This window comes from Pituophis catenifer, unplaced genomic scaffold (genome assembly GCF_029215685.1).
Source record: "Pituophis catenifer annectens isolate HBS135680 unplaced genomic scaffold, rPitCat1.0.hap2 SCAF_3, whole genome shotgun sequence".
NCBI classification, from domain to species: domain Eukaryota; kingdom Metazoa; phylum Chordata; class Lepidosauria; order Squamata; family Colubridae; genus Pituophis; species Pituophis catenifer.
In genome coordinates, this window is record NW_027256883.1 from 161,933,109 (window position 1) to 162,071,875 (window position 138,767).

The following is a 138,767-nucleotide window of genomic DNA, read 5'->3' on the forward strand; positions in this document are numbered from 1 at the left end:
ACTTAATATAATTAAGGTCCATATGGCAGCATTATGATGAAGTAATATTTTCTAGAAAGAAAGCAAACCATTTATATACTTTTGCCGTGAAACTATATGCTTGTTTTTGTTCTCAGATCCCAAACAACTTCTCAGTACCTCCTATTTTTGGAAATGTGGTGGGGTGGGCTCATTAATACCATATGAAATATGGAACAGCATTTAAAGCCACTTCAAATATTAAGAATTTTTCCATATGGATAGATGCTTAACCATCAGATTGTAACAGGGGTGGTATTTACTTACCTTTGCTACCGGTTCGCAAATGGGAGCATGTGTGCATGCCCAGGACCACCTCTGCGCATGTGCAGTGCGTCAAAAATGGGACATGATGACGTCCAGGCAGGTGGCTGAATACCACCACTGAATTGTAACGTGTTACAGATCTTTCTGGTTACTGTATTATATATATTCTTAAACAGGTTCTTATATTTTTGGTACTTTTTCAGAATTATAGCAGAGATCCAACACGAATTATAAGAATCAAAATAAAGTTGTTCTAATCTTTCGCACAAAATGCACAACCAACATTATTAATTTTTCCCACCCTTAATTTCTTCTGTAGGAGCAACAGCATTTCATTATACCTGCCAATATTTATAGAGTAATTATCTGAGGCAAGGTTGAATCCTGAATCACCAAACATTTTTTTCAGGGAATTTACAACGTTGACAAAGTCTGCTTGGTTTTCTGTAGGCCTAATGAGAAACCAAGTCCTACTGAAATGTGAGAATCTCTAAGTGATTGAAAATAGTTGTACAATTTTTTCAGGACTTCCATATGTACTTGGTGAAAATTTATCTTGTTTTAACCATCAAAACTTTATGATCATATTTCCCCCTTATGTACACACACATACACATATACACACTATGAATAAGATAACTGGCTTCTCTGCCTTCACATATAGTACATATAGCAATATCACTTAGACTTATATACCATTTCATAGTGCTTTACAGGATTCTCTGAGCAGTTTACCAATGTCAGCATATTGTACCTAACAATCTGGGTCCTCATGTTACCGACCTCGGAAGGATGGAAGGCCGAGTCAACCTTGAGCCTAATAAGATTCGAACTCCTGGCAGTAAGCAGTGAGTTAGCCTACAATACAGATGATCCTCAACTTACAATCACAAAAAAGAGCTGAGGTGGCGCAGTGGTTAGAGTGCAGTACTGTAGCTACTTCAGCTGACTGCTAGTTCAGCAGATCAGCAGATCAAATCTCACCGGCTCAAGGTTGACTCAGCATTCCATCCTTCCGAGATGGGTAAAATGAGGACTGATTGTTGGGGGCAATATGCTATTTAGTATACTGTCTTTGGTGTAAGCCGCCCAGAGTCCTCGGAGAGTGGGCGGCATAGAAATATGAAGAATAATAATTAATAATAATAATAATAATAATAATAATAATAATAATAATAATAATAATTTGAGCCCAAAATTTATGTTGCTAAGTGAGACATCTGTTAAGTGAGCTTTACGCCATTTTACACTTTTTCTTGCCACATTTGTTAAGTCAATCACTGCAGTTTTCAAATTAGTAACCAGGTTGTTACGTGAATCTGGTTTTTCCGTTGACTTTGCTTGTCAGATGGTCACAAAAGATGGTCACATGACCCTGGGACACTGCAACCATCATAAATGTGAGTCAGTTGTCAAGCTGCCAAATGTTAATTATGTGACCATGGGGATGCTGCAACAGTCATAAGTGTGAAAAATGGTCCTAAGTCACTTTTTTCAGTGCCGTTGTAACTTTGAACCATCACTAAGTGAACTGTTGTAAATCGAGGACTACCTGTATTGCATTTTAACCACTGCTCCACCACTATTCTCAATTATTTCACCAGAAAGATTCTGTTTACTGAAAGGGTCACTGTAGAAAATAGCAAACTGTGCTGAGAGAGAAAAGTTCCGCGTTTACTGTCCATCACTTGGTTTTAGGATGCAATCAAGACATCACTGGATGATATTAAACACTTTTGATCATCTGCACTGTCTGTCTATTGACAATAAACCCTCTTACATTACGATACCCACCACGAGGCACTGAGGAATCATGAGCATTAATTTCACAAAAAGAAAACAAGAAGAAAATATGAGGAACCAAATAAGGTTGTACAATGTTTCAACTGGTGCCTATTTCCGTTGATCACAGTTCAGTAAATTTTTTCCCCCCAACAAAACGTTGAAAAATAGAAAGAGAGCTTTATTGTGAAACATGTCTTTGTCTTAAATACGTAATGTAGTTTTGAATAAGAAAAAAAAGCCCTCTCCTTAACATGTGTTCAAATTATGATTATTCAGAAAGGCTGATGATAATTGATGAAAATCAATTATTTAAAATAAAAAAGTACCCTCATTATCTTCAGACACTCTCAGGCTTTCCCCAAAATTCTTTTGCTAATAAAAAACTATACAAATCTCAGACTGCCCAGCATCTTTATCATAATCAGCAGCTTCCCCTGTAGTTCCTGATGCTGACAACTCCCTCCTCCTCTTCATTTACAGTGTGTCCAATCTTCAGTTGGTCAGAAAGTCTTCTCTTGCACACTTTCTTTGTTCCCAAAATAGGCAACCCCAAGTATGTTTAAGACAGAGTTCAACCCTATGCACCAACCTGGTTAAGGTAAACTGGAGTTTCATTGTGGCTGTGTATACTTCCTCTTTACTTGTTTCCCCACGCTGGGGGCTAAATATATACAGAATAACAGAGTTAGAAGCGACCCTGGAGATCTTCTAGTCAGGGGTGAAATCCAGCCGGTTCTGACAGGTTCTGGAGAACCAATAGCAGAAATTTTGAGTAGTACAGAGAACCAGTAGTGGAAATTTTGAGTAGTTCAGAGAACTGGCAAATACTACCTCTGGCTGGTCCCAGAGTGGGGTGGGAATGAGGATTTTGCAGTATCCTTCCCCTGCCACACCCATCAAGCCACGCCCACAGAACCAGTGGTAAAAAAAATTGAATTTCACCACTGCTTCTAGTCCAACACCCTGCTCAAGCAGGAAACTCTAAACCATTTCAGATAAATGGTTGTCCAACAATTTGACATTTCCCAGTGTAAGTTTTCTTAGTAGGTTGATCCCCTGAACCATGATTTTTCAATCAATCTAAGAAGGCTGGCAGATAGATAGATGGATATATTTGCAATTACTGTATCCCTTGACATTTATTCTGAGAATATGAATTTATTCTGAGAATATTCTTCTGCATTAACAATGATGCTAGAGGCATATTTATTTCTGAATATGCTGTTAGTGTCCCTTAGGGGTCCAGTGTCTTTCTTGAAAATCACAGTGATGCTGTACCTCACTTTATAAAATATCCACATTTTTTTCCTTTTCTATGTATTGATTTCTTTTAAAGAAGGAGGTGCAGGGATCCTGTCAGGCGACAAAGAAAATAGCTTGAAACACACTGGTATCCTTCTCGTGTAAAGCACAAGTTTAGTAGACCTAATAAATTCCACAGACTCTCTGGGTGGGAGGGAGGGAGGTGATTCTCAGTTTGACATACAGACAAACAAATAAACACTTACCCAGTATACATAGTGCAGCCATGCTGTCCAGTTCCTGTATTTAAAAAGTATTAAGTGGGACTATTAAAAACAACTCAGTGTTTCCTTGCCTTAGAAAATCACTGCTTACGTATGTAAAACTGAATATTCTGGGTAGCAATAGTCAATTCGACATTTATTTTTGAGCAGGACTTCAAGACTTATGTACTTCCAAGATTTAGGGATGAGGTTCAGTCATCAGAAATGTTGTTTCATGGGAAATTCCCAAGGAATATTTTTTTTTTAAAAAAAGTAGATGTTAGATTTTGTTTTCTAGAGTGGTAAGACATTTGAAAGCATGGTATTTAATTCACAAGATTCCTTCGTAGCTAATTTTTGGTTTCAAATAATTATACATGTTAACATAAATTTGGTGGACATTTTAATTGTTAAAGAGATGAAGAGGATGCCAAACTTTGACTTTTCATGAAGAATTTTGGCTCTAATTGAAGCCTGGGATTGACTAAGTGAATAATTTTTTAGTATTTTTTTAATGAATGTTAATACACCTCCCTCTGATTTTAGGAAATGTATATTAATGCAATACAAAGTTTATAGCACTTTTTAGTTCCTTTATTCTTTAAATCTTATTATCAGAGCTATAATAATTGGTTATTTATTCACTCCTACAAACCATAGTCAGAGGAAGAAAAAGAGGAAGAAAGAAATGTTTTATATTGCCACTGACCAAATCAAATTGTCATGTTGTACCTTTTTTGTTAAAGTATTATAAAGACAATTATAGCATACAGTATACTATTATAATTCCATTTCATTTATTTTAGGTATTAATTATAAATGATTTATACAGTCAAAAAAGGTACAACTTATTTTTTTTTGCAATGAACTACAATTTATGTCATATTGTCTACCTATAGGACTCAGATTAAATAGATGCGAAGACTATGGTTAAAATTAGAGGCAGAGGCTAGTTCAGATAATTGTGTTCAGGCTGGGAACAAAAATGACGCATGAAATTGTACATCCTCTCCGGGGTGGGTTCTACTTACCTTTACTTACCTTTACTACTGGTTCACATCGTGCATGTGCAGATTGCTTCTGATGACATCCGGGTCAGTGGGCAGAGCCTCCCACCGGTTTTACTACCAGTTCTATAGAACCGGTCTGAACCGGGGGCAACCCACCACTGTTCCTCTCCATGTGTACTAGAAGTTAGATGTATGAGCCAGGAATCTATACATAACAGGTGGTGCTTGAAAAATCAGAATGGAAAGTGAACTCAGGAAGACAGAATGTGTATTTCTATGCACGGATTCCTAAGTGATATATTACCCTTTTTATGAATAGGAGCCTTGTGTACGTATTCATGTTCAGGAAGTAATCGTCAATAAATATAGGTAGTTGGAGATGATAGATAGAGCTACAGATAGATGGATGAGAGAGAGAGAGAGAAGAGAGATGTAAATGTAGACATTATACAGATAGATAGATAGATGATAGATAGATAGATAAATAGATGATAGATGACAGATAGATAGATAGATAGATAGATAGATAGATAGATAGATAGATAGATAGATGATAGATGGATAGATGACAGATGATAGATAGATAGATAGATAGATAGATAGATAGATAGATAGATAGATAGATGATAGATAGATAGATGATAAATTTTTGAAATATAGCTACTCACAGTAGATTCTGGCAGTAGAGGATAGAAATGTGGGGGGTATCCATCTTACTTCTGTATACAGAAGAACCTCTGGTCACGAATGCTTCTGATCATGACCAAATAGGGTTCCGACCAAAAAAATCACTTTTTTTTTTCTGCAGCTGATTTCCCCTTCCACGCCAATTTTTTTGTAAGCAGCAAATTTCCAAAATTAGGTTTAGGTCACAACCAAATCGGTTTGCGACCAAAATTATGGAACGAATTATGGTTGTGACCAGAGATTCTACTGTATTCCCACTTAGAGCAGAGTCCATGGGTTACTGATGTATCTGGTCAATCTGGTGAGGCAGGAAGGAGTCTTTTTGCAACTGACCAAGCTGGGGGTATTTTGGTAATTGGGACAAGGCTTCCCTATGGGAGTGGTAGCCTCTCTGTATCTATTGACATGATGGCTACAGTCCCCTCCCCTCCTCAAAAAAGCAGGCAACCGGGAGCCTTGGAGGAGACTATGCTGGAAATCAGCCAAACATAATATGCTGGAAATCAGCTAATAAAATGTTGGAAATCAGCCAAGCAAATAGGAGGAGAGTTGGAGGAGATTATGCTGGAAATCAGCCAAACAATGGACGGGGTTTAGGAGGAGACTATGAGATAATGGATTTGTTTAGATGAAGATGCTAGAATTTATGTTAAAATTTGTTGTTTTATGTTTTGAATTTTTATTTTTAAAAGATGTAATAGGAAATTGTGAATGGAGCTTGTTAAAAGAATGTAAGCATGGTAACCATCTATGACCGGATCGAGACTCTGTTCTTGAAAGTTATATTTTATGTTTATGTTTGAAAAAAATAAAAAATATTTACAAAAAAAAAAGTAGGCAACTGTAATACCTGAGAGAAACTTCCTTTTTGTCAGCTTCCCATTTTTTATTCACTGGCAATTCTGAAGAAAAACGCATGTAAGAAAACAACTGCACTGAAAAGAATCATTACGTGTGTCAGTGTTTCTCAATCTTAGCAACTAAGCTATTTGAACTTCAAATCTCAGAAATCCCCAGCCAGCAAGTCTGGGTATATATAAAAATAACTCATAGGTTTAAAGTGTGACTTTAAGAGCAGAAGTCAGTAACATTTTTTGTGCTGTTTAATATTCTGCCCACCCTTTCCTTATAGGAAATGCATATTAATGCACTGGGTTATTCATAGCACTTTTTAGTTCCTTTATGCTTTACCTCTTAAGAAAGAGAAAGGTTAAAATTAGTCATTAATTCACTCACTCACACAAGAAGGCAATGAGGAATCTTCTCACTTGCATCGTTCTGGGTGAGTAGACAATTCCTGGTTTAAGGAAATCAGATAATAGCTCATTGGTACAGCAGATATATTCCAGGTGGAATGTTCCATATAATGGGAAAGATTTGTACTGAGACAAGAGAAACCAATTGGTGGCATTGCTGCTTTAGAGCACCTCAGCTTTAAAGCAATTGCTGAGAATGGAGGAGTGAGTATTTGGCTCACTTTGGCTCTCTGGTGCTAAGGCTAAACTGCCCATGTCTCAGCCCTACCAGACATCTCTGAGTACAGTATATTACAGCTAAAGTATTTCTACCCAGTTGTGTTGTATCATGTTCTGCAAGCCAAAATGGTCATTATCAGAAACTTTAGGTCAGTATTTAGTAAATCTACTCCTAAAAGAAGTTCTAAGGTCATAGAAGACCTGGGAGCTTCCTTCAAAAAGTCCAATGAAGACAGAAGTTTTAGGAAATTTTAGGGTGGGGGAGTGTGGAGAGCGGGAATGAAAGGTGGGAGAGTGGTTAAGCAGGGGCAGTTTCATTGATTTTGAAGACTTGAAACAGTTTGATTTCAGCAATTTCTGACTAATCCCTAAAATTGTATCCATAACTATTTAAAAATTTAAGAAGAATCAATATTGATATAATATTGGAAGTTTTACAATCTTAATTCTTCCATGTAATCATACTGCTATTTTCATTCATGAATGTACAAGAAGGAGAAGTAAAGCCTGGGGGTGGAGTAAAGAAAGGAATCAGCCTGGAGTCATTACATTGCTACAAGTAGTCTAAGTCCAACCCAGTGGTGAAATCTGAACCGGTTTGCTCTCGGTTCACCGGTCGTGCTGTGCCGGTTGTACTGCATGCACAGTGTGGACCAGTGTAGAGTGCAGTGCACACCAAACGCGCGCTGTATGTTTAAAAAGCTACCGGTTTGGGCGAACCGGTAGTTAGCTACCAGTTCAGTTGAATAGGTAGTTTAAAAAAGCTACAATCCAACGATCTCTTGTGCCACATGGTTTAGCTTTGCTAGAAAGTAGGATTTCCAACCACACTTAATTTCCATTAACTCTTACCTTCAATATCAACAGATATTTTGAACTCTATATAGACTTCCTGCTAAGGAGCCTCTCACTGGGTCTCCTGCACTGGGCAGAGGGTTGGACTAGATGACCTACAAGGTCCCTTCCAATTCTGTTAATCTGTTTCTCATGGCTCCTCTTTTGTGCATAGCACACCACCTTCTGATTGTCGACCCTGAAGCTGACATATGCGTAGCCATTTTAAATTGTAGTCATTTCTTATGCATATTCTTTCCTACTTCTTTCAATATGCTGTATGGGGATTAACAGTGCTTCAAGATCACCATGTCTGGTAACAAGAAGGGAGGTAGGCGAGATAAGGGGATTGTTATGGGTAGATGGCATTCTTTCCCGTGAGAACAGTGAAAGTGCCTGCAGATGGTGGAAGGTGGAATTTGGAGTCACCAGACTGATGGACTATGAACCGATTGGAGAATGTGATCCTGAGAAGAATGTTTCTAACTTTTAATATATATTTGGAGTCACCAGACTGATGGACTATGAACCGATTGGAGAATGTGATCCTGAGAATAGATAGATAGATAGATAGATAGATAGATAGATAGATAGATAGATAGATAGATAGATATAGATATATAGATATATATATATTGTATATATTGGTGTAATTCTGGAGGCTGGCCAGATTCAGAATTACACCGAGACCTTGCCAATTGGATATGTTCCTAATAAAAAGACTTTGTTTGAATATGGCTGCCTTGGACTGTTCTTATTTAGGACATGACACTGATCTCAACAAGCAACAGTCATGAGTACTTTGCAAGATCTCTAAAATTCATATGAATTTTCATCTATTATTTAAAACACTTTATATAATTCTTAAGGGAATTTTTTTCATGCATTTCAGCATAACTTTTAATGTAGTGCTCATATTCAGTCAGAATGTTCTTATTTTGACACAATGAATAATTTTAACAATGTTATAATCCTTTTTCCAGCAGATGGTTTTATACAGTGTAATGATGCAATGATGATAACAATTTTAAATGAATCATAATACAAGTGGAATTACAAATCCAAGTTTATGCCAAAGCAACTGAAATTTCAAAGGTCAAACTTATTTCAGTTAAAAAGGAAGGGGGACGATCTTGCATTTTTAAGACAATTATACTATACTTATATTATTATAATTGAATTTTATTTATTTTAGGTCTTGGATTGGCAATCGTTTGTGCAAATGCAAAAGGTAAAACTTGTTTACCTTCACAAGAATAGTATAAAGAAGTGATCCTAAACACCGATTGTGCTTGTCATTCAAATGTCAGCTAATATTTATATATTTCTTTGTAATGAACTCCAGTTTCCATGTACAATGGAAGGTATAGATGTGCAAAACATGTGCACAAAAAAAAAGTCAGGAGGGAAAGATGGACAACTTAGGGAAACTGAATGTGGATTTGTATAGTAACAAATCCCTTTTGCATAGTAACACCATATGGGTACATCTTCAGAGTTATCTCCAATTAGTATAGGCAAGTATAGTCATACACCTTCTGAAATAAAAACATTTTAATTTTCTTTTGCAGAGAAATGGGTGCATTTTATATATACCGGTATATCTTTTTCCAGTATGACCAGTTTTGCATCAAAACTGTCATGTATCATGCATGCTTATGTTTATTTCAGGATGGAATTTTTATTGACAGATTATTACTTTTCCTGCTAAAATGAATTTATAGCAGATATAAAAAGTTGAATTCTATATAGAGGAACCCTATCCAAACTATGGAATATATTGCTATTTATCCCCCTCCTACTCCTCAACAAAACAGGCAACTGTGATAACTGATAAAAGGTTCCTTCTTGCTATCTTCCTTTTCTTTAATATAAAATGCATGCTTATAAATAAACTACTGCACTGAAAAGATCACAAAAATATTATTACATGTCTGATTGTACCTAGCTACATTTTATGGGAAGAGATCTGTCAACAAGATTAACAAACTGAAATCTGCGAAAGTTTTAGGTTTGTAACACTCTTTATCAGACTGAGAAATAAAATAATACAAACTTGTTAGGTTTCTAATGTAGAGATTAGGTGGAGAACATTTTCAGAACATCTGTGTAGGTAGTCCTCGACTTACAACCACAATTGAGCCCAAACAGCCCAAAATTTCTGTTGTTCTGTTGTTAAGTGAGTTTTGCCCCATTTTACAACCTTTCTTGCCAGAGTTGTTAAGTGAATCACTGTAGTTCACAATTCAGGAAAAGAAAAACTTTCTTTTCCTTTCTGGTTTTCTTTTCCTTTATTCCCTTATTTCCTTTATTCTTTCTGCTAAATATTCCATCATGCCCATGTAACAAGCAATTATCTAAGGTTGGCTATATCCTTACATCAATAAAGAAACTCTAGCAGTCTTGCTCAGCTGGATTGTTTTAAGATTGAAAGGAATTGCTTTCTTCGGTAGGAACATCTGGTGAATCAAGATTTTACTTTTACCTGTGTCAGTTCGCATCATATTTTGGTAAGTTTTAAACTATCTCTGCGCCTTTATCACATGTAATCCCCAAATGCATAAAAGTGAAGTGAAATATAATTTCATTACATGGTTGGTGCTTCTTGTCTAAACTACTTCAAAAAGTTGAGCCATAATAACCACAGGTTTGGCCTTTTGATGTTTTACCCTTCTGTGGAACTACACAGTTGGTATCTGACTCAACTGCTTCTTACAGTTAATACCACCCTTGAATACTTGCTGATAAATCGGTTTAGAGCCTTTCCCCCTCGACTGACGGAAGTTACACACTTTCTTTGCTCCATATCACTGGCTGTTCCTTAATGAAAATTGGCATGTGTTAAGTCAGAATCAAACCATGGTAAAATGCTATCTTGTTACTTAGGTTTATTAAATTAGGTTTATTAAATTTGTATACCGCCCTTCTCCCGAAGGACTCAAGGCGGTGAACAGCCAAGATTAAAATACATACAATATATAAATTAAGATGAATTAAAACAGAATTAAATCAAATTGGTTTCCCAAAATTTAAATCCTTTGCCCATAAAATAACCCATTAAAATTTTAAGCCAGCCCAGCTTGCTGAAATAGGAAGGTCTTCAAAGCTCGACGGAAAGTACGGAGGTCCGGGATCAGTTGTATTCCTGGGGGTAGCTCGTTCCAGAGGGCGGGTGCCCCCACAGAGAAGGCTCTCCCCCTGGGGGTCGTCAGTTGACATTGCTTGGGCGACAGCACCCTGAGGAGACCCTCTCTGTGGGAGTGGATTGGCCGGTGGGAGGTTATCGGTGGCAGAAGGTGATCTCGTAAATACCCGGGTCCTAAGCCATGGAGTGCTTTAAACATGAGAACCTTGATTTATTAAACTTGATTTATTCCATTGGTTTTTTTCTGCAATCTGTCCAAATGTATTTCCTTTCCCTTTCAATATCATCGAAGTTATAAGTTCTGCAAAGTTAATTCTGGAACTATTCCATATATGATATCATCATGTCTTCCTTTTGTTGCCACGCCTTTCTCTTATAATCACTTTTACTTAGTTCAGTTTCCATTATTCCATTTAATTTCTTCTTTCAAATCTTCCATAAATCCTCCAGTGAACAGATTATGTATCAGAAGCCAAGGTCTCTAAGTCTTTTCTCAGTGTCAATTCAGTAACAAGTGACATAGTTTCTCTTTTCAATTAACAAATAGTCTGGGATTCATACTTTCACTTCAGAGCTAGGAGCCATTTTATCCATCACCATTTGTCTTTTGTCTTTACTTTTAAAACATAGTTGTTTCCTCTTCTCCTTCCTCTCTCCCAGATATAATCCAGTCTCACTCCACAAAATCAGTCTAGCCTCATGTATCCACAGGAAAAATAAAAATAAAAATAGTTTTAAAAATTGTAACTAAGCCATTTCCACAGTCATAATAAGTGCTTTCTATTAAACAGGTCCTTTGTCTTTTAGCCCCTGTAGCTATTAAAACATGGGCTCACTTGTTGCAATCCACATCTGAGGGCAGCTCCCGCCTGGGCAATTGTTAAAGTCACCCGGCATACAAGCTCCCTGTTCTTCTCCACTTCTCCTCCTCTCCTCCAGCATGATCTTTGTTCCCGGTTTCTGCGGTTTCGGGACAGCCGCCATGGCTGTTGTTCCACTGCCGCTGGCGTGAAGGGAAAGCCTCCAGCCCCGAGGAACCTGCCCGTTCCTCTCAGCCGCCCAAGGGGTCCCTTCTTGTCCCCCTGTCCCTTCAAGACAGGGGAGGTCCGAAGACCTGTCGGTGGCAGCTTGGCAGACGGGGTTTTGTCAGAGCTCCGCGGAGCTCGCCATTTCCCCGTCTGTATCCCTGCAGTGCCAACCGGAACATTTTGATTCAAATGGATGTAATGGTTATTGGGTGAATGATTAATGTTAGGAGATACTTTTCTTTCTTCTCCATGCTTTCTTTTTATTTCTTATCTTTCTTTTTTCTCTTTCTTTTACTCTTTTCTCATCTGCTTTTTCCCCCCCTCTTTATTTTTTCTCTCTTTTCTCTCTAATATAATTGTTTAAATTTTTTTTGTTATTTTTAAACTCCCCTTTCACTTTTTATTGATGTCTCTATTACTTCCTTATTTTTTATTGTAATTACTATTGTTATTATTTTCCTTGTTATCACTATCACCACCTTGTTTTAATATATATATAAATACACAAATAATTTGATTAAGAAATAAGAGCACAAATGATCTAAGAAAAATACGATCTCTGGAGGCTTTAACTTGTTCTTAAACTTTGAATTTTCTGTAGATTCAACAATTTAGAAGAAAAGGTTTTTTAAGACATTGGAAGATATTTGTTAAAATATATTTTTATTTTAAATTAGAAATATGGAGGAGAATAAATGGAAAAACAATATGGGTAATACATTGTGAAATAATTTGAAGCTAACAGATTGAATAAGAGAAGTTGGAAGGGAGGAAAATGCAAGCAAGATAATAATTAAAACAAAATATTATTAATCAATTAAATATGTGAAACTAGGAGTAATGTGAAATATGATTTTGGAAATTAGCTAAAGTAGAGTTTTGCTCCAGGTTAATACATATGGTAGGAGTGGAGGAAGGTATTATATTAGAAAACAGTTGAAACAAAGCTTGGAATTTGTTAAAAATTAAAATAAGAGTTAGGAGTGGAGTTAAGCATGAGCTGGAAAACAGTGAAAGCAACGCTGTGGATCAGCTAATAAACAGAGTTAGGAGTGGAGGAAAGCATACACTGGGTGACAGTTTATATGAATCGTGAACCAGTTAAAAATAAAAAGGTAGGAGTGGAGGAGACTATACCTGGGGATCAATTGAAATATAATTGTGAACCAGTTAAAAATAAGGGTAGGAGTGGAGGAAAATATGCACTAGAAGACAGTTAAAGTAAAGCTGCGAACCAATTAATATATAGATTAGGAGTGGAGGAAAGCATATATTGGGTAACAGCTAAAGCTAAACTGTGAACTAGCCAAAAAATATAAAGTTAGGAGTGGAGGAAACTATATCTGGGGAACAATTGAAATGTAGTTGTGAACCGGTTAAAAATAAAGGTGGGAGCGGAGGAAAGCACTGCTGGAAACCAACTATTTAAGTTGCAAACCAGTTATAAAATAAATATAGGAGGAGTAAAGGAGATAAGGTTGGTGTGTAGTTAAAATCATACTGTGAACCAGCCAAAATAATTTAGGGTCAGGAGTGGAGGTAAGTCTTGCTGGAAAGCAGCAGATCAAGATGTGACCCAGCTAAAAAATAAAATTAGGAGGAAGTGGAAGAAACTTTACAGGAGAATAATAATATAACTATGAACCAGTTAAATAATCAGATTGGAGTTATATAAAGTATGAATTAGCCAAAATAATTTTAATAGTATAAGAGAATAATTATGGAGTAACTAAATCAAAATAAAATACTTTGGAAGTAAAAACTACAAAGTGAAATGTTGATTGATTTTGTAAAAATTCTAAGAGAAAACGGAAATAATTTTTTGATAAGATTTGGATATTAGTTGTGATCAAGAAGAGGTGAAATATAGATTTGGCGTAATGGGTCTTAAATTGAGAAATGTGTATGAAATATTGATTGTTTAAAATGATAGAGATTTAGAATGGTGTTTATAGTCTAGAACGTTGGGCGAAATAATTGAATGATAAATGTTCAGAATAAGATTTTTTTCTTTCTTTTTTTCTTTTTTTTTTTTAAAAAAAAGATGTAATTGGATAAAAATGGGAACAAAATTGATTGTGGGAATCTTAATAATTGTACTTATTATATGACGGAACAAGCACCTGTTCTAAAAAGATGTATTTTATATTTTGTGTTTTGAAAAATTAAAAAAAAAATGGAAAAAAAAAAAACCATGGTAAAATGCAGAGAATTTAAGTTTGTTATATTCCTAGTATGTTTCTCCTGCCTTTTTTTAATAAGATGCATTAGCTGCTACTATCGTATAAATAAATCAGGACCACATTTTTAGTGCAAAAAATCTGCCAGTGAGCTATATCTTCCTAAAATCTTCAGTTAGTTTATGCTAAATAATGTGCTTAAAGGAAGGAAGACACAATACTGTGTCTAATTTTGCTTAAAATGAATATGGTCACTGAAAATGTCCTTATTTTTCCAGGCAGCAATTGCAAAAACCGTTGGCCAGGATCATATAATAATATTCCTGACAGTAAGTGTATTCATTCATTGACTATTTTCAATTGCATCTTCTTGAGATTAACTGAATGGAACTAATAGAATTGTAATTTTCAGCTACTACAAATGTCTTGATAAATGAAATATTCTATTATGGAGAGTTGTTGAGCTGTTTAAACTAATAAAGGTCTATGACATAATATGGGTTTGAGAGCAAAGGATTGCAAGGCCTTCACTGACAGCATTCTTCTTAAAAGATAAAAAGTTAAAACTTCTGGCAATTATCAACATTTAAAATCAGCCAATGGGCTGACATTTCACCTTGAATTTTGCACAGATGGTACATTCTCTCTAGCACAGAAGAAAAATAAATAAAATTGGATTAGTTGGCTTTTGCACATAATATTTCTCTTACAAATTAATACAAAGAGTACCACAATGAATTATGCCAAGCTCCATTTTGTCCAGTCAATCAGATGCCTCTGTAGTTTCACAATCAGAAGATGAAATTCAAATCCAACATCCAACCTATCTTGTGGGAATTTAGATGACCACCTGTCAAAACCATTCAAGTTACTGAGTACTATGAGATTTTGTGGTCAGTTATGCGCTGTAAAAAGAAATGCATCTTCTGTTCTAACTCTCCTTCCAATCAATGTCACCGAATGACTTCAAGAACTTTTATATACTATTCATTTCCAAATTAGGCAAGGTGCCTCACAAAAGGTACATATAATAAAATGGCAGCAAGAAGCACCTAACAATCTCTTTCTCTTAAAAAAAAAAACCTAATTCACATAAATGAACAGCAGAACAGTCTGGTCTTAATCAATTTATGAAAGCCAAGGGAGTTCTATAACTTAGGAGAAAAGATCTTTCACAGCATAAACAAACAAACGAACAAACAAACAAAAGGAGTAGGGAACCTTTAAAATTCCTTCCTGCTTCAGGCAGACTGTATCTTCAAAGGAGAGACAGTTCTGTAGCTTTCTGGAAGACTAGCGACGTAGAGTTTTAAAGATGACAACCAACATTTTTAATTGGATCCATAATCAAATCATATCCAATGCTGTAATTATAACAAAGGTGTAGGACAGATGAATATTCTACTTCAAGCAAGCAGATGGGATGATGCACTTCACGTCATTTCAAAGGCAAATTCATGGAGATGGAGTGATGGCAGTTTGAGAGCTGACAAGGGCATGAGTCACTGAACTCAGAGCATGCCTATCTAAATAGATCTGCAACTGGTACATCAGTCAGAGATAGGCACAAAGCCCCAGCTACAGCTTTTCTTTGTAGTTTCAGAAGGAAGAGTAGGTCCAGGAAAATCCTAAAATTGCACAGATGCTGCTGCTTATAGGGGAGGCGACTCCGTCAAGACTTAAAACTGGAACCAGGATAGAGCCACATCTATTCCCAACAAAGAGCAATGTTCTCAAGTTGCAGGGATTTAATCTGAAGTTGTTTTGCCCATTTAGTAATCCAGACACCAATTTGGGATTACCAGAGTATACTTGGCTCAACTTGGGTAGTGATATTGATGACATCTCACCCAAAATTGATAGATGGCTTCTCCCCGAAGTTTTAGGAAGATATTAAATGGAATGGGGGAGAAGATTGAACCCCATAGTACCCCATATTGTAGCAACCACTGTTTCAAGTTTTTTCCCATACAACAGCTGAAATTGTCCAGTAAGCAAGGAGTGATATAACTGCAGAATTCCTCCAGTCCTCAACCAGAGGAATTTAAATTCAGCAGGAGCCTTTCTTAAAGCATATGTTTTTTTAAGGATATACTCATGACGTACACAGAAACATATGAAGATAGAAAAACCACACATTTATAAATAAACCTTGAAAAGAGGGATGCAGAAGAAAAAAAGAGGGAGAAATTGTTCCTTGTTCTTTCTTAAACAAAGAATCATTTAATAACAGTAGCCTGGTGCCAGATGACAAAAGACAACATGTAAAGACCTTGTCCTTATCTATCTCTCACAATTTGTTCTAATGATCAAAACAACTCATAGAAAAGAGATGAAACAATCTCCAACACCTACCCTTCCTTGTGTCCAGAAAAATAACACAGTCAAGCGTATTGAATGCTGCTGAAAGAACTAAGATGACCATGAATGATGCACTCCATCCTGATTCCCAAAATAAGTCATCTACCAGGATAATCAATTCTGCCCCATTCCCAGCCTGAGCCCTGGTTGAAGATTCCAGAAAAGATGTTTCTTCTAGGATCCTCTATAAATGAAGTTCCATTGTCTTCTCCAGAGTTTACTGTAAAATGGGAAGATTGGAAATGTATAACTGCTCATTATAAATTTTGTTATAATTGGTTAGATCATAAGTTGTCTGTTTAGAAGTGAGAATAAGATTAATTTCTGAATAAAGCTGCATAAGGTCAAATAATTGTAATAGAGTGTTTTGTCTCTCAACAATAACAAAATGATTGTTTTGTTCCAATTAGTGTACCAAAATGAGTTTTGTTCCAAAATGATTGTTTTGTTCCAAGGGATGGGGCCACATAAAATTTGGATGAAGGGGTAATTCATGAAATTATAAAAAGTAAGCAAAGCTGCTTCATACACATGGAAAGGACCAGAATGTTACCCCCTGAACATGAGATCCATCCATCGAAGTATTTTAACTTTTTAAGTGGACAGTTCACTTTGACCTTACAGTTTTGTATTTTCCTTTACAGAAAGTCCCTTTGACTCCAAAATAAAAGAAGTGGAAAAAAATTTCAATTCAAATCAGTGTTTAAATGAACAAAAAACAGTAAGTATAATACATTATATGTTAAATTTGTATCATTTTTTAAAAAATCAACCTGTTTATACTACCAATGCTCCAGAGTTATGTACTTGGAGTAGTTGATGTGAAACGTGATTTGAATAATGACAAGCTATTAACCACAAGAAACCTTTGTGTGTGGCGTTTGTGGCAGTTCACAATCAATTGTGAACCTGCTTGAGCTCATATTATCAGCTGGAAGTGGGAGGGGAGGGGAGTCAATTTACTGCTGGGAGAGAAATTGGGATATGTGGATGATGGTAAAACTGGCGGATTTTTTTCCCTTGCTGTAGCTCTGCAGTAGTTTGGGGACACCAGTAATGTAATTGCTGGTCTTCTTATTGTTATGAAGTCTTGTCTGACCCTACCTCCTAAATCCTTTCCCCCTCCCATTTTGATGCTGGCTCTATTATTGCCCACAAGGCCATCCTGCTTAGTTGCCTAGCTATGCCTCTATTCCCACTTATTTATGTCCAGAGAAATCAAAGAATGAGCACCCTTTAGCATATATGTGCCCTCCAATACTCCTCTTCATATGTGGCTTTGAAGTCTCTGCAGATCACAGTGGCCAATTATGGATAAGCTTATCCATTTTTTTTAAAAAAAGTCAAATATTGCTGGTTAATTTAAACAGAAACCTTGATGTCAATTTTTTAATAAAAAAATCACTTTAAAAGAGAGTTTAAGACAAGCATTGAAAACACTGCCACTAATTTGTATGATTTTTATTTTATCTCTGACTGCTAAGCAAAGTGTTCAAAAGAAATGTATGGTAACCTCCAGTCCCGCTGAAGATTTGCTAGTCCCTAAAATATATGTTCAGAACATTGTTTCTGAAGAGAAAAAAAAAAAAGAGCCCTGGATCAGTATGTCCAGAAAAGAAAGTTCAATTAACATGGCTTTCAGGGTCTGATGAACTGATTTGGCATCTGTGGTACAGATGGTTTCTACAGGTCTCCAGTCCTGTCCTAATCAGGAGTCTCCAACCTTGCCAACATTACCAGTTTTTGAAGTCCACAAGTCGTAAAGTTGCCAAGGTTAGAGACCCCAGCCAAAATAACTATGCAGAGATTCTTTCTTCACTTGCCAACTCTGAGAACACCGTGCTTCCTTTCTCCTTTTCTTTTAGGAAAAGAATTTATACTGCTCAGTGATGGGCTCAGCCTTGAACTTCGAGAATCCTCTTGGTGCTAGTGACATGCATACTGAAGCCACCCTGAAAGTGAGATTTATTGAAAACTGCAGAGACAACATTTGACCACAGCTTCTCTTTCCTGACAAGCAAGACTGTATGGTTTCCTATTGTGTACATTGATGATGAGTGGATAGAGGAAAAGTTAGGTCATTATTCTAGGAATTAAATCAGTTTTTCGAATGAAGATTCGAAAATCTTCATTCAAAAGTTAATATCTGTGTTTCAATATGGGATTGGCATCAGGAAGGGAAGGGACTTTGTCAATGTTTAGTGGAAATGAAATTGGAAAACTAAATTATGGAAAATAAGGTAATAGAGTTGTCAAAGTCTGGAATGCCCTACCTGATTCAGTTATCTCAGCTACAAATTTTCAGTTTCAGTCACAAATTGACTTCCGTGGACCTTACTTCATACTTAAATGGTCAGTAGAGGGGGCATGCATAAATGCACTAACATGCCTATCGTCCTGTCATTGTATTTTTATTCTCTTATTCTTGTTCTCATTTTTGTTTGACAAATTCCAATAAATAAATAAAATAAATAAAGATAGAAGTAAATAAATTGGTTCCATACTTCATAAGATTCCATTTTTTGATATTTTAATTTTGTAAATACATTTTATTTAATTTTGGTATGCAAAATCAAGTTTTATATATACTTTTGTTAATTAAAATTAACAAATAATCAAGAATACAAGATCCATGATTGTATGAATTCCACTGAGGAACCATGTTAGTATTTTGATCCCAAACAAAGGACTTCATCTCTTGTATTGTAGCGTAAACTTTTTTGAGTCATGAGAAATGAATCCATTTCTGATAAAGTGCATAATTAATCTGTTAAACATTAAGATGGCACAAAACCTACTGTAGTTAGGGTTAGGGTTAATTAATATGAAAATTAGAAACGGATGAAGTCTATACTGAGAACTCCACAAAAGCTAAATTGTGAAGGTTTTAAAAATGCAGCAAAAAAGTAAAAGGACACTCAAATTAATTTTTTAATGTCATCCATGGAACTGATATCACAACTTTAGGTTTTGTTTTGAATTTGAAAAAATGAGCAGGTGAAGTTTTTATATGCACAGACTGGGTTCCAGGGTTTGTTTTGGCATTGGTTTCTAAAATGATCACTCTGGCTATGCTGATAAAACCATCTTTTAGCTATGCATGGTATCTGAATCCAGCCATACAGCGATATAACAGTGTAAGATTCAAGTTGAAGTATATTGAGTGTCTTCTACAATTCCTGACAAGAACATTCTTAATGAAATGCTTGAGAAAAACTCAAATGAGATTTGAAAAGTTTGCTTCTTGTAATGCTGCAGGACTCGGTGAATTCCTTTGAAAATCTTTTTGATAATCGCTCTCACTGGGATAATAACATAAAGAAGGATTTTGTTACAATTTTGCCCATGATTACGGAAAAAATAAGCTCAGGTGCACTATTAACAGCTCTTGCAAATCCAGGAAACATCTCTCAAACTGTGGTTCGAAACTTCACAGGTAAGGAAAAAGAAAGATGAACTTTATCTTTGAAGGGGAAAAAAAAGAAAGGCATTTGCCTATATGTTGTACAAGTCAAATTCCCTGTACTGAGTCTTCTTTCATTCATCAACTAGGGGTGCACATGCCAACTCACAATTTTGACTTCTTTAATGAAAGCAACCTATATATGAGAGTTCAGACATGTTTTCAATTTATTTATTTCATTTATCATTTAAATTTGATTCCTACCTTTGCATGAAACATTCCAATAAGCTGTCACAATTAATCAAATCATTCATTAAAAAATGAAAACAAAAAGATTTATTAATATCACAAGTAATAATAAGACCAGCAGCATTGTAATCAATTCAGTTAATAGCGTTTTTCATGAATGAACCATCAACTTGTAAGGCTCTAACTCAAAGCATGTGCATTTACTCAAAGCAAGTGCTATAATTAGGATTTTTGTTTCATTCTATTATGACATGTGGTTCTTATTTGATATCAGCTTCTGGTTAAATATATATATATATATATAATATACTTAATAAGTACATATAGATGGATAGATAGATAGATAGATAGATAGATAGATAGATAGATAGACAGACAGATAGATAGATATAATTCATTAGATCCATTCAGGAACTCGACAATTCTCTGTCTTTTCAGTGATCCAAACAAAACTTATCAGTCCAAAATCCTTTGAAAAGAATGAAGCACTCACGTTAAAAGCTCAAGGAGATCGAATGGCCATCCACCCAAGCACAGCAGCTGCCATGACCACAGGTATTGCTCATAACTAGCTTAGTTTTTCTACAGAGTAGATCCAAAATTACTTTTACTATCTATTTTATTGCTCCCTCCCTATCAGCTGCAACCCTAGTTTTTTTGAGTTTGCGGAGTGTTTTATCACTCTGGTTTAGATTAGGGAAATTGCAATCCCTAATCTAATCCACATTGGGAAAGGTGAAAGGGAATAGAAAGTAGTTGGTACCATAGTACCTATTTTACCAAAAAGTAAATATATGGATCTACACTGATCCTTTCATTATCAACATTTTCCCAAGTTTCGGAAAATCATGTATACTTTATTTGGTTTTATGTGTCTCCCTGACCCTCCTTCTGTCTCTTGCAGATATTGTTGCTGTGGCTTTTATATCATATGGTGGGCTAAAATCACTCTTAGAAGACACTTTACTGAAGAATGGAGCATTCCTGGAGAATGAAACGCTGACAGATGTTCATATGAACTCTAGGCTGGTAAGCGTTTCTGCCAGGAGCAAAATACAGAATATTTTTACCCCGGTCAATCTCACTTTTCAGCATCTCAAGGTATGTAAATGAAGTCTACCTCGGAAACCAAGCCATTTTTTTCAATCCGTCTTATGAATATATATTAAGGAAGAAAGCAGAATATCAAGAAAAATGTAAATCTGTATAAATGTTCTAGGTAGACTTTATTGTCATTCAAGCTTTATAAATCAGAAGTTTGATAGCACCTTTTCACACTAACAACTTTTATGAAGTTTATGCATTTAATAGTATTTGTGTCCCCTAGTCTTTAAGTTCTACGATGTTGACATAGTTCCTTTTGCATGCCTTACAGTTGTTTCCTTGTTAATGTTTAATAACTCTGAAACGGTGCGGTAGGAGATAAAGTAAATATGTAGATTTTTTTCCCTACCTCCCATCAACATTACTTCCCTCTTGCAGAAAAAAGTTACCCAGGAAAAGGTTCTCTGTGTCCACTGGATTTCTGGTGCCTTGTCCAATCATGGTTGCCAACAGCTCTTTTCTAACAGCACCCATACAGAATGCAGCTGTCAACATCTGTCCAGTTTTGCTGTACTGATGGCCACAACTCACAAACATGTATGTTACTTCTGAAAACATCTCAGAATTATACTGTGGTAAACAACAGGTTATTTTTTTTTCTTACTTGTTATATCTACTGTTGTGTCCTGCTGTTGTCTAGAAGATAACAATTTTCATCATTGAAGCAGCATTTTTCTGTTTGACATGCTGCCGGATTTTCCATAATTATTCATGGTTCCTTCTTTCATATATAGAAAAGTAAACTAAGAAATGCTTGTAATCCTCAAGATTTAAAGATCTTGACACTTCCTTTCCAATCACAATACAACAAAAGCAGTCAGGTAATAGAATAGCTTTTATATGTAAGTCAGATCTATGGTCTCGACGAAGTGTAAACACATCTTCCTTATCAAAAGGTGGCTCATATGATTTTGAGAACAACTGTCTTCTGTTTACAGGGAGATCTGATCCTCACCATTATTAGCTACCTTGGGTTGTCCATCTCAGTCATCTGTCTCTTCCTGTGTATTGTCACATTCCTCTTCTGCCGCTCCAGCCACAACAGCAGCACCTTCATCCACCTACAATTGAGCTTCTGCCTGTTTTTTGCAGACCTCCTCTTCATATTTGGAATAGATAAAACCAGCAACAAGGTATTTCAGAAGAATATGTGATGCTCTGCTCAGTGGAGAGAGAACCCCATCTGGCTTTGCAGGTGGAATGCTCCTGGTTCGGACCAGATAGCCCAATCCGGTAGCGATGGAGGTGGGTGGTTCAGAGAACCGGTAGCAAAAATCCCTGCCTGCCCCTCCATGTCCAGCTGAGCCACGCAATCATCAGAGGCTTTTTTTTTTTAATTTTTAAAAGCATTTTTTTCTACAACCTCTTTGGCCGAAAAAATGCTTTTAAAAGTAAAAAAAAAAAAGCCTCTGATGATCACGCGGATCAGCTGGGATCGTCAAAGGCTTTTAAAAGCATTTTTTCTGAAGAGGTTGTAGAAAAAATGCTTTTAAAAGCCTCTGACGATCCCAGCTGAGTTGCCTGATCGGCAGAGGCTTTTAAAAGAAAAAAAGCCTCTGCCGATCAGGCAACTCAGCTGAACTCAGCTGGGATTGTCAGAGCCTTTTGAAAGCATTTTTTTTACAACCTCTTGGCCGAAAAAATGGTTTTAAAAGTAAAAAAAAAATGGCCATGCCCACCCAGTCACATTACCCCCCTAAGACACGCCCACGGAGCCGGTAGTAACAAATTTTAGATTTCAACACTGGTATGCTGCCTACTTAGGAAGTATTCATTTTTCTATAGATTAACTGAATTGAGTCAATTTTCTTTGCAAACCCATTTTTTAAGCTTTTTTTTGTTAGCTTTATGATAGTGACATATCTCAAATGAAAGAAGAGATATGGTGCACAGATTTTACCTGTAGCGCTGCTGGTGGAAGCATGAATGTCAAATGTTCCATTCTCTGCTTTTTATAGCCCATTCTTGATTTTCTTTCAAAACCAGCAATTCAAGAATTAGATGCTGATAAAGGAATATTTAAATAACATTTTATTTTTGATTCAGATCATTTGTTCGGTCATAGCTGGAATTCTGAAGTATCTTTTTTTGGCCTGTTTTGTCTGGATGTTCTTGGAAGCTGTCAATCTCTACCTCACTGTCAGAAACTTGACAGTTGCAAATTACAGCGGGGCCAGCAAGTATATGAAGATATCTATGTACCTCATTGGTTATGGGTGTCCTGTCCTGATTGTAGCTATTTCTGCAGCAATTAAACCTGGAGCCTTTGGGACTCTTTATCGGTAAGTTTTAGCATATGGTTAAAAGCTGCTTCCCTCAGCCAGGTGCCACCAAGATGTAAACTCCATGAGCACAATTGCTAGTATAACTCAGGGAGCACAACTCTGTATAATACATTGAACTGTTGGCATTTCTGTCTAAATTTCTCCTGATGATATTTCTTTTTCTTTAGCTGCTGGCTTAATCCAAATTTTATCTGGAGCTTTATGGGACCTGTCTGTGTGATAATTGTGGTGAGCAAATATTGTAGAGAAATTGAAGAATTTTATAACTTTTTTTTCTGAAATGAGAGAGAAGAGAAAAAGATCTTGATCTCAGGTAGCGAAAATGGAAACATCAACCTTGTCGGTTGTTCTATATTTACAATGTGTTGGAACATGTTTATAAATTTTTGAAAATGTAGGAAAATTAGTTCTTTCGGCTAATTAATTCTAATATTTTGCAAGGAGCTGCAATTTTATACTAAAGGATAAGGTGTTAGGGAAAGAAAGAAAAGATGAATTAGAGAGTGAAAAGATAACTCATTTTGTCCTGATTTGCAGAAATTTCTATTTTTTTTCTGTCATCTGTAATTAAAATAGAGTTAGATGTCCATTCATTAAAAGCATCAGCTAAGAAAATGTACTATCTAAAAAAGCAGTCTCCAACCTTTCTGGTTTGGCAATCTGGCATGGAGTGGTGGGGAGATGGGATGGTTTTGCATGAGGGACAGGAATGTATGTGCGCCCAGTTTCACAGAGGGACTGTGAGCGCAAGCATCTGCCACTCACAAGCATGTGTCTATGAGTGCAAGTTTGCATCACTCCCGCAAGAACTTGCTGCTCCCGCAAGTGGGTCTGTGTCAGTGGTGGGTTGCCCCCGGTTTGGACCGGTTCTATACAACCGGTAGTAAAGCCAGCAGGAGACTCCGCCCACTGACCCCGACATCATCAGAATGTTTCTGCGCGTGGCCCCATTGCGAACCGGTAGTAAAGGTAGGTAGAACTCACCCCTGGTCTGTGTGCGCACGCACACGCACACACACACACACACACACACTCACACACACACACACACACCATCTGGGTCAGGGGTGGGTTCCACCTACCTTTACTACTGGTTCACAATGGGGCCGCGCATGCGCGCTTGCTTCACTCATGCACGTGTGAAGCGTTCTGATGATGTTGGGGTCAATGGGCAGAGCCTCCCACCAGTTTTACTACCGCTGACCTGTGTGGCCCGGTTTTAACTGGGCCATAGCCCAGTTCTAAATGGGCTGCGGCCTGAGGGTTGGGGACCCCGATCTAAAACCAACAATTGTTCTCTCTTTTTCATCTTATTTAGTCTTAGAACATTATCTATCTGCTGTTGTTATCATTACTTTATTTCTTTCTGAAGATTTTTTTTTCTTCCCAAAGGTCAATTTGGTGTTTTTCTGTCTTATTCTGAAGAATCTGCATAAAAAATTGTCATCTCTCAATTCAAAAATATCTTCAGTCAGAAATACCAGGTAAGATCTACTGTATCATAAAGCATGAAATGTGGATAATAACAATGCTTCAAAATTCTTTTTCATGACAAATTGTGAGATAGAAAACTTGTACAATGTAAGAAGAGCATTCGAGAGCAAATGTAGAAATTCATGTAGTGGAGAACAGTGCTGAGGTCTTTGTGTGCATGAGGTTGGCAAAATTTGGGGGAGGGGTGAATTGGTTAGAAACTATCAGTAGCAAAAGGATCCTTTTCATGATGGAAGTCAGCATCTTTTTTCCCATTGAGTTAAAAATTGTAGAATCTAGGTTGTTCCTCCATTTTGCAGAAATATCTTATATGGATACATATTGGTTGGGCATCTGTAGAAGACAATGACTTTACTGAAGCATAGGTACAATATGAAGTAGGATGTCTCAATATTCATTGATTTTAAACTAAGCATTTTGTCATCAGATATCAAAGCAGTGATCTTAATCTTGGATATTAGCAGTAGATGTTAGGTGAATTGTCTCAGCAAAGGGGAAACTCCAAGTGATTGATAATGGCCTACTGTACTAATTTCCCATTCCTCCTCTTCTTCTTTAACTATGGCCACAATCAACTCTAGCCATTTCCCATTGCTCCACATGTCTCATTTACATCCTCTCCTATGAAGTGAAAGTTCTGGTTTCAACCTACCACAGAATCAGTTGAGAGAGAGAGAGGATTACCTTAGATCAGGGCTAGGCAACTATGGAAACTTTATGACCTGTGGACTTCAACTCCCAGAACTGAGAGATGCTGGCTCAGGAATTCTGGGAGTTGAAGTCCACAGGCTGTAAAGTTGCCATAGTTGCCCAGCCCTGCTTTAGATTGATTCAGATGCTCTCTTTTCAGCAGTGTCATTTCCCTGTTGGTTTCTTGCCTTTGTTGTAGGCCACTGATCTTTAAGGCTATTGCCCATGTGATCATCCTGGGTGTGACCTGGTGTTTTGGCCTCTTTCAATATGGCCCTGTGGAAGACATTATGGCATATCTGTTCACCATCACCAACAGTGTGCAAGGAATCTTCATTTTCCTGGTGCACTGCTTGCTCAACCAAAAGGTGTTGTATAGCAATGTTTTTCAATCTTTTCCTCCCTATGGTCCCCTATTTGGGTCACATTATTGATGAAAAAGATTGCCATTTTCCCAGTTTTTATATATCTCAGCATATGTTGTGGCCTCCTCTTATGTGTTCTTCACTTTTGTGCTCCTTGAAATATCCATATGACCCCTGGCTGAGAATCACCGATGTAGAAAATGAGAGGGTTGCACAGGAATGTAAGTTACCACACAAACAACCTAATATTTCAAATTTTCCAGACTGGGTTCAAGATTTTGTGAGCTCCTGGTACAAGAATAGTCAGAGCCATTTCCCACTCCCAATTTCTTGTCCATGCTAGAGATAAAAAATGTGGTAGTAACCAATGTTACTTCAAATTCACTCTGCAAATGAACTGAACTTCCCTTGGCATAAATCCTTCCCGTTATAGTCAGCAGCGGGACCACTGACTGATTGGTATGGAGTGGCATATTTGCTTCCCTTGTGAATCTGAAGCCATATTTGTCATGCCTATGTGGAAATGTGTTCATTTTTCACTGAACATTTCTGGAATATTGCAAAGAGGTGGGTTCTGGTTTTGGGGTTGTTGTTTTTTTGGAGGCTGTTTGTTGCTAAATATAAAGTAGCTCCAGGCTTCAGATTTTGTATTTGTACCTGAATTCATCTATACCTCATGTGTAATTACCCATCCTTTTACCTAGTCTGTTCAGAAAGCATAGGTATAATTTAGTCTCTGTGAAGTTCAGTGGAGATTATAGATAGATCAGTAACGGAATTTACTAAATGGCTGTCCAAAATATGTACATTCTCTTTATTTTGGTATCTTCTTAACCGTTTATCCATCATTATACAACCAGACATTACCGGAGGTTTCAGAAATGGCAAAAATGTGTATAATCTTTAATTTTCCTTTAGAGAAAATAAACAGACTAGGGAAATAGAAGAAAAATGCATCACAACAGCCTCTTTGCAATGGGAACACTGCAGATTAATTACTTTGTTTACTAATATACACAAACACAAACAAATCCGCAAACCAAACTAAAGCTGATTTGATTCTTTTGCTTTGGAATATTTCAACATACAGGTAGTTCTTATTTAGCGACCGCCTCTTTTTGCTATGAGAACAGTGATGAAAAAAGTAACTTTGTGACCAATTGTGTCATTTACAACTTTTGCAAAACTGTAAAGCAAAGAAAAGCTGAAATAAGGTAATAAGCACAGCATAGTTTCCCTTAGCAACGACTTCACTTAAAGGCCAAGTTGTCAGTCCTGATTATGCTTGCTAAATGAGGGCTTCCCGCTCTAATAGGAGACTAGTAGACGATTCCTCCTTCTGATTTTGAATTTTGGATTTTCAGGTGAGAGAAGCATACTGGCATTGGATCTATTGCAACAGAGAGAGTCCACCTGAGGTTTCTAAGATTATGGTGACCTCTTTACCCATCAGCAATCCTTCAGTAAGCATGATCAAAACTTTTTATTACATTTGCAGTGGCATGGATAAACGGTTTTTACAACCCAATATTGCAAGGACAAACATGCATAGGATATCATATTTCAGAGATTAGAATTATTTTTTCCACCTAATATTATTGTTACAGTGCAAATACCATGTATCCACAGATGGCAAAGGGGGCAAACACTGGTAGTCCTCAACTTACGACCACAATTGAGCCCAAAATTTATGTTGTTAAGTGAGACATTTGTTAAATGAGTTTTGCCCCATTTTACGACTTTTCTTGCCACAGTTGTTAAGTGAATCATTGCAGTGGACAAGTTAGTAACCTAGTTGTTAAGTGCATCTGGCTTCTCCATTGACTTTGTTTGCGAGAAGGGCGCAAAAAGTGATCACATGACCCTGGGACGCAGCAAAGGTCATAAATATGAACCAGTTGAATTTTGAGAACCTGAATTTTGATCACATGATCATGGGGATGCTACAAAGGTCGTAAGTATGAAAAATGGACATAAGTCACATTTTGCAGTGCCGTTGTAACTTTGAACAATCACTAAACAAACTGTTGTAAGTCAAGGACTACCTGTAGTTGGCTTAGTTTGATGTTGCTGAGATTTAGTTTTGCCATTATCTTCACCAAAAAGGCCTAGGAAGGAAACAACAATGGGTGGGCGGAGCCTTGCGCTACCATCGCTACCAGTTCTCTGAACCACCCGCCGCCATTGCTATCGGTTCAGCCGAACCAGGCCAAACTGGTAGCATTTCACCCCTGCCTTGCACTAAGGTTATGTGGCTCAGGCTAACACAATAAACCATGGTTTATTTGTTTTGATATATATTATGCAAAAATAAGCATTGAACTTGTCAACTTTGGTTTGTTGCGTAAGCCTAAATCCAACCTTAGTTTACTATGTTGTATTATTTTCACATTTAGTTCATGACCTAATAAAAGCTTCTTGTTATTTTTTCAGACAAATGTACCAAGTGCTACGCCAGTGGTTGACCAGAAAATAGAATGGGGAAACCCAACATAGTTCACTCTTTTGGACTCTTCTGTTCAGTTTGGAGAAAACTGAAGAAAAATTGAATATATTAAACCCTTTGTTTTCTTGTTGGCTCTCTCAGCCCTTTAATGAAATAATGTAATTAAATCCAGACCCATGCTGGAAACATAACTTTTAGCTCATTCCCTGTTTTCATTGCCATTTTCTCTCTGTTCTCCCTATAGTATATAATGTATATACTATCTATAGTATATATAATGCAGTATTCAGCTGTTTCACATTCATAGTATTTCAACTTTGCAAAGGACATATTTAAAATGTTTTATACAACCCTGATACAGCACTTTTCCAACCTTTTTCTGTACATTGCTCTTTTAGGGAATGTCATGTTTACTAAGGCTGAACGTGGGTCGAAGGAATACAAAGGATGTGCCAACATAACAGTATCTTGACAGCAACATTTCTCTTCATAATGACAGTGTACTTTTAAACTGATCAATAGATTCTTTTTTGTGCTGCCAAAAAAAAGTATTTATTGCGGTCCTAAATCCTTATCTGTGGCAACATAAACACATTGAAAACTACAGACATTTCTGCTTAGAGAAGGAAAACACAACTGAAATAGTCCAGAGAGACAAAAATGCCAGTTTGGAAATGATCCAAGAACGGTCAGTTTCCAGACCAAAATTCTGCTAGGTTATCCAAGAATGTCAAAGCGCCATACAATTAAGATAGATTAGAAGTAGGTCGGATGTGTCTGAGGATGGGAATGTGTAATGTTGATTGCCACAAAGAGCCAGTCAAGGCACAGTTTCCTTTATAGACCATATTTCTACAGGATGAACCAATGAGTATGGCTCATTTGTGAGACATGCTTCTTACTTTCAAGTGGATGACTTAAGTTCCTTTGCTCTCCTCTTGTCAATTTGTGGTGTTTTCCTGGGCTTGGGTGGGACTTACCTATCTCAGTTTCTGTATCAGCTGACTCAGCCTGCACCAACCCTCTACCTCCTCTATTCAGCCAATCCCTGTGGTTGAGGCTGAGGCTCAGATTGGTCAAGCTCTTCTACTTCTGAACCCAAAGACTCAGACTGATCCTTAACATACATTGGGTAAAGATTAGAAGATTCTACAACCATGTTGGTACAAAAATAGTACAATTAATTGTAAGGAACAACTTGATCCTTCCAATCCTATCAATCCAGATGGAGTTGAATATTTAGGAATAGTTTATAAAAGGTTGCTGTTAATTTTAAACTGCAGTCTAGATTCCATTTTTGTATGTCGTACTTAAAAATGGAACTTGTGTCATAGCAACAAATTTCATTATCATTGCTTGTAGGAATAAATTCTTCTTAAAATGTTATTTTTGCTTTAAGCAATTCTCAAAGCCCCAAAGCCCTAAATTTGCATTTTTCTTGGAACAGCCATATTGCACTGCAAACCTACACTGAGTTTGGAATCAACTACTGTTCCAAGATCTCTGAGCACTCTAATACATCATGGTTATTCTCTTTTTAAGTATGAGAATAAATTTGTTCAAGAAGTAATAAGATAGATCGTTTTATTATCATTTTATCTGGTTAAACATTAATTGTTGAACCAAATCCAGTTAAATATTTCTCCAGGTGCTGAAGGCAGCTTCCCTGAGGATCTCCTTATTTATTTTATTCCAAAACAATAATGCTGTGAGATAAAATTGTCTGAGAAAAAGTCAGCTATTGAGTTTCATTGCTGAAGGTATTATCTGGCTGGATTTGGCTGGATCGCCCTGCTCTTGGTCCATACCTTAAGCAATACATTATATATTGGCTCTCATATTAAGCCCAATTCTTCAAATACTCTGGGAGGATGTTCTGAGATTTGAACTCACCATTTTAATCTTTTTCAAAATGGTTCTTGATTTATGTCCATGATTCTGTTTTTTTAAGGGTGTGTGTGTGTTTGTTTTAGTTATCTGTTTATTAATCCGTTTAAAATACTTTATTTATAAAAACTAAGGTATTTTAAATGCATTAATTAGTTGAACTTAGCTAATAATTTTACTAGCTGATGCTTTCTTTCTTTATTGTTTTATTTCCCCTTTGTTTTTGTAGAAAAATAAAGAAATATAAAATTTACAACCTCATACTTTGATGGTTCTTGAGTTTGAGTTTCCTGCCTATATTTTTCAAAAATATGTCAGCTGGTGATGTTGCTAAACCTGGGGCCGTAGATCTGGATCTATTTTTTTCTGAGTTCTAAATTTCCACTGATGTCCATAAAAGTGTCCTCCTTCCTCTGTCCTTCCCCCCATGCCCACCCCAATTAATTTCTATGCAGATTAAGTTCATGGGAGCTGAAGGTAAAAAAAGAACTTTCTCCTTTCACTTGGTGCAATCTCTCCTGTGAATATCAGTATCTATTCTCCTTGCTCAGAAGTCAGACATTCCTGCAATGAATGTCAAAAGATGATCCCCACTTGCCCCCCAAAAATCAGAGCTAAAGCTATTCCCCAGCTTTTGGCAATGCAAGATGTATGGAAAACAGCCTCCATCAGTAGCATTAATTGACAGCCTTAAATTTTCTGAACGTTAAGCAAACTGAGACCATCTCTATAGGCCCAGATTGCCTGTATACATGCTTTTTTTGTGGCCTATCACTTCTTTCATGTGAGCTAAGTTTATTTGGTTCAAAGAGATTTGGGTAGGAAATGAATTGGTTTTGTCTTCAATGAAATGCAATTTTTCAAGGGATTTATAGACATGCCCTGCTTTCTAAGGTTTGAAGATACCCCACTTATTATTTGCTAAGAACATTCCTGACATTGGAGTGTTTGTCTTGTAATTAGCCTGCTGATAAGGCAGGCTAAGATGGGTTTTAACACAAAAAAGTGTTTTCAATCTTTTGTGGATTTTTCATGAGTCCTTCTGCATAGAGGAGAAGAAATCAGAGGTCTGCTAAGAGCTGCTTAAGACTTTGTGTTCCATTACCATTTTTGTTGTGGCTGTCAGGGAGATGGATACCTTATCTTATTACTGTTATTTTTGAAAGTTCTCTCCATGAGACTAATTAGCTGCCAGTTATTTTTTCAACTTCTTGCTCGGGGTTGAAGGGCTGCAATGTAGGATGGTGAATATCCCAGATCACCAAAATGTTATTTTCATTGGGGAAAAAAAAGACTTCCCAAGGAGCTCCCTGAGCAAAGCCAAAGCCAGCTGGAGCAGTCTTTTAACACAATATTCAATGTCAGTGTGAGGCTGCCCTCACTTAATCTCCAAATAAAAATGATCCTTGGCTCCGTTTGTTGAGAAAGGTATAGTTTTATTAAAGATCAAGTGGATTGCCTACCCAGAACTGAGATTTGTGCACCAAAATCCCAAATGTTATACTTTTCCCTTTCCCCTCCTTGATTGGTTTTCATTTCCCACCCCAATTAAAGTATCCAATTATGATCTTGCAAGCTGTTTTCCTAATGGTCAGTTCAGGCGTGCTCTGGTATGCCTCCTCCTTCTTCCTCTAGCTAGGCGACCTTGAAGCAGTTCCTCGAGAAGGCATGTTTCGCTTTCCCAAGTATTCCCCCCCTGCCCCGCCCCCTCTTCCATAGGTGGGACTGATGTCAGATTATAGATGGAAGACCAGCAGCTGCTGCTGTTTTGAAGGAATAATTGGGTGAGCAGAGTGAAGACAGACAACGGGACTGCTGAGACAGACAGTTTAACATGAAAATGAAGACAAGAAGAAGCAGTGAAGGCTTAGGGGTAGTTTACCCCATGCTTTCCAATACAGCCATTTGAAAAACACAGGCTATTTTGCCATATCAGCCTTCAAATCATTCAGCAGATGGAGGGACAACTGTTCTCCTGACAAACAAACAGTCAATAAGTAAAAGTTGACTGTGAACTACCCCAAACAAACCAACTCCAGATAATATCCTAGCTGAGTGCAAAGAAAGGCATCAGACCATCTTTGAAGTTCCCCAACCCTAGTTAGTCATACTTTCTGGAGAATGATTGGTAATTCATTTCCCCACACATAAATATCCCTGATGGGACAGGGAGAGACATCAGAGATTTTGCTGATTGTTACCCTGAAGCTACCACAAGTTACAATGTGGGGCGGTAGCAGCACTAATTGGATTGCTAAAGGTAGGCTGTGGGGCCAGTGCTTTTTAGACCAACATACTTTCCTCTCCACTCAAGGCACATTTCTCTAGATATGAGGAAGAACCATAAATATGCATTTATAAATATAAATAAGCATAAGCAGATTTCCTACTTCCTGATCTATGCCTTGTGTTCCTGAATCCTATTTTTTTTTTAAATATATGGCAAGGCCACACATATGGGAACTTAGTAAAGAAATGTTTTATGTCAAAGACCAGTTTCTTCTATCTAACCAGGAACACCTTCCTTTCAAAGAGTCAGTTGGCAGGTAGTTATGACCAATATAAAAGTATAATCTCTACCTGGAGATTGTTTTCTGTCAGTCTAGGAATCTAATATGTTTTATCACAGCTCGTGCAAGCCGACATGAATATGTGCAAAGAACACAGCTTTGGAACAAGATATTATTTATGTATTTATTTTTTGCATGCAAGAGTAATCAGAAATACCTGAATAGTGCTATCATTTGCGAATTATCAGCTATTGTGTTTAAAAATACAGGACTAGAGTTAATTCAGTACATTGCTGAGAAGTTAAACTACAGATGGATGTGTTGATTCATTTCATTTCATTCATTTCATTTCATTTATTGGATTTGTATACCGCCCTACTCCTGAAGGACTCAGGGCGGTGAACAGCCACAGAATAAAACACATAAATACAAATTTTAAAAACAGAATAAAACCAAATTAAACAATTTGGCCGAGACAAATTTAAAACTCAATAATTTTAAAAACAAATTAAAATTTACATTTTAAAGGGGAAAGATTTAGGCCAGGCTGGCTTGATTGAATAAAAAAGTCTTGAGAGCGCGACGGAAGGTGCGCAGATCCGCGATCCTCCGTATCTCCGGGGGGAGCTCATTCCAGATAGTAGGTGCCCCCACAGAGAAGGCTCTCCCCATGGGGGCTGCCAGTCAACATTGTTTGGCTGACGGCACCCGGAGGAGCCCCTCTCTATGAGAGCATACCGGCCAGTGGGAGGCTATTGGTGGTAGCAGGCGGTCCCGTAAATAAACAGATTAAACAGATACAGTATTCACTGTTGTAAAAAGCAGGGTTTTTTTTCTTAGATTGCCTTTGCCAGCCCAACTCGATTGTTGCCTCTGTCAAAAATGCTGTAGTATTCTCTTATGAACACATCTCCTAGAATCCAGTTACTCCCACCAGTTGCTTGGAAACCAGCGGTGCAATAGCCTGGTAAAATCTAGAGAGAAGGAAGAAGACAACAACAACAACAAAAATTAAAAAACAGCCATAAGACTGAATCTGTGCAGGGGTTATTCAATGAATTAATTTTAGTCAAATTGTACCAGTAAACCTACAAACACACACACACAAAAGCAAGTGAAAATATATAAAGGTACATATAAACAAAATAAAATAAACGCTAGTGTATGGTCTACAGAGAGATTGTTAGTTAAGATGATATCCAAAGGAATAAAAATCCAATTCTTCAAGTAAGAAAGCTCTTTAAAAGCTGTATGGAGATCCAGATTTGTGAAATGCTTTGTGTGTTGCTTCATTGCGAAAAGAATTGAACTGTAACATTATCCTCTCTTTGAACTGTGCCAGCAGATACAGTGAGACAGGATAGTATTGAAACCCTTTCTGCTAGTTCAGGGGGGAAATGCCAGTGAATTTATGTGGACATTGTAATAGTGTTGTTTTGTATCGCTGTACTTTTAATCCAGGAAGGCATCAATAATATAGAAGTTATTTGTTTTTATTGAGAGTTATTAATATCAAGAGTATAAATTTTCAGGAGATAACACTGTTGAGAGATCAGTTAAAAATTTACAGACTCATCCGAACAAATGGATATGCTTGGTTAGTGTAAATTTTGGCTTGATTCTTTGTGGTTTAGGATGTTGTGCAAATCAGCTTATTCCATTTATTTATAGTTTAAATACAATTCAATAAGCACATATATAGAAATTATAAGGAGATTCAGGCTTGGAAGTGGACTGTGGTTTCCACATATTCATTGAGCCCTGAAATAATATAATGGAGGAGATTCCTTAGCAGCCTATTTTTTCACAGGGTGATTAACTTGGTTCTGTGTTATTATTTTCGTGTACTAACTACTCACTGATTAGTATCCCCCAGACATAGATAATATAGGTAGGGTTACTTAGATGTTTTGGGACAATGCCTAGAATTCCCAGACAGCAGAGCTAAAATTAGGGCCCATACTTTTCTAGAATTGTTGGAATTATAATTCAGCATATTTGAAGAGTTGAATTGGATAAGATAGTATATAATCAGCAGGCATCAATATCTGGTAAGTCTAGTGCAGAGATGCCAGGAATAGTATGAGATGACCAGGCTGAACCTGAGGAGGGGTCAAACATGTCATAAGTCACAAGCCCCTTGAAATCCGCAAGAGATCTAAGCTCAGCCCACGAATGCCTCTTAATTTCTGCTCATTTCCCTTGACCATTGCTAACCCAGATTTTGTAGACAGCTTAAGCTTGCAATAAATCTTTATACTCAGATTTATTTGAATCTGAATCTCCTGATTTCCCTGGCACTTGACAGGTATGCTAGGAAGGATCTCCCAAGCACATCAAATTTGGGCCTTTGTTTTACTGCTATGCTTATGCTTTTCATTTTATTGTGGGAACATAACTATGGTGTGCTGGGGTAGTTGGACATAGTGGTATCTGGAATAAAGGAGTAATAAAACTTATCAGACTATAGCTTTACGTCCCATGTATTTTCCATATAAAATACTGTACATCATGTTCTATCTAGAGATTAATGCTGCTCAGCCTTGGCAACTTGAAGATATGTGGACTTCAACTCTCACAGTTCCCCAGCCACCAAGTTGCTAAAGTTGAGAAGCTCTGATCTAGATTATAGCTGCTCTTTTTCCTTTCGTGTAACCTTTTGACTTCAAGTAACTAAAAGTAGAATGGCGAGCAGACTTTTTTTTTCTCACTGCCATTGCAAAAACACATATTGTGGTCTTAAAAAGAAAATGCAGAAAGTGAGATTTTGCAATTTTCTGTGCAAAGAGGAAACTAAGGGGAAAACAGCATTATTTTCTTCCACATTTTGCCTTTCCTGGAACAGCTAAAAAAACACTTGCGACACCTGATATCATACTGAAAATTTTGGATCAAAAAATATTGATGGTGATAAACATGTAACCTGCAGGACAAAATTACTAAAAGTCAAAAACCGTATTCAAGAATCAAATCTATGTTAATCTAATAGTATCTGAGAGCAGGTATGATTGCGCTTCCACAGAGCACCTTTATCCTTGAATTTGAGATGTACTTCAAAAGAACATCTCCAGACCCAAACTGCATTACTAAGAATATTTCTTACAAAAGATTGCCTCCATCTTTCCATTTTCATCCCTTGCCTTGGACAGAGTTATGCACTTCTAATCTGCATAGAAATAGTTGTAACCAAGCACTGAGTATAAATCTAAATCTATTATGTACCTGATTAGTATAAGCTGCTGGGCTCAGTGGATAGTGGATTCCATTGATCACAAAAACAATATCAGGCAGTTGACTGGGATTGCTGCAGTTGATTACACGCTACACAAAACAAGGAAGAGTGTTCTTGAATTATTCTGATCACAACAGATAGTATTTTTTTTTAAATCACAAAATGCAACATTTTTGTTCCACATATGAAATTTCAAGAAAGTAAAATTGCTGTCTTACGTGGTAATTCACTATTATGTTTATTAAGTGTTATGTCCCAAAGGTGCTTTTTCAAAAAGCAACTGGGCTTTTTTTTTTTTTGTTTTTCCTTGAAGACATTACGCTTCTCATCCAAGAAGCTTCTTCAGCTCAGAACTGAAAAAGCTTCTTGGATGAGAAATTAAATGTCTTTGGGGGGGGAGTCCCATTACCTTTTGAAAAAACACCTTTGGGCAATCATGACCTGGATGACTGAGAAACTCCATAAACATTAAGTTTTATGCTTGAGGTGAACATCAATTTGCAAATCAAGATAGTTTCAGTTACTCTGATTATATGATAAATGCAGGAAGTGTTTTCTTAATCAATCTCTAGGGAGATTTAATATTCTTTACTATTTAAGGATTTTTACAGCCATAACCCATGATCATCTCATACACTTTATACGTAAAACAAAACCTTAACAAGACTATCAAATTTACATTTGAATTTTAATGAAATGTACAGGCAGAAATCTGCTGAAGTGGAAATCCACAATGCAAACTGAGCAGTAATACAAATCAGATATCTACCAATCTATGTATTTCCATACCTAACCCCTTACAGCCTGGTATTGTATGGCCATCAGTGTGATAAGGATGAGTAGAAGAATCTTTCAAGTGTAATGAATGACAAATACAATGGCAGAGAATAAGGGGTTTAATCTTACCTGCCCCTGTTTAGCTCCAATGGCTTGTAGGATGCTAGATATGCCGGATGGTGGACCAGCCAAGAGGGAGGTACCTGTATCAACAATTGCTTGACAGCCACTATTGCAGGCAACCGTATTACCATTCACTAAAACACTAAGAAACAGAAATCATGTGATGGTGATACTAGAAATAAAAAAGGCTACCACTTGTTAAAATATAATTAATGTGTCCCTTAAGAAGTTATTGTGAGGGTGACTAATATGATTCTATACTATATAATTAGTCAAGGCAAAACCAGGATATGTGTTTGAAACTGCAGAAAGCAATTATAATAAATGTAGCTGGGAATTTTTTAGAGCAGGAACCTCTGCTCTTCGAGTATGTAACATGCCATATGTAATCAAAATTTTCTTTCCAGAATTTTTTTTCTTTCCAGAGCTTGTCTTATTTTCCTTTTTTTTCACTTGTAATGTCCAATAATAGTAAAGAGCTCAATCTATATAGTATATTGTTTATAATCTAAATAATAGTACTTATGGCAAATCCTGCTTACCTGTCCATTGAAATCTGCCAGTATGTTTGTTGACTCACAGGGATCCAGTTAATAGAACCAGTATAATGAGAATGATCTATTCCACCAAAAGTGATCTTGCTCCCAGTTGCTTTTCTGAAACATGAATATGAAGTTGTCAAGCCATTTGATGCATATTAAATTTTCAGCTAAAATTGTGACTTTTCAAAAACTTGCTTTACTGTTACAAAGTGCCAGAAGATGTTCATATCATGATTACAAAGAACATTAAATAATAACTGATATTCTCCCATGTCCCAGAATTTAAAAAAAAGATTCCTCATCCACACATGCAACAAAAGAAACCAAAAGGATCTGCTTGCTCTTTCCCACTTTTTCCATCCATTCAAGACTTTTCTTCACTTTGTGCATATTTGGGGGAAAAATGCCACCAAGCAAAGGACCAGGTAGAAGTGCTCAAGGATCACCCCATTAATGAAACAATCTGTTCATAAGCTCTATGGAGTTCCAGCTTTTCAAAGAATTGCAAAAGAAAACATCAATTTCAACACAACCATAGCTGACCCAGAAATCCATTGGCTCAGTTCTCTACTACTGCTGACATAGTGGAATCAGAGATATCCCATGCTACTTTAAACCTAATGCAGAATCATTAAGAGAACTTGCCATGAGAAGTTCCAAAGGTGCTTTTTCAAACGATAATTGGATTTTCTTGGTTTTTTTCCTTGAAAAAGTTTCACTTCTCATTCAAAAAGCTTCTGAACTAAAGAAACTTTTTGGATGAGAAACAATAGCATAGCACTTAAAGTTATATACTGCTTCACAGTGCTTTATAGCCCTCTCTAGGCAGTTTACAGAGTCAGCATATTGTCTCCAATAAACTGAGTCCTATTTTACTGACATCGGATGAAAGGCTGAGTCAAGGCGGTCAGAATTGAACTGCTGGCAATCGGCAGTTTGCAGAATTAGCCTGCAATACTGCATTCTAACCACTGCACCCCAGGCCTCTAAGAATTAAAACAAGGGGAAAAAACCAAGAAAATCCAGTTGCCTTTTAGAAAAGCACCTTTGGGACAACCATGACCAGGATGATAGAGAATCTCCATAGACATTTTGCTGTGAGAAGTTTGGCCTTTACACAAATGCAAGCTCATGCAAGCTCAAATGCTAGAACAACAGCTGTCTTAATCTTTGCTGTTGAATTGTTATAGAGTTATAATCCATGGCCATCTCATACACTTTAAGAATACAACCCAACTCTGTGTTATTCAGGTGACATGATTGGGCTGCCAAAGAAATCTATTCCATTTTCCTTCCACCACTAACAACAACTGGTAGATCAAAATATTATTTACCGGCTGAGATAAACAGAAAACAAGTCTTGTTGCACTAAACCTTCTTTCATCAAATTATCAAAGACAGGAGTTGCTTGATCAACCGAAATTGAGGGGTAGGCTAAGCCTAGGATGCCATCAAACTTTGCATAGGTAAAAATGCTTCCTGGCTCTTCAGTGCTCAAACCAAAAGGTTGATTGGTATCAGAGTAGCTGGACACCTAGAAGAGAAACACAGTTTTCTTTTATCTATTAACCTGGTGAACCCCAGAGCAGACTTTTAATATTATGAGTGACGGCCACCCCCATAAGCCTAGGCTCATATTCTTCAGCACACAATTAAATTAATAAATATCACGGCTTCAAGACAATAACTGAGTCAGCCACGGCCTTTTACTAATTAATTCAAATTACTGAAGAGACTGAGTTTGCCCAAAACCAGTAACAATTCTATTTTGTTTTGCTCTCAGGCTCCAAGGTGAATGTATAGCTGCTGGCATCATGCACAGACCTTAGTGTGAGCTCCTTTCTGTATGTCATTTCTGTCATTTTTCCCCCTCCTTCGCAGAAATGAGCATAAGACATCCGTTGTTACTGGGATGTTGATGGGATGGGATGGGTGGGTATCAATAAGGCCAAGTCGGTGCCCACAACCATGAATTTGAAACACCACCTGGTTTTTTTGAAAAACATCCCATCCCCTTAAAAAGGGCAGGAGCTTTGATGGTTGTGACTGTTATCTGATTTTATTTTTTTAAATAACTACCCACAACTTGCCTTGCTATCTCTAATATGTTCAGGTACCATAGCCTAACATGGGAGGTTGAATTCTAAAGCCATACAGACACTAGTATACAACTTTAAAAAATAATAAAAAAGAGAACCAATAAGAAGCATAAACTATGCACATCTAGAGCAAACAATCCCTTGGACAAATGTTATCCTATACCAGTGATGGCGAACCTTTTACTTACCGAGTGCCGAAGAGGAACACGCTTCACGCCCTGCACACGCTTGTGTGCCACCTGCGGTAACATGCAGCTCCTCCCCATGTGCTGCGCACATAACCACACCATCTGTGCATGCACACAGCTTTTGCACATGTGCACTAGTGCACGCTGCGTGCACAATCTCACCATATGCACATGCGCACAGCTTTTGTGCATGCGATGCATGCGTGCAAACGCTGTCTGTGCATGCATGCACAATCTTACGCGCATGCACAAACACGCGCACATGCACAAGAGAGCTCCAAAGACCAGCTGGGTCCCCTGAATTGCACGCATGTGCACCAGAGGCGCACATGCGCAGTTTCAGGTGAGTTTGGCGACGGCTTGCATGCCCGGAAAAATGGCTCTGCATGCCACTTCCAGGACGCATGCCATAGGTTCGCCAACATGACCCTATACGGTTAAACATCCACCTCTGAACTACACCATTGTTGGAAATAGACTTTATTAACCATTTATTATCTGCTCATCTTTTAGGTAGCTATAGAAATGCATGGTTTTACCTTCACTGTGTCGTATCCTAACAAGCCCTTCATGTTTCCTGTGCCATACCAAATGGCCATAGTCTTTCTTGCGCTCTTGAAAGTAGAAGAAAGGCTTGGGTTAAATCGTTGATGTTTTGCTAAATGTAAAAAAAAAACAAAAAACACCAGTAATTAATTAATATTAAACCAGCTTTTAATCAATGGTGGGTATCAAGCTCAGTACAATATACATTTCTTCCTGAGGAAAAATATTGCAATGCTTTACAGTGCAGAGCATTTGAATTATATTATTATTATTATTATTATTATTATTATTATTATTATTATTATTATTATTATTATTAGCTGATTAAAAGGAAATGCTTTCCTTTTATTAGCCAATTAAAAGGAAAAGCCACATAAATAGTTAATAAAACTAGTGGATAGAATTATTTACTAGAGGAATATCACTTAAGATAAAAAGAATATTATTTCTGGAAAATATGATATGTTACTGTTTGCGTCAGTCTTCAAAGACGGAAATTGATTTTAACACGACCATTTTGAAACCTTTTGCTGAAAATTACCCTGTGCTTTTACAAACTAAAATTTATCTGTGCAGTCATATAAATGTCTTCCCGAAATCAAATCCCATAATATTCAGTGGAATATATTCCTTAGAACAAGAGTGTCAAGCCCAAGGCCCAGGGGCTGAATCTGGCCCGCGGGGCTGCCCTGGAAACAGCGAAGGACTGGCCCGCAGTGCTTCTGCCAGTGAAAACGGTCTCCTGAGCTCCATTTTGGTTGCTATGGCTTCCTGCAACCCTCTCCCAGTGAAAGAGGGTTGCAGCAGGTCGTGGCAACCAAAGACGGAGCTCAGGAGCCTGTTTTCGCTGGCACCACAGACCACCACAGAGGCCGCCAACACGAGTGACATGAAGCTGGCCACACTCACCCTGGCCACACCCACCCCGGCCCCCTGAGGTCAAACATAACCCTGATGTGGCCCTCAATGACATTGAGTTTGACACCCCTGCCTTAGAAGATTGCATTCGGTTACCCAAATGCTATACCTGCTTATTGTTAGAAGCCAAATCCCCTTGCGCTCAGTGGGCCTTATTCCTAAAATCCCACTGCCAAACTCTCCTGATTCTTATTTAACGTTCATGGGATGCTGTTCTCTATCATTCTAAATCTTTTTGAATCTTGGATGTATACCTGGATATGGAACATTTATAGGGTTTGAACTGCCCAGCTGATCAGTATCTGCCCTTTATGGGCAGTAGCCTTGAACAGGCAAAGTAACCAGCTCTTAGGTGTTGACCAGAAATCAACTGCTTTGGAGAGTCCTTGGTGCTTTCTTAGCTTGGTTGTTTTCTTGCAAACGTTTTATTTGGTGCTAGCACTAAAGAAGTTACACAGCCAGGTAACAGAATGTCTGCAAGAAAACAACCAAGTTCCGAGAGCACCAAGAAGTCCACAGTTGAACCCTGAGCTATATGTATTCTATTGGTATCAACTGCCAATTTACCATGCCCACTTCTTGCCTTGCCCTGTACCCTTCTACTGATCTTTAAAAACATAAAATGAAATAAAGTAAGCATATTTCTATGCCTGAGCTCATCACAATAGCATGCTAACGGACCTTGTTTTGTTCCTTTAATTTATTGTTTGGTCTACTTTTCAAGCCCACACAGTGCTAAATAGCAGTAAAAGAAGAGGACTGAAGCAGACAAAATGTCCTCTCCACAGAAACGCAGGCTATCCTGTATCAAGTGCTTTCCCCTCTGTGCTGCAAAATGAGTTTTCCTCATTTTTAAGAAAGCCAGTGCTAGCTGTGTATTCTGCTACAATGGCATGCCTTCAGGACAGCTGGGTGAAATTTCAGGGAGCAGGGCCTCTCATGCCATTATCAGATCTGCATCCCTGTTTAGAGAAGTTCTTCATTAAGTAGAGCAATGGCTTCAGGCAATTTTTTTTTTTCATCTTGCAGGATTTTCTAGCTACGATGCAGTGAAACTGCATCTTTTATAGCTATCACTGCTATCCAGTATATGTAATACAATTTAGTACATTTATGAATCCATTTGATCAAGTCTGATGAAGACAGTTACTTACTACATGCTTGACTATTGCAGAATATAGATGGTACCCAGAGATTTGATGATCCAGTGTCGAACACAACAGTGAATTCCTGCGGTGGTGTTCCAATATAGATTGTTCCATAGTACTGGGACTGTTAATTTGTAAATAATAAATAAATGTTGGAAGACCTAAGTACAGTAGATCTTTTTGACAATGTTTTAATATTGAGGCATGAAATAAACACCATAAACCTAAGTGTTACAAAATAAAGCAATAGAAAAAGCATCTATAGAAGGAAATAATAAAACAAGGTAGAAACCAAATGAATTAACAAAAGGGTGCGCCACCCTTTTAGCTACATAAATAAGAGTAATCGAGCTAGCATTATTTCACTTGCATTTTGACATTTATATTGGTAAAATAATTTACATTTGTTCAAATATCACAGGAAATAACATACATTTGGGAAAAGGTTTTCCCATGTTAAAACATACTATCTGGACACAGGGCTCCAAGCTAGAGAGCATCAAGGACTCCACAGTTCAACCCTGAGCTACCTATATTCTCTCCTATTGGCAAAGCAAAAGAAAATCAGCAACTTACATCTAAGTAGTTCATGAGTGGTTCATCAGCCAGCTGACCAGGATTGAAAACATCTGGAGAATGTGTGGTGTACTTAGTACTAATGTCATAACGATGTTTCTGTAGAAGACTTTCCAGCAAATGTTTCTTCCTAAGAATATCTCTAAGTTTCTCTCCTTTCCAAAGGGGAACCCTAGCATACAAGAACAAAATGAATAGATGCTATGTTGTCATTCCTCTCCTATACATGTGTTCCTTTTAATGGAAAAAAAAAAAGTTATACTGTTTCACATTGTCATCCACTCTATATCTAAATTAAGTAAAAACATTTATGGATTTCAGTCAAATATCATGGGCTTTCAACTTGACTCCTTCAGCAGCAAAAATATTAATACAGCCCAAACTCATGAACATAATAAACCATACATCCAAAAGAGTTGCACAAATGTAAGAGATGATATGACTGCCTAAAGAAAATGCTACAAGTTAATTTATTCCATTTTTAAACTTTAAAAGCATTAGTTGAAATTTTTAACTAGTTTCTAGATATTTAATATCTAGAATATTTAAAATATTTAAGATAACGTTTATATATTAGTAAAACCAAAAGAGTATAATAATGCCTTTAATATTGGCTCAATCTGCTTTCTCTTTGCATTGTATTGTATTAAAATAACAATGTAATTTTAAATCTGAATATACCATCCATAGTTTATCTCCCCTGTATTGCCAGAATAGAAAGTTCATGAATAAATCAAGTAAACAAGCAAACAATTGCAGCTGTCAGTGATGAAAATATTAGTAATAAAATGAGGACTGACTCAACAAAACATTCAGAAAAAGCCACAAGAGTGAAGAGAATTGCTAGGCACTTCATGCTGCTCCTTCCACCAAAGATCTCCAGTTGTGCTGGTGCCTGCTCTACATCTTGTTGCTATTTTATAGCTACTGAAGTAGTACTCACCTTCTTCTGAATAACAAGTTATCTTAATTCAACAAAAAAACTCTAATCTCTGGTGACCAATTCACTTTGCTCTCTGTAAATACATTGAAAACTTATCAGGATCTCCAATATGTATCATTTGCTGTAGTTACTATATTGCCAATCAGTTTCAGAGTAGTTCATGACTTGATTATATGTATAGGACTAAGCAGCTGCCAATCACAATATACCAAACTATTCGTTTCAAGTAACATTACTGAAATCCTCAACAAATTGGAGATGCTATACTGGTAGAGATGTTTAGGATCGGGGTACCATTCTGTGTCTTAGATGCTTTACCCTTGTCACCATCTTTTTTGAATCATTTTTATTGTTTTTATTGCAACATTACTTTCCTTGACTAAACATGATGCACATAAAACCATATTAAAAGCCTAGATAAAACCCAGGATGGTACCCAAAAGCAGAAAATAACAATTGGACTCAATTTGTAATCTGATGGATTGGAATTTGATTTGTTGCTGCCAGACATGAAGAAGAAAATCTAGTCTGACTATTATAGCCTTGGCAGAAAAGATTGAAAAGGAAACAGGTACAAAAAATTCAGAAATAATGGAAATCATGTGTGATGGACTGGATTCTCTTGGCAAGATGGGCTGCTGTGTTTTCAGAAAGACCTTTGAACAATGGATGCTGCAGAAATATTTACATCAGAGACTGCAGTAATAGTCCTTGTGAATGAAATGCAATTGCTGGGAAGATCCTTAGTTAATGGCATTATTAGTAAGAGTAATCTAAGGAATGGTTTATTGTTGGATCAGAGATAATTAGGGTGATTTGTGACAGATAAGAAACCATTGTAGACTTTCTAAGAGTTAATTACAATAATAGATTGTTGCAGAGAGCTCTGAAGTTTAACTTCCTTGTTGAAGTTAAACTAATACATCTATTAGTAACCAATTCTACATTAATATAAAATAGGTGTATCACAGGTGAATTGGTTACTAATAGATGTAGATCTTAAGACCTCTTTGTAAGGGGAGAAAGCTATTATTTCTGTAACATATTTGTTAGTGCTCAGTTGGGGGAAGATAATATGAATTTCTGTTTTTTGTCTTTTAATTCACATGTTTAAAATGTTTTTGTCCAGTTTTGTCTTACTTTTGTATTTTTTTTAAAAAAAAAAATTTCCTTTGGAGTTTGTATTTTAATTTTCTGCATAAAAAAATTAAAATTAAAAAAGAAACATTAATCAAAAAATTGTAAGTGCCAGCCCAAAACATTCTGTTGTTCTCACTCTTGAATTGTCAAACGTATCATGAAGGATTTGTGCACAGTGAGATAACAGGTCATTGTGAACATAAATTTATAAAGAGTAGAATTTATAAAGATATATTCATAATCTGTATATAAAGAGGGGGAAAAAGCATTTCTAACACATACATTCTCTCCAACAGATTATAGGAAATGTTCATACTTTGACAGCATTTTGTGCATTAGTTGATTTACTATGTAATCTCCAACAGGAGTTTACTATTATGCAAATGCAGACTTACTCTGCTTAGAGCAGACATATTGAAATTAATGGAGTTTACATTAAACGAAGCCTCATAAATTTCAATTGATCTTCCGTGTGATTAGATTTCATTCTATTGCTATGTTATTGTTTACACACAAAAAACCTTATATAAGCAGCCCAATCTTAAGTAAATTTGCTCAATATAGTTCTTGCTCTCTTTAACCGGATCGAACTCTGTTCACTGGTCATTGCAGTCTTACGTTTTCATAAATGGCAAAGGCTAGGAAGAAAGTCAATGTATCAGAGAGGGGTGAGGGAGAATGTAAGTTCCACATGACCTTGTGTATTTTTCCAGTTCTTATGGTTCCAAGGCAAATGTTCCACTTTTATCTGAAGTCCTTGGCACGTATCTTTTGAGCATAACTGCTTAGGAAAGTTGAGATTATATCAATATATCTATATTTAGTACTAATTAAATATATTTAATACTAATATAAGTTCAATGTTAGAACATACCAGAACCTCTTAACAGGCCCTGCTAGCAGTGCTATCATGTTGCTGATATACCTCTGAATGTACTGTAAAAAGCTTTATCATGATATCCTTTGCTTTTTGTATCAGTGACAATTAAAATTAGAGTAATAGAATCTTCAGAGTTGCGTGGTAATCCCTCTCAAATAGTCTCTTAATGTTTTTTTATTCTTGAAAACCACACATGAACTATATTGCTGTTATTTACTGGTCCCACTAATATAATCTTGGTTAGGTTTACTTGTTACAATATTTTTCCTTACCTATTCCATAGCTCAAAGCACAAAGAACTGATATATCCATGATTCATTTTAATGTGATACTGTATCTGTATTTCTCTGCTTCTTGTTTCTCAGCTAAAATTGTCAAACATTTCTTTTCAACAATATTTTTTGGATCAATTCAACAAACTTCAAGATGACATTTCTGGTTAACAAAAGAAAAAAAATGCTGTTTTCTCTGTGTCCTTTACTGAGTATTTTTATATATTATTTGGTTAAAACCAATAAAACAAACCTAAGATTATTAATTTACTATTTTAAGTGAGAATTAATGCCAAACAAAGGGACCAGATTAGCCTATTTTGAGGCAGGGGAATGGAATTCAAAAATGGCATCCAACAATAGCATCCTAAAGCATCTTCACTGATGATTTTGCATTTTTTTTTTCTTTTTGGAATTTTTGAAACTTAGTTATGGTATGGGAAAGATACAGGAAGTAAGAACATGTCCACAATTATCTCTAAACTCTGTACTGTATAAAATATATCAGAAAAGTGTTCCATGTCAGGTTTCGAGGTCGTCTCAAATAAATTGCATTTCAAACAAAGTCTTTGAAGGAAAACTATTTATTAAGCACGACATTCTAAATCCCGACTCCATCGAAGCCAACACTGACTTCCAGACCCAAAACCCTCCCTTTCCGTTCCCCACTCCCCTGCACTCATTGGCCATCTTCCAAGTCATTCTACCCCTAATCTACTGCTCCAACTCAAAGGAATTTCCCCCCTCCCATCCCATCTCCTAGGGGATATTATCTCCAGGGAAAATAAGTAGGTGAAAAGTCAAACGTCCCTTTCCAGATGCCTCCGCTTCTCCCTCTTATGTCAGCACTAGAGTAAATGCAGCTTGAAGTGCTGACATTGCATGCATTTTGGTGAGGCTTGTTGGAGTATATGTTTGAAGAGAAATATTCCCACCAAAATATCTTTGTTTGTGAGAAATGTTGTAAATTATACTTTTGTTAGTCTGCCCATACTTTTTCAGACAAGGGATGCCATTGTTGCATTGCATTGTTGCATTGCATTGTTGCATTTCCCATTGCACAACATGGGAAAGTGAGAAGAACCAACAAAATTTTAGGAAAGGACAATATCGTGTATGGTGTATCTTGGCTAGAAGTGGGAAGGAGGCACCATTTGAAAAATATGTTGATGTATCTTTGTGGCATATGGATTTTGTGGCCTGGCCTGGCTGCTATTCTGCTGGTGTGAGCCAGTTTTTAGAGTGGGGAAAAAAAGGAGAAAAGGACACCAACATCACCACGAGGCCTGATAAGCTGACCTGGATGCTGGCTAGGACTGGTGTGGGGAGATTTTAGACAGCAGTCCATTAGTGCAGCAAAGTATATGGATGTTGGGGACTAACAACCCTGGGCGGAAACCAGGGGTGAAATCCAGCAAGTTCTAACAGGTTCTGGAGAACCGGTAGCAGAAATTTTGAGTAGCTCAGAGAACCGGCAAATACTACCTCTGGCTGGCCCCAGAGTGGGGTGGGAATGGAGATTTTGTAATATCCTTCACCTGAAGTGGGGTGTGAATGGAGATTTTGCAATATCCTTCCCCTGCCACACCCACCAAGCCATGCCCACAGAACTAGTAGGGAAAAATTTTGGATTTTACCCCAGGCAGAAACCCATCTTCTTAGTTGCTGTAGGACATGCTGCCTTCTAAGCAAAATTTGGAGAAAGGGAGAGAGAAAAAGGAGTGAGGAAAAGGAAAGGAGAGTAAATGTAGCAAGAATGAAAAGAAAAACTGGAGGAGAAGCTGGAGGAAAGGCTGAAGAGAATTAGAGGCTGAAATGAAGCATGTAGGGCAAGTGTCAGCTCCTATTCAGGGACAGAACAGTTCAGAGGTGGCTTTCATGGAAGAAAGCAAGAAAAGACCAGAAGGAAGACCCAAGAGCCCAGATAAGAAATAGGTACTAGCTGGCTGCAAGTGGTGACTTCACTCAAGACCCAGGAGAGGATAGTGGAAATGACTGTTGTTTTAAAAGTCCTGGTCTACGAGGAAGGACTGGGTAGAAGACTTTGAGAAAGGTTCTTCCCCAATGAAAAAATGGAAAGTGTTTCAACTGAGCTGAAAATAATCAAGACATACTTAACTCTTTTTAGTAATCCAGTTTGTTTGTTTCTTTCCTTTCACTCTGTCTCTTGTCTAGCCCAGTAAAGAAGGACAGAGTTGGAGAGAAAAGGGGAGGAAGTAGGAGAGATAGCGGAAAGTAATTGCTGAGATGGAGACTTGGGAGGAAACCTGGCATCAGGATTATCTTTTAAAGATCTGGTGTAAATAACTATATGTAGCAAAAAGTAAAAAAGCCTTCACTGTCGTGTGCTTTTTCATCGCTTGCGACCTTTGCTAAGCATCACATCTCCAGTTCAAAAGCAAACCCTGTGACAATCTTATATTTGAATACCTTTGGCTTTGCCCTAGTAAGCCTTGGCAATCACTTAAAAATTCCACCAAAAGCTATTTGACTTGTAGATAGCTTGTCATGCTAGAAAAGGTCATTTGTATTTGATATTGATATATTTAAATGAGTCAAATCATATTTTTATTAAGGTTATCATCCTGACTCAAGAAAGCATTAAACAAAGCAAACAAGATTTCTTCTGCGTTATAGGTCACCCTTCTTTCTAATGACTTTGGGAGGATGTTTCCCAGTCATCTCAAATTCAGAGCAGTTTTGCCTGGAAATAGATTACTTTGCAAGGTGAAGACACGTGAGGTTGCAAATACTTACTGTTCCTATTGTATTTGAAGAGTGCAACATTCTTTGATGTTTTAGGCATCGTAGGTTGTAGTACTGGGGTGGGTTCCACTTACTTTTACTACCGGTTTGCAATGGGAGTGCCACACAGAAGCTTCTGCGCATGCAGATTGTCAATGATGATGACTGAACTGGGAGCAACCCACCACTGTTGTAGTACTTTCCTTCAAGAGACAAATTTCTAGTCTTTCTACTGTTGCTCTTGGTATGCCCATAAGAACTTCTATAGGAGAGTTGCTGAGTCAGACCAAAGATCCATGTAGTCCAGCATTCTGTGTCACATGGTAACCAATCCAACACATTTAGAAAGCTCACAAATACAGATTTCTGCTGTTGTTCCCTATCAGCTGGAGAAGACATCCTGTGATTCATCTGTGATTCAAGTGTAGTACATAAGCAATTAAAACCAAAAGTTTTTACTGTAGGCAGAATGTATAAATAAATAAATATATTTTGTAACAACTATGAATCTACCCTGTCGTCTTTTCAAATGTTTTTGTGACCATCACCCCATCTGATGACAGTGAACTCTAAGTGTATTCATGAGTCCAAAAAGGGGACACTTGGACTAAAGTACAACTTCTCCTTACTGGAGCCAATTTATAATAGCATTGCTAAGCTAATAAGAAAATGTAGGGAGATTTTAAAAAGCTGCTCAGATCCCATAATAAAAACACACCAATATTACATTGAACTAATACCCAGGTCCTACAATTTTAATTCAATCAGTGTGAAACCAATTTGGGGCAAAATTTGGAAAGCAAGGAAGAATGTTCACGTTTTAACATTTAAAGAATTTGGCCCATATATGTGTCAGTTTGTGTGCCACCAAATGCTTTTAAGTTGAAAATAGTTTGGGAAGGAGCAGCACATCTCATGGTGTTGGGGTCCTAATATGATGGTTGTCCACCAGATTGTTTGCTCTTTTCTCCTCTCCCTGCCCCTGCTCTTTTTGCCTTCTTGCTGTTAATTATTCAGTCCTCACTGCACAAGATACTCCCATTTTTAATCAATATATTGGAGGATAAAGCCTAAACCACCACCAGCAGCAAAAGAGTTTCTGCACAGAAAAGAAGTAAGAAGGTGCATCAATGGGTGAACAGGGGAAGGGGAGAGGGATTGTTGACTCAGCCTTCCATCCTCCTGAGGTAGGTAAAATAAGGACCCAGATTGTGGGGGCAATAAGCTGACTTTGTATAAAAAAGAACACCGCTTAGGGCGGGCCGAAAGCCCTACTAAGCAGGTATATACAAAAGTATGAAGGCTATTGTTTAACGCATTGTAAGCCGCCCTGAGTCTCCAGAGAAGGGCGGCATATAAATTGAACCAATAGAACCAATAAATTGTCATGCATCTGGTATCCTGCATGGGATCTCTTTATAATTTTGTCCTCAACTCTGAGTCTCCTTATTTACTGTATATATGACCAAAGAGAGAAATTGGGAATATGGGCTGACTGATAGAAAGAGAGAGAGAGAGAGAGAGAGAGAGAGAGAGAGAGAGAGAGAGAGAGAGAGAGAGAGAGAGAGAGAGAGAGAGAGAAATGCCATCTTCTGAAACAGGTATTTGTCTTTTGTGTTTTGGTGGGGGAGACAGAATGATGGCGTCACATTATTTGTGTTTTGAATTTCAGGCCACTCATTCACTTTATAATCTGTTTGCTCATGTCTCCATATTACCAGCTAACTTTTTGCAGAATGATACTTTGTGGCTAGCCAAGGCTGCTGCCATGGCAGTCTATTAAGTTCCAAATATGGCTAGATATAAAAAGGGGCAAACATTCATGCCATGAGAATCTCTGAGCCTCTGCAAGCTTCTCATTCATTCCCCAATAGCGCTTTGAAGTTGGTCCCTGCTCTTCAAACCCATCTGTTGGCCTTACAGTGCTGAGCCCAACAGCAAAAATCACTTCCTTACCTTGAGCTGCAGGGAGACAAATTGAGGCAGGAATGGGGAAATGGATACATATAAACAAAATGGTTGGAGTAGGGTGTCATCTAAACTAACTGAATAGAAATAAAAAATAGAAACTTCACAGAGCTGCACCTTATTAAAAAAAAAATAGTGTTACCGACTCAGAAATAAATCAGTTCTGCTGCCAAAGATATTTTGGAATCAGAGTTCCAGAACTGCTTTCAAACTGATGCAAGATTTTGTGTGTTTGTGTGTGTGGAAAGTATCATTTTCTAAAAGTGGTTAAAAAGTATGCATTTTCTTTCTCTGGCCAAAGTATTCTAAGAGTAATTACATGACTTGCATTACATGATATGACAGAGATCCAGTACTTACATAATTTATATACACTACAGGTAATATACTTCATTTTACAATGTAACACATATAACAATAATGGAAATATCTGCATGTTACAAAGGAGAAAATAATCTTATCAAGCATGATACATATCCAGGCCCTGTAATTATTGGCTTCTATCCACATTCAAAACAATGTTCTTGAGACAGCATCATGGATGAGAGTTCTTGTGAGGTGAATATTTTAAAGTTCTACACGTAACTCTATTTAGGCAGAAATACAAACTTTCAAACTATGTCAGAAGGATTTTTGTTCGTATTTCCAGAAAATGGCAAGATTCATTCTGATTAGGTGTCTTTTGTGGCAAATCTGTCTTCTTTTTTTCTTTCCATTATTAAATACTTTCTATCCCATCCTATTGAGCAGATCTCAGAAAAAAATGTGATCCATAAAACAACCCAACACCACTCCCCTCTTAAATAACAATTATGCATATTTTATTTCACACAAGCATACCATGTGTGGAGGAAAGGTTTCAGGCAGTGCTCTGTTTGATAAAGCATACTGGCTGGGAAACTGTGGGAGTTGGTCCATGCATGTTAAAATACTGAAGTTGGGAAACACTTATTTAAAGGATTGACTATGCTGTAACTAATGACCACTAAAGAATTAAAATGCTTGCCAAGGTTCAGGAAAGTACTGGAATCCCACTTCAGGAGGGTTCAGATCCAAAATTCTTAGTTTGTTTGTCCAAGGAGCACCAGTCTGGTTTCTTCCCTTGCCTGTAACAGCCATTCGGGTTAATTATAGCTAGTCAAAGTTGGAATTGTATAAAATCTTTAATCACATTCAAGAGGGGTGAGAAATCAATCTGATCAAGACCACATTAAGGAAAATGTCTATATGTTTTTTTTCCTCAGTTCCCATGGCAACAGGGGAAAAAAGTTCAGTAAGGAAATGGAAGAGAAGAGATATTCCTTCCTTTGTACTACAAATTTAATTGCTTTCCTTTCCTGAAACTTTCTGTGGCAATTTAACTTTTTAATCAAACTGCAGGAAATTGATTATGCTATGTTTTGTCTGCTTTCATCAGGGACTTCTTAACTTTCCACAATGTCACAACATTATGAGAGCTAAGCATTTTCTCACTTCTGTGGAAACACATAGTTTCATAGGGAATCTGCCTCTGATTGTACTAGTGAGTGTCAGAGCTACATGAAAAAAGTTAGCAAACCCTTTGAAGCTGGCAAATTTTCCTTGATGCAGTGGAAAACTATACAATCTTGCCACGAGTGACTTTGCACATTGAGATTAAACTGTGAGTAGGAAAGATGAGGAGAACACAAATATCTATTATCTATATATGTCTATTTGCTGTCTGTCTGTCTATCTAATCTATCTAGCTATCTAATCTATATCTATCATTTTTCCAGAAACAGTAATATTAACTACCTAGTTTTTAAAAAAGATATTCTGGAATAAATAAAGATGTTTCCAGAACTACAAAAATATACCCAGCTCACATAAATCATTCTGCAAGTTTACATTTTTAATCCCAGTTCTGGAATCTCTTCATTTGTTTTACAGGAACAATATCTGCACATCCAGAAATTACTAATTACTGACAGCCCATTTAAGTCATTTGTGTAAACTGACAATTATCTTCAACACTTTTTAACATGCTGTGGATTTAAAGGTATGAAGGTCACAAAGCACTTTTCATTAAAAATCCATGTTCTTGAAGTCTATTGAGCATCGGTATCGACCATCAGTGAATTTAGAACATATGAGATTTGTCAAACAAGGACAGGTATGATGTTGCCGTTTTCCAAAGAAAGGGACCTTTTAAAGAAAGTAGAAAATATAAATAATGTTAATAGTAAACTTTGCAATCAATTAAGATTAGCAACTAAATGCACAAAGAAGCTGTAAAACACTTAGATTTATATGGCCTAATCTATCTAAACCAGGGGTGTCAAATTTAAGGCCCGAGGCTGAATCCGGCCAGCCGGGTGTTTAGATTTGGCCCATGGGGCCGTCCTGGAAACAATGAAGGACCAGCCCGTGGTGCCTCTGCCAGCGAAAATGTAGCTCAGGAGGGCCACATGCGGCCCTCCCAAGCTCTGTTTTTGTTGGCAGAGGGTTGCAGAAGGCCATTGCAGCCAAAAACTGAGTTCGGGAGCCTGTTTTCGCTGGCAGACTGCTCGGGCCACCATAGGACCCCCAACACGAGTGATGTCAAGCTGACCATGTCCACCCTGGCCATGCCCCCTCCAAGGTCAACACAACCCTGATGCAGCCCTCAATGAAATCGAGTTTGACACCCCTGATCTAAACACACATTTTTTAAAATGTGGTAACTTTTAGATGGAATTCTGGGAATGATGGCTGGGAGCATTCTGGGAGTTGAAGTCCACCCATCTTAAAGTTGTCAAGTTTGAAAAACACTGACCTAAACTCTGCAATGTAATTTGAAATGGACCCAGGATCTTCAGCTTTCTAGAAATTTCTGAGCTAACAAGGAACGAAGCCTTATACAACATGGGAAAAATATTCCACTTCTCCCTTGGAGATTTAAGAATGTGTGACATCATCTCATGAGAGAGAAATAAAAGGCCACACTCTTTCATACAAAGCTAATGGTATGCTGATACCTGATTTTTTTTAAAAAAAAACTTATTTCCTTGCAAAAGTGAATTGTTATGTGAAGCAACTTAACTTCAGTTAAGAAATCAGGGGTTTTACCTCCCTTCTAATTTAGTTGATAATTATGCAATAGATAATGTTACCATTGCTTTGTTTCTATAATTCAACTCAACAAAATCAAACAATGTTCAGGTTGTAGAAAATGGAATTCTCAACTAAGGCACAAATGCATTTTGCTTTGGGACCCTGCAGATGCAAACTGAAATGTAAACATGTTAATAAACAAGTGATAAATAATGTGAAGCCTGTAAAAAATGTCACTTGCTCCAGCAGCTGATATACATATATATATCAACAAATCAATACAAAGATATATGTTGGCATGAAAGACAATTAGTACTTCATGTCATGAACAAGTTGAGGCCACTTACAAATACCTTATGGCTAATAGGGTGACATTCATCTCCTTCACGCCCCAATGGAGTGCACATGCGAAGCCCACGGAGCCACAAGCTGATGGCACAACATGTTCCACTTCCACACTGCAGATCTCTTTCACAGGCCTGCAAAAAAATAAAAAAATAAAAAATAAATCATGGAAATGCTAGTTTGACGAGGAAACTGTTATTTACCATTATAGTTTTATTGCAGATCTGTGGGAATTTTAGAGAAGCAGTCTTCTAATAAAGAACATGTTACAAATAATTAAAAACATCAAGACCTGGGAAAATGTCACTGGTAGGTCCCAACATTTATTATAGTTGAATGATAGGTTTTATATCTGATGCTAAATATACGTTTTGTCAGAGAGCTAACCAAATAGGAGACTAAATTTAAAATAATAATAATAATAATAATAATAATAATAATAATAATAAATACACAGTATACCCATACAACGAAATTCACTTAACACCCAAAGACCAGGTCCAACATAACAATCCCCAAACAAACTCCCACCCACCACAAATTCCCCACCTTTAAACCACCCAAACATCCACGCAACAGACCAAGTAATGCTGTCCAACAGCTCACTGATGGTGGCTGTTTAGTTCATTGCTGAGTGCAATTATAGCTCTGGGATAACATAAACATTAGGGTAATTTTCACATGAGCCCACTGTAATCTCTGCTGAGTGGCACATACTAAGAATTATCCAATAACTCTTGCATGCAATTGTTTGTTCAAGTTTGGGAACTGATTTAATAATCATACAAGTACAGAAAACATAAGCTTTTCCAAGGGATTTACTTTAAGCTAGATCTGCTATATCTGGACTGTAAAAATGCCAGTGACCACTTGATGGCAGCAAAAAGTTGGAGTTTTCTAAGAGATTAAGAAGAAGTGGCAAGAATACACAGAAGAACTATACAAGTAAGATCTTAACGTGTCTGATAACCATGATGGAGTGATTGCTGACCCTGAGCCAAACATTTTGGAGTATGAAGCCAAGTGGGCCTTAGGAAGCATTGCCAACCACAAAGCTAGTGGACGTCACATCATTCCAGCTGAGCTATTTAAAATCTTAAAATATGATGTTGTTGAAATACTGTTAAAGTTGCATAACAAATGCCAGCAAATTTTTAAAAATCAACACAGTGACAGGTCTGTTTATGTTCAAATCCCAAAGAAGGGCAATACCAAAGAATGTTTACACTGTACTCATTTCACATTCTAGCAAGGTTATGATCAAAATCAAACAAGCGAAGTTTCAGCAGCATGTGAACTGAGAACTACTAGAAACACAAGCTGGGTTTCGAAGAGGCAGAGGAACTAGAGATCAAATTGCCAATATTCACTGGATTATGGAGAAAACAAGGGAGTTTCGGAAAACCATCTATTTCTGGCACATTCTTAAAGAGATGAGAATACCAGATCAGCTTACCTGTCTCCTGAAACCTGTATGCGGTTCAAGAAGTAACAGTTAAAACCGGACGTGGAACAACTCATTGGTTCAAAATAGGGAAAAGAGTATGACAAGGCTGTATATTGTCACCTTGCTTATTTAACTTATATGCAGAGTATATCATGCAAAATGATGGGCTGGATGAATCACAAGCCAGAATTAAGTCTGCCGGAAGAAATATCAAAAGTGTCAGATATGCAGATGTTGCCACTCTCATGGCAGAAAGCAAAAGGAACTAAAAAAATCTCTTGATAAGAGTAAAAAGCAAAACGTCTTCAAAGAAAAAACTAAAAAGTCCAGTTGCCTCTTGAAAAAGCACCTTTGAGACAACCATGACGTGGATAACTGAGAATCTCCATAGACATAGCTTTGACTGCATGGAACATTGTCAGCAAGATGATGTCTCTGCTTTTTAATATGCTGTCTAGGTTTGCCATAGCTTTCCTCCTGAGAAGCAAGAGTCTTTTAATTTCATGGCTGCAGTCACTATCTGCAGTGATCTTAGAGCCAAAGAAAATAAAATCTGTCACTGATTCCATTTGTTTTCTTTCTATTTGCCAGGAAGTGATGTGACTGAATGCCATGATCTTTTAATGTTGCTTTTCAAGCCATCTTTTGCATTCTCCTTTCTCATCAGTTGAAGAAGCTCCTTGGATGAGAAGCAAAACGTCTTCAAAGAAAAAACCAGAAAGTCCACTTGCCTCTTGAAAAAGCACCTTTGGGACAGTCAAAGCTATGATTTTCCCAGTACAGGTAGACCTTGGCTTACAACAATTGATTTAGTGACTGTTCGAAGTTACAACAGCACTGAAAAAAGTGACTTGTGAGTGTTTTTCACACTTACGACCATGGCAGCATCCCCATGGGCACATGATCAAAATTCAGAGGCTTGGCAACTGACTCCTATTTATGATCGTTGCAGTGTCCCGGGGTAAAGTCAATAGGGAAACCAGATTCACTTAAGAACTGTGTTACTAACTTAACAACTGTAGTGAGTCACTTAACAACTGTGGCAAGAAAGGTCATAAAATGGGGCAAAATTCACTTAACAAACGTCTCACTTAGCAACAGAAATTTTGGGCTCAGCTGTGTTTGTAAATCAAGAGGCTGAAGGCTGAAGAGTTGATGCTTTTGAATTGTTGATACTGGAGAAGACTCTTAAGAGTCCCTTGGACTTCAAGGAAATCAAATGAGTCAACCATAAAGGAAATCAACCCTGATTGTTCTTTCAAAGGACAGATAATGAAGCTGAAACTCAAAGACTTTGGCCACCTAATGAGAAGAGAGGATTCATTAGAAAATATGTTGATGTTGGGAAAGTTTGAAGGCAAAAGAAGAAGGGGATGGCAGAGGATGGGATGGCTAGATAGTGTGATCAAAATAATGAGCATAAATTTGGGCAAACTCCAGGAGACAGTGGAGGACAGGAAAGCCTAGTGTGCTGTGACAATGGGATCATGAAGAGTCAGACACAACTTAACAACTGACCAACAAAACAGCTCATAGAAGAGAATATGTGTATTTTCTATGCTGGCTCAGGAATTCTGGGAGTTGAAGTCCACAGGTATTGCCCACTCCTGTTATGCAGTATCTTTTGCTGGCATCTAATTTAATTCTCATATGGAATTAAATTGCTTGAATAATACAGTAAAGCAGTCTTTTTACTACTGTTAATTGCACAATTACAGTGGTCAATACAAATTAAATCAGTAACTGGAAGCTGAACTTCCAGAATTATGTCAAATGGATACTCAAGAACTTCCCTATTGTTTTGATTACAGTAGCACCAGAATAGTGATTCTACTTTAAGGAAAGAAAAGAAGAAAATTACAATTTCAGAAAGGGATGCAAAGGCATCCATGCATAACAAATATCTAGGAAATCAAAGGAAAGTCATGAGGACTAGTGAGGAAGGGACAATCCCTAAAAAGAAAAAGCAGGCAACAGTAGATTAGTTCACACAAAATTGTCAATGAGATTTTCTTTCCCTACATGGGTGAGAAGGGAAGAAAGAGGAGAAAAAGACATCAGATCTTCCAATAGTCAATAGTCCTGAGTGAACATCAACCCAAGCCTATTGCCAATCCACTACAAACTTAACCAGAATTTCTTAAATCTGCTTAAGAAAAATTGGGTACAGTTTAGGAGAGAAGCAATTTAGATTGTCCTTAGATCAAGCAAAGAACTATGTGCTACTATAAATTGCCATTCCACAGAAGTATCAAAAAAGCTGTACTAATATCCAAATCTACAACAACATGTCTAATTAAGAAAAGCTTCTTTAGGAAGTTTTGTAGATTTTGTGATAGGCAAAACCTGTCTTCACCATACAGACTTGTTAGGAGCTTGTTGGACATTAAATCATGCAGGTATTATGAAGATACACATAGAATTAAGCCCATGTTAATTTTAAAAAATTCATTAAACCTATGTCAGTTGTAGAGTCCTTGCCAGAACATGGATGCTGGACTGCTAATAGAGGGTCTATGCCAATTGGCCTCAGGCAAAATTTTTTAATAGCTTTCCTGCAACCCCTGCCATATAAATTAGTCTAAACTTCGTTTGCCATTAGACTCTTCTTCGACCCAGTACACTGGCAAAGTTGCTTCCTCTATGAAGCACGTTAATCAAAAAGCAGATGTGTATAACTGGGCTGCATTTAGAAGAAGAAAGAGATGTCAGGCAAATAAAACATGACTGCTTATAACTAATCTCATCATTTATTACAAGGGGGAGTAAAATTGCAGGCATCACAACAAAATGAAATGACATTTATATGACATCCTTTTTGAAATATGGGGATGCAATAACAGTGCATCTCAAAAGAGCAATAAATATACTGATTTTCAGGGGAAGAAATAATAAGCAGGAAAATTATTCCACTTCTTCAATTCTCCCTTGTTTAAGAAACTTTGTAATTTGCAGTGGGCATCTAATTCTGATTATGCCACAATTCTGTTGGTAAAAAATGATGATTTAATTGTTTTGCTTCCCAGAAAAGAATGAGGCAATCTGCAAGACTCTTATTCAGAAAGAATAATATTCTGTTAAATCAATTCCAAATATTTGCAATGGCTTTAATAAAGAAATGGTTATTTCCATTGTGGCTTAACTTCTAAATATTTAACAGTAGAGATAGTTTTGCAATTTAAATAAAACAGTCAGAAAATCAAGCCCCATATTATCTTCAAAGATGAAACTTCAATCTGCAACATCTGCAACTAGAATAATGAGAATATTGGCGAAGGAGAAACACAATTTCACTAGAAGATACTGTTATTCATTAGAAGACACTTATATCCATTATTTGCCTGAATTCCACAATAGTCTTGGATGGGTAGATGTTTATCCTGGGGAAATAACTGAGTCCAGCCACTAAGCCAGAAAAGGCTCAAAAAGATATTCCAGTGCCTTATAGAACAGCCTTCTCCAATCTAGAATATTCTAGAATGCTGCAAGGTGGCAATTACCAAATTACCAACCATAATTTTGGCTGACAATTTGGCAGTCACAGGAACAAGTCAACACTTTCATTTTTACTTGTAATCTGCCCAGAATCACTTAGTGGTTCAGTGTAGAAATTTGATAGGTAAATAAATAAAAAACTAAAGTTTTATAGCACTCAGAACTACACAGGAGAGTTGTACACAAAACTCAAATAGAGGATCATATTTTGTCAAATAAGACTTATGAAGATTATAGTTTTAGTTCAGAATTTTTTAAGCTGTACTGCCTGCAAAATAAATTGGATGAATTGTGTACATTAAAAAAATGTAAGTAATACAGGTACTCCTCGATTTACGACCATAATTGAGCCCAAAATTCATGTTGTTAAGCAAGATAATTGTTAAGTGGGTTTTGCCCCATTTTATGACCTTTCTTGCCACAGTTGTTAAGTGAATCCCTTCAGTTGTTAATTAGTCATATGGATGTTACATGAATCTGGCTTCCCCATTGACTTTGGTTGTCAGAAGGTTACTAAACGTGATCACATGACCCTGGGACATTGCAACCATCATAAATATGAGTCATATGCCAAGCCTCTGAATTTTGAGCATGTGACCACGGGGATGCTGCAATAGTCATAAATATGAAAAAGGGTCATAAGTCACTTTTTTAGTGTGTTGTAACTTTGAACAGTCACTAAATGAACTGTTGTAAGTCGAGGACTACCTATATAACAGGTGATAAAATCAGTGATTTTTTTTTTTAATTTGATTTATATGCCGCCCTTCTCCGGAGACTCAGGGTGGCTTACAATGCGTTAAGCAATAGCCTTCATACTTTTGTATATTTATACAAAGTCAGCTTATTGCCCCCACAAACTGGGTCCTCATTTCACCTACCTTAGAAAGGATGGAAGGCTGAGTCAACCTTGAGCCTTGGAGAGATTCGAACCAGCAGAAATTGCAGGCAGCTGTGTTAATAACAGGGTGCATAGACCACTGTACTATCAAGGCTCTGTACTATCAAATTGTTTATTTATAAACTTGTATGGCGGCCCATCTTAAAATTAGAACTTGAGATGGCTCACAACCATAATATAGAAACAATGTTATACAAAAAAATTTAAAAAGCAGAAGTCAGTAGCAACAGAAACAGCAAGAAACGCTGGCACCACAACCAATCTCTCTTGATGGCAACCCATAACAAGCTCCAACTTTACCTTAAGCCAATGCTGGGGGTAGAAGCCAGTTCTTTACAGCTTTCTGAAAAGTTAAACATGTAGGGGCCTACAGGATTTTAATGAGAGGGGTCTTTCAAAAGGAAGGAACTGCCACACAAAAGGTACTCCAAACCCCTATGCTTTTGTTTGATTTCCCTGAGAGTGTAGAAGCGATTTGGGGAAGATAAACATCATTCTGGATTGGTTGACTAGTAGAAATGTAATTCTGCTGGAGGAGATATTTTCAACAATGCCTGGTCCCCAGCTCTATCCTTTTTTACAGAAAGAAACCGAACTGCCTGGCTCCTCTACATAATATAGATTATCCCACCCTAAAGGCTATTATCCTTCCTGCTGGTAATCATTCAAAGACCTGTGAAGACCTGTTTTTCTGTCTAATATCTAAAACAGAAAGGTAATGGGAACTTGAGACTGAGAATGAAATCAAGCTGGCTCCAAATCCTGGCAAACAAAATAACTTTTGGGGGTGCAATAAGCAGCATGGAATCCGTTGATTTCTTGCATTGGGGAGCATGCAGGCACAATAAGAAGCAACCACTGTGATCCTGAGAGACCAGAGAGAAGATATAAAATGCATTTTCAATCTTCTCTGTCCTTGTATTGTGAAAGCTCTTTCAGACTAGTGATATAAATCTATCAGCATTAACTAAATGACACCCTTCATCTTTTTCATGCTGTCTTGCTTTCACCAAGTACATATACAAATAGTTCTCAACTTATAGCCATTCATTTAGTGACTGTTCAGATTCTCAGATTCCCTTTGCTTCATTGCCATGGTTTGAAGCAAAGAGAAGGTTATCTTACTCTACCAACAGAGCTACAATCCAAGCTAAGGAGCCCAACAGCTCATCCGTGGCAAAATAGTCTTTTGCTGGAGAAAAAAAATGTTTTTCCCCCTGTGCTATTAAATACAGCAAATTTTCTCTAGCAACTTCAGCCAATCTTCCTTACAGAGGAAGAGCCTTGGTGGCACAGTGGTTAGAATGCAGTATTGCAGGCTGACTCACTGCTCGCTCCAGGAGTTCGATTCTGACCAGCTCAAGGTTGACTCAGCCTTCCATCCTTCCGAGATTAGTAAAATGAGGATCCAGATTGTTGGGGCCAATATGCTGACTTTGTAAACCGCTTAGAGGGGACTGTAAAGCATTATGAAGCGGTATATGTCTATGTGCTGTTGCTATATTTCAAATATGCCATTATTGCAACATGTAGCTATAGCTATAGGCCCCCAAACTCAGGGCTCCGAAAAAACGGTGATGCCCAATGGCTTACATCTTACAGTCTTGAGTTGCTACTTGCTTACTGTGAAAACTGTTTATGGTTAATCGAAAGGGAGCAAGCTCACATATTTGTCTCCTATAGCCCAGGAGTTACCTTTGATATAGAAAACAGGTTCAAGATAAGATCTTCATAAACCAGGTGCTATCTAATCCCCATGTTAACATTTATTCTTTTTTATTAAACTTTAACCTCTGCTTCTCAGGAATATAGAATAGAATAACAGAGTTGGAAGGGATCTTGGAAGTCTTCAAGTCCAACCCTCCACTTAGGCAGGAACCCTATACCTTTGCAGACAAATGGTTGTCCAATCTCTTCTTAAAAACTTCCAGTGTTGGAGCATTTACAACTTCTGGAGGCAAGTGGCTCCACTGGTTAATGGAAATTTCTCCTTATTCTAGATTGCTTCTCTCCTTGATTAGTTTCCATCCATTTCTTCTTGTCCTGCCCTCAGGTGCTTTGGAGAATAGTTGACTCCCTCTTCTTTGTGGCAGCCCCTGAGATAGCGGAACACTGCTATCATGTTACCTCTAGTCCTTCTTTTAATTAAACTAGACCAGGGGTGTCAAACTCAAGGCCTGGGGGCCGGATCTGCTCCACAGGGTGCTTAGATCTGGCCCACGGGACCTCCCTGGAAACAGTGAAGAACTGGCCTGCAGTGCCTCTGCCAGAGAAAATGGAGCTCAGGAGGGCCGCATGCGGCTTTCCCGAGCTCCGTTTTCGCTGGGCAGAGGGTTGCAGGAGACCATCGCAGCCAAAAACGGAGTTCGGGAGCCCGTTTTCACTGGCAGAGCACTCAGGCCACCACAGGTGCCCCCGACATAAGTGACGTCAAGCTGGCCATGCCCCCTGGCCACGCCCCCCAAGGTCAAACACAACCCTGATGTGGCCCTCTATGAAATCGAGTTTGAACTAGACATACTCAATTCCAGCAATCGTTCTTTATATGTTTTAGCCTCCAATCCCCTAATCATCTTCGTTGGTCTTCTCTGGTCTTTTTCTAGAGTCTCAACATCTTTTTTACATTGTGGCGACCAAAACTGGACGCAGTATTCCAAGTGTGGTTTTACCAAGGCATTATAAAGTGGTATTAACACTTCACGTGATCTTGATTCTATCCCTCTTTTAATGCAGCCTAGAACTGTGTTGGCTTTTTTGACAGCTGCAGCAATATCTGGTACCCTCCTAATTTTTGGTCTTCTGATATAGAGTGTGGTGGCTATTGAATTGGTTCTTCTTGATGCTTATGAAAGTGAAGCATGTGTTTAAGCGTATGGTTGTGTGTGTGAGAGAGCGTATATGAGCAAAAGGTTTGATGAAATGCCATAAATTCTTTCCTAGCCATTTTTACTATAATTCTATTTTTTTTCTGTTCATGCTGATGGTTGTAGCGCCAAAGTGAGCTGCTCTTTTAAAAATATCTACTTCCACTGTCATCTAAAATATTATCTGAGTCACTTACATGCCACAGCTGTGACAATCTAAATAGATAAATGTCAGGACAAAAACGTAATAATGCAATTTCCTGCATCTGTTAAAATTCAAATAGCTTAAATTAAGTAAAGATGAGGAAATAAATATCAGTTTTATTCAAAGAAACACCACACAAACACAAATCAAATTCTGCCAGGCTGTGAATTGTCATGCTGAGGTCATCAGAACTATTTAAGGAATGGGAAGTAACTCATCAAGAATATGAGCATCCAGTTATTACAATACTTTTGAGAGAGTCGAGCCTTTATTTGATTTGATTGTAATTCAGATCCCTTTAGGTACTCTGAGAGGATTGTTCAGACAGTTTTGTTTTATTTTTATTTTTATTTTTATTTTTATTTTTCTATTTTTATTTCATCTGAATTCAGCTTCTATTTGAAATCTGAATGAAATATCTGCATAGTAAATTAGAAACAATTTTTAAATACAGATAACAGAAGAATAGGCTAATTTTAAACAATTTCAACCCATGAGATATTGCCACAAAATACAGGTAGTCCTCGAGTTACGATCACAATTGAGCCCAAAGTTTATGTTGCTCAGGGAAACATTTGTTAAGTGAGTTCTGCCCCATTTTACAACTTTTCTTGCCACTGTTGTTAAGTGAACCTCTGCATTTGTTAAGTTAGCAACATGGTTGTTGTTAAGTGAATCTGGATTCCCCATTGACTTTGCTCTTCAGAAGGTCGCAAAAGGGGACCCCGGCACACCACAACTGTCATAAATATGAACTAGTTGCCGAGCATCCAAATTTGGATCACGCAACCATGGGGATGCTGCAACGGTCATAAGTGTGAAAATGATCATACGTCACTTTTTTCAGTGCCATTGTAACTTTGAATGGTCGCTAAATGAATTGTTGTAAGTTGAGGACTACCTGTAGGGCTTTTTTGTTTTGTTCTACTTTGTTTTGTTTCGTTTCATTTTCAACATATCGTATATCTCTCATATATAGAATTCAGAGGTAGGAAGAAGGCAGTGCTAGGAACAATTAAGGTGTTTTGCAGAACCCTCAAATTCCCAGGCCTCCGGTAAAGGACCTGAGATTGAGGAAGACACATATGACACATAGGAGTGAGAAGGGGTTTTCTTTAGATACTGTATATGATTATTTCCAAAGTAACACACAGATAGAACTGGCCGATAAAACACAGTTGAGAAAAAATATAATTGAGAAGGTTAACATAATGTGTTCCGATTGGATCCTGTTCAATGGATCCAATCAGTTGCTTATTTGAGAAATATCTTTAATGATGAAATTAAAGGCAGGGTTCTTTAATAAAGTTATCAGCAATATTGAAAGGAATCAATAGGAAAACAAATTGCAATCATAAACACATTTTCAGGGTGGTTTCCCCAACTAGTGTTCTCCAGATATGTCCAAACCTTAATTTCCAGAACCACTAATATGCATGCTGCGATTGTATGAAGGCATTGGGGTTGGTGGCAGGGGAAGTGTTAAAGAAGTAAAAATGATTGCTCTGATCACATGACCCATCATCCCTTGAAAATGTTGTAGGCCCAATAAATTTGGTGGACTTTGGATTTTAGTAGGTTTTACTAGGGAAAATTTGATGATACCCAATTGTATATCTCTACCCCTAGTGAATTAAGTGATACGATGAACATCTTGTCTCGTTGCCTGGAGCCTGTGAGGATCTGGATGAGAAACAACAGGCTTTATTAAACCCTGACAAGACCAAATATCTTTGGTTTTGGGGACCCACTGCTTAAATGAATATATATATATATATATTGGTGCTGGATGGGGTTGCACTGCCCTAGACGGACCCAACATGCAATTTGGAGTCCTTCTCGAGGAGTAGGTGGCAGTGTTGCTAGAAGGCCGTTTCCACAGTTCCTGAATCATCAGGTCCTGATAACAGTCACTGATGCCCTAGTCACCTTTGGATTGGACTACTGCAATGTGCTCTACATGAGTTGCCCTTGGCGAGCATCTGGAAGCTTCATCTGGTACAGAATGCAGCTGCAGAGGCAATTATGGGCACTCCTAAGTCAATGCATATTAGACCTCTGCTACTTGAGCTGCATTGGTTGCCAGTCTGCCTCTACGTCCAATTCAAGGTGCTGCTTTTAATCTTTAAAGCCCTTCATGGCTTTTCCCACTTATATCAGCCTGCCCTGTCAGATCTGGCAGAGAAGGCATGCTGTGGGTACCTTTGGCTAAGAATTTACATTTGGTGGGTCCCAGGAAACATGTCTTCTCTGCTGGAATACTCTTTCCCCCCAAATTAGATTGTCCTGATCTCTCTTGATATTTCGTAAGGCCCTTAAGACCTGGTTATGTGACCAGACTCAAGGCTCCCATAGAACTGAAGACCTATCCAGATGGGTTCATCGTTGAAGGGGCTATTTTTATTTCCTTTCCAATTTTTGAGTATATTTATTATTATGTTTCTTTATATTTTTTCTTGCTTTTTATGTATTGTTATGCACTACCCAGAGTTGCCTTGACTGAAATGGGTAGCTATAGAAATTTGACAAGTAAATAAATTGCAACTACCGTATTTTTCGGAGTATAAGACGCACCAGCGGGTATAAGACTACCCGTTGCGAACTGGTAGTAAAGATAAGTAGAACCCACCCCTGAAAAAAGCTGATTAGCAGGTGGATCGGCCTCCCGGAATACCCCCAATCAGCTGTTCCCAGAGGTGAATTTTAGCAACCAGGTTCCTTGGTTATGAGCTCTGTGCCTTGCTTTTTTTTCTGCCTCTGAAACTCAGAAAAAACTTTCTTTTCTGCCTCTGAAAGCCTCCATAACAGCTTCAGAAAAAAACCCTCTGAAGCTCTGTTTGGGGGCTTCTTTTCTGAAGCTTCGTTTCTGATGCTTTTCTTAGCCTCTGAAACCTCTGTTTGAGAAGCTGGGTGGGGCTACATTTGGAGTATAAGACGCACCCAGATTTTCACCCTCTTTCTTGGGGAAAAAGGTGTGTCTTATGCTCTGAAAAATATGGTAAATATTGTAGAATGTGTGTATTTTTGTTACAATAATAAGATTTCTATATGGGGTGGAGAACTGTTAATTTTTTCTTCCTCTTTAAATTCTTGTATTGTATAAAAGAAGAATCCCATCCAGTTATTTTTTAAGTTAAATAAAATACAGCCCACTTTCCACAGGTAGCCCTTGACTTACGACCACAATTTCTGTTGCTAAGTGAGACAGTTGTTAAGTGATTTTTGCCCCATTTTACAATCTTTCTTGTCACAGTTGTTAAGTGAATCACTGCAGCTGTTAAATTAGTAACACGGTTGTTAAGTGAATCTGGCTTCCCCATTGACTTTGCTTGTCAGAAGGTTGCAAAAGGTGATCACATGATCCTGGGACTCTGCAACTGTCATAAATATGAGTCATTTGCCAAGCATCCAAATTTTGGTCAAGTGACCATGGGGATGCCGCAACTGTTATAAGTTTGAAAAATGGTCATAAGTCACTTTTTTCAGTAATTGAACTGTTGTAAATGGAGGACTACCTGTATTATCAATTTCAGTGTAAAACTGAAACTTCCATCATTTATAAGAAGGAAGAGGGATTTTCAAACCATACAAAAATTGAATACAAAGGGCTATATGTCTGTCTGTCTGTCTACGTGTGTGTGTGTGTGCGTGTGTGCCCACATGAGTGTGTATGTCCGTGTGTGTGTTTAACCTTCAACAACTTCCAACAGTGAGGGGTGAGTTCCTGTCCCACATGGTATGCATCTGGATTTTTAGAATCAAGAGATTCTAAATCACATCCAATAATTCTGACCAAGCCATTGTACACTTCCTCTACAAGAAATGGGGGAAAACTGTAACTGCTCATCAACGTGTATTGGATCTAATGTTCCAGATTAGCCTGTGTACATAAGGTTACAAAATGCTCTTATCCATATTGGAAAGAAGTCTCAATGAATTTGACTGACAGTGTATTGCTGTCCGTTAACAGAATCTGCAATCTGTCATCCAAGAAAGTTGATCTACTCTGCTTCATGACTGGACCAGGAATTGATTCTTCTTAATTTTTGACCATCTCCATGTATCAAACAGGATTTTTTTTTAACACGTGTGTCTTTAACAAGTATAAGTAAGTAATCACTTCCAGGAGAATGCTGCTCTCAACTTTACTCAATAAGATATTTCAATTTACCTTTTGCAGATAATACTATATCTATTAACTGATATATGCGAATAATAGTCACACAAGCAGTATTTTACTTGAATAGGATGATCTAGAATTTAAGTTTTTGTCATTAGAAAATCTACACAAATGTTTTTCTCTTTTTTTCAAATTATAGAGCCAGTTGCTGAAATCTTTAAAAAGTTCCCTTGTCAAGAGCTGATCAATATATTAATGTTGGGATAAACATGGATAATATTTAAAATATAATATTTGTACCAATTTGGAGCTTGTCAATAGTTATGTGTAAGCTATTTTCAGATGGGATTAAGAAACATAGATCTGATTTTATATAGCTAATATTGAAAATATGTTGTTTTGAAAAATATATTAATACCATTAAAGAAATTCAAACTTGCTTTATAATGAACATTAAGAATATAACTGTATATGTTAGATCATCAATATTCACTAAACTAACCTTTAAACATGCCATTTTTAAACTTTTAAATCTTTACATAAACATACAGCCCAATTCTATGCATCTTTTCTTAGGAGTAAATCCCATTTTTAGGTAGGTACCATTTCAAACTCTATTCCAAGCCTATGAATATTTTAAAAAGCCTTTGAAATCAGTGAAACAGTTTTTCCTCCCTCCACCCTTCCATGACTTGTGAAAACGCAATAGTTATAATTAATTAATAGTCAGTTTTCCTTATTTTTATTTTATTATGTTTTGATTTGCATATTTTCAATGGTAACTTAAAATATCAGTGTTAGAGTTTAAACATGTATTAGCCATGCCATTTAAGTTAAGAATAATAGAAAACATTCTGTCTCACATTGCCAAAATTCATACTCCATTTTCATAGTAAGCGGACCCTAAATTTACAGTCTGTGTAAACACAACTTCTTCAACAATTACAGTAGCCCATAAGCAAAAACGAAAAGAGAGAAAGAACTTACCCCAGTGATCACTGCACATTTGTACAAGGTTAGTAAAAGAAAGAAGCATAAGATTTGCATACATATTTTCATGGTGCTTGAAGTGGGGAAAGCTTATTTTCCTTCTTCTTACACTCTCTTACATGTCACACAGCCTCTCAACAAGGTTGCAAGTTTGTCTCTTCCTTCCTGCCTGCCTGACTCTGTGAGAACTGATCACATCCTCCTATCTTGATTCTCTATTTAACATCTTCTCAGCCCCTTTCAATTTGTTTGCTGATGTGATAGTATGATGATCCAAGAACACAAAGATGAGATGTGAGCCTATAACACTATTATAATACTACAATCATCTTCAGTCTTGTCAAAGACTTAGATTCAGACAGGCACAATTATTAGTTTTCATTTTTAATTTACAACTGAGAAACTTACAAATCATCGCTGAGTTGGAATCATATTTTGTTTTTTAAAAAATCAGAACTGATAATGAATGAGGTAAGTTTGGGGGGAGTTGGAGATTTTTTTAAAAAAATATTTGATTAAAAAAAATCTGATTCTCTTCCCATCCTACACGGATCAGATTTCTCTTACAGATTGATTGTAGATGAGGTAGCATAAGCAGTGAGTTTCGCTGTCGTGTTTAGAGGGGCAAACCATATATCTGGCATTGACTGAGGCACTTCGTTCTAACTCAGGCGTTGTTGTATTTTATTTTTATATCTAGTGGTGGACAGCGCAGAATTGGAAAAGCACATTCTGGGGTGATGGATTTACAGCCCACTGCTCTTGAAGGGCAACAGGCTGTTTAAGATGGGTGTTTTTAGTTGGACAGATCTTACCTATTCTGGCATTATGTAAGGCTCAAAGAATAAAAAGCTGTAGGCAAAAGAAGAAATGAGCAGAGAACGGGCAACCATTTTACCCATTTAAAATAAAAACTAAACCAGATATTGCCTTTGCATTTAAAATGTGCTTAAAAATGCAATAGTTGCTCCTTAGGGCAGGGGCTGATAATTAACAGGACTGCAGCTGTTTGGCTGCAGGAATATCTCCCTCCGTCTGATGCTGGTATCCACATTGAAGTAATATGCAATGTGGCATTACCTCCTGTTGCATTATCAGCTTCTTTCTCCCTTTCCGAGGAGGAAAGTGTTGAAGAAGGCAGTCTTTCCCTACCTGCTATCACTCCAGAAGTTATCAACTTTTCTCCCCATTCTCAATGAGTGCCACTTGTATTTTTCAACATGCACTTTACCGTCAAAACTATTCAATTGCTCTAGAGACGAGGGGCGATAATATCCTTGGGCAGCCGGTGATTTCAAAGCCTGAGCTGCTGTGATCGTCATCTTGAAGGAAAGTGCCTTTTTCCTGAATCTTGATCTCGTGAAGATTAATCAAGCATTGGGGGAAGCTACCTACCATCTAACACTGGAGAGCCTTAAGCAGAAACCAAACTGCGCTCATAGCCCCACGGACAGGGGTGGGTTCTACTTACCTTTACTACCAGTTCGCATCGTGCCCGCATGCGCAGATCGCTTATGATGATGTCTGGATCAGTGGGTGGAGCCTCCTGCTGGTTTTACTACCGGTTCTTGCAAACCGGTCCGAACCGGGGGCAACCCACCACTGACCACGAACCTTCCCAATGTACATTGAAGGGTGGCAGGCAGGCAAAAGGACACCTTCTTTTCATAGTAAACATGGGACAAGAGCAGGTGTTCATTCTCTTATTATTCAACTGCCTGCCCGCAAGAGGTTCATCTCAGGCAAGAAGCCTGAGAGATTCTTTTGGGATCAGAGAGCACACTTATGTCATGTGCGGTTTGTGCAAGAGCATCCAAAATTCATTTAACCATGCAAAGAAATGTTTCCTTTCAGTATTATAAATCATTTGCAAGTAACCACCTAGCTGTTTCAGTGAGGCGATACAATAAATAAATAATCAAGAATTAGAATTGGATACTAGGTCCACTCTATTTATCTTCTTAGCATTTGTCTTACCAGGATGTTTTTATTCTTGATGGATAGCACACTTGCTTTTTCCAAGCAGCAAAATCTTTAAAGCTGATCCTGGATTTATAGATATTGAAATTGCTGTTTGATTACTATTCTCCCCAGACCCACCTTGGCACCTTCAATGCACAGTAATTCTATTACTTTTAAATTAGCCTTCCCCCCAAGGGGCTGTCCACACTGCCATGGTGCCTCAGGACTTTGAGAGTCCTAATCCCAATAAATGTGAAGGGTACCAGATTAGAAAAGAGTGTGCCAAGTTAACATGAAACAGAGGCTTCTCCAAGTCACAGCCTGTAACATTCTAAAGAGAAGAGAAGAGAAGAGAAGAGAAGAGAAGAGAAGAGAAGAGAAGGGAAGGGAAGGGAAGGGAAGGGAAGGGAAGGGAAGGGAAGGGAAGGGAAGGGAAGGGAAGGGAAGGGAAGAGAAGAGAAGAGAAGAGAAGAGAAGAGAAGAGAAGAGAAGAGAAGAGAAGAGAAGAGAAGAGAAGAGAAGAGAAGAGAAGAGAAGAGAAGAGAAGAGAAGAGAAGAGAATACTTTATTGTCACTTTAAATGTACACTAATTTCATTAAAATGAAATTTTGCTGCATTCAACTCTCAAAGAGATAACCATTATGTATATACCCACATACACACACATATATGACACAGAGAAACATCACATATACATGGCAAAAAAAAAAAGAATCTTGAAAGTTTACAAGACGGATGGCATAAGGAACATAGCTAATACAGAATCTAGTAGTCCTGCTATAGATACTTTGAAAACTCCTTCCAGAGGGGCGTAACAGAAACAGACCATGAAGTGGGTGTGTGAGGTCTCTAACAATACTTCATTGTCTGAGCACATAAGCGCTTATAAGCAGTATCCTGAATAATGGGAAGTGAGCTTCTTATAATCTTCTCAGTTGTCCTTACCACTCTCTGTATGGTCCTTCTATCTGAAGCACTGCTGCCACCAAACTAAACAGTGATGCAGTTTGTTAAAACGCTCTCAAACTTAATCAAAAGTTACTTGATTACAGTTTGTAATGGGCTGTGAAAATAATGTTGAGAAAGAAGAGAAAAGCGGCAACCAAGACAATGATCAGATAAGAGAAGCCCTATCCCAAAGCATAAATATAATTTGAGAAAGCATTTCAGACTGGACTCTTCCTCGTTCTCTTAAGTACAGAGTCAGTAATATGTAGTCTTGTGGTCTTACAGGTTTGAAGAAGACACACTGTTCTGCCATTCATCTGTGAACATGGAGGTGGCTATGTGGTTCCAGTCTGGAAGCACAGAGTCTAGCATAATGGGGCCATTGGCTGGCCATTGTTTCAATAACTTTGGGTGTTAATTTGTGATACCACTCACAATTTTCCATCAGTTTTTGACCAGCTTTGTTGTCTTCAAAACTGATATAGGCTTCACAGCAAAGGGATCGCTAGTGAGTTCTCTCTGCAACTGTATATCTAGTTCTCTTGACTGGATGTTACAGTGGTATATGGTTTCCTTCTTAATGTCTTTGTAGCACTTGCGTGGGCAATCTAAGGTCTCTTTCCAGGCTCTAGTTCACCATAAAGCAACTGGTGAGCCATGCAATGGTCTCCATTGTTGATGACATGTCCCACTTATCACATCTGGGTAATCGGGGATTCAATGTTGGTGGGCTCCATGTGATCAAAGACCTCCAGATTGAAATCATAGTCTTGGCAGGATGGAGTGGAAAGTCTGCATGTGAAATTTCTCTAGTTTTTTTTTATGTGTCCTTAGAACAGAGTCCAGGACTCACATTCATATAGTAGATAGGGGACAACTCTGTAGATTTTCGGCTTTGTGGGGATATAGATGTTGTGTTGATTAGCACCCTAATATGTAGCTGGACCAGAGCCTGGCTGCCTTGCTGATCCTAGAGTGAGTGATTGATTGATTGATTGATTGATTGATTGATTGAGATTGCCCTCTTTAATGATTGTATAGAGGCCCTTTGTCTTGCTTACGCCTATACCATTTTGCTTAGTTCATGGACTTTTTCAGGTTTTTCCCAAGGCATCAAGGAAACTCCTTCCAAGTTCACCTTATATCTCTCCTCTATCCTTTGACTTGTGAACTGAACTGTTTTTGGAATCAAGTTTAGTGCTTTTCCAAAACACCACCACTCTTCTGCATAGAAATAACCCTATTCACAGGTCTTAGGCACTGAGCTCCTCCACCCCTGTGGCTGGTCACTCAAGCAACCTGAAAGGTGGCAAACCTCTCTATCCCATATAGACACATCCCAGAACTTGCCACACAGCAGCATGCAGGTCTTGAACCTAGGCTTGCTAACTGCCAACCCAGCATCCTAACCCCATGAGCCACCTTCTGCCTTCACATTCCTTCCTTCCATTCTATATTAGTTGAAGGAGTGGTGAACAGCATATTTTCATGGACAGCTGGCTGTTTCCTAAGAAAATTCTAGTGGATGCAAGACTGCAGAAAACTTTATAAGACATATAATATGTTATTCAGTTGATGACTGATGGCTTGTTATTCTCAAATAATTAGTAAAATCCAATTTATTATAGAAATCCTGGCTGATTGCTGCCCCAAGAGCAGATATATAGCTTCCATTGCTAGAAGTAAATGCTCTCTGATGGACTCAGAATAATTCTTTCAACATAAGTCAGATGAAATGGATTTGTTGTAATGCTTGTATGTAATATTTATTGAATTTCTAAAACATAAGCTCTAAAAAAATATATCTTGCTGAAACAGATTACAATCTAATATAATCATAAAAAAGCTGTATTCAGCTAGAGTTTTCACCACCTAGTAGCTTGTCTGAGAAGGGAAAAGATTCATGGTTGTCCTTTGATTAGTTTGTTCTATTTCTTAGCTAATGTCTATAAAGGGAAGGGGATGATCTACAATCCTGGATCTCAGTAATGGACTGATGGGAGCTACAGAAACAATGCAGTAGGATCTTTGGTTTGGGGAACAGTGTTTAAGTAGAAGTGAGAAGATACTGCAGGTGTTCCTTTGTGGCTAGGAATCTGGAGAACAGCCACAAGAATCTTGAAGACCCAAAAAGAAATAAGGGTACTTTTCAACCCCCATCACAGGACAACATATATCAGGTTACAGGTATAACAATACATCTCTTCTTAAATCTCACTGAAATGATTATCGGGGTTCCTTATGGGCAAACAAACAAATACTCTTTATTAGAAAAATAAGAGCAAATGGGCTTTGATTCTATTTGCTTCATTATATGGAATAGTTAATCCTAAAATTTAGAAATAGTAATGAGACAGAGTACTTTTCAAGGTAGGAAAAAAACCTATTTCTTAGTGGATCATGAGCACCCCAAGAAAAATAAATAATACAGAGTGTAGCAATGAGTGAGCTTTGGTACCACATACCAATTTTTAAGTTTCAATCTAGTTGCTCACTAATATATGGATAGTCTTAACCACTTTGGAGTACAGCTAAGAAGAGAAGCTGAGTAAGAAATTACGTTCTCTATGTTAGCCTCTTACTATGTATTGTGATCCGTGTGTGTCTTTTATATCTGTATTTTTCTGATACTTGATTTCAAAAGTCCTTGGCTAAGTCATTGTAGACAGCAAAGGAGAGCACCAGCCTTAAAGGATTTTGCTCAAAATGACTTCGGATGACTCAGTCCACAGAGTTTATGGGAAGAAAGAGGAAGATGCCTTAAGTAGCTATGTGTCTAACTAGAGAGCAGCCCTTAGCTGTTTACTTATTATCCACAGTTTCACAATGCTGCAAACAAGTAAACCTTCTCACATTCATTCATTCCATTCCATGTGCTCACAAGAACAATTCAGTTTCTGTCTAATTTTCTCTACCCAATATAAATCACATTCTATATCCATGCCATCTTGAATAACATCTGGTAAGGACTGGCTATAACTCTTAATAGTTTTGGGACTTTTAATAAAGAGGACTGTATAGAAGTGTCTATGGAGATTCTCAATTATTGAGATCAGGATTGCCCAAAAGTGCTTTTCCAAGAAGCAACTGGACTTTCTTGGGCTTTTTTTTTTATTTGAAAACATTTCACGTCTTATCCAAGAAGCTTCTTCAGAGGCAAAATACTTTCAAAGAAATAAAACCCAAGGAAGTCCAGTTACCTTTTGGAAAAGGACCTTTGGGATTGTGTAGAAGAAAATGGGGATTATAGGATTGTATATGGTAAAGCTAATGCTTTCGGATCGTTCTTTATCTACTAAAAATGATCTGGGTAGAATTACACATAATTGATTGCCATTTTATTTTTTTAAAAATTAAGGTGATGAAGAATCAGTTGTTGTGGAAGATTCTGTTTCTATTTTATTATTAAGTTATATTTTCAGTAGGTTCTGAGCATTGTGTCCTATTTTACTGTATTTCTGAATAAATAGTAATAATGTTTGGCTAAGAATTAAAGATGTGTTTGCCCAGAAAGCCATCTACCACATCACATTCGTTGGCAAGTTCAGCTTTGTCAATATTCCTTTTGAGATGATTGGCATAGCAGTGAAAAAAAGTCCTATTTTAGTGAAGCATCAATATATTTGAAGCATTGGGGATGATTTAAACTAGTGAATTACCAGAAATAGTCTTAGTCTATCTCTAGCTACAGCTGCGATCTACAGGGATAAGACAATGAAAATGGATTTTCCATCAACAAGGGAAGACAGGATGCAAGGGCCAATTTGCCCAATTTATGTAAACAAAAGTGTTTTGTAAAATGGGTAGATTCCATCTATGTGAATGCAGGCCTATCCTGATCATGTAGTTGCTAGATTTTAGGAAAAGCTATAGGGCTCATAAGAGTTGCTGAATCAAATTACCAGTAATCTTAATTCCTCATTATCTTCTGACCCAAACTTTCCAACAATTCAAACACTATCATTATAAAATGTTGCCATGAAAAATTGTTTTGACTTGAGCTCTGGTAGCTCCAGATGAAGACATGTTTTAAAATTATTATATATTATTATTATTATTATTATTATTATTATTATTATTATTATTATTATTATTATTATTATTAATTTATTTTGCAACAGGGTTATCTCTCTGACAGCAAAACAAAAGCTGTGATTGTTCAGCTAATTTCTTTAACTTTTTTTTTTTTTGCATGATTCTCATTCAAGTCCCTTTCTGATCAGGCATTGCTCATTTGCAATTAATATAATTTTAAAAGACCAATATAAAACTAAACACATCTCCAAGATATTGAAACATTGATTCTTAAAAAAAACATCATTCTGTTGTGTTTAAATCCTCCATATCACTGAAACATTAGGAACACAGTTACAAACTAATCTCACTAGGTTTTAGAAGCCTAGCTTCATGTGTGATTCCTCTAGGGCAGTGTTTCTCAACCTTGATAGCTTGAAGATGGGTGGACTTCAACTCCCAGAATCCCCCAGCCAGCAGCACTGGCTGGGGGATTCCAGGAGTTGAAGTCCACCCATCTTCAAGCTTCCAAGGTTGAGAAACACTGCTCTAGGGAAACAAAGCCATTGTGGTAACTACAGTGTGTTCAAAAATTGTGAATGGCCTACATGGCATTTGTTGTTCATCATGCAAACCCTATTGTTTCTCTCATAAAACATAGACTGAAAATTGCTGCTCTTTTCTAGGAAGAAGACAGAGAAATTTTCCACCTAACTACTGGGATCAACTTGAACGGGACTTTTGTCAACAAAATTCCTCGGATCTGTGGAGGAGTGGAGACCTCAAGTCTCCACTCAAGAACAGAATCTTTGAAGGTGAATAGGGCACATTGTTGCCATATTATCTAGGAATCCTTTCAGCCTGTGAACCCTTGATGAACAGAAAGGTGTTGAGCGGACTTTGCTGTTCTCTGAACTTGATTCAGTGGTGGGTTGCCCCCGGTTTGGACCAGTTCTATAGAACCGGTAGTAAAACCAGCGGAGGCTCCGCCCACCGACCCCAACGTCATCAGGAAGCTTCTGCGCATGGCCCCTTGTGAACCGGTAGTAAAGGTAAGTAGAACCCAGCCCTGACTTGATTGTTTTCTTGCAGACTTTCATTACCCAAACTAGGTAACATAATCAGTGCTAGATAGGGTGCTGTGCAGGTTGTCTTTTGTTTGACTGCAGTTTGGACCTCTGGCAATTATGAGGAGTGTGGAGAGCAATGACTACGCCTGGATCTGTGAGGCTCTTAATACCTCACTGCATCCTTTTCTGAAGAAGCCATGAAGTGATCCTCAATAACTATTGGCCAGTCTCCACCCTACCCTCTTGGGGGAAAATTGTTGAGATAGCAGTGGCAGATTCCTATGTAGCACTCTAGAAGAAACAGATTATCTGCATCTTTTTCCATCAGGATTCAAAGTCCAGATATGGGAAGGAGTTAGCTTTGGTCTCTCTCCTGAATTACCTTTCTTGGGACTGGATGGAGGTTGTACACCTCTCCTAGTCCTTTTAAACTGTTGAGGGTACAACTTCCCTCTGCATAGTAGGCAACAGACTGGACAGCAAAGAGATACGTTGCTGATTAAACACACAGATACTCACAGACTCTGAACGGTGAAAAAAATACATTTTTTACTCTTAGTGAAAAAACAAACTTGGTTTGTCAAAACAATGATAACACATCTTCGAATAATCACCTGATAATAGCACAGCCAATCATTCTTCTTATATCATTTAAAGTCACAAACATAGTTTTTCTATATATTACCTACCCAACTGTAGGATAAATATCCAACATAAACCTCTTTGCAGTTTTCAATACTATCAATCCCAGTAGCTTGTATGAGGTTGGAAACTGGAATTAGTGCTGTTCCAGTATGTCTTCAGTAGATGATTCTAGTCCAAGGTAGTGATAAGAGGTTGGGATTAATTATCATCTGTATGCTGATGATTCACAGTTCATACATCACCACTCCAATCTCTGTGCCAGGAGAGTGTAAAGATCTTCACTGATACCAGTGATATCTCTGGATAAACAAGCACTACTTGTGAAGGAGCAGGTTCAGTTTGGGAAACATTTTGGATTTATAACCCCTGTTTGAACAGTAGATAGAGGCCATGGCTGAAAGAATCTTTACCCAGCTTTAGCTGGTGCACAAGCTGCAGCCTTATCTAGGGTAAAGAGGACCTAACCGATACCCTTATTACAGTACTAACTGGATTAAAAGCCTTAAAATACTATTCTCAGCATTGTTTTTGTATGTAATTTAAGATTGGTTCTATGCCAATTCTTTTTCTTATGATCTCATTTCTGATTTTATCTCTTTTGGTCACTCCACTAGCTTTCCTCAAAGGTCTCATTTCCGTGGTGACTAGCTTTCATTTAAATTTTGCTGTAAGTGTCCATGTTTGGTACTGATAACATAGGGTGGGGATGAATATGCTTTGTATGAGAAGCTTCTCATACAAATCGATAGTGCCTTATATTGTAGGAGTATTTTAAACCAACAACTACCTACCATTACATCTCAGCATGTGATGATGTGTTGTAGAAGGGACAGATTTGACCTTTCTATAAACCAAGACACAGCTAAGCACATGTATAAAGCCCAGCTTGTGAAATACTAAGCTTAGCAACTATATTCATTTGCCACTTTACCCATGGTTAACTAAGCCAGGGGTTCCCAACCTTTCGAACTTCAGGGACCACTAAATTCATAATTTTAAATCTTGTGGACCACTAATATGATCTGCCTAATGACCGGCTGGGTGGGCATGGCTAAGTGGTCATGTGACTGAGTGGGTGTGGCCATCTCAATGTCACTCACATTGAGGGGCACTTCGCCGGCCTCTACTTGCCCCTCCTCTCCCAGCCACTCCTTGCCTCCCTGCCTGGGCTCCTTAGGCCCCCTACAGGAAGCAGTTGTTGGAGCTAAGCAGCCACCATGAGAAAGAGTTGGCAAAACAATTGACTTAGTTCAAATTGGATCTGGCCAAGAAGAATGCTCATCAGAAGCACCTCACTGAGGACTATGAGCATAGGCTTTCCAAGCAGAGAGAAGGCCTGCGGGAGTGCAAGGCCAGGTGCCAGCGCCTAGAGGCTCAGCGGGCTGAGATGGTCAGCCAGTTCCAGGCCATGATGCAGTCTCACTGGAACAAGGCCCTCCGGTTCTTTGCCACCAGTGGCACTTCCCTCCAACCTTCACCCAAAGCCCCACACCAGGAGGCCGAAGCAGACCCCAAGTCAGAATTTCTGCCCCCCTCCAACCTACACAAAAAGACCCCGAAGGGGGAGACTCTCTGCAGCAACACAAGCATTCATTGCATGTATCTGTCCCAGGGGCCGTAGTTTGAGGACCCCTGATTTAGTGCAATATAAAAAATGCAAGTAATTTTTCTGTGGACCACCAAAATTTTCTCATGGATCACCAGTGGTCCTCCACCACACCAGTTGGTGACCGCTGAACTAAGCCATGGTTCACATGAAAAATTCTGCCTTGAATGAACCAAAGAGGTTTGAACAATTAGGCTAAAACACATTGGCTAGTCTGTGAATAATTGGATTGTGTGAATACAGCTATTTGGTAAGTTCAGGTTTCAAAATTACAGAAGTTATTCAATTCGTTTAAGAAGAATGAATAAGATGGCATACAAGAAGATAAAGGCAATATCTTCTAGCTACACTTACAAGAATTCCTAAGCTAATTTTTGTATTTTACATAAAATATATACCGGCTGGGGTAAAGAGAGATAAATGAGACCCATTCAAAGATAGAAATGAGCAAGTAGAGTATTTCAAAGCAAATGAAGATAAAAGATGTACTACGCAATGTCCTAGGCAAATGTCCCCATTTAGGTTGTGTTCCAGAAGAAGCACTGAGTCAGGAGGAAGTGGGAAATCATTCTAGTCAAAATATATTGAAGTATTTGTGAGATGTTTGATATAAACTGAGCATTGCAGGAGATGAATTAGGACTGTGTAGGAAAGAGAAGAGCCACAGAGAACAATGAATCTAAGGTGAAATTTTCATCTGCTAAATGCTTCCTCACTATAATTCCCCCCCCCTCCCTCCCTCTTCTCTCTTCTCTCTCTCCATGCACTATGATAAATCTGTTTACTTGTCTGTTGAAGCATCTGTGGGACAGTTGATTGTAATAACTATTCCTGGACTAGAAATAGTAAGCTCACCAAAATATGATTTTATTATGTGAGAAGAAAGGCCAACTAAGGCCAGGTGGAAATGGACATGGAGTAGGAGTAGCAGTCCACAGAGTTGGCCCTCTCCACATGACTAGGGATACCACAAAGAATATTGGTAGGTCTCTCTGATGTTGATATTGGATTGCTTGGAAATGTGACATCTTGAAATGTATGGAATTCTTACTTTATATCAATGCAGTGAAAATTAGATAACACTATAAATACTAGGATGATGGGAATAGTGCCCTAAGCAGACAATTCTGCAAGCCTGGGAAACCAATATTAAGGATTTCTAAGAAAAAGAAGAACTGAATAATAATGTAGCTCTCTTCTCTTCTGCCTAAAGCCTATGTATATTTCACAAAAATCAATAAAGCACAGAAGTTACCCCTTATTGAATCAAGCCCCTGACTCATTTAGCTCAATGTTGCCCATACTAAATTTCTAGAAATTATGCCTTTCAATTCCTCTTGACAGTCCCTGTTTTAACAGCAAACCTTCCATTGCATTAACAATTGATTGGTTGAACTGCAGGCAAGCAACAGGGAAATAATGGAAGCGTTGTCACTGCAATGCAGAAGGGCTAGGAGAAATAATGAGACAGCATTTCTGAAGACAACTACAGAAAAGAAAAAGGGGGTACAATAGAGTGAAAAGCTGTGCCTACTGGCTAATTTATGGCCACCCCACACCCCATTCCAACTCTGACCCTGCAGGATAAAAGGCTGTCAAGAAGACAAACAAGAAAAGGGCCAAGGTGAGTTCTGTCATCAGGGCAAGAGGTTGAGTCAAAAAATGGAATGGTAAATGAATGATCTTGGGACACAAGGAAGAGCCACAGACTGGACAACTAGAAAAGATTTCTCCATCCACAGAAAAGGAGGAGGCATGAGAAGTATTTCAGACGAGACCTTCCCTAATTTTCCAGAAAGTAAAAGAAATCTAGTATCCCACCTTCATAGAAGAGATTGGTACTCCCCATTCCAGCAGAAGACTCCACCTCTCAAGAACTGCACTAGTTGCTATCCAGACAAAATATCCATCTGGCTAACATTGTTGTCATCGCTACGGAACAGATTGAAATCCAGATTACAGCTGCATGTACAAGACTGGAGATCTAAGTACAGATGTGCTTTGAGAGTGGTCCTCTGAACTTTTTGGGAGGAGTATTATAATCTTACCTGGAGATCCTGGGAAGATTGAATCTGAACTGTGATCCTTCCCTTTCAAATCAATAATAAGATGTTCCAACCCCAGTCACTGAACAACTGAGTTACTTTGGAGGTCATTCTCCAAAAATACTTAGCATGTTTTAGTTTAATATTTACACTTTATATTGTAGAAATATTCTACTTAGTGTGCCTCCAAAAATTAGAAAATGATAATGAAGACAACACAATTACTTAATTCACCCAGGATGTGGTTTCTCTGCTCACTTAAAGGCAGCCTAGCCAATATCTGAAATTCAGGGTTTTTCTCTACCATCTTTTTTATCTTCCATTTTTCTTCTACAGCTCATTTCTTTGAATATTTACCTGGAAGTAAATCCAAATGAGGTCACAGTGAGTGATGTCAAGATTTGCAGCCAAAAAGCTTACTGACACTTTCACAGCCAGGTGTTAAAGAAAGGATTAAAATAACAGTAAGGAGATAATGAATATTTCATGAATTTGTAATCTGTTGATATTTTGAACAGAATCCAGATTCACTATTTAATTGTAGAAACAAGCTTGTTTAATCAGCTGGAAATAAAAATTGTTTGTGTACACATGTTCATGTATATTAGAAGTCCATCAGTTTTATCTTTGTTTCTTGTACATTAAATATTAAATATTGTCTGTAATTTGAAATACACCCTTCTCTGAAAACTTAAATGCAAATGAATTGCACAGTGTCACTGCAGTTGCCAGGCAACTAAAATTGGCCTTTGCATGGAAAAGCCAATTATCAATAAATGTTGGCATAATGCTCCAGATGTAGCAATAAATTGTATGATTTTTCACATGAAGAAAATATTATTCTGTATGATTGCTTTGTCTCTGAAATCTTTTGACACAAGATTTCTTGAATAAATTGGTGTCTTTGACCAAGAGCATGTTATCTTTATTAAATTCTGTTTTCAATGGCACCTGATTGGCTATTTTGAACTTTAAAATATAGCACTGGAGTACATGAGTTTTATTAAGTTTTATTTTATTATTTATTTTTATTACCATACAAATGTTGGTAATTCCAGCACAACTAAAGAAAAACCTTTTAGGAATCATTTTTTGTGAATTGATTCTGCTACTCTGAATTATCCCTAACTCTACCAATTTTAAAAACATATTCCATCATCATCCTACCCATTGTGTAAAATAGCTATAATGCAAATGCTAAATATTGCAAGTGTTCATAATGTAATCTGCAAAAAACCTGGTGATACTAAAATCCATTTTCAGATGCACTAAAGAAATACACATTCAGAGACATTTGTGATTCATTTATATGAAAGAATTATTCTTGGGACAATTTAATGCTAACTCTCTATATTTTATACTGAAGCAGTTGTCATGCTGATAAGAGTCCTCCATCTCTGTCAATGGATGCTTCTTCAGTGCTTGTAAAGGTGACATTTTTACTCTGTCATGCAGAAACATTCCCTTTCAGCTCCTCTATCAAATTTCATTCAATTCAATGGAAAATAATTTGCTTCTCCCTCCCTCCCTCCCTCTAATATCCGGAAAATTATTATGGCTGTAATATGGGAGGAAGGGAGTTGCACTTGCACAGCAGCCAAAGTTTATGTGTGAATGTGTTTAATTCCCAAGAAAAACATAATTTAATCTCTTCATGGACTTTTTTTAGATGGATTAGTCTAGACATTCAAGGGAAGCATTAGGGTGGTAGGACTATGGTACAAAGCATCTCCACTATTTTGAATGAAATTCTCAAAACACTTTTTCTTTTCTACCTAAGATAAGGCAGAAAATGGAAGAAAGAAAATGGAAACTTCTTTGGCAGGGGAAGAAAATGTTTGAGAAATTCCAAAGCAAATTTCAATTCACCATTAGTTTTACCATCCTATGTTCTAGGATACAAAAGAAAAATGCCCTGCCTACTGGAAAAACTGAACAATTCTATTTTCTACATTACAGACTTTTAGAGCCTATTGGAAAAAATGAATAATTTTATTTTATATGTTGCAGACTTTTAGATACTTGAAGACTGCTATCATTCTTTTCTCCAGGCTAAATATACATAATATCTCTAATGATCCTTCATATTTCTTTCTTTCTTCCAGGCCATATTGGCTGCTATCTTCTGGACATGCTCCAAACTGTCCATGTTCTTCCTAAAATATGGTAACAGAAACAGACGTAATAATCTAGGGGCAGTATGACCAACATAGAAAAGAATTTCAGATAGTTGATTACGACCACAATTGAGCCAAAAATTACTGTTGCTAAATGAGACATTTGTTAAGTGAGTTTTGCTGGTGACCTTCTACCGCTGCACTATAGAGAGTATCTTAACTTACTGCACCCGTGTATGGTTTGCTAATTGCACAGTGGCAGATAGGACAGTGCTCCAGAGGATTAACACCATTGCCCAGAGGATCATTGGTTCCCCTTCTTGGAAGAGCTTTATGGCTCCCACTGCCTTAAGAAAGTTGAAAATATACTTAAAGATCCATCTCATCCTGGTCACCCTTTTTTTGAACTATTACCATCTGGCAGACGGTACAGGACAATAAAATCAAGGACAAATAGGCTGAAAAACAGCTTCTATCCCAGAGCAGTAATTATGTTGAATTCTACTGTATAGTGCAATATTAATGCAGTATCAGGAGTTTTCAATTCAGCTGTGTAGAATATGAAGGATGTATATTTTTGTTTTATTTTTTTATAGTTTTCTTAGGTATAATGTACACTGAAGATGGCATTTAATTTCGTTGTATGAGGTGCAATGACAATAAAATAAAATAAACATAAACTTTGCTCCGTTTTACCAGCTTTTTTGCCGCAGTTGTTATGTGAATCATTGCATCCATGAATGTGGTAACAGTATTGAAATATGGTAAAGTTACAGGTATAGATGTGTAACTGAAGAAATATTAAAATATGGTCCTGGAACATTTTGAAGTGTCTAAGCTGCTTATTGGATGTTAAAAGCTGCACCTATGCCTGACAATTAAAATAATGCCATTACTGTTCCTATTTACAAAGGGGAAGAAGAGGGAATCAAAAAAAAATACAGCCTGGCAAGGGAGAATTATGATCAAAACACCTTCAGTAATTACCATTACTCCAAAATCTCTCAGTCACTGTTAGATCTAATCCCATCAGTTTCAGGGGTGGGTTCTATTTACCTTTACTACTGGTTTGCAACGGGACTGCAGCATGCACGCACGCTCTTCTGCGCATGCACAGATAGTCAATTGTGATGTCCGGGTGGGTGGGCGGAGCCTCCCACCGCTTTTACTACCAGTTCCAAAGAACCGGACAGAACTGGGAGCAACCCACCACTGATCAGTTTGGATGAGTAGTTAGGATTTTAGGCAAATAAAAATGGTTATGCATAAGTGTATGGTTCTATTATGTAATTTAAAAGTGAGAGCTAGGTCAGGAAAACCTTAAAAGTACATTGAATGCAGAGGGAAATGGATTATTTTAGAAATATGTATGGTAAAACAAGAGGTAAGAGTTGAATTTAAAGAGCAACAGGCAATGTATGAAGTGATGTGTGGACATGATAGAACCAAGAATATATTGCAAAGATATAAAGGTATAGAGAAGCATAGGAAATTATGTAAATTATGTTAGTGTAAACTAGATTAAATTCTATTTTTATTTTTTCTCTTATGCTTTTAAATTTGTTTACTCATTTTTCATTTCTCCTTTTCTAAACTGAGCATTATGCAGTTTAATGCTGAAGTGAATGCTCAGTATAATTTGGCAGGATAGTAGAAGCATGAATATGTTCACGATAGCTTTGGTACTATAAATTACTGTATACCTATGTCCATGTGTGCATCTTCCCTTAAGCGCTTTTTTACCCATTTAAAAAAACTTGAAGTTGTTTTGATGGATGCTGCTTATATGTTGCTATGATTTTACACTGTTTATGTGGGATCCCATATTTTGCGCTTCTTAAATTTTTCAGTAAAATATTTTAATCTGCACCACATGGGATTATGGCTGTAACATATAAAGGTAAAGATGCCTTTGCTCTGTTGGACAAAGATATACCATATCTATGAAGCACTAGTTAATATTAAATGCACATAATAATAGTATATGGAGATTGGATGTAAAACAAATGGATATATGTACCATAAATCCAGCACTGTTTTGCATTCCTGATTCCTCCTTGCCTAGAATGACAAAAATTTCTCTCCTGATCATAATTCCATGTCCAGAGAATGATAAAATGTTATTTTCCCCAACTAACTTAGAGAGTGTCTTACTCAAGCTCTGTGTTGTTGTGACAGATGGGATGGCACATATCTCACATTCCTGTTGGTGATTGGAAGTGGCAAAGGAAGCATCACTCTTTTTGCTTCTGACTATCTCATCAGGGGAAAGTGCTGATGCACTAGAATTAATGTGGCATTTGATTTAGGAAGCAACATTTCTAATCATTAAATATAGCTCTGGGAGTCAATCTGGTTGAACATTTAGAAGTAAACATTTCATCCTCATTTTTGTAAAAAATCTAAAATCAATTTCAATGGGAGGCATCTGTCTTTGGCAGGAGATAAAATAGACCTTAGCTTTCAAATACAAGTACATGTTTAATACAAAATAAAGAAAAATGGACAAATTGGACAAACATAGTTTAAAATTGTTGTTTTTATAATTTCCCAGTAATAAATGTAGCTAATGGAATATGAGAAATACATGTTATCACATTACATGTATAAAAGATATATTTGAGTAGTGTAAAAAGAATGATTTGGGCTTCAAAAATTCAGGGGAAGGCTCTTTATAATTTAATTGTATGTAAACTTGATACAGTTGATCAAATCTTGGATGTTGTGTATGCAGTGGTGGGATTCAGCCAGTTCACACCACTTTGGGAGAATCGACTGTTAACTTTGGTGAACTGGTTGTTAGAAGAAATCATTAGGGAAAAGAACTGGTTGTTAAATTGTTTGAATCCCACCACTGTGTGTATGCCTTAAACAGATTATGAAGCTATTCAAATTTGGGTTTCTTACTCTCTTACTTTTATCTGAATATGGATCTAAGAACCGGTTTCAAGATAATCCTCTTTCTGCAGTACCTAATGTCGGTGAAAGAGATGCTGGATTTCTTTTTCCCCCCCTAATTATAAGCACCATCTCTCAGCACCGCCCTGCTCTTTCTTATGACTGCCTGCCGGTCCCTTTAAACAAGTGCGGCAGGATATACTGTGAAATAAATCCCAGCTAGGTGGCAGCATCGAATTGATACCGATATAGAAAGCTAAACAGGGCGCTTCTGATCTGATGCTAAACATCAGACTTATATATGGTTTTATTGTATTTATTTACTTAGTAGACATAAGTAAATCTAACGTGTAGCGCATATGACTCCGGGCGGCGTACACAATGAAAACATAAAGCTAAGCAGTCTGGAGAATTCACACACAACCATTAAAAACCAGTTAAAACCAATTAAAAACTATTATTTCATTATTCACACACAATGTTAGGATCCTAGCTATGTGCAAGCAGGCACCAACGGTTGCAAACGATGCTCAACCCCAAGCAAAAATCTAAAATCATTTTCGATAGGAGGAATTTATTTATCTCGCCGACGAAATAAAACAAATCTTAACTCTCCAATACAAATACATGTTCCGTATAAAAAAAAACACAAAAAAACCTAAACAAGCTGTGTTTTAAACAACGGAGCGCGATCCCTTTTCCGCAGAAACCCATTTTCTTCGCGTTTTCCGAACGGCGTTACTTTTCACCGAGAGGAATTTAGGTCTTCGCGAGCCACCGTCTGAGCCTTGCCAGTCACGTGGCTCCGGATCAGCTGATCAGGATTCGTGGGCTGCCGGAGAAGCTGCGGTCGGCAAAATGGAAGGGACGCTGGAGACGCATTTGGAAGATACGTAAGTGACGCTAAGGACGGCGCTCCTGCCCGCGGGACGTGAACGACCGGCAGGTTCTCTCGCTCCTTTTAAAGAAGGGCAGCCGGCCTGTGGTTGGTGGGGGGTGGGCTGGGGGATGGTTTCTTCTCTGGCCGGTTCAACTCTCACCTGTGCCGTCTCCTTTTTCCTTAGTATGAAGAATCCCTCCATTGCGGGAGTCCTCTGCACCGATTCTCAGGGGCTAAATTTGGGCTGTAAGTAGACACTTTCCGGGGACAGAAGCCTCCTTCTCACCCCGCCAAAAGCTCTGCGCGTATTCCAAATCCGCTTGTCTTCTCCTTCCTTCGTTTTTAAACACTTTAGTCCAGTGGTGGGATTCAGCCAGTTCGCACCAGTTCGGGAGAACCGGTTTTTAACTTTCTGAGCAGTTTGATGAACTGGTTGTTGGAAGAAATCATTAGGGCAGAGAACCGGTTGTTAAATTATTTGAATCCCACCACTGCTTTAGTCCCCATGCCATTTCAAGCACTGCACCTTCGTCCCTGCGCTTCTCAGTTCTTGCTTTATTTTGAATTTCGATTAAAGCCTTATACAGCAGTGCTTCCTCTCTCCCCCCAGTCTAAACTACTCTCTTGGAAGTAGTTTCGTGATAATTTAGGATGTACCGGTAATCCTCGATTTACGACCACAATTGAGCCCAAAATTTGTGTTGTTAAGTGAGACATTGGTTAAAGTGAGTTTCGCCGCATTTTACAACCTTTCTTGACACCATTGTTAAGTGAATCACTGGTTGTGAAATTAGTAACCTGGTTGTTAAGTGAAGCTGGCTTCCCCATTGATGTTGCCTGTCAGAAGGTTGCAAAAAGTGATCACATGACACACGGACACAGACACAGCAACTGTCATAAATATGAACCAGGTGCCAGGCTTCTGAATTTTGATCACATGACCATGGGGATGCTGCAAAGGTAATTGTGAAAAATGGTTATAAGTCACTTTATTCAGTGCCGTTGTAACTTTGAACAGTCACTAAATGAACTGTTGTAAATCGAGGACTACCTGTATTAGATTATTTATTTTTTTGGCTGGGAGAAGTAAAAATGAAATAGGGCAGCATAGCTGGCTGGAGAATTCTGGGAGTTGAAGTCCACAAGTCTTAAAGCTGCCAAGTTTGAAGACCTCTGAAATAGGGTTTATTACTCAGTTTTCCCATAATCCCCCCCATCCCCTTTAACTGCTTTTTTATTTTTTTACTTCTGCCCAAGCAGTCCCCTTGATGGCTGAGTTCTCTCATTTTCAGATGCATCCAAGCTTTCTTTCTCATTTTGTTTAGAAATTCTAACAGGGTCCACAAACCTGGCTTATATGGGCCTCTTGCTGTTAGCCCCCTTTAAATCCTGCTGCTAATGAAATAGCAAGTGGTGTTTTGTTTTTGTTTGTTCTTTTAAACTCTGGAAATGCCTATCCAGAATTTTGACATCTTATTCTCTGGCAGCAATGAAGAATCCAAGCTAGAAACGTGGCAGTGATAATCACAGCTTATTAAACTTTTTTTGCCACTCAACTCTCAGCAACTGGAGGAAGTTCACAGCAATCAAAGAAATTACAATTAAACCAATTAAGCCTTAAAAAATAAAGATAAAAGATGCAATCATGATGCAGTGTGTAGTCTCACTCTCCCTTGCCAAAGGCCTTCATGGCTTTTCTGGGCAACAACAGAGGGGGGGCCATCTAGATCTTGGGGGCAACCTCATCCCAGAGGGCAGGCAACAGCTACAGAGAAAGGGCACTTCTGAGGTTCTGAAAAATCACATTGTTTAATTGAAGGAACCCAGAACGTGCCAACACTATAGGATTGAATTTGCCAGGAGATATTATGGGAAGCAGGTGGTCCCTCAAGTAACCAGGCTCTATGCCATGTAGGGCTTTATAGAAAACAGTTCTTTAAATTGCATTTGGAAGCAAACCAACTAGTGGGTTTGTGAAGCAGAGGTTTTAGATAGGCATGCTGAGGCATGAGTGGCTGTCTGAAGGCCCACCCACCCCCATCTAAGAAAGGGCCTTAGTTTTGTTGCAGCAGTTTGTATTTGCAAAACTACTGAGCCAACTGAATTTTAGTCAGCATGTTCTTAGTTTCTGGTTCACTGTGGTTATGCAGATCCAGCAATTGAGTGTATTATATGAATGTTGCTTCCATCATCTGCAAATGTGCATATCGGGTGAAATGCTCCCGGTTCAGACCGGATCGCCCGATTCAGTAGCGATGGCGGCGGGTGGTTCGGAGAACTGGTAGCAAAAATCCCTGCCCCCCCCATACCCAGCTGAGCCGCACGATCATCAGAGGCTTTTTTTTTTTATTTTTAAAAGCATTCTTCCTTAAGGATAAGAGGAAAGCACCAAGATGCTTGGAGCTTACAAAGGAGACCAAGAGGTAACCTTCCTCACCTCTGACTTACAGTTGCCAAAATTAGCAACTCCACATTAGACAAGCCTTTCCATCCCTCTGCTAGACCCAGAATCTAGTTAATAATTGTAAAGCTGTAGCAAATAAGTGACATAATAAAAGCCTTGGTCATATCCAAAAGTCCAACTGTTTCAGGATTTTATTAGTCAACCAGTTTCTGAAAATGTTATATAGCTGTATCAGTCCTTCAGTGCACTTTGACTTTGCAACTACCGGTAGTAACTGGACATATTGTCAGAATTCCAGACAATTCCTGCAATTTGCAGTTAATTATTTGGGGAGAACATTTATTCTTCTTCACAGCTAAATACAGAACGTTTTTCTTTTAAATGATGCACAGTTATCTTCTAGGTCGTGGCACCCTCTCAGATGAGCATGCAGGTGTAATATCTGTTTTGGCCCAGCAAGCAGCAAAATTAATTTCTGATCCAACAGATATTCCTGTTGTATGTCTTGAATCAGACACTGGGTAAGCATAATTAATACAGTTTTAAAGACCAACATTCCATAAATGTTATGGATCCCAGTCCATTACAGGGAGAATTCATTTACTATTTTTGCCTCCAAGCTCTGGAGTGTTCTTGGCAATTTTCAACCTAATTTTTGTAAAAAACAACAACAACAAAAAAAAACCCTTTGGTAATTATTTTTGAAAATGGTTTGCAATTGCCTGATTCCTGATTGTTATGGCTGAGAAAGAGTAAGTGACCCGAGGTTATTCAGCTGGCTTTATGGTACTAGAATTCCATCTCCTGTTTCCTAGCCTAATGCCTTAACTACCACACCAAACTGGCTCTTTTAATAGCAATAGCATTTAGACTTCGTAGTGCTTTACAGGCTTCTCTAAACGGTTTACAGAGTCAGCATATTGCCCCCAAAAATCTGGGTCCTTTTTTTTACTGATCTTGGAAGGATGGAAAGCTGAGTCAACCTGGAGCCTGGTGAGATTCGAACTGCCAAATTGCAGACAGCCAGCACCAGCAGTCAGCAGAAGTAGCCTGCAGTACTGCATTCTAACTACTGTGCCACTGCGGCTCTTAATCTAGGATTTGAATCCTTAATTCATTTTTATTATCCCCATGAGCTATATTTTGGAGTCGTTGGGAATAAACCTGGGTTTTCCATTGGGTATGGAGTTCCCATGGAAACATGGAGTCCATTAAATGGCTGGTATAAGTTTGCATTCTTCCATGTTTAATGATTATAGTGTTTTCACTGTTTAAATGTATAAATTGTATTCATTATATAATTTTTGTATTGTATATTCTGGACAAGGTCATACGCAAGTGAGATGGGTGGCTATATAAATTCAATAAATAAAACACCAGGTTCAACCAGTTATGTAACTATAGGAATTATAAAATCATCAATAACCCCAATCTGCACTATTTTCATTAATATTTTGTGTTTGCTTACAATATAAAAAAACATCTATAATTTATTGTTTGTTTTGTTTTTTTCCAGCAATATCATGATCCAGAAGCATGATGGCATCATAGTGGCAGTACATAAAATGGCATCTTAATTTTGCACATTCACAGTATTCATTGCTCTTCAAGAAATCACTTTTGTGGAACTGTCTTCTGCCAATTAATACAAATGGGATATCCAAACTCATGAAGCCAGAACCTAATTAAATCTATCAACATCCTCACTTGCCTATCTTGATACAGTGTATCTACAGAACTTCCATTGTTTATCTTTTGAGTAATGAAGCACTTTTTTTTTATTGCTGGAAAGACAGCAACTTAACAGATGGCCCCAATGTTAGAGGAATTCAAAAAATTGTTGAGGACAGTAATGCGTTCTATCTTGACTAAATATTGTGCATCTACTTGGATGTAGCAGAAGAATCTGTTAAGAAAATCTTGTCTTCTTCCTTGGCACATTGAAACTAAAAGTCTATTTCATCTCAAGCTTGGCTCTTGGTGATTTACGTGGCCATATTTATGTAGCTTTGTTGCCGTCAAATGCAAAAGGTTAGCCATTGTCGTCTTCTCTGAGATACTTTTCAATTTTTCACCCTAGTCTATAGTTTTGGATATCCTATCTCAGTCCAAATACTGATCATGACCAATTCAGCATAACTTTCTAGATCAGTCAAGGATGGTCAAATATTGCCACCTTGCAAAAAAAAAAAAGGCAAAAAAAGTATTGCCTCCTTGCATATTGATAAATATTTATAGGTGTTTCATAATAACAGCAATGTGGTTTTTGCACTGCTCTTTTCTGAACAGTAACCTAGAAAATAAATGAGAACAACTTCTCCTCTAACCAGTTATTAACTAATGTCATGATCTTATTTGGTTGATGAGGCTATCACATTCTTTTATGTGCTGGCTACTAAAAACATACCAACAGGCTCAATACTAAGTTTCTTGCCCTAAATTTTAAGATGTAAACTTGTATGCTTATACTTAGAAAACAGTTCATCAGAGTTAAGCCCTAGGGACATAATTCAATTAAGGTTTGGGACTGCTTCTGGTTCTGTTTGAATAAAAGGAAATTAACAAGAAAATAGAACAAGATGGTATACCCTATGGTATATGGGTTGTTTTTAATACAATTTTACTGACTTTCTATCCAAGTAAAAACTACATAAGTCCTTTCAGTTACTCTTAAAATTCTGCTGCTCCAAAATTAAAATACTTAGCAGCAAGAGTTTGAAAGAAATCTGATGCCCTTAGTTTTCTGCCAAAAAAAGTAATTATTTGGCATTGTGAGAGTCTACTTAGCCAAAGGGGATAATTTTTTTTAAGAAATGGAAATGATGATAGAAGCTGGTAGCAAAGGATCATAGAGCCAGAAACAGTAAGTACCATATGTTTCCACAACATGCTATTTAGACTATGATTGACTGAAATCTATTTCATTGGCTAGATTGGCATTAACATCCTGAGCCACAAATTAGCCAACTACATCTTCACATGTTCAACAAATCAGCTACCTGATAAATACACATCACTGGGATGGATAAGCTTGCACAGAAGAAAGGCTGGAAGTCTTAACATATTTACTGTACAAGCAGAATAGAGGTTTTGCTGTCTTTATACTCAGCAGTTCCTAAAGAAAGAAATATGCTACCTAGGTGGATGATCTACAGCTCAAGGTTGAATTGTGGAGTCCTTGTTTTCTGAGTTTGGTTATTTGCTTGCAGAATATCGGTATTCTATCCAATACTAGTAACAGCATCAGAGCACCAGGGACTCCACAGACATTCACAAGAGTCTGCATTCTCTTGAATATGGGCAGAGCTCTGCAGAATCCAATATAAACAATGGCCCATCAGACTCCTTCCCCAACTACACATTTGGGGGTGGAGAAAATTTCCCTTCAGACTTCTTTCCCCTGGTATACAGGAGAAAGCTTATGGGGCTTTGTATTAGATTCTGAAATATTTTTATTGTTCCCTTCCTTTCAACTTTTAAATTGTAATGGTAAATAATAGTAAAACCATCCAAGATTGTGGGTAAAACAGATAAGATTTTTTGGGAGGGAATATGAGACTGGTAGTTTAAATGTTGACGCAGTTGACAATGTGGGTGACTATAGATTTCCTCAGCTCTGTATTGAATGCTAGTCAGGAATATGATTGGAACACTAGACATTCTTCCATAGAGAAAGAAAACATCTGGATGAGTATTGTGTCCTTTGGACATTTAGCTGAATCTGCCTGTTCCTTGCTGCAATGCACAAATTGGCATTGTAGTTAAAGGGCTTCGTTAGCTTGCAATTAGTTTCTGCAGAAAGGAAAAAATAACACAAAGCTATGTATATAATTACTAACCACAGCAGTAAACCACTGTTTACAACGTAGTACTACTGTTTCGATGTGTGCATTCACACTAAGAATAAAATATCTAACCAAACCTTGGCTCTACTGCAATATGACATCTGCACTGTAGAAGAACATCCTAAATCCAAATCACTGAGGATTTTTATGTAATGCAGGAAAGTTAAATTTACAAGTCTGTACTGATGATTTTGTGTCAAGCCATTTCCGAAACTATTTTATGTCAGCAAGAAAAGTAAAAAGTGACAACTTCTCTAGACATGTAATTCTCTTAGCTGGGGAATTCTGGGAGTTGAAATTACCAAATTTGAAAAACACTGGGTTAGTCTTAATTGGCTTTCAAGCAATTATTTTTAAAGGACTGTGGCTGATAATAACCATCCCTCAGGACACTGTGTAACTTGTGAAAATGGTTTTTGATTATTCAAATGTAAAACTGTAGAGTATTACTGTTTTAAAGTCTATTACAACCATGAAATAAAAGAAAGTGCAATATCATGGCCTGGATATCAGAAACAAGTGATTTTTCCAATCTAACTAATTGGCATTCAGTCAATGAAACATACCTCTCTTTGAAGCTGAATTAAAAAGGCAGGACCTAATTGAAAAAAGGAAACTGATTTAAATTGCTGGAGTTACAACCATATTTATAGTTTCAGTTGTGATCTCTAAAATTGTTTTACTGATTATATATTGGTCAGATAAATTTGTATGTTTAACAACAAAAATGAATACAAATAACATGTAGCTCCATTGAAACCTTTTGATGGGTCAGGACTCTTTAAAAAATCATCTAGGAAGTCCTGTTCATCTTGTAACAAATACAAGCTCATTAGTAATATCTGAAAATTTGCACAACAAAGTTAATTTTTAAAGCAATTCTATTTAATATTTTTAATGTCAATGTCAAAACTTACTAGAAAGTTAAACAATCCATAACTGCTTGTTTAGAAAAATGGATCAAACTAGGGTTTCTTAAAAAAATAAAAAAAAAATCTTCAATTACATTGTTGCTAGGGGAAAGATTACACTGGAGAAGATGAAGAGGTGATTACTTGCTGATCAAAACTGTTACAGGTGCTCTGGCAAACTAAACGGAACTGAACAATATGCTTGAGAAAAAGGAGAAGAGAGCAAATAAAGAGGAAGCAGCAAAGCTTAACATATTACAAAAGAAACAGCTTTGGGCTATTTTCATCAGATTCTGGTCTGCTTGTCAGGACCCACATTTTAAAAATCCAGAGGCTATAGAACAACTTTATTTTAATGCCTATTTTAAAGGCCTATCTTTGTTTACTTAAAAGCATTGGCAGGGGCCATGAAGCAACAGTAGCGCCAATCTTTGCTAACAGAAAAGAGGGGAAAACTAAAAAGATAGCAATTAAAGTTCCATCTTGGTTATATTTCATCCTTTAAGACATTTGGTTAATGATTAAATTGAAAGCCTGCAGCACATACCTATTAAAGCAATTGTGCTGACATGTTTTGAGAGGCAGACTGCCTTGGTTATTACATTTCTGGTAACGCCAATGGCAGCAACTGCCTGGTGTTCAGAAAAGGATGGGGAATCCATTGAAAGTAATAAAAACAGTGAAGGTCCCGATAGCACAGCAGTTCCTGATGGAGGATGGGGCTGGCTGATTGTTCTCAACTTTTTTCTAGTAAGTAAGAAGCAGATAAGTTACCAGTACTATGTAGTGCGTGGTTTGGTGTTGCTTAAAAGTCATGACAAATACAAAAGGCACTTGATTTTATCATGTGTGTAGAAATTTAAAAATATTGAAGAAAAAAGGAGAGGTTTTTCTCAGTTTAAATGGCCTATAACATGTCGCCAAAATCTAAAACTATATAAAGAACTTAAGGAATGGGTAAGAATTGTTGCCCCTTTGGTAAGAACTTATCAATCATTTGCAGATTTCTTAACAGAATAGAAAACATCAAAGAATACAAATTGTAGTACAAGATCTATACACTAGCATCTTTCTAGAGCTAGTATCTTTAGAATTAGTACTATGAATTTAATTGGAGAACTATTCGCTGAAATCATGTGCTGTGCTTAGCTATAATTTTGCTTGGTTTTAGCATTTAGCCAGACATTTTGGCTTATGCAGCAAACTATGGTTGAGTAAATCATGGCATATAGACTGATATGTGAATCCATGAAATTCCTGCTGTCTCTGGTAATAAGCAATTTGTGTTACTCTGAAGGACATAGTAAGTATGGTCTGTATAGAAGTTACAATTGATTTTTGGTGATGAATGTGGTATACCAATCAGGTATTCCTCTCCAGATCATGCTGAAAGCAACATCTGGAAAACTGGTGCTCTATTCCTACTGTAAAAAAATTAACATCTGGCTAACTCTGACATAAGTTTGCTTTTGGTTGTGTGTTACAGTTCCCTACAGAAAGGGAAATAGTACAGTGCCATATAGTGTGAATTACAGTAAAAAAGAGATGACAAGAGTGTGGGCAACTACTCAGTGCATCCTTGCAGGTAGGGCTACAATTAGCAGTTTAACCAGAGCTGAGCAAATGCCCTCCAAGTCATGGCTGCCATCTGCTATTTTACCAGGAACTCTAAATCAGGAGAATCCTAATATTATGAGCTGGTTTTCTCTGAAGGAGCACAACTTCAAGAATCAAAGATGGTATAATCCTGACGTCACTAGGCTTCTGAGTGAACAGCCACTCACCTCTTGCTTGAGTCTCACCCTGCCTGCAAGCACTGAATCAGGACATCTCCCATTTGGCCCAAGGAGGAGATATACAATTAGGTATTATTAATATACCTAATACCCTGTTTCCCTGAAAATAAGACCTATCCAGAAAATAAGCCCTAGCATGTTTTATGTGTGTGCCTAATATAAGCCCCACTTAAGAGCCTGTGCAGCTGTCCGGCCACCCATTCCATCTGGTTGCTTGCAATGCCACGGCCACAAGGCTGGGTGGTGGAGCTGCCCTATGTATCCCACACTGGCTTACCTCAGGGCCCCCGTAGCCAGGCCATCCACGCCCTGACACCTGCCTTGTGGAGGCAGCACTAACAGCCATGTGCAGCAGGAGCCCACATGGCCACCGGCCCACTTCTGCTTGCTCACAGATGCAATGGAGCAAGAGGCTGAGCGGTGCAGGTGCCGTGGTCGCAAGGCAGGTTTCGAGGCATGGATGGCCTGGCTGCAGGGGCCCTGAAGTAAGCCGGTGTGGGGCATCTGGGGCAGGTCCACCCCCTGCCTCACCTTGTGGCCATGGCACCAGTGCGTAACTCAGCCTCCTGCTCCGTTGCGGCTGCAAACAAGTGGCCCAGTGGCCATGCAGGATCCTGATGGATGGGGTTGCCAAACTGCTGCAGTGAGGCAAGGCAGATGTTGGGGCATGAGTGGCCTGGCTGCGGGGGCCCTGAGGTAAGCCTGTGTGGGGCGCTTGGGGCAGCTCCACCCTCCCCTGCTTCACAGCAGTGGCACTGGTGCACTGCACAGCCTTCTGCCCCACCATGAACAAGCAGAAGTGGGTCTCCCGTACATGGGGGGGGGGGAAATGAGGCACTTCCCAAAAATAAGCCCTAGTGCTTATTTTGGGGCCCAAAAGAAAATAAGAACTGGTCTTATTTTCGGGGAAACACAGGTACCTCATCTCTCACTTTGAACTAAGTGATGACCTTTCCCAGACACTTTACATAGATGTAATTGTGTCTGTGATCTGTGGCACATCCATTCCCCAATTGTCAGATTCATCCAACTGTAAAGTAGCAGTATCCTAAAAGAAAGCCAATTCCAAGCTTTCACAGGGGATTCAAAAGGATACTGGAATCCATAACACTGAGGACTGCCGATGGGCTTTGTCAAAAAGCCCAAATATTTTGTGTGATATATCAGAGAAACAGAAGAAAAGCAGAAAGCTGTGTACGTCTGAGAGAAAAGTGTGGGGAAGGGCAGAGAAATATATGAAGCAGAACTGAATGCAAAGGGAGAAGGGTATTATAGCACTCTCCCACACCAACCCAATGGCATTCTTGATACAATGGATTGTTTAGCAAGCTTATCCAAAACTAAATAGTTCTATTTAACTCAAAATAGTTTCTAAAAGAATAGAAACCGACCACTGCACAGTCTGCACTCTGCATCCCTGTAATGTGGGGTTTTGCAGCAAGGGAAATGTTGCTGTTTAGAATTTTATTAGAAGCACACAACTGCTAGACAATGCCAAGAAAAGCCTAGGCTGTATAGGTTTGATGGGTTAGTTGAGTTGGAGGTTGATTTTATTGTAAAGTGAAAGCCAAAAAAGCTCATCACAGTTCTTTCTCATCACAATCATGTTTCTCAGGATATTTTTTAATGGCCAACCTTATCCTATGGTGACAATAGCCATTGTCAGCCCAGTGCCTAAACCACATCCCTTTCTGTGTTTAGAAATGGGATTGAAAATGTTCTGCCCTATTGTGGGCCCACCACCAGCAACACTGACCCTGGGTCAATTCTATAGTGACAGTTGGGACAGTCTACTTGGTCGCTAGGTGCTTATGATCTATTTCACATTTCCTTTGTTTTTACAGATTTGGGAAGGTTGTAAATGTGAGGATTGGTTGCAAAGTTACTTTTTCATCACCATCACAACTGCAGACAGTTGTTAAACAAGGACTTGTTATTATTGTTTATAATGTGTATCCAATGCTTCTTCCAGATATATTTTTCCTTTTTAGCTTAAGTTCTGAGGGCATTCCATTTTTGAAAACATAGATTTGACTTCTCATTATATCCAAATTCATCTCTTCTGGTGATCATGGCCAAACCGGGACTCCTCAGCCTGATCTTTATCACAATTTTGTATGAAAATTTTGCAGTTTCCTTCCTTCTTCTGTTCACCATCACAAAAGTCTGTGATGTTATTAAGGCTGACAGATCATAGCTCAGCCAAAGTAGTCCAAAACATGAAATTTATGTTTTAAAAATACTTCATATCACCATTATTTGAGCAAACACGACAGGTTTCAAAATATTCATGATAAAACTACAAGCTTTCAGCAAAGGTCACCCATTCCTCTTCCCTTAATTTTTTTTTTCTCAGATCAGTTACTAGATGGACTTTGTTGAGTCTGACGTGATGCCTAGTTTCATCCTCTGATCTTTAAACGTAACACTGCAGAGTTTCACAATGGAGTGCCAATTAATACTCCATTTTGCATTTCAATTAATATGATACTCATGATTTTTATAGGTAAATGTATTTGTAATTGGAACACTGAAAAACTTTGCCATTTTCTTTGTGGCTTTTCAAGAAGACATTGGTGGCTCTTCTGAACATGTCAGTTGGATTGGCTCCATTATGTCCTCACTTCGATTCCTAGCAGGTTAGTATAATATTGGTTTAAATGCACTTGACTGGACTGTGTTGAGATTATGTCAGTGTAAGGCCCATTCATGATTGGTGTCCAATTTGCGAAGTCTTGCCCCTAGAGCTGGGGGGAAGGTGGTACTCTTATTCAGAATGCCAACTGTGCTTGGAAAGCCTAACCCCAAACCCCCTACCTATATCTGTGAGTTAAAACTATTTACCCATCTTTTAGTCATTTGCCAATCTGGTTTACTGACCATAACTCACACATTAGAGTTCTCATGTGTAGTTTTCATAAATCAAAGTCTTTATGAAAACCATTGTAAGTTTAATAAACAAAAATAGATAGTTTGGTAATTCCTTAAAGCTTAAATATTTTCCCCTCGGTGTTTTCCGTCCCAGAAGTGGTATCTATTTCTCGAGCTATCATTAATGCCAATTTCCATCTGCTCTGTTCCAGCACCTCTGGTAACTACAGTGTGTGAAATGCTAGGAGAACGGAAAACTTCCTTGTTAGGGGCTCTCCTGGTTGGTGCTGGTTTTCTTATTAGCACACTGGCCACAAGTATTCCTTTTCTTTGGGTCTCTATGGGACTCCTAACAGGTAAGCGTACCATGTCAAGTATATTTAAGAAGCCCCTCCAGAAACTTTCCAGAAATTGAAATTATACAGGAAGATATTGTGTATCACCTGCTCATTGTCGAAGGTTGGATTTTCTGGGCATTTTCATAATGCTATTCCCTATCAAAAAGACCTGTAATCTGTTTGGACTGGCAGTGCTGCAAAACAGAAAAGGAAACCCCTCAGTTTAGTGGACTGTTCAGAGAGAAGAGGAATCCATTAAATGGTGAAAGAGATATTTCCAGCCCAAAAATACACTTGGCTTTGTACTTCAGGAAAGGCAGAGAAAGGAATCAATGTCAGATGCTGCTTTTAGCCAGCTGTGTTAACTATTCACATCATCCTTAATCTTGTTTCTGCCTGAATTTTGGACAATAACAAGATCCAAAAAAAATTGTGCATTAAATCCACGCTGCTAAATTGAGGCTGTTAAATGGAATACTACTACAACTGACTATTTTAAGTTGATGTTCTGTCCTTAAGTAATTAAGGAATACTTAAAACCATGGTATTTAATTTGTTCCTTCCTGCATCATCTTTTGAGGAACATGAATAATTCCTTACCTGAGGCAAGGCCAGAGAGTACTCAATCATACTTCTTTACATTGTCCTTAAAACTTTAAAAGTTCTTGATTAAATTGAATGCTTGTATTGGAGACAGATACAAAGATAAAATACTACAAAAGCTTTTGTTATATTGCTACTCTTAGAAATATATTCTTACCTTTATATCACTTCACATTAAGAAGCTGGTCAGATATTTAACAACATTGCAATATTATATAGAATGATGGCATGATGCTGATTCTGATAAGGCAATGATTAGCCAGGGTTTTAAGGTTTCCATGTTTGTTGTATGTATTTTGTTTTAGAGAAGATTAAGCCTTTGACATAGTAACATCATATCACAGAATTATGGTCCCTAAATGTGTACTATGTCAGCAACTGAGTTACTCTTTTTTTACATGACATCATTTCAAATTAAGGATTACTGGATTCAAAATAAATTTACCAAACCTCAGACTAGACATCTGTCTGGAAAATTCTGTATGGAAATTCTAGAATGCAACATAAGCAGTCAACAATCCAAACTTTTTTTTTTCTTTTTTTTCCAACAACATCATTGGAAGTAATTATTTATCTTGTTATGGGGAAAAAAGTAAAGACTAAAATACAATTGCTTCAGAGTTAAAAACTGTCCACCTGAAATCATTGTGTATTTGTGCGATTCACTACTTGTATTCATGAAAGGCTGTTTAATTAAATGAAATAAAAATACATTCCTATAGAAGATTCTGCCTCTGCTCATGATGTTTTCTTTCTTTAGGGCTGGGTTTTTGTCTGTTATATCAGATAGCTGCTGTCATGGTAGTTAAGTACTTCAGGAGATACTTGGCTCTAGCCAATGCAATTGGCCGCTCGGGAATGGGGCTGAGTGTTGTGCTAACACCACTTGTTCAATTCCTGATAGAAATGTATGGTTGGCAAGGTTAGTCATCTTCATTTCTTATATCTTTACACTGTTAATATGTGAAAGTAAGTTGATAAACTTAAAATGACAGTCAAATAATAACGGAGCTCTCATTCTCTTTCAGTCATTCAGTTTCCTCTGAGTTTCCTCTCAGTGAGATAAATGAAATGAGAAATCTGCTTTGTATCCTTTTGATACAAAAGGAAAGATACATTGTGCTTTAGATTTTCTATTTTAATTGCTCTGAGTTTCTGACAGGACAATTTTAGAAAAAGTTATAGAAACCAAGTTATTGCTATTCATTTGTCACCTCAGAGACACACGGGAAACAAATACTGCCAAAATAACATTTGAGAGATTAAAACAGAGGTTCATTTTAAATAGCTAGAAAACATTTTTTTTCTTTTAAATTTCACTTATAAAATATAAAAATTAATACTGGCCTAGGGTGTTCATCAGTATTATTGGGAGGGGCGGGAGGGGGACATCTCGGAAAGATGGGCAATCTCTGATGATTGTCAAATGCATTATTATTAATATTGTTATTCACTTAAAGTGATATTTACCATATCTACTAATGATGGTCAATTTTATCTTTTTCTTTCAACAAGAATAAAAGCTTTAACATAATTTCAAGCAGTGCTGAAAGTAGATTCCATACAGCATAGGGAATAAGGAAATTGTTGGATACTGCTTGAAAACTACCAAAATAAATAGCCCTGAACAGGAAAATTTATCCAGATGTTAATTAGTTCTGTGACTAATGATTTTTTAAAAATGATTTTTAAAAATACCTTTTCCCATTCATTCAGGTTTTTTATTGATATATGGCGGCATCATATTGAACCTTGTACCTTCAAGCCTGCTACTACGGCCAGTTTATAAGAGAAAAACTAGAGACATAGGTCCTAAAAGTGAAGGCCAAATAGTTCTACTAAGTATGTTTCCAGAGACTTTCAAAGGCAGTCTAGATAAAATCTGCACCAGAGAATTGAACATTCTGGATCGTCCTAATCAAGAATGTGTTAAATCAGACAACCTACAACAGTCTGATAATTTAGCCCCAATTAACTACAAGTTTTCTGAAACACCACAGAAAAACAGTTGTATGGACTCCTACAAGAATGATAACCAAACTGGTGATCAAAGTTGCATCCAATCAAATGAGGAAGGAAAATCCAGGGTACAGCCTTTTATCCAGAAGCAATGCCATCTTGTTGTTTGTCACCTAAAAAATCCCTTTTTCTTTATTTTCACGTGGTCCTTTCTCTTCAGTCAGCTTGCCTATTTTATCCCAACTTTCCACCTTGCAGCCAGAGCCAAAACATTGGGTATTGACCCAATGGATACTGCTTACATCATATTAGTAGCTGGTAAGAAAAATCTCAAACTTTTAAAATGTTTCTTGTAAAATGTCACCATTACCTATCAGTGCAAATCATGATATTAATTATGTAATCACTAATTACATATGGAGCATATCAAAATGTATAGTTGTTTATGGTTTAAAAGTCGACTCAAAAGAAATCAAGGCATGTGTGTTGATTCAAATTCAAAACCTTAACTCCATTATTAGATGAATACTGAAGTGAAGAAGAAATTACAACATAACACTGGAAAAAATATTTAATATATAGCTTTATGAAATGTGGTTATGCTGTAACTATTAAGACCTTTTATTCAAAGGCATACTTCTAAAATTATGTATAGTTTTGGAAATCCATTTTGACAACAACAAAATATGTTCTTATATTTTATTAGCTTTAAAAAAATCGCCTCAGTATAAAACTGCTTCCATCTTTATTACATATTTTTCTTAAGAGATAAACCAATAGTTAAAATAACTTTATTATTCATTTTCAGTTTAAACCAATCCTTTAAATTTTGCTTGAAAACACTGATGTGGAATAGGGGTTAAGAAACTGAGGAATCAGACCCAAATCCACTTGAAACCTGATGTTGGATACTCTTGAAGAAAAACCAAGCAGCTTATGTAGCAAGAGAACTTACCAATGGGCAATTTGGGGGATGGACAAAGTTAAGGGGTATTACTCCAGATTCTAAACTCCAATTTCATTTAACAAAGCATTTTGCCATAAAATTACTGACCAGAGCTTGTGAATAAGCGTAGAGTTTAATCATAGAAGAAATGTTTAGAATTCTCAGATATGAATATATCAGATAGAAACAGAACTTCAGCTCCATATGCCTAACAAAAATAAAGCAAAAATGTAGTATTCAACATTCATATAATTACATGTACTGGGCTTCAATCAATCGAATGTGGAGCTGAAGAAAAAAAGAAGGGGGGAAAAAAGAGTCTTCTAATGGTGAAAAGATGCTCCACTACAGCATCCAGGAATTTTTCATACAGCGTACTGGGCAATTTTTGAGACATGTGGGAGAATGAGAGTCATCAGGAATTTGGTGTTGAATCTTGATAATGATAGAACTGAAAATATAAATGGATGGAAGACTTACCACTCAGATAAGAAATCTGACAAACGAGGCCACAGCCAAGCAGCATGAGCATCTACCAGCAAGTCTATAAGTAGTATAGAAAAGGATATTTTGCAGATTATTTTTGCTTCATGTGAATTAGAATAATCTGGTTACCCTCAGACTTGGAATGACAGTTTATAAACCACTTTATAAATATTTACCATATGGCTCTTCACAGTGTTTTGCAGCATGATTCTTTTTCTGTTTATTAATGTTTTAATTAAAATAATACAAAATAAAATTAGGGGGAGCACAAAATCTGATACTAGGACCTAGATATTATTGCTAGATATATTTATGTCCATTGGTGCTATATTGATGACTTAGGTTTTAGAAATTTACAAAGAGCCAGTTCTGTCTTTTTGATCCTTATTTAGCACCCAAAGAATTCTGTTTTAGAAATCATTATGTGTTTTTGTTCTGTTTTCTTTTAGGGATAGTAGAGACAGTCAGTTTATTGATCTCTGGCTGGATTGCTAATCAAAACTGGACTAAGACATATCATTACCATAAAACATACCTCATTCTTTGCGGGCTCACTAATCTGCTGTGTCCTCTGGCTACAACCTTCCCATTACTTATGAGTTACTCTGTAACTTTTGCCATTTTCAGTGGTGGATATCTTGCACTGTTGTTTCCTGTGCTGGTAAGTGGAAAAAAGTAATTGAACAATGAAAATATTAGAACAGTAGCACTTTACATTTCCAAATGATGAAATTTGCTTCAATTCAGTCAGTGCTAGAGAACTGGAGAATTGCATGTTTCAGGCCCAGTCAGAAACATGGATTTAGAAGGCAGAGAAAGAACTGCACAGAAACACTGAAAATATATTTTACTGATCCTAATTTATTATTAATTAAGCACTGATCTGCACTTTCTTGGGGTTTTTTACCCTTGAAAACATTTCACTTCCCATGTAAGAAGCTTCTTCAGTTCTAAGTCAGAACTGAAGAAGTTTCTTGGATGAGAAGCAAAACATTTTCAAGGAAAAAAACCCTCAAGATAGCTGTCTTTTAGAAAAGCATCTTTGGGACAAGTGTGACCTGGATGATTGGGAATCTCTGTAGACACTGATCTGCACTATCTTAGAGCCAATATTTTTATTAGGTTACTGCTATTTTAAGAGCCAGTTTGGTGGAAGGGTTAAGGTACTAGGCTAGAAACCAGGAGACTGTGAGTTCTAGTCCTGCTGGGAACAGTCTGCTGAGGAAGATGGTAATGGTAAGCCACTTCTGAAATCTTGCCAAGAAAACTGCAGGCACTAGTTCAGACAGTTGCCAGGAATTAACACTGACTCAAAAAATGCTGTTTTTAATGTTACATATTTAACTTTTAACTATTAGGTTTTAAAAGAAAACACAGCTCCAGACTGAAGATATGCTATTGCTATTTCTTCAAATTAATTATTCATTTACCATATTTGCATTCTCCTAACCTGAGTTTCCTGGATTGTAATCCTCTTCAACCCACTCACAGTATTTCATATTAGTGCACTGAAACAAAAAACAATGCTCATTTTCAATAAATAGTTCATAGAGAGTAATTAATAAGAAATATTTATGGAAAGCTAAACCCCTAAAATATATTTGGACAACTTAACCTACTTGATTTTCAACACTGCCTAGAGTCAATGACTATATAAATTTGATAAATACATTTTAAAACATTTATGTCATTGACCTTTTATCTTCCATCTATACTTTTGTGGAATGAGACTTATTATACTTATAAAACAATAAGCAAAGATGTAATACCTCTGAAATGTAGTCAGGTGTCAGGGACTTCATTTCCTGCTTTGAAAGCTGCTAGGCATATTTGACTATTAATAGACAAGCAGCTAGAATGTGATCCCAAATCACATAACACATTGACATTGTGGTATAGTTCAAATGTGAAATTTATCAGAGAAGTTGTTTTGGAATAGTTGGGCTAACAGGAATTAATATTTAAATTTTTTGTTGATTTTTAGTGGCTATTTAAAATTTTTTGAGATATTGTCTTTTGAGTTCAATTTGCATTCAACATATACTTTGTACTATGTAAAACTGAAACCTGTATTATCAGTATCACCAGGTTGCTTTGGCAGCCTCCAAGGCATCTGAAATTTTAGCTTCTTTAAGAGATGCTGTTCATAAACTGAAACCAACAGTTCACTTTTATACAGTATTAAAATGTGCACGTGTATGAATGCTTAACAAGGGAGAGACTTTTTTTGTCTTTTAATGTTGGCAATGTAAGAAAATTTAAGGTTCTTTAACTCATATGATTTAGTTTTGCTCTGTTATAGCTATATTATAATTTTATTAAATTACAACAAAGGTATCTATAGTAATATAAAAACATGGCTTTATCAAGCTTAGAATACAACAAATATCTCTCCGTGTGTGTCTCTCTCTCTCTTCTCTCTCTCTTTCTCTCTCCATGCACTATAATAAATCTGTTTACTTGTCTATTGAATAATAAATACTGGTTCCTTTAATAGGTAGATCTTGTAGGTGCAGCCAGATTTCACAGTGCCTTGGGAGTCGCTTCATTCATTGCTGGGTTTGGAGTTATTGTGGGACCTCCTATAGCAGGTAACATAATTATCATTTTCTTTCCTTGAAAAAATAATTCTTCTAATCGTACAGTGCACTGCATTTTTCTTTCAAAATACAAACTATAATGTGACTTATATATGCATTTTACATTTAGGAAAAATCCTATCAAAAGTGTAAACAAAGTATCTGTGTAGAATTTGGCAATGTTGTACTTGTTACATTTCATATTTAAATATTCTTCTACTTTCCCTCATTTCATCACCCTTAAATCTATTTCTAGTAAAGAGCAGAGATTTCTTTCTGTTCATAAAATGCCAGATATGCTGATCGGTCTGTGTAAAGAATAATAGCAGAATGTATCACCCACAATTACTAGAGACAAGAAATCATTATCTTCCTTATTTCTTCCTCAATCACTTCTTGTAGTAAAGTTATCTTTTCTTACATTATAATTTTCTTTTAAACTTTTGTTAATAGATATCAGAGCATTATTCCTTTCTACTATTATAAGATTACCTCCTTGTAGGTCCAAATGAGTAGCTTAGTTCCTCAAAAAAAAAAACCTTATGGGCGTACACACAGCCAAAATCTGTATTTTAAATATCTGTCAGCCAAACAGATGCATCACTGAAATTATGAAAAAAGAGTTGAAAGTCAAGGTAAACTACATAGATAGATTTTAACTTCTTTGTTTGGGGTTAAGGATAATACTTTTCAGTCTTTATGGTATTTAAGCCATAAAGATTATTCAGTTGTAAAAGGCTGTGAAATTCTGTGATTTTCACAGAACCAAAGGAGGTTCTACAGCTGCTTTTACAACAGAAAGAGGGGTGCCTCCAAACATTGTAAAGCACACCTTATGAACCCTTTGCACAGCCCTAGAAATAATAATTTGAATATAAAATATTTGTCAGTTCTTAATTATAAAAGAAAACACTCATGTTGTACTACAGACAATGCATTTCTTTTATAAAGGCAGCAATGAAGGTAGCTATTGTTCAGAATAGATATCCTTTGGGAAAGATGTTGATAAGTGGAACATGAATAAAGAGTAAGAATAAACATGCTACAGCACGAATGCTACAGCTAGACCAAGTTGTTTACATCTCTCTCTCTCTCTCTCTCTCTCTCTCTCTCTCTCTCTCTCTCTCTCTCTCTCTCTGTGTGTGTGTGTGTGTGTGTGTGTGTGTGTGTGTGTGTGTAAGAGGCAGATGGGGGGGGAGAAATGTGTGTTTTTTGTATTCATACAAGTATTTTGTATTAATAGAAAAAAAGACCCGATTTGCTAAACAAATGTTTTCTTCGGCTACACTAACAGTTTCACTGTCTACTTTCATGCTAGCCCAGGCTAAATAGTTACATTTATCCAGTTTAGACCAAATGTAGATGAAATACAATCCTTGTTTATATTTCTAGAGCTGAATTAGGATCTTACATTTCATTTGAGATGACACGACCTATGTGGTAAGGGAATTAATTAAAAGGTTTATTTAAAGCTATTGTAATGGAAGCTCAAAAGCCAATGACACAATTTAACAATCTAAGGGAAACAACAATGTTAAAATTTTATTTAGCACCCATGAGGAAAATAAGGAAAGGATTCAAGTTTTGATAAAACCAGTGTCAGCCGATGAGGAAAAAGGAAGAAAATGTTTATTGAACTGAACTGGGAATAGGAAATTAACCAAAGAAACTTAATACCTTTGTAATAGAAATGCAGAAAGAGGATAGGGAAATTGTACAGGTTCTACCTGGAATCTTTGCATCAGTCTTCACTGTGAAAGATGTTAATGCAGGACCCACACCTGAAGCATATTCTAGGGAATGGGGCAGGGACTGCCTCTGAAGAGCTGTGCCAAATAGAAAAAATGTAAGAGGTTTTAAAATTAACACATTAATAACTACATGACAACATAATTCTTGAAGAACTTCTAGTAAATAATTAATTAAATTTAAATGTGTTAACATTTAAATCTAGTTTATTAGCTCTTCCTTAGCAGCTAGCAACAAAAATGGTAAACCCACAGCCGTCTTGCTTTCTGGGGTATGGTCCCGTTGTCAGAGTGGATTCTGAGAAGTACTAGTGAGACAGGATTCATTTCCAGAAGACAATCATTGTAAAGTTTGTATGTGTTTTATATTGCAATTGTATCCATGCATCTTATCTACATAACTGGGATTAATAGTATCCATTGGATGTGGATTCAGTGATTCAAGATAGTGAAACCTAATGCAGAACAACTTTTAAAAAATGAATGCGCCATTAAACTACATGGTTATATACTTTGAGCCCGATAAAACCTACATTCTTAAGACAGTAGACGCTTAACTGCAAAGATTTTCACCTGAGGTAAACATTCCTTATAATATGCACTGGAAGTAAAATATGAACACTGGATTTATTAGGAAAAGAACTGAAAACAAAATGGCAAGTACTGTTTTTAAATAATTCTGTAGGTAACATTATTTGGTATAATCAGGATATGTTTCAGAAGGTATTTCATAGCCCTGAAAAAAACAGAAAAGAGTAAGTGAAATAATCAGAAATATGATCATGTCCGTATATACCATGTTAAGGCACTTGAAACTTCAAAAAAAGAATAGGGTCAGAATTCCATATGTATACTTGGTAAATGTGCATATTCTTTCATATCTCTAACATTTGAGTTCATTCGGTGCAAGTTATCTGCTGTAGATTTAAATTAGAAAAAAAAAACCATAGTTTAAGGCAAGGGTGTCAAACTCAAGGCCCACAGGATGCTTAGATCTGCCCACCATCTGGGCCACCCTGGAAACAGCAAACAACCGGCCCACAATGCCTCTGCCAGCAAAAATAGAGCTTGGGAGGGCCACATGCGGCCAGCCCAAGCTCCGTTTTTGCTGGCAGAGGGTTGCAGGAGACCGTTACAACTGAAAATGGAGAATCAGGAGCCCATTTTCACTGGCAGGGCTCTTGGGCTGCCACAGATGCCCCTGACATGAGTAACATGCCCCCCTGCCCCCCCCCGAGGTCAAACACAATCCTGATGTGGCCCTCAATGAAATCGACACCCCTGGTTTAAGGTACAAAATAGCCAAGCTAACAAGCAGAGGGTTACATTTATAGCCAAATTCATGTTTGAATCTACATTTTTATAAAAGCAGATAGGTATTAAGCCTTAAGGGATAAAAAGAATGTGTTCAGACACTGTTGTGTATGAGATTAATTGGAGGGGATGGATTGTTTTCTGCATACAGGAAGCATCTATATGGCTGTTATTTTAATGAAGAGAACTAGACTGTCAAGGATCTTATGATCCCCTAGTAATCCAATTCGTACATGTAATACATAGAAGCACCACATAAGTGTGAATCAATAGAAGCAAGTTTTCAGGCAGGATCTACTCCAGAGTGCTTTAAATATGAGCCATACTATTTCAATGTGGGAACAAGCCCTCTGGTGGTATATTTTAATAGTTTGCCAGAGCAAGAAAATCCTCCACAACCTAATTGCTATGGGATCCTGGGGATTTACTGTTTTCCTAAGTAACTGTGTGAACACCAATGAGATCTCACCAAATAAGAGATCAGTTTGTTCTATAAATGTTATGGGTAGGATAATAGATCATTATTATGAATTTATATACTTTTTCAAAAGATGTGTTTTACCCATTTTCAAAATTATTAATACTTAAAAGTTTATCATATTACAGAGTATTACCAGGATTCATTCTATATATATTACATAAAATTCGCCAAAATTAAAACGTCCTTATATGTGGATGTATAAGAATGTTTAGTCTGTACCACTCAAGTACTCCATAGCTCAATACTGCTGCAAAAGCCACCATCTCTTCTTTGCTGTCGAACAATGTACTCAAATGTGGGATTCAGTAGCAGATCCTAACATACAGAGATTGAGCAAGCAGAAAAATTAACAGACTGGTGAAAGAAAAATTGAAACAGATTATTATTTAATAAACATGGCATGAAGAAATATTAAAGGAATGAAATATATTTACCTTGGAATAAGACATCAGCTCCTGCAATTTAAACCAATTAAGGTGGATTAATATATAAGACATAATATTTATTGCCACTTAGGTTAAATGATGCAAACCCAGTATTGTTGAGGTATCTACATGGTTTTTAAGTGTTGCATTAGTAATGATAGGAAAAGACAACTACACCAAATGAGAATGATTTAATAACCAAATCCTGATGTTCCTCTTACTTACAGGTTGGCTGTATGATTACACACAGACATATGCATGGTCCTTCATTTTGACTGGTATATGTTTCCTTGTTTCATCCATTTCATTATTCTTGGAACCTTTAGCCCAAAAATGGAGACAAGAAAATTGAATCCACTATATAAGCAGACAAGATTCTGCAATTCTCCAAAGACTCATCTTGTAGAAGTCATAAATTTTCAACAATAAACTAATTATGGGACAGTGGCTACAAGGTGTCTTTCAAAAATATTAATATTCTGCATGCCTATAAGCTATGCTGTAATTATATATTTCTGTATTGTTGCATGTGGTCAAATAGAAGCTGCTCAGCTATTTGTTATAGATGCTTTAATTTGATTCCTGCAACCACCAAAGAGTCTAAGTGCCATGGTCAAAATGGCCTCTTTGAATTGTTTCATTTAGCAAAGTGTGTTCGAGTCTGAAAATTACTGCAGTTATCATCCAAAGCATATGGAAAGGTTAAATTAGACATCCCTTCTTGTATCTTGACAGCTGCTTGATCAGATAGAGGAACAAAATAGAGGAACAAAAGAGATGCAGGTTTAAGTATAACATCAGCTATATGTAGAACAGGGGTGGGTTTCTACCAGTTCGCCCCAGTTCAGGAGAACCAGTAGCGGCAGCAGTGGGAGGCTCCGCCCACTCACCCAGACATCATCAAAAATGCTCTGCGCAGAAGCGCAGCACGCTTGCAAAGCAAACATGCGCACCCATGCGCTACCGATAGCGAACTGGTAGCACCGGGATTTGAATCCCATCTCTGATGTAGAAACTCACATGAGGTTACTCTTTCTCAGTCCAACCTACCTCATAGGAATGTGCTGGGGATAAAATGAAGACCTATCTTCATGTACGTTGCCTGGAGTTCCTGGAGAAATAGCAGGATAAAATGCTAACCATCAGTTAATTCATATTAGCATATCATCAGTCTTCATTTAAAAATAAGCACACATACTAAAAAAATCATCCCTTGTTTTAGAGAGCAAATAAAATTATATTCTGAGAGTTAGGACAAGATCTCATTTTTGCAAAAAAGAAAAAACTTCCTCCCCATAATATCAGACCAAATAAGAAAGCAAGTTTTGTAATTCATATTCAATACCAGTAGTCCTCACCTTACAACCACAATTGAGCCCAAAATTTCTGTTGATAAGCAAGACAGTTGTTAAGTGAGTTTTGCCCCATTTTATGGCCTTTCTTGCCACAGTTAAGTGAATCAGTGCAGTTGTTAAGTTAGTAACATGGCTGTTAAGTGAATCTGGCTTTCCCATTGACTCTGCTTGTTAGACAGTCACAAGAGGTGATGACATAACTCTGGGACACTGTCCATCATATATACATCAGTTGTCAAGTGTCTGAATTTTGATCATGGACCATGGGGATGCTGCAACTGTCATAAATGTGAGAAATGATCATAAGTCACTTTTTCAGTGCTGCTGTAATTTTGCTGTAACAAATTGTTCTAAATCGAGGATTACCTGTGCATTGAGGTTTTTAGTGTACCTAGGAGAAAGGTTTGAGAATATAAGTCATTTTCACTCCTTTGATCTTACTCCAACCTTTTCCAAACAATGTCCTCCAGAAATGTCAGATTATGAGTGCCTTTTAATTTTCAACTAACATAGGTAGGATTTACAGTTCAACATCCACAAGGCCTCATGTTGGGAGATCCATGGGTACAGTACTCCAATATCTCTCGAAAGTGTGAAACTGGAGAAAGTTAGACATATTGATAGCTACCAGAATTAGAAAACTCAATTGGCTTTATGTCCAACAAGGAATATTCACCCAAAAATAAAAAAGAAAATCTTTGAATTATTATATGAATGTGCTTATCTCATGTTACAAAGTTTATATAATAGGATTGCATTTGTTCAGATCTGAAAATCATTGTAGTTTGTTACATATATATGTGTGTACTTATACCACTTCCTAATGTGTTTGAGATGAGACACAAATCTGGGGGGATGGGGGGGGAACTAAGGCTGTTATAGAGATATATACAGTGGATATAAAAAGCCTACACTCATGTGGTTGAAATGCCAGGTTTCTGAGATGTTAAAAAAAATCAGCCCCAGATACATCACTTCAGAATTTTTTCCACTTTTAATACAACCTGTAAACTGAACAACTGAAAAACAATTTTAAGTCTTTTAGGGGAGAAAATAAAAATGAAATACTTACAATAAAATGGTTGTATAAGTGTGCACACCCTTTCAGAAGTAGGGCCTTGGCTGTGTTCAGAATTAACCATAACATTCAAAGTGATGTTAAATAGTCATTTACAGGTTGACAGTACATACCTGCCATCAATTAAAGTGACTCTGATCAAGCCCATATAAAGTTCAGCTGTTCTAGTCAGATTACTATAAATCTTTATTAATTCAGTCAACTGAACATTTAAAAATGTATCACAAATATTGACTGGTGCAGATAGTTGATATGGGTTGCTGCCAGCATCTTAGTTATCAACCAAGTACCTTCTTAAGATGTACGATGTTCCAAGTAGCACAGTTTTTTGCAGTTCCGCTGGTGTTATTGCAGGAAGCTGCAATTTATTGATGTATTTTGTAAAATTCTTGGACATGATAACAAGTGCTCCGATGACAATGGGTATCACTATGACATGTTTCATTCATAATCACGAAGTTTCGATGGCCAGGACGTGATATTTCATTATTATTATTATTATTATTATTATTATTATTATTTTGACATCTGCTCAGTTGCCTCTTACAGCAGAAGCCATGGTCTGCACAGAACCTACAAAGCATCAAAGGGATCTCATTGGAAGGTATCAGTCAGGGGAAGGGTACAATTTTTTCCCCCAGGCATTGGATATACCATGGAACTACAGTGATGACAGTCATCAGCAAGTAAATAAAATATGGAACAGCAGTGACATTACCAAGAACTGGATGTCCCTCCAAACTTGATGAAAAACCAACAAGGAAACTGGTCTAAGAGGCTGCCAAGAGGCCTATAGCAACAATAAAGGTTAAAAAGGAGTCCCTGTGGATTTTACTCTGCTAGTTGTTGCCAGTTATAGGGGGCAGTACTCATTTTCATTTTAAGGCCATTGAGCTAGAGCTCTCCGAAGACATTTCCAAGGTCATGTGCCCAGCATGACATCACAGAATGCTGTTATCTTACCGAAATAGTACCTATTTCAAAGATCCGGGCTCCGCGCGACAGGTGAGCTCCCATCCTCACCTAGCTCCTGCTAACCTAACATTAAAGGAACTTCAGGAATTTCTGGAAAATACTGATGGTATACTAGATGTGACAACCATCTTCCGTATTCTTCGTGTCTGGGCTGTGGAATAGGGTGACAAGAAAAAACATCCAAACCGAGCTACAATAACAAAAACCTATTATCAAGTCTGACAAAAGCATGTGGGAAAATATGCCATGGTCCTGATGAGATCAAGATTGAACTTTTTGGCCATAATTCCAAAAAGTATGTTTGATGTAAAAACAACTGTGCGCATGTGTGGTTTTGTACACTGTACCGTGTATACCGTGCCCACAGTGAAGGATGGGGGTGGCAGCATTATGCTTTGGGGCTGCTTTTCTTCAGCTGGAATAGGGGCTTTAGTCAAGGTGGAGAGAATTATGAACAATTCCAAGTATCAGTTTTGGCACAAAAATCTTCAGGCCTCTGCTAAAATGAAGAGGTATTTCACCTTTCAGCACGATAATGACCCAAAGCATATCTCCAAATCAACAAAAGAATGTCTTTCCCAGAAGATGATCCAAGTTCTGGAATGGCCCAGGAAGTGCCTGGACCTGAATCCAATTGAAAATCTCTAGGGTGACCTGAAGAGGGTTGTGCACAGATGTCCTTGCTATCTGACTGATTGGAGCACTTTTGCAAGGAGGAGTAGGCAAAATTCCCAAGGCAAGATATGCCATGCTAATATGCTCCTACCCCAAAAGTCTGAATGCTGTCATAAACTCAAAAGATGCTTCAATAAAATATTAGTTTAAGGTACACTTATGCAACCATGTTATTGTAGGTACTTTATTTTTATATTTCCCTCTTAATGATTTGTTTTTCAATTGAATTGAACAGCTTCTACCTATCTCTTCCCACTTATGGCTATATCCATGTTGCTTGTATCTTTAAAATCTATATTGTTTTTATTGTTTCCTGGTATGATTTGATTGCTTTTTAGTATCCTATGACCATCACTAAGTGTTGTAACTTATGATTCTTGACAAATATATTTTTTCTTTATGTACATTGAGAGCATATGCACCAAAGACAAATTCCTTGTGTGCCCAATTCCTTGTGTGTCCAATAAAGAATTCTATTCTATTCTTGTTTATATATTAAAGGTGGAAAAAATCTGAAGTGATTTATCTTGGTCTATTGTTGTTTTTTACATCTCACAAACTTGGCATTTAAACAGGGGTGTACAGGTAATCCTCAATTTACAAACACGATTGAGCCCAAAATTTATGTTGCTAAGCAAGACGGTTAAGTGAGTTTTGCTCCATTTTATGACTTTTCTTGCCACAGTTAAGTGAATCACTGCAGTACTAATTGTTAAATTAGTAACATGGTTGTTAAATTAATCTGGCTTCCCCATTGACTTTGTCAGGTCACAAAAGGTGATCAGATAACCCCAGGACACTGTAACTGTTATAAATATGAGTCAGTTGCCAAGTGTCTGAATTTTGTTCACATGACCGTAGGGATACTGCAAGTCCTAAGTGTGCAAAACGGTCATAAGACCCTATTGTCAGTGCAATTGTAACTTAGAACAGTTACTAAACGAATTGTTGTAAGATGAGGACTATCTATATAGACTGTTTATATCCTTTGTACTTATATCTTATCAATTTTAATCTAAAAAGAATCAGCTCATAGATAATAGGAAATATCTGTGCGTGCCTACCAATTGTAGCTGTTTTACAAATGCATTGGGCTGGAATTCCCAAGCTAACACAGCCACTGACCATATAGTTGAAATTCAACACAGGTCAATGGCTAGAAAAATAAAATAGTCAGATCTAAGATTCAATCCAGTATTATTCTTAAAGATCATTTGCTTAAACTAGGAAAAGCATTACATACTGCATGAACACATGCTTCTAAATAAGAAGTATGAAGCATGTGAAATAGGCTTTCTACTTAGTGAATAGCTTTTTCACACTGAACCAGCATAACAGATTAAATCTTGCATAATGTTGTATCAAGTTGACAGTATCCTTTTAATACTTACATTTGCTGTGAAATTTTTAGAAAAAAGTGCCAAAGTTGATGACACTTTTCTATTTGTATATTTAATGCTTCCAATTGGAATCTGAAGTACAGTTGTTTTCTTGTGTCATATGTGCTTTGTTTGCTTGGCTGGTTGCAATTGCTAATTTTCTAGCCATGTGAAGGAGCTCACTGACCAATACAAAAACATTTTTACACTCTAGCAGGTAGCAATCCCGTTGCTGCAACTGCATGTGAAAATAGTAGAATGTATTATTTTTATCTGACGGCAATATCAGTTAAAGGACCGCAGCCCTTCAGTCATTTATGGTGGTTTCTCATATGTTCAACAGTTTCTTTTCAGTTTCAGGCTTAGCTTGTTATCTTACTTGGCTCTTGGCCGCTATTTGGCTTGTTCAACATCCCAATGTGCAGTTCTATAATGACTGATGGCCTTAAGAGTGCCTACCAGTTTCATTTCCTTAAGACTGAATTATAATGATGCAAAATATTTGCTTACATCATTCCACTCCCCATTCCAGGCTTATCATTTGTTAAGCTTAAAAGTTGTTTATTTGCTGGTAAAGGCCCACTTTGAATAAGAATCTTCTCCTGAGGCGTAACAGAGGTAAAAACAAAGTACTGAAATGGATCCCAATATTAACAAAATCAGTTGACTAAACCTACTCAGAAAATATCTGATTCCACAGATTGTTTTACAAACGTATCAAGAAATATAGTTGGTTCCTCAGCTTTTTCAACATAAACTTGTTCCTCTTTAACAAAAGAAGCAAGGGAAATAAACTTGATTCCAAGTATGCCAGTGTAGAGTGGTCATCAAGGAATTTATGCCAGCTGAAATTCTGCTCTAATAGTCTAATTGATCATTATGAAATTTGTGCTTATTTATGAATATTGCCACTTTTCCATGCAGATACTGCAAAAAGCATTGTTTCAACTTGTCAAGGTGTTTATATGATTTATCATATTGTAAGGATTGTATATAATCTTTAGAATCACCAATTCCCAGTTTTCGTCAGGATGGGAAGAAAAATAAAGTCATCTGCTTTCCTTCTATTACTATTACTAATTGCCTAAAATGTCATCCACAGAATAAGGCAATTCTGAACATTATTTTCTGCAATGTTTTAGCTCTAGAATGCTTCTTTAAATCAAATGAATGAAATACAGTACAACATGCACTGAAGTGACATCTTCTTCCTGGCTTTCCTTTTCAAATCTGCTGCATTCACTGGAAAGGTTAAATGTTTAATCAGTTTTGCCACTGCCCCACCATAATTTACCTTAATCATCACTGCTTTCTACAAAATTTAAACGCATATGATGATGCAGGATCATTCTCAGATTGTCAGCCAATTGTGAGGCCTGTCTCTAAACAGAGTAGCTTGATGTAAATAAGTTTACTCCAACCAGCACTATCATTCCGATTCCATTTGCTAGATTGACTATGTTCAAACATGCCACTTGTTGGTTAGATTCAAACTCATTCTAATATAAAATCATTAACATAAAGAAAAATTTTGTGAAAAAATAAGCATGACTGAGTGAGTTATATCTAGGATTGTGATTACACTTATGTGCAGTATCTCATACCAATAAGTTATCAATGAAGAAATGATATCCATACACAATTCCTTTACTATACTTAAGATCAAAGATTATCAGAATGGAAGTATCATTGTTTAGTGGCCTAGAACTTTGTTTTGTCAATGTTTATTAAATAATGTTATAAACTGTCCCTCTCCTCCTCGTGATGCAATCTTTTGCTCTGCTTAGGATCAAGGTACATGAACGATGAAGCTGTATAATGCTTTGGATTGGATTTTAAAAAATATTTCAAAGCATGCAAGGCCACAAACGTAGCAGCAGTCTGCAGTTGTTGTTTTAAGTAGCCACCTTTTTCCATGACTGAACAATCCTGTGAAAAAGCATGGCTGGTTTTCGTTTTCATGTGATACAAGTTGTTTTTTGTAAATTGAATCCAAAGAACTGCAAATCCCTACATTCCTGAAAACATCAGCAAGAAAGGACTCTTAATGTATGAAGTACAAGAAGAAATGATCCTGATGGTTATTCTCCCATAATATGACACACCAATAATAGTGAATTGTTTAAAAATATATCAAGTTAAGTTTCTTTTTCCTTTTCTTTTCCATATACCAAAAACAACAGGATTGCATATTTGATCGCTGCTATAAAGGGTAATTCCTAACCATGAATATAGGCCACACTGTTCATATGCGACCACAGAACTCTGTGTCACACCATGATATAAGATACACTTAGAAAGATTATTGAAAATAAAATACCAAGTTTCATAAAAGACATATGATCTACTTTAGAATATAGTCCTCATTTAACAGTCACTTAGCGACCATCATAATTTGAAGTTACGATGGACACCCCCCCAAAAAAAGCTTATTTATGAACTGGTTCCAGAGTTCCAACAGTGGGGCGCGCGCACACACACACTGGTTACGGCATTCTAGTCACACAATTCACAGTTTTTTTCTGGTTTATGGCCTTTTTCCATTCATATCTCCAAGGACTGTGAGCAGCATTAGAGAGAAAACAAGGCTTTCTCCATCCCCTAAGGATCACTGCAGATTCTGGTTTTCTGTTACTATTAATAGTAAACTAGCAAACTGCTCCCCACTAATCAATCACATTGATAAAATGGCCAGCGGGAAAATGCTTGTGGAGATTCTCAGTCATCCAGATCATGGTTGTCCCAAAGGTGTTTTTCCAAAAGGAAACTGGACTTTGTTTTTTCCTTGAAGACGTTTCGCTTCTCATCCAAGAAGCTTCTTCAGTTCTGACTGAATGGCAGGGATTGAAACCATTCCCTTTTGAAAAGTACCTTTTGAATAACTATGACCTGGATGACCACAATCCAAAATCTCCACAATCCAAAATCTCCACAATCATTTTCCTACTAGCCATGTTATCAATGTGATTGAATGGAACCATTCCCTGCCATTTAATCAGTACTGAAGCAGCTTCTTGGATAAGAAGCAAAATGTCTTCAAGGAAAAAACAAAGTTGACTTTTGAAAAGTATCTTTGGGATGCCAGTAGGAAAACGGAACCAAGGGTTTCTTGTGGTCTATAAACTATGGGTTATTCCTCCTTGGAATGAAATATTTATCTATAGGACAAAAAATCCAAAAGGAGTGCTGGAGCAATTGATATTTATCCTTCTTAAATACTTGGAATCGCTTCCTGAAGTTGATAAGATTTAGGGCTACACATAACAATATTTAACATATGGGGGTTTCTATAAAATGATGGTAAAGGATTTAGATTCTTTTTGAGAGTACACATAATATTCTAAATTTTTATCACCATTATAGACTTACATAATAGCATTTATTATCTATTTTAAATTTACTGATAATCTTTAATACACTAAGTTGTAACTTATGTGCTTTTTCTTTACATGGAAGATTCTATAATCTGTTTGGTCAAATGCAAACCAGAAGGGTCTAAACTCATGGTAAATTGAATAAATATGCATGTACTCTAGTCTTACACACAAAAAATATTTTATGATTCATGAACCACCCAGAATGTATCTCATTAACAGTGTCACTTGAATTCAAACCCACGCTCTAACCTAGATAACAATCTGAGGCTATCCATATTCCTTTTGATTCTGAGCTATTAATTTCTCAACTACTCCTTTCAAGTTGGGGATACCACCATTAAATTACCTGGATAAAAGAAAAGAGAAAAGAAGAGCTTGTCTCTTTGGTAGATATCATCAAATACCACCTTTGTAACTATACATTGAAAAAAGTAATAGTAAAATACAAAACTGAAAGTTGGTACTAAAGCTAAACTTCCCCAACTTGGTGCATTCCAGATGTGTCCATCCTGACTGGGAATTCCAGCGCATCTGGGAAGCATCAGATTGTCCTAGGCAGAAATCCCATAACTAACTCAGTATATCAAAAAACTAAACTTTTAGATGGCATTTATCAGAATCATAACAATTGTAAGAACTTTTCATATTAAAAATAATTATCAAGGCAAATTTAATATTTTCTTTTACTGAATAACAATAGCACTTAGACTTATATACTGCTTCACAGTGCTTTACAGCCCCTCTCTAAGCAGTTTAGAGTCAACATATTGCCCCTAGCGATCTAGGTCCTCAGAATAATATAGACAGCGTAAAGAATGGTAGTTCTTGATTAATTATAACTTTCTTCCAGCAAATATTTTACAGTGTTTTTTAATTTTAATTGAAGTGCAGCTTAACCATAACCCAGTATGGAACTCTAAATAATCACCCAATTCTTCTATAAACAAACCAAATAACAAAACAGATCCCACCTACCCACAACCTCCCCATGTGTCCTTGGTTTTAATGTCTGATCTTAACTTTTTTAACTGTATATGTAACTGTAAACCATAGTTATAAAAAATGTTATAAATTAAAAAAGGATGCTATAAGAAGCCTTCTTGAAGTTTTAAATTCAATATTCTATCTTATGTAATAGATCAATAGAAATATTCATATAATGTTCTGCAACCTTACCAATTCTTAACATTTCTTCTAGGCAATTTGCCTTTAAAACTGTAGAAGGGATGTTAGAATCTGGGGGGAGGGAGGGGAGTGAAAAGAGGGATCAGCCTAGAAACCCTATGTAGTAGCCACGAGAGAACCAAGTCCAACCTCCCCTTGGGTGCCACTGACCTTTATCTAATTCTAAGTAGGTGTCGACTGATTCCTGTGCCAACTGAAGCCTGTGCATAGGCTTTTAGCGATAAATTAATTTAGCTGAATCTTCACGTGTGAACCTGGGCTTTCGTGAAAAAAATATCCAATTTAATATAGGAATTAAATGGTCTCCAACACCTTGCTCCAGTCATCAAGAAGAATTTTCTAAAAAAGCTTTCCAAAATATTTGAGAACATTTTGGTGGGTAGCAATATATTAATGGAATTTCTAATTTGGGGGATCTTTCTCCTTATAAATAAACATTGCATATCAGAAACTGCTGAAACAGTGATGTTTTTTAAGTCCACGGCATTTCATGTTTCAATTGTGCTGCCATTCTACTGCCCCCAATCTCTGGGGGCAGTACAATATCTGGTCTGCAATTATCCAAACAACCACTAAATAGCAGCACAGAGAGCAAGAAAAATATTAACTCTGATGCTTGTTCAGATTTTTGCAGCCCAGATCTCTAAATTTACTCTTTAATTTTGTAGTAAAACTTTAACATTGTTTGGCATTTTCTTCACTATTTGTCTTCACACAAATGAAAAAGATAATATCACCATCCACTGTAATAATTAAGCATGAATAGATTTAAAAAGGAACTAGAGACATATCCTCAAAATGATTTTTGTGCTCTGTCTTCCACTTCCAACAGCTAAGTCAATTAGCTGTTAACTCTGCCTTTTCAACCCAAGACATTTATCCTCCAAGATTAAAAAAAAAAACCTCTTATACACTCAGCATGCCTATAGTTGGCTAAAATGATAATGTAATGGTGTGATACAAAATTAGAATATACATTATCTCTTCTGCCACATTGCATCAAAATGCTTTCTCTTTTAACCATTTAATCTAGAAAACAGAATGCTCTGAATCCTGTATTCACTTTGTATTCACTTTCCCCAATTTGTAGTAGTGTGCAACGTTTGGGTCTCCTGGATGCAGTTCCTGCTCAATGAGCAGGTAACACTGTTCCACGAAAGTTCTTGAACAGCTTCATCTGTTGCATCATTTCCTAGATTCAAAGACCCTTCAGATAGTTGCCCTAAAGGTGTTTTTTCAAGAGGCAACTGGACTTTCTGGTTACTTACTTACCAGAAAGTCCAGTTGCCTCTTGAAAAAGCATCTTTGGGACAACCATGACCTGGATGACCGAGAATCTCCATAGACACTCTTCAGATAGTCATTCACGATGTAGTCATATCATAGTTTGATGTACAATGCATCTTACATGTGGTTGCCTTTCAAGAGCTCATTGGCACCTTCAATTGGTGCAGTCAGTGATGGATATGCCCTTGTGCCCATGTGGAACCTCCCTTTGCAAGCTATACTGGTTTCCAATTTGCTTCTGAGTGCAATTCAGATGCTGGTTAGATCTACTTGGTAGATTGGATTACTTGAGAAACTACCTCTCCCCTGTGTCAGATATCAGCCTGGGCATTTCAACATGACAGGGTTGGGGCATTCCAGGTTCCTTTGATTAAGTAGTGCCCTCTTAACAGGACCCCAGAAACATGCCTTCTCTGTCGCAGCACCTGCCTACTAGAATAAACCTTCCTCTGAGATCAAGGTGGAACTCACTCTGATGCTGTTCTGGATGGCCTTAAAAAATCTGGTTCTTTTTCCAGGTTCCAGACTAGAGTCATTGAACTCCTTTGCTGGGCATATGCCATCTTTACTGTTTATTTTTATGTTAAGTTGAAATAAATAAATTAAAATACTGTTCTCCATTCCAAAAACTGTGAGGGTGGTGGGATAAAGGAAGGGGAAGCAGAGGAGGAAAAGGAGAGGAGGAAAGAAGAAAGTAGAAGAGTAGATGGAAGAAGGGAGGGAAGGGAAAAAGAGGAGAGGGAGAAGAAGGATTGTTGTAAAACAAGGGAGATTAAATGGTAGAAGAGCAACCCCGAATATAATTAAATTGTTTAGGATGAAGATTGTATTAGTATGAAAGTTAAAAGAAAATGTGTGTGTTAGATAAGAAATTGTACATTTAAGATATGTTTATGAGAGAAAAAAATAAACTTTTTCAAAAAAGAAAGAAAATAATAATAATAATTTAAAAAAAACTGTGAGGGCGGTTTGTTCACCAACTGTGGCCCAGAAAATGAACAATGAAATTGCTAATAGAAAATACATAGTCAGTAAGATCTGGTGATTAAGATGCTGAACTAGGAGCTGAGAAACCTGAATTCTATTCCTGCCTCAGGCTCAAGAACTGAGTAACGTTGGGCCAATCACACTCTCAGTACTAGGAAGGAAGGAAGGAAGGAAGGAAGGAAGGAAGGAAGGAAGGAAGGAAGGAAGGAAGGAAGGAAGGAAGGAAGGAAGGAAGGAAGGAAGGAAGGAAGGAAGGAAGGAAGGAAGGGCAAACTATTCCTGAAAATATTGTCTGGAGGACAATATTAAGGATGTATCTATGTAGTGACCACAAAACAAGGCTGACTCAAAGACAAAAAACAAAAACAAAATCCAAATACATACAATATAAGCCAACTGAGTAACTCTGGGCCAGTCATTCTCTCAGCCCAACCCACCTCACAGGATTGTTATTGTGGGACAAATAAAAGGAATATTATGTATGTTTGCTGCCTTGAGTTACTTAAAAAGTAATGGTTTTTTTTTAAAAAAAATCTAAAAAATAAATAAACTGCAATCTGTGATATCTTTTCCTAAATACTTCAGATTCATTCAGAAATTAAGATACCTTTATCACTAAAAATGATCTCAAGTATATATGATGATGGAAAGTAGAAATGAATATACAGCACACTGTGCAAGGTATCTTGGTAAGTACCACTGAATGCTTTTTACATCCCAAAGGTATAAAATGCATTCAGTGGTACTTGAATGTCTTGGTACATAGACGTGTCATCAGTGGTATATAGAAGCTTTGATGTCTTCTGTGCCCTATTATTCTTTGAGTTAAAGCCCAATCATTACTGTCCTTAATAATCAAAGTCTGTCATCACCAGAACCTACCACCAGTGGGCATTTACATTTGCCTTGTTTGAAGACTTAACACCAAGATTATCATTCAGGCTCCTGGGGACAGTAACTTAGTAAATAATGCACTTGAAACACTAAGGATTTGCCTGAAATGTTCAACCTGTTCAAGAAGCATGCAAATTTAATTTAAGAATATAAGCAAGGAATTTTCTTTTCATATTTTTAATTTGATTCTGACCCCATCTGCCATACTAAATAGTGATTGGCTTTAAATGAAGTTATGTATTCTCTGCTCAAATCAAATGTAATTGTGTAAATCTACAGAGTTGCCTTTTCTTTCTTTTTCTTTCTTTTCCCTCTCCCTCTCTTTCTCTCTTCTTTTTGCATAATTCAGTCTGGTTCACATGACATAAGAAATTACCCAGGATAAAAAATCCAACTCTACAACCACTGGAGAGTGTGCATTTATGCGTTCTTCCTGATTATGCATTTATGCGTTCTTCCTGATTAATTTGATGCAAATTAATCAGGAATAAAGACCCACTGATTTCAAAGGATTTTATTTAAATATGCTTAAGTCTGGAATCAAAGTATTTGTAAAAATACTTTGTAAAGATATTTTTAAAAATGCATAGATACCCTTGAACCAAACCTGGTTCTATCCCAGTAACTGCAGAAACTATCCCAGTAATTGCATAGTTTCTAGCAACCACTACAGATATCATTATCTTCTGGGATGCTTTTTGAATTCCTGGTTTAGCCTGAAGCCCTATTTCCCTAGGGATGTCCTTTTAACTTCTGCTGATTAGCAGCCATACTTCCTGATCAATTAATTTTTATATGTTACAATCAGGAAGGCTCCCCCCCCCCCATTTTAGCATATCTGGGATAAAATAATGGAACAAATTTTAGTTCCATTGTTAAATTAGTGCGGAAAAAATTACCATAATTTGCCAGTCTAAAAAAAAAGACTATGGACACAAAGTCAATCATTGCACGACATACACCAATCACAGAATGCCCGGATCTTTCCTTTTGTGTGATCCCAAGAATGCTTGTAGAAACATTTAACTCTAGCTAACCAGAGCATCTATAAATATTTCTGAAACAAGCCAATTCAAAACACAAGTTTATGTAATATAATTAATGCAAACATCAGAGCATTCGGTGACTAACTACAATCAAACTAAAAGCTATACAAACCTATTTTCCTAGAGAATGTATTATAATCCCAAGGCTTCATAAAGTCATGCACATTACAAAAAATCTTGGTTTATCATGACATTAAATGTAGTCAGAGTAGCTATCTTTGTAGTTCATTATGTTGAAACATAAAAAATCTTCTTTAAGACTATACCTATACCTTTAAGACTGTACACAAGTCAGAAGAACAAAGAGTTAGGTTTGTTATATTCAGCTAGAAAAATGGAGAAATGTAAGGATTATGTACCATTGCAGAGTATGTTCTGATGAGGGGCAATATTTCATTTTGATTGCCTTTTTTAATGAAATACTCACTGTCTGAAATCTTAAAAATGTATAGCCCTAATGCTTGTATTGGTAACTAAAAGCTGCCTTTAACTGTACAAGTTATGTACAGTATTAGCCAAAGTTAATCATTTTTTTTCAATTTCATTGGTTTTAGTGCGATAATTTTCTTCTCTGATGAAATTGGTAAGATTTTCTAAAATTAGTATATTAAATGCTGTTTAATATTAAAACTGTGCTATTCCACATTAGTTTTAGAGTATACAATTTTAAGACAGCGCTCTAAGGAAATGCAGTTTCACAAATTTCTCATGTCTGCTTTGAATGATTACACAGCTACGTCCATTTTTATATTGTTATGTCATAGTCAAAGCCAACCTAAGCAGCATTTCATTCTTATGGGAAAAAATAGTTACCTTTCAGATAAAGATGTCCCTCTAATCAGTCCAGAGGGGCTGACCAATCCTGTGAAGAAATAACTATTATGGAACAACTATTAAAAGCATTTCCCAGCACCAAATGCACTGGAGTTATATACTGGGTTGAACAATAAAAAGGAAAATACATCAAATATTTTGATTTAATTGATCTGAAGAATTTTCTTCAGTTTGCTAACTCAACTGTATCATTCCCTCATCAGAAACTTTTAAGCTGCAATTCTATAGAGAAATATGTAGCAGTAAATTCCATTTTACATGAATTATTTCTGAGTAGACAGGAGCAAGGCTGTTGTTAGGAATACAATTTTTTAGATTACAATCAGAGGATACTTAACCAAACCTTTTCATCTATTTATTCGAATTAGCTGCTTTCTTCCAATAAAGGATGCTTAATGGAACCTGTTACTTACCAATCAAGAAAAATTCTAAAGTTTAGAATTATAACTATTTCTGCCAAGTAGTTTCTCTACTGATATCCTCTAGCATTCCATAAGGAGATTGATTGTATTTCTAGTCATATCTCAATCTAACTATTGAAAAAAATTGAATTATCTAAAAACTATCCTCTTCACATTCCACTGACTTTCACCGTACAGAGGAAAGGGACCAATCACAACATAAATATATTTCGTTACGTATGTACCCAGAAATACACATCCACCTTTTTTTACATTACTTTTCTTACGGAGAAAGGATAGCCTGGACCTTGTTAGAGATTACTGTGTTTGATACAAGCCTCTTAGTTGCTTCTGTAATTTACTGAATAGAAATGTCACCATAAATGCTCAGCCCTCTCAACTATTTACATCATTTAAAAAGTTCAGGAATCAATATGAAAGTGGCATTAGATGTTCAAATTAATACTTAATTGTACTAAACCTCATTGCATTGGGGGAGGGGGTACTGTAAAAGTTAGTAAGAACCAATAATTTAAGAACTTGGAAGGCTACAATGAGCAAAGCCTTAAAAGCAGTCAACCCAGTTCCTTATAATTACAATTCACTTTGACCTCTTAAAACCCCCTTACCTGTTTAAGAGTTTTATACAGCAGTTTGCCATGGGAACCCATATTTTGTGGAACACAATCGTAGCATCCTTGGTTGATAAGCACCTGCTGCCTAGCAATCATCGTGCATGGATATAGGACCGCACTAGTGTTCTTTATCCACAATAGGTTAAGCATTTCAAGGCAACCAGAGCAAGCTTGCATTTCAAGATGTCTTCCATCTGCATGTCAAATGGCAACTAGTTAATTCTAAGAGACTTGGGAAACAAACGCAGTTTCTGCAGCCACGATGCAGGTGCAGCACTGTTCGCTTCCTCTTGACCTCTGGTGATGTGTAGTCAACTGTGCCCCGAAGTCTCCTGCAGCAAAGAGTTGTACTCCTGCACAGTGGGAACAGCTTTCCAAAGCTCAAGATCCCCAAATGCAGGAAATATAGCACATTTTTTTTCAAAGTTTCACCACTTTTTTTTTTCCTCCTGATATCATCTGTACTACAAACTAAAAAGTTTGCAGCCGTACCTACGATCAAGGTTGCATGCACATCCAAGGTGTGTAGACCATTTGCTTCAAAACGGGTCAAGTAAGAGCACCAATAACAATCGTACAGGTTTTAAATGACAGCGCTCTAGCTCTCAGGAACTCTTCTTCCATTCAGAACTACACCCAGGACTGCATAACTCTGAAGAAAAGCCCCTGGTGGTGGAGGAGCTCTTCAACTGTGTCTGGAAACGCGCTATCATTTAATTTTTTTTTATGAGTTACTTTTTCTTTTCAATTTGGTGAAAAGGTTATGAGCAAGATGCAAAGCAATTTCAAACTTTCTTCAAATTAAAATCAGAACTAAGGCCAAACAAGTTAGGTGAACAAAATAAATCAAGAACTTAAAATTCAGGAACTCCAGCTCTTCAAAATCAACACAGTCCCAGATCTGTACACTGTTCTGAGACTTAAGATGTTTTCCCTGCTTCTTGCATGCCAGCAACAGCACCATTTCCTCGTAAAGATGAGGAGATAGCAGCCATTGATCCCCATTCACCGTACACAAGAGGACACAGCAACACAACAAACTAGATTTCTTCAGATCTGATACAAAAGATGGTCAATATCAAAGCGAAGGTTTCCCTGTTTCTTGTCTGAGACCCACAACTATCAGATCGAGGAGAAGGAGCAGCAGGAGCAGTTGTAAAGTACCCCCACAGCTGCAAACAAAGGGGTCAAAGGTTTGTCGTCAATTCATTTCCAGGCAGAAAAACCACTTTCCTCAAAAGAAACAATTTATTTAGAATGAAACAAAATCAGCTCGACTGTGAGCGCATGTTTTGAGTGACAGCTATTTTAAGCTGTGTGAGCCATAAAAAGGTTTTTTTTTCCTTTACTTTTGCAGAAATCTTGTGTACACAGCACAAAGCAAAGAGGTCAATTTTCCACTTTAAAACATGGGCATTGGCATCACAAATAGCAGATACACAACTTTTTAAGCTGCCATTTTAGTAAAATGCACAAATACTAAACAGATAAGCTTTCTTCCATGAGGCCCATGTAAATTCCACATAAGCCAACGCTTTTCTTCGCAAAGGTCCATTAGAGTTTGGAATCCCTTGTGGTCTTCAGCACTTCACTAGCCTTGCTTTCAGGAGGAAAGAAGAGGTTATTCAGTATAAATGTTTACAAGAGATCTTCCCCCTACATTTACAGATAACTGTTCGAACTACAAGGCTATTAACGTTCTAAGTAATGTCTGAAAACACCAATCACCCTTCACTGGCACAAAGCTTTTGAAATGAATTAACATCTGTATATAAATGCACAAATAGTAGTTCAGGGAGTTAAAATATAGGGTAGAGATTGGGAAAAAAATCAGCTGTACTAGTTAAAAAAAGCATACAGGAGAAAAGTCAACTGAATTTTCACAATTCATACAATTTCTCTCATTTTCAAAAAGTCAAACAAGAACATGATATTTAGTGTTCTGTTTGCAAGTGTATTTTTTCACATTGCTATGTTATCTCCAACTACAGACTCATTACTTACTGGAGAAAACTAGCTAAAATATGCATCGGATTCGCTTTATCCCACATCTGTGTACATTTTTCTAGTTGTTCCAAAATACTTTAGTTTGGATAATGTAAAGGGAAATGTTTATCTTCAGTGACACATCTGGAGCAGCTAATATTGTTTACAGGGGGGAAAACCGAAGGCAAGAAAATTAACATACATCAAATTACTTTATAATTTTGCAATCCATTCAATCAGGCACCCTACATGGATTATTCTTTTGTACACTTAAGTGGCTACCCTTAACTTTTCCATTTTTATCCAATTCAGATGTATTCCTACATTCTTTTACTCTTAAAACATAGTCAAACTCCTACTACTTGTTTAAATTCCTAAGGAAGGCTTCTTCCTTTCCCCCTTATATATCTTGGGAAGAAAAGACCCATGCTAAATATATTGGCTTTAAAAATGCTAATCTTGCCTCCCGGTGTTCCAAATTTTGATAATCCAAATTGGGAGGCAATTGTATAAACATTAAAGTGGATCCTGGTAAATGAGGTAGCCTTAAATTGATACTCCACTGACAGCCAGCCATGTATGATGAACTGTCAAAATGCAAAGCTCCTAGTTAACTTTGGGGGGGGGGACCCAAACTCTTAAGTTTCCAATTATAGAATTTAAATCCTAAGGACAACAAGCCAGTTAAGATTTTTTTACCCAGCTCCCCCAAAAGTGGTATTAAGTGACTGTCAGGAAAAAACACATTCTCCATCCTAATGTTATAACTCTGGAAACAAATTTCTGAACATCTGCAGCATTCAAATATACATTGCCTTAACGCTTCATAATACCATATACAAAAGATTACAATCCTCTTTTTCTGCATACAGATGTGTCACAAAACCTAACTTTTGCTATGCTGAAGTCTTGGAGGTTGGCTCAAATGAATAATTGCACTGCTGTTATTCTAATACAAACAAAAAGCTATAGCAGCTATAACTAAGTGCTGAGCCATCCAATGTTGGTTATCATTTTAGTCTAAATTGGACTCCTAACATTCTCTTTCTTTCTATAGCTACTACTGGACTATCTTCTTTCTTTAAAAAAAATCTTAGATAAAAGGTTTGGAAAGCTGAATTGCCCATTTCACATATCCTTAACCCAGTTCACATCGTAAGAAGCAGCACTGAACATAATTTTCAATTAAAATAGAAAAAGAAATCCATAGTGTAGGGTTTCCCAACACGGGTTCCCAAAGTTTGCCTAAAATGCCAGTATGTTCACTTTTCCTCAAATTCAAGTTCTGAAGGATTTTTTTAACAAGGAGAGCACATCAGTATGCATACTATTGCCAACAAGTTTGACTTTCGAATCTGATATTAAAGATTTTCCAAAAAAATACAAGGATGTCTTTCAAATTAAATATTAGTTCAACATAGAGCAAATTCCCTATCCAAATAAATACACTAAGAAAACTCTTTATGTAGCCACTAGCATATTGCATTTGACAAATGCAGTATTATGGATAATCCAATAATATTATGCAGTACAGGCAACACAAATCTGTCTTAGTGACTCTGCCTATAACAGTGGCTAGATTTAATTTGGTTCACAGTTCCAAGTTTCATTTATTACAGAACAATTTATATTTTCAATTTGTATTTCAGAATTGTGGGATTTAGGTTACTATACCCACATTTTTAAAGAGTGAAAGGGTGTAATAGTTTCAGAAGTGAGGCTCTACTTGAAAAAAATACTTTAAGAATAGTATATTTTCCAATATTTCATTGAGCAGTGTTTCATTAAGCCACTTTTCAACTATCGTAATTGTACTTATTCAAATTTGAGAATTGGTTTACACATGAGAAACATATTATTACTGTACAGTGGCTTTACAAAAGAACAAAAATATTGGACTAGAAAAGAGACCAAGCAAAAAGTCACACATTTAAACTGTTGATTCTTTCCTCCTAAGTCTTATCATATATTTTAAAAAGAACTGCTTTTAAAGGCTTACTTTCAATTGAATTATGTTCTTTTAGTGAATGCAAAAGTGTCAAGATTAAAACAGTGCAAACCAGACTATAAAACCTCGCATAATGCCTATTATATTTTACCTGGGAAATATTGAGCAGGTAAGTTTCTTTTCTATTTCCACAGGGATAGAATGATAATTGAAATGGTTATGTGGCAGAACTTTTCATGAAAGTTAAGTGCCATCTTTGAAACTTGTGTTCCCAAGTTATACTTTAGAATTCATTGTGCCTATTACAATTAGTAATGGGCAAAAACAATGATACCAGTAACCACCTGCTTCTTTAATACAGAAGTTCATGATGTTCATGGGTTATAGTAAAGCTCTCATTACAACTACAACCCTTAAATGCACACAAGTTTTTTTAAAAAATCAACAAAGCAAAATACCATTTAGGAACATTTTTCAAGGGTATTCATTTCTTTGAATTTGGGAACAAAAACTGAAAACCCAACTGAAAGAAAACTACAGTGCACCATCAAGGCTTAATATCAGCTGTTACATGGACTCAACCATGAGTTAATTCAATTTAATTTTACATTTTGTAAACTAGGAATTATTCTGAAATCATAACTATAGTTTTATGGAAGCTGCAGCTCTCAGAATGGGCATGAACCATTTATGTTTTAAGTATGGCAATTTAGAACGTAAGTATAGGAAAAGATTTTATACCTACTTTAAAGTTGTGAAATGAACAAGGACAAATTAAAAAGTAAAAAGAAAAAAGAGGGAGGCAAGCTTGTTCAATATTTCATATTTTAGTGAAAGCAAGCCATCCCTTTTGCTATACTGTCACTAGCAAGACAGTTGAGGGTAGCCTAGTGAACAGTTAATATATCTGCTCTCTAGAGTTTATAGAAAATAAAGGGAAAATAACAGTAACTACAGATCTAAAATTATACTTAGGGTATTGGCTAAGGCTTAGCACCTGGCAGACACTGGAGGAGGGGGGAGTTGTATGAAGCAGCAGGATAAGCACAGAAAGCATTAGGACTTTAAGAAGCACCACGAACAATGATCATGACCAAATAGTCATCTTCCGATTTAGCCAGGGCCTTTGCTGTAGAATCCAGGAATTGCTGAGAAAAATCACAGGGGGGGAAAGCATGCAAGACTCCACTGTTTTCTTTGTCTTTGTTGCCTCCTACTGGGAGGCTTATCACTCCAGCTGCCTGTTTTTGTTTAAGATAGGACACCAGGTTTCTTAATGGCCGCTGGGTAGAGGTGGTATTAGCTTCACCAGCCCCAGATGAGGCACGGTTGTCTGTGGTACCAGGCACAGCAAGGAGAATAGCATATCCATTGGGTCCTGCTACTTTGATACGGCGGGTAACTTCATCTAACTTGGGCTGGTCCAAACGAAGACGCTGTGTGATCTTTAGTTGGGCCACTTTGCCACCAGTTGTTCCTTCCACCAGCAGATTGCTAGCTACGCTGAGGTCACCTTGTAATAGGTGCATGTTTGATGGAAAGTTGCTGTTCTTCAACAGAAGCATTCCTTGCCAGGCTAAGCAGAGTTTGGTAGATGATCCCGACTTTGAGGTTCCATCCTGCTGTTGCTGCTTTTGGGGTGGCTTCAGCCGAGATCCACTGCTACTATTCCCTTCAGAAGTATGCTCATCCTTTTTAGCTGGACTCTTGCACTCTTGGATGGCAGTTGATGCAAGTGTGCGATGTTTTCTTTCTTTTTCCATCAAACTCTTATGTTCCCGCTTCTCACTCTGGCCTCTCTCCAAACTCCCCTTACGCGGCTCTCTGACTGGTGAAGGACGATCCAACAAAAGTAAGCGAGAAGAGGGCCGATCAGTATCAGTATTATAGCGGTCTCTGATTAAGCCTGTTTCAGGACTACGATCTTGAGGAGATGCTACAGCAGGGCAGTGACGCTTACGAGATGAAGATGAACGTTCACTATCTGGTGATCGATCCAAATGTCGACCCCCATCCTCCACTAGCCTTCGCTTCCTAGGTGGGTCTCTACTACTACCAAGCTCTCTTTCCCCACGAGTTCTTTCTAGAGACCAACCATCTCGACGTCTTTCCAGACTTTCAAGTGCATCATACACAGTTGCTCGGTTGCCTCGGTCCCGAACTGGAGGTGGAGGAGGCACCCAGTCTGTTTCAGCATATAAGTCTCTATCACGATCACCATAGAGCAGTGGTGGTGTTCTGTCCCGAGCACCTCGGAGTGGATCTGGTGGGGCTCCACGATGTGCTCCAAAAGCTGATGTTTCTGCTACCAGCTCATAGTGAGCAGGGGGTGGAAGTGGCAATGGCTGCAAATAGGGCTGTTGATACCGATGCTCAGTGTCAGCAAAGTCCACACGCAAGCGACGGTCTGGCCCACCCAAAGGAAAGCCACGCATGTGGGTACAAGCAGCTTGTGCAGCATCCAAACTCTCATACTGGATGTAGGCCCATGAGTCACCTTTACGATAATCAATGGTACGAATAGTACCAAAGCGATCAAACTCCCTGGCAAGAGCAGCCAATGGTACCCAGGGTCCCAGACCACCCACCCAGAGTCTCGTGGTGGGGGTTGCTTTACCATAACCAATTTTAATAGGATTGCGCAACAGCACTTTACCAGACATGGCAAGCTTAGCCCGGTGGGCCATATCCAAATTCTCAAATTTAAGAAATCCGTATGTGCTAGTTTGACCCCGGCTTGGCCTCTTAATATCCACTTCGGTGATAACCCCAAAGCGATCAAAAGTCCTACGAAGGTCTGACTCTGTAACCGATATATCCAAATTACCCAGAAACAGGGTGCGATTAGCTCTCTGGTCATCTTCAGGACTGATCTCTTCTTCAGTGGCCGTTCCTGTACCAACCCCACGAAACGCAGCGGCCGCCACTCCAGCAACTCGATCCAGACTGTAGGTGGGCCTCACCCGATCATAGAAACCGCTGTAGTCTCGTTCTCTTTCCAGCTCCCGGGGCAGAGGCGGCGGGGGCAGACGACCCAGGGCAAGCTGCTGCAATCGGAAGTCTCTGTACCCTAAGCCTGCCCCTCCGCCAGCAGGCGAGAGGGCCCTCTGGGTGGCCCCAGTTGCAGGGTGCCTGATAGTGGCGGGAGATGCCCCCGCCACCCCCACTGCTGAGGCCCCATAGGGAGACTCCTTGTCCAAAAGCGCTGGGGAACGACTGCCGCGTCGCCGGCTGCTTCCCCCTCCGCTGCTGCCCCCTACATAAACGGCCTCGATCTTCAGCGGCCGATGGTAGAGGACCAGGCGGCCGCGAGCATGCTTAGCAGCCCGGGCATCCTCAGGGCGGCGGAAATTGACAAAGGCCACCCGCTCGTCGCCGGATCCGGTGCCCGGGGGCAGGCGGCTGATTTTGACGCTGACGTCTCCGAAGCGCTTGAACTCGTGGAAGAGGCCGTCTTCGATCGCCTCGTCGCTCAGCGCCGAGCCCAGCTCGCTGATCTTGAGCGTCTTGTACTCACTGCTGCCGGCGGAGTCGGAGGGGGGCGCGCGGGAATCGACGCCGCGGCCGCTGCTGCCACGCGAGGACGAGGAAGACTCCGCGTTTTTGCTGTTGTTGCTCCCGCCGTAGCCGTGGCGGCCGCTGCCGCTCCCAGAGCCTCCGACCGCGGCCGATTCATATTCACGGCTACTGGCCCGGCTCGCTTTTTCCAGATGAAGGCTCCGCCGACTACTGCTGCCACCGCCCTCGCCCGAGCCGCCGCCCGCAGATTTCCCACCGCCGTTGCTGGGCTTCTTACTGCTCCGCTCGGTCCGCGCCGAAGAAGAATCCTCGCCACCGCGGGACCGTTTGGCCTTGGCAGGCGAGCGCTCCTTGCCCTTCATGGCGGCAAGCGCCAGCAAGAGGGAATCGCGCGCGGAGTATCGCGCCTCACGCACCCGCCGCCATCTTGGAACCTCCGGCAGGCTGGAACTCCGCCCAGTGGGCAGGCATTGGACAGTTTAATCGGAGCCCATCGTGTTCATTGCACAAAGGACCTGTCGGTGAAGGAAAGCGTAGACTCTGAAGCGCTCCAAGCACCGGAAACGGAAATTTCGCCTTCCTACGCTACTTTCACCAGGCCGTTGGATGAACGGCCAATCACTCATCGGTTTCTTGAGCGGTAATGGTCCGAACTGGAAGAACTTCCATCCCATTGGCTGAAGCAGAAATCCCAACTCTTTGTTTCCCCACCCCACCTCCACGCTCTTATTGACGGTTTTTGTGGAAGGCCTCAAGTTTCCCCGCCGGCCTGAACCCGCGCGAAAGTGCTCAGACCACGTGGAACCTTTGGGTTTGACAGACGAACGAGATGGCCGGGGAAGCGGGGGCCTCGGTTGGTTTTTTTGTTTGGGGTCTGCAGTGGACGCAGCTTCGAGGTTTTTTTTAGCTTAGGCGGGAAAAGACTTGTCGGATGGATGTAGTTTCGTCTCTCTCTGTTTTTTTTCCCCAGCGAACGCGGGCGTGTGTTCGTCTGGGCGGGAAACGTTTCTCAGCCTCAGCAATTTTAAGATGTGTGGACTTCAACTCCCACAATTCCCCTGCCGCCAGCCAGGTCATTTCTCCACCCAGTGCTGGCGAGAAAATTCTGGAAGTTGATGTTCACGCATCTTGGTTGCTGAAGCTGAGAAACACGGGCTTAACGGATCACGGAAAGGATGCGAGTCTGCCTCCTCGCATATCTGAACCCCGTCCAAAACGCAAAGCGCTTTTTACCCGGAATCCATTCAAATTAGTTTCCCAAGGCCGCCTCCTCGCTAAGCTACTCTGGGGGCTTACAAAGAGTTAAAAACATCAGGCTATAAAACAGGAGGAATGTAAAAACACACGGAAAATAGAAAGCACCGTCCATCTTCGGAAAGAATTTGATATTTCGAAGCACGGGCCGAGCTATTCGGTTTATTAAAGTAGTTTGGTTGCTCTTCTCGGAAATCGCGTTCATTAAATCCATAAATCCCATTAAATGGCCGTAACAAGAAAAGCATTTACAAATAATAATTTTAAAAAATCGACTGAAAAGGCTCGCTGGAAATTTTTTTTAATATAGCGCTAAAAAGAAAATGAACCGCAAAGGCAATACTACTGCTGGGTATTTTTCTTCCTATATCCTTCGGGGAATAGGATCTCGTGACCTAGAAATTGTTCATTTAATTTATTTTGTACAATTGCCATGCAAAAATTAAGTATGATTTTAGGACACTAGAACAACAAGAGGGCTAAACCTCAGAACTGTCTTGACTTGTTAGTTTGTTTTATTTAGAACTGCACAAAATGTTGCCCTTGTATACTGTAATCACATTTCAAAGTTATCATTTTAAATGAGCAAATGTGTAAAGTACTGCAGTACTTGCAATTTGTAAAGAAACATTTGCTGAAATTAATGGAAAGTACAGAAGTGAAAGCCAGTTTGGTTGAAGTACTTACTCCACTAGAAACTGAGACTGCAAGTTCTAGTTCTGCTTTAAGCACAAATCCAGTTATTAATCATCAGTTAATCCCCAGATAGAAAGCAAAGAGAAACTTGTGCTGAAAAAATTGGGTGACTTGTCCATGTAGTTTCCAGGAGTCCAGACTGACTTAAAACACAAAATGGAAATAATGCACAAGATGCAAAGCACTCTGATTTGATGTTATTTTTATCCTCTAATGAGATTACTGGAACAATTTTTTTAGCAGACTATCATATTCATGATTTTCACAAGTTATTAGTGACTGGGATAACTACTAGCTAGAACATCTTTCTCAAGGTAAAGTTTCTAGTGCAGATTATGACCTGTCAGCCATTTCTCTTGTTTACTTGTCCTCAGAGAAACCACTTCTGCTTACTTAAATAATAAAATGAGGGGAGGAGAAAATTGGGGCCAACTAGCCTATTTTTCCAACATCATGCAATGATTCTGAGTAAACAGGGTTGCTGATTACTTCTCAAAGAAACCTTCCCTCCAAATGATGCTGCTCTGCCCAAGATTCACATTGTGTTGGCAAAGGAGAGAAGATTCACGGCAAGTGGACTCGACAGAAGCAATCACCAGTCTTCAAGCAGTATTGGGAAACAAATTACTCCTAATTTTGCTAAGTAAAGAAGCAATCTTCAACACTATCATTGTGAAGATATGGCTTCCTTCCTACTTCCTAGTTATTTTGTTCAAGAATATTTTTAAAGTGTGGATATTATTTCAAACATGCACTAAAAATGGAATCTCAGATAATGATGCATCAATGAATTCATAAAAATTTAAGACCACCCAGCTGGTGTTAGTACCTAAGGTGGCAGTAGAACTCATGGTCTCATGGTTTCTATCTTGATGCATTAACCACTCCTGTACACCAAACTTTCTCTCTTATAGTTATATTAGTCTTTAATATTTTATTTATTAATTATTATTTAATATGTGTCAGTTGTGCATCTCTTGTTTCAGTGATGTGAACAGAATTAGCTGAAAAGATTTATTTCTGGGCATGGTTGATATGGTTGCCAAGCTAGACTTTTTGTTCAGATATCATGGCTCTGTTTCCCCTTGGGAGGAAGTTTTTGCCTCCTCTTGACACCCAGCTGAGTTAGAAATTTTGTAAGGGGAATGCTAGTTGGCAGCTTTGCAGCTTCTCCTTAATAGCTCAATCAAATTTTAAAAAATTAATTTTTGTTTCTAAGCAAGGCGATTGTTAAGTGAGTTACATGGATTTTATGACCTTTTTTGCCATGATTCTTAAGCAAATTGCTGCCGTTAAGTGAATCACACAGTCATTAAGTGAATCCAGTTTCCCCCCCATTGGGGAGGTCAAAAAAGGTGATCCTGGGATGCCTCAACCATCATAAATACATACCAGTTGCCAAGCACCTAAATTTTGATGGGAATGTTCTGATGGCTGTAAGTGCGAAGACTAGTCATAAAAAACTTTTTCAGTGCCACTGTAACTTTGAATAATCACTAAATGAATGGTTGTAAGTTAAGGACTACCTGTATCTTGTCCATTTCCACCTTTTAGGCCTGGCAAGGTGCATGTCAAGTTAGTGGGTTTTCTCATTTTATATTTTCTATACCTTTTATAGGGAATTCGGTGGTGGTCAGATTTTTGTTATTGCAACATCTGAGGTCAGGACTGACTTTGCTTTTTGATTTGAATATTTCAGAACTGAAGATAACCACAGATTTTCTTCATAGTGGTTCTGGAAGTTTGGGGAGTGAAAGTGATGATATGAAAATGTGATCAGATTACTTTTGTAAAGTGGCAATGTTACATATCATCACTAGGTTAGATTATGAAATCTATATAGGAATCATTTGTTGATTTAACCTGAGAAGTATTAGGGTTAGAAATCAGTGCCAGATAATTTCACATTTCAATATAACTTGTCTTCATCCAAACAAAATACTAAGAGCCTGTGTGGGAGTCAGGCAGAAGAAGATACTCAGACTGGGTGTCATAGAAACGAATTAATGGTTACCATGAATCTATTTTGAAATTACATTGACAGAACCTCCATTAATTTCTATTTTGAGCAGCTTTATTGGGTTTGGAGAAGGATGACATAGCAGAAGAGCATACAAGGCTGAATTTGATCATAATGGAACTGAGACTGTATTCTTATATAACTGTATTTACAGTTCTTTTGAATGATATATAGCATCCTTATTGAAGACTATATGGTTCAGTTGCTTCTCTCTCTCCCCCCCCCATTTACGACATTTAACACACTGAATGGAAATACATTTTCTGCCAAAACTAAAATACAAGATTACATTTCTGTCCAATATTTATTTATCTATTAAATTTATTGGCTGCCCACCTTACTACAATAAGACAGAATATTGGACTTCTAATATGCAAGAAACCAAACCTAGTATAGTTATCCCATCAGTGAAGAGAAATGCAGATAGTCCTTCACTTACGACCACAATTGAGCCCAAAATTTATGTTACTGAGAAATTAGTTGTTTTTCTCGATATTACGACTTTTCTTCCCACATTTGTTAAATGAATCACTGCAGTTGTTAAATTAGTAACATGGTTGTTAAGTGAATCAATACAGAAGGTCCCACTATTTTAACCAAATAAATTCTGTGCTTATACTATAATGGAAATACGTAATCAGAATAGGTATCATAACCGGTGGATGCTCAGCTCAGGCAAGGAAGTACAACCATAAGTTTTAAAAACAGTCCAAAGAAAAGCCACAATATAGAAGAGCAGCACACAAGGATTGTCCTAGCAACAGGAGTTATAGATTCCCTGCAAATCAGACAAAGAACTCACAATAACATCCACATATCTGTCATGAGTTCTGGAGGTGAGATATTCCAGGACCCATCACCCAAAGTGGGTCATCTTCCTTGGTACATGTAAACATACAAAGTAACATAAAAGCTTCCCTATTAGCTACAGTGGAACATCCTGCAGGGACACTATTGTGTTAATTACCAGAAATCCTGCAGACACCCTTCAACTCCCCTTATAACCCATATAAGATGAATCTGCCTGGAGGGTGATATTCTCCTAACTGGGACAGCACCAACGTGTCCCATCTTTGTTAAGCATGTTTTCATGATGCTGCCTTCTCCAATCAACCACTGAAGCCATTTAGATCTAATTTTCGCCAACACATTTTTTTTTGCTATCAGTATGATCTAGCGCAGTGGTCCCCAACCTTTTTATCGCCGCGGACCAATCAGCCTTTGATAATTTTACCGTGGCCCGCTGAGCGCGCGCAGGGATGGGGGCTTTGGGCCACACGTGCGTACCTGCGCGGGGCTCTCTTCCCTGGAGCCTTTGCGCACGGCCCAGGAGCTTTTGCGCACGGCCCAGGAGCTTTTGCGCACGGCCCAGGAGCCTTTGCGCTGCAGCGTTCATGTCCCCCGGCCGCTGCGCGGCCCGGTGCCAGGTACTCCACGGCCCGGCACCGGGCCGCGGACCGGGGGTTGGGGACCACTGATCTAGCGTGCTGTACTGACAATTGCCATACTGCTCCAAATATGGCCCCCTTCTCTGAAATCATTGGGCACTAATCTCCATGGATATTTTGACTCTGGCTGTAAAGGAGAGACTGGACTCTTGGCTCCTGCAGAGAATCCTGCTCCAGAACTGCTGCATAATGCCTTACCACTACTTTCCAAAACAATTGTCCTGTCTTAGATATGCAAACCTAGCACCTTTTCAAAATCCAAACCTTATTTAAACAAAGATTTATCTTTATTTATTTAGCATACGGCAATGTTACATTAGCCGGGAGAGTACAGTGCTATTTACAAAATAGTTGTTTGGCTGCTGACGATTGCCAGTCGGTTCTGTTCACACTCATGCACTATCCAGAGTGCACCACGGGGCAGATCTGCTCATAAGAAATTAGTGGCATCCTGCAGCTTCATCCTGGGCCTTCTCATCACCAATGTTGCCTTGCAGTCAGGTATCACATCTGGGCAAGTCCAGCACTGGTAGACTATTCACACGAAACACCACCACATTTTCCACCAAAGTTATATCTATTTTATCTAGTATGTAGCATGCTTTCGAAGTGCTAGATGGGCAGAAGCTGAGGCAAGTAGCAGGAACTCA

At 37.7% G+C, this 138,767-nt stretch overlaps 6 protein-coding genes and 1 long non-coding RNA gene across 8 annotated transcripts; 3 read left to right on the top strand and 4 right to left on the bottom strand.

Annotated features, from left to right (window-relative positions):
• Positions 1–6,523: 6,523 nt before the first annotated feature.
• On the top strand, positions 6,524–28,381 carry LOC139314115 (adhesion G protein-coupled receptor E3-like). Its single transcript, XM_070939649.1, has 16 exons — positions 6,524–6,554; positions 8,777–8,812; positions 14,213–14,263; positions 16,940–17,016; positions 18,161–18,253; positions 19,554–19,731; positions 20,386–20,502; positions 20,852–21,048; positions 21,430–21,588; positions 21,990–22,184; positions 23,098–23,333; positions 23,504–23,564; positions 24,729–24,820; positions 25,720–25,888; positions 27,250–27,348; positions 28,319–28,381. Exons 1-16 carry the CDS (start codon positions 6,524–6,526, stop codon positions 28,379–28,381), a joined length of 1,854 nt encoding a protein of 617 aa, XP_070795750.1.
• A 5,183-nt stretch (positions 28,382–33,564) lies between these two features.
• LOC139315070 (embryonic pepsinogen-like) lies at positions 33,565–51,944 on the bottom strand. The gene is made up of 9 exons (XM_070941095.1): positions 51,850–51,944; positions 42,878–43,049; positions 42,308–42,425; positions 40,229–40,347; positions 38,737–38,936; positions 37,403–37,516; positions 36,867–37,002; positions 35,951–36,049; positions 33,565–33,702 (listed from the first exon to the last, which is right to left on the bottom strand). The coding sequence occupies exons 1-9, from the start codon at positions 51,942–51,944 to the stop codon at positions 33,565–33,567; spliced, it is 1,191 nt and encodes a 396-aa protein (XP_070797196.1).
• A 927-nt stretch (positions 51,945–52,871) lies between these two features.
• PROK1 (prokineticin 1) lies at positions 52,872–68,315 on the bottom strand. Its single transcript, XM_070939650.1, has 3 exons — positions 68,244–68,315; positions 54,233–54,358; positions 52,872–52,991 (listed from the first exon to the last, which is right to left on the bottom strand). Exons 1-3 carry the CDS (start codon positions 68,313–68,315, stop codon positions 52,872–52,874), a joined length of 318 nt encoding a protein of 105 aa, XP_070795751.1.
• An 18,039-nt stretch (positions 68,316–86,354) lies between these two features.
• Positions 86,355–90,804, top strand: LAMTOR5 (late endosomal/lysosomal adaptor, MAPK and MTOR activator 5). Its single transcript, XM_070941429.1, has 4 exons — positions 86,355–86,445; positions 86,617–86,678; positions 89,240–89,357; positions 90,353–90,804. Exons 1-4 carry the CDS (start codon positions 86,411–86,413, stop codon positions 90,411–90,413), a joined length of 276 nt encoding a protein of 91 aa, XP_070797530.1. The 5' UTR covers positions 86,355–86,410; the 3' UTR covers positions 90,414–90,804.
• Positions 90,805–94,210: 3,406 nt separating this feature from the next.
• On the top strand, positions 94,211–109,490 carry SLC16A4 (solute carrier family 16 member 4). Its single transcript, XM_070939651.1, has 8 exons — positions 94,211–94,342; positions 97,895–98,027; positions 98,472–98,615; positions 99,961–100,122; positions 100,917–101,477; positions 103,041–103,252; positions 105,089–105,182; positions 109,366–109,490. The coding sequence occupies exons 1-8, from the start codon at positions 94,211–94,213 to the stop codon at positions 109,488–109,490; spliced, it is 1,563 nt and encodes a 520-aa protein (XP_070795752.1).
• On the bottom strand, positions 101,887–107,013 carry LOC139314118 (uncharacterized). Of its 2 annotated transcripts, XR_011600174.1 has the most exons (4): positions 106,898–107,013; positions 104,042–104,099; positions 103,127–103,249; positions 101,887–102,649 (listed from the first exon to the last, which is right to left on the bottom strand). It is a non-coding gene; the product is annotated as an uncharacterized lncRNA (long non-coding RNA). The 2 variants fall into 2 exon arrangements; XR_011600173.1 differs by lacking the exon at positions 106,898–107,013 and having other exon boundaries at positions 104,042–104,272.
• A 16,995-nt stretch (positions 109,491–126,485) lies between the features above and the next one.
• Positions 126,486–133,073, bottom strand: RBM15 (RNA binding motif protein 15). The gene is made up of 2 exons (XM_070941430.1): positions 130,178–133,073; positions 126,486–126,846 (listed from the first exon to the last, which is right to left on the bottom strand). The coding sequence occupies exon 1, from the start codon at positions 133,059–133,061 to the stop codon at positions 130,245–130,247; it is 2,817 nt and encodes a 938-aa protein (XP_070797531.1). The 5' UTR covers positions 133,062–133,073; the 3' UTR covers positions 126,486–126,846; positions 130,178–130,244.
• Between the last annotated feature and the right edge of the window lie 5,694 nt (positions 133,074–138,767).

What these genes read in the sequence shown, in the direction of transcription:
- LAMTOR5 (XM_070941429.1), top strand. Translation starts at nt 86,411, where the DNA reads ATGGAAGGGACGCTGGAGACGCATTTGGAAGATAC. An exon ending in TCAGGGGCTAAATTTGGGCT is followed by an intron (nt 86,679 to 89,239) that starts GTAAGTAGACAC and finishes GTTATCTTCTAG; the next exon opens with GTCGTGGCACCCTCTCAGAT. An exon ending in TGTCTTGAATCAGACACTGG is followed by an intron (nt 89,358 to 90,352) that starts GTAAGCATAATT and finishes GTTTTTTTCCAG; the next exon opens with CAATATCATGATCCAGAAGC.
- SLC16A4 (XM_070939651.1), top strand. Translation starts at nt 94,211, where the DNA reads ATGGCAGCAACTGCCTGGTGTTCAGAAAAGGATGGGGAATCCATTGAA. An exon ending in CTCACTTCGATTCCTAGCAG is followed by an intron (nt 98,028 to 98,471) that starts GTTAGTATAATA and finishes GCTCTGTTCCAG; the next exon opens with CACCTCTGGTAACTACAGTG. An exon ending in AGAAATGTATGGTTGGCAAG is followed by an intron (nt 100,123 to 100,916) that starts GTTAGTCATCTT and finishes CCATTCATTCAG; the next exon opens with GTTTTTTATTGATATATGGC.
- LOC139314115 (XM_070939649.1), top strand. Translation starts at nt 6,524, where the DNA reads ATGAGGAATCTTCTCACTTGCATCGTTCTGG. An exon ending in TGGCCACAACTCACAAACAT is followed by an intron (nt 21,589 to 21,989) that starts GTATGTTACTTC and finishes TTCTGTTTACAG; the next exon opens with GGAGATCTGATCCTCACCAT. An exon ending in CTGTCTGTGTGATAATTGTG is followed by an intron (nt 23,565 to 24,728) that starts GTGAGCAAATAT and finishes TTCTTCCCAAAG; the next exon opens with GTCAATTTGGTGTTTTTCTG.
- PROK1 (XM_070939650.1), bottom strand. Translation starts at nt 68,315, where the DNA reads ATGAAAATATGTATGCAAATCTTATGCTTCTTTCTTTTACTAACCTTG. An exon ending in AATGTGCAGTGATCACTGGG is followed by an intron (nt 54,359 to 68,243) that starts GTAAGTTCTTTC and finishes ATTTTTTTGCAG; the next exon opens with GCCTGTGAAAGAGATCTGCA. An exon ending in GTCACCCTATTAGCCATAAG is followed by an intron (nt 52,992 to 54,232) that starts GTATTTGTAAGT and finishes TTTCTTTAAAAG; the next exon opens with GTCCCTTTCTTTGGAAAACG.
- LOC139315070 (XM_070941095.1), bottom strand. Translation starts at nt 51,944, where the DNA reads ATGGCTGTTACAGGCAAGGGAAGAAACCAGACTGGTGCTCCTTGGACA. An exon ending in CTGCAATAGTCAAGCATGTA is followed by an intron (nt 40,348 to 42,307) that starts GTAAGTAACTGT and finishes TTTTACATTTAG; the next exon opens with CAAAACATCAACGATTTAAC. An exon ending in TTTTCTGTTTATCTCAGCCG is followed by an intron (nt 37,517 to 38,736) that starts GTAAATAATATT and finishes TTCATGTTTCAG; the next exon opens with AAAAGCAACTGGGAGCAAGA.
- RBM15 (XM_070941430.1), bottom strand. Translation starts at nt 133,061, where the DNA reads ATGAAGGGCAAGGAGCGCTCGCCTGCCAAGGCCAAACGGTCCCGCGGT.